Here is a 138,987-nt window from a genome sequence, read left to right as displayed (position 1 = left end):
TTCCCCCAATGCACGAGCAGGGCATGCACGGCGAACGTTGGCTAAGCGGCCACAAGTAAAGGCGGGGTACGTGCTCCCTTCAACGCATCCCGATAATTAGTTCCAGCCGGATGCTTGCATAACTCAGAACCGAGGTATCTGTTCTCAGATCTCCGTGAGTCAGAGCCACCTAGGGTGTTCGGATGCCGAGTCACAACATAATTAGAGAAAATTGGTGGCTCCTTTCATCCGTATCTGGTCTCCAAAGACCTACATCCCCCGAGGTCAAGGTTAACGTCCACAGGCTTCGGGCTCTGTTCTAATGGGGTTCCGGAAAGGGGGCCGAGGCTCGATGAACAAAGTAGGCACGATGTGTTTGGAACACTTGGATTTTTTTTGAATGCGATGAGGGAGATTTAATTCCTCTTCATGAAATGCTTTGTGAAAGCCCGTCCCTAAACCTGCTGAACCATTCAGAGCAAGACAAGAAGCACGGGGTAGACTTGTATTCTTGCTTGTAATTAACTCAAGATCAAATGAAGTAAGCCAGACCAGAAACCTCACACAAGGTCAGAAAGCCTTCCACACAGGTCAACACACACATGACCACAGAGAAGTATGCACGTGACCCGGAATGGTTCTGATGCGTCTAGACACGCGAGGGGGCGGGAACGATGGGTAAGTTCATTTCAGAAACGGGGAAACCCCCCACCAATGACGACCGACCGCTGACAGAGTGAACTCTCCGGGGAAAGCAATTTTTTTCTTGTAACTATCTACTTGCAGTTCAAAAAGAAAAGCACAACAGAAATCCCCTGTCGGGGCATCTGAGTGGCTCAGTCGGTTAAGGGCCTGACTTCGACTCAGGTCATGATGTCACAGTTCGTGGGTTCGAGCCCCACGTCGGGCTCTGGGCGGACGGCTCGGAGCCTGGAGCCTGCTTCGGGTTCTGTGTCTCCCTCTCTCTCTGCCCCTGCCCTGCTTGCACTCTGTCTCTCCCTCCCAAAAATAAAAAAAAAAAAAAACATTTAAAAAAATCTTTTTTTTTTAATTTTTTTTAACGTTTATTTATTTTTGAGACAGAGAGAGACAGAGCATGACCGGGGGAGGGGCAGAGAGAGAGGGAGACACAGAATCTGAAGCAGGCTCCAGGCTCTGAGCCGTCAGCCCAGAGCCCGACGCGGGGCTCGAACTCATGGACCGTGAGATCGTGACCTGAGCTGAAGTCGGACGCTCAACCGACTGCACCACCCAGGCGCCCCTAAAAAAATCTTAAGAAAGGAGTTACGTCATCAGTGATGTGCTCAGGGCTAACCTGGCAGGGACGGTGCTTCCCCCGCTCCCCCCGCCATAAGTGATTAAAGAGATACACCCAGTCCTGGAGACCTGAAGTTAAGGACTTCACGCTCCCCACCTCCAACCCCGGGGCAGAGACAGAGAGGAAGGCACAGGCGTCGCTGGTCTCGAGGAGCACGGATTCGGGACGCTGTTCCTCCAGCCCCGTGCCCGTGGACGGGTCGGCTGGACCTGCACAGAACCCGGCTCGACTCCGCCCTGTTTGCCGATAACTATTTTCACGCCTGTATCGTTCCCCTTCCGGAAGTGGACCGTCGGATTTCAGGGGAGAATTCACTTTACCGCTAAACCCATAGATCAGACAGGAGACTCCTCATCTGTGTTCATGACGGTGACGGACAAAAGCTAAATCTGGACTTGGAAGGACCCACTTTGCCTGAACCCTCAAGGTCGCGAAGCAGAGAGAGCCCCGCGGGCCTCCCCTGGCCCCCGGCCGACTCGGGACCGAGAACACCCGTCCTGAGTGGCCTCTGTGCACCTGCTACGTCTCCCGCAAGGTGAAGATAGTTCTCCTCCCCCCGCCGGGGTGGCATTCCTGCCTCCGTCCAATGCACTGCCTGCTAAGGAGCTTCAGGACCCAAGCTGATGCGTCCGTGAGCCTGTTCACAGCACGAGACCTCCGGCCACCCCCTCCCGTCGTCAGCACGGACACCCCCCGGCAACCTGCACCCACAGCCCGCGTTTGTGTGCAACCAGCTCGCAGCCCGGGAGCTGGGGGGGGGGGGGGGCGCGTCCACAGCCCTACACGCCGCTCCCTTAAACACACTTTTACGGCCTGATAAACTAACAGCGTGTTTCCAATGCCTCATGGACGCGGGAAGCTGCACACATTGATTGGTGCGGGGGAGGCTCATAACAGAAGGTTTACGGGCACCAGAGGACGAATCAGGATGTGTAGCTGGTGTGGACCCGTGCGGACGTTCGTGCACACAGCAGATTGGGGGGCACGGTTCTATCTGATTGTGCGGCCGTGATGCCGTCTGACGTTAAGAGCGGGGCCGTTTGTAATGTCTCCGCTGTAATGTCTCCCCCGAGACGGGGTGGGAAGTGTATCTGCGGGAGAAACACCCTGGGGCTGGTCTGGGGTCCTCAGCCCGGCAGAGGGAGTGCTTGTGATCCCGGTTTATGGGGAAGGATCACGAAGGACGAGGCGTTATGCACTGAGGGGGTGGGGGGGGCCCTGGGGGGGGTCACCGGGTCATGACGATGGACCCCCGTGGGGGATTCGCGTCCTTCTAGAGTAGGCTGCAGAGACCCCCGGCCCCTCCCACCCCGAGACGACAGCCGGATGGGAGGCGGGAAGCAGGGGTGTCCGGACCCCGAATCTGCAGGCGCCTAGACTTGGATGGATTTCACCTCCAGAACCGTGACAAGGAACTGCGCGCTGTTTGTAACCACCCCCCCCCCCCCAGCCTGTGCTGTTCCGTCACACCAGCCCTGACGGACAAGGACCCCTTCACGGGAGCAGCTTCCTCACCTCAGGGCTTACGGCTGACGGATCGGAGTTTTCCCGGGAACCCTCAGAGACTCAGCTGAGACGCCAGGACCACAAGCGGCTGGGGCAGGCCGAATCAGGCCCCAGATGCCCACATCCTGGTCCTTGTGACCTGCAACACAAGACTTTATGTGCCAAAGTCTCTGCAGACGCGATCAAGGGTCTTGACGTGACACCCTCCGGGACCAGGATGGCCCTAAATCCAATGACAGGTGTCCTTACAAGACACAGCACAGGAGAAACAGACAGAGGAGAAGCCACGTGAAGACAGAGGCAGAGACGGGACAGAGGCAGCCACAAGCCCAGGGACACCTGGAGACCCAGAGCTGGAAGAGGCAGGAAGGACCCACCCCTGGAGCTTCTGGAGGGAGCACAGCCCTGCCTCCCCTGGATCTCAGTGGCCCTGCCCTGCCTGGATCTCAGTGGCCGTGCCCCTCCTGGATCTCAGTGGCCCTGCCCTGCCTGGGTCTCAGGGGCCCTGCCTGGATCTCAGTGGCCCTGCCCCTCCTGGATCTCAGTGGCCCTGCCCTTCCTGGATCTCAGTGGTCCTTCCCTGCCTGGATCTCAGTGGCCGTGCCCCTCCTGGATCTCAGTGGCCGTGCCCCTCCTGGATCTCAGTGGCCCTTCCCTGCCTGGATCTCAGTGGCCCTGCCCCTCCTGGATCTCAGTGGCCCTGCCCTGCCCAGATCTCAGCGGCCCTGCCCCTCCTGGATCTCAGCGGCCCTGCCCTGTCTGGATCTCAGCGGCCCTACCCTTCCTGGATCTCAGCGGTCCTGCCCTGCCTGGATCTCAGCGATCCTGACCCTCCTGTATCTCAGTGGCCCTGCCCCTCCTGGATCTCAGCAGTCCTGCCCTGCCTGGATCTCAGAGGCCCTGCCCTGCCTGGATCTCAGTGGCCCTGCTCTGCCTGGATCTCAGAGGCCCTGCCCCTCCTGGATCTTGGGGGTCCTGCTCCAGCAGCCCGGCCTGGACCTCAGACTTCTGGTGTCCAGAGCTGGGTGACAATAGGTTTCTGTGACTTAAGCGCCCATTCTGTGGTCATTTGTTGTAAAAACGTCAGGCATCTCGCACATGCTGTGTGACCCTGACTGAGCCCAGACAGCCTGTGCCCCTGACACAGTGCCCTCTGCCCTTGTAGGAAACACCGTGCAGTCCGGCCCGCTTGAGAGCTTTCAGGGAGGTGGCTGACCCCCGAGGCCCGTGGGCCCCGTTCCTCCACACCCCTCGCCCTCGTCTGGGAAACATTAACAATCAGCTCAGGCCTGTGTCACGGCACAGCTGGCCCAAGAGACACCAGTGGCAGCTGCAGTTTCGTGGCCTGTGGGCTCCCGATGGTCTGGGGCCGAGCGGTCCACACCCCAGTCCAGGCCCCACACACGGTTGTTGGGTCAGCGTGGGCGTCTGTGCAGCGTCCCCGTGCACGGCCCAGCCTCGGCTGGAAGCGGCCAGGCTCTCATCTCCTAAGAGACAGGCGTCCACGCTGGGTGCTGTCGCAGCCCTGTGCCCTGGGGGTCGTTTCTCTCCATCCACCCATAAATGACCGGGCACCATTTCCCCCCCCTGGGTCCTGCTGGAACAGAGAGGGTGGGGACGACAGCCGGGGGGGCCACAGGGAGGGACCCGACGGCAGACTGCTGTTGGGAAGGACAGCTTCCTGTGGACCAGAAGAGCACGAAACCCCCGGGGGAGCCGCGGCCCGCCTCGAGGGCTCCCCCGATGGTCCCCCTCCAAGGGATGGTTCTCTGGGGACACAGGGCTTGTGTTCTCTTTCCTGGGGTCTGAGTTAAATGCTGGGACCAACCCCCATCTTGCAGGGTGTGGGGCTGTGGTCGTTCCCAACGCACAGCTGCCTGGCCCCGCATCTGTCGGGGTTTCTCACACGCGGATCCCCGGCGTGCTGGGTCTGGACGGTGGCTCGGGCCCCTTTGCAGGGAAGACATCCCCAGGTGGGTTTTTCGGGGGTGCTTTGTCCCTTTCCGCGCCCACCTCCACGGTCTGCCCAAACGTGTTGACGGCTCCACTTAAGACACACGCCTTTGGCCCTTTCCACGCTCTGAGTGGTCCCCTTCCCGACCTGCATGCCCTGGAATCTGCACTTTGGGCAGGTCTGTCCCGGCCACTTTGCCACAGACACTAGGGCTGTCCCACTGGGCCGCACAACACGGCCGGAAGACACACGTGTGTTGTGTCTGGAGCCACAGCGAGATCCCACGGTCGTGGCCACCGGTGGGCCGGCCCCGCAAACACAGCCCGGGAGCGGAGGCTGGCGGCCGACCCTGGGTCACCTGCTGGCTTGTCGCACTCTGACCAGGAGGTGGCACGGTGTATTACGGGCCGTTTCCCCGTAACCAGCAGCACCCGGAGACGTCACCGCTCACAACAGCCGGTCCTCGGCCGGGCCACCCCGCCGGCTGGCCCCAGCTGACCCCGCCCTATTTATAGCTGGCATCTCCCGGCAACCGCACAAACACGGGGCCAGAACAGCTGAGAGGCAGAGGCGAGGCCCCAAGGTCTTAGATGCACAGATCTGCTTTCCGCACATGGGCCCAGAACAGACCCCCGCCCGGGGCGTGCGGGGTCCCCCGCTCTGGACCCACCGGCCAGCTCGGGGCAGCTGGGTTCTGTGACTCTCTGGGAGGGTGGGTCCAGTTCCTTTGGAAGGTGCCACATTCCCCGAGGCTGAGGTCAAGGCCAGCGGGGTGCAGGCAGGTCAGGAGGGCATGGTGTGGGTGGGGCCCCGGCCTCCCCCGCTGCGTTAGGCTCTGAGTGCCTTTAAAGGCACTGACCTGTCCCCTCTGCAAAGAGGCCATCAAGGCCCCAAGACTGGCATTCCTGCTGGCAGCTGACCCGGCCTGTCCCCACGTTGGGCCCCTGGGGGGGGGGGGGGGCGTGTGTGAGTGACATGTTTCCCCAGGTGGGTCACCTCAGCTCCCCTCCTCCGATGGCACTTACAGCCCCCCACGGGCTTTCACATTCAGAAAGCGTCCCAGCCTGAGACGCCCTGCCAGCCCGAAAGCCTCATGAAAGCAAGACCTTTGGAATTTCGGGCGGGGGCCTCCCGGGACACAACACATGTCACAGCTGTCCCCGGCCGCTGCGTCTGCTGTGTTTATTTCGGCTCCCGGATGCCTGGACACCCAAACCCACGGGGTCGCAGGAACCCACCCGGAATTCCTTCCACCCAGGCTATTTCGCACCTCATGGTAAAAGGCATTTCACACTCAGGGGAGTGAGCAAATTCCTGGCTCCTTCTCAAATGGCAAAAGGGAAGTGATGTGGCCCATTGGCCAGGCCGTCCTGGGGTCTCTCCTCTCTTCGTGCCGACACCCAGCCCGCCAGCGAAGTCTGGGCGCTGTGTCTGAGGAACGCGCCCCGAGTGCAGCCGTGTCCTGCCCCGGGTCCCCACCCGGGTGCCCACGGCCCTGCCTGTGGCCCCGGGCTCTCGGGTCACGCTCCCCTCAGCTGTCCATCCTCACCGGGGGCCCGAGGCACAAGGAGCCAGCCTGCTCTCGAGAGTCCTCCCCGGTCCCGAGAGCCGAGCAGGGGAAGTGACCCAAGTGTCCAGGGACGGACTGATGGACACACGAAACGTGATGCACGCACCCAGGGCAATATGACTCAGCCATGAAAAGGCACAGAGCTCTGACACCTGCTACTCCGTGAACGGACCCTGAGAATACGACGCCCGGTGACAGAAGCAGACACACGAGGCCCCGTCGTGAGCGATCCCGCTGTTCAATCTAAAAGGACCAGTGTCACGTTGTGTGAATTGCTTCTCACTAAGAAGAAGTAAGTTAAAAATGCCAAACAGAAATGCCCCGGGGCCCCCATGTCACACGGAGAAGCAGCCCAGGCCTGTAGCTGCCCTGTGAGGCTGCCCGCTCTGCCTCCAGCCCTGGACTCACCCCACAGGGCCTGTGCTGCTACTGGGCTCTGCACCCGCGGCTGCACGCTTCCTCCTGGGGGCCACACGGCTCCCACCCTCAGACCCTGCAGGGCCCTGCTCCGACCCACATGTGTACACACCACCTTGGAACCCCGGTATCTGCTTGGTTTTCTTTCTGCCGGTGCATGGACAGATGACTGACAGATCAATAGACAGGTAGATAGTGGATGGAGGGATGGATGGATGGGTAGAAGGTTGGTAAATAAATAGGTGATAGGCACATGATAGACGACAGATAGATAGATACATACATACATACATACATAGATATGATGGATGGATGGATGGATGGATAGATAGATACACACATGATAGATACATACATACATACATATGATGGATGGATGGATAGATAATATATAAATAGATAGATACATAGATACATAGATATGATGGGTGGATAGATACATAGATACATAGATATGATGGATGGATCGATAGATACACAGATGATAGATACATAGATGGATACATAGCTACATAGATAGATATGATGGATGAATGGATAGATAGATAGATAGATAGACAGGAGATAAATCAATGACAGAGGGATGGTGATGACTGACAGATCAGTAGATAGATTATACATGGATGGATAAGTAGTTGATAGATAAATGGATAGATCCACGCTAGAAGGATGGGGAATAGATATAGACACACATTACTGACAGGTGGACAATGAGTGGGTGGATGGTTGGACACCCAGATGGTACCTTAATAGCTGACTGACAGACGGATAGAGACATCGACCTCACTGATGCCTGGAGGGATAGATGGATAGATGGACACCTGTCTGACCCCGACAGCCCACAGCTTGGACAATTGGGTCGGAACCACTGCCCAGCTTTCAGAGCTTTGACCCAGAGCCCCCTAGCTGAGAGCCCCTCCCTCTGGAATCTCCTTGGACAAGCAGGTCCAAAGTGGGAGAGAGAGAGAGGGAGAGAGAGAGAGACATCCTCGCAGGACTGAACTGTCAGCCCTGGGCGAAGGTGGGGAGGTGGGGACGAGGCAGGAAATGTCACCCTGGGCACCCACAGAGACACACACGGACACGGGTAAACAGACCCTCAGCCCTGCTGACAGGGAGGAGGCAGAGAGGCCACCCACCAACCCAGAAGGTCACGTCCCAGCTGTTCCCCCGACCACAGCTGCTGGCTCCCGATCCCTGGCCATCGCCCCCCCCCCCCCGGGGCCGCAGCCCAGCACAAAGAATGTCTGTGGGGGCACAATCCAGAGCACCTGGCTGGGGCCGGGTCCCAGCTCACGCGTCTGGACTGGACGGTTGCAGGGGCGGGGCCTGCAGGGTCTAGGGGCTCGTGTCTGCGCGGGTCCAGCCGAGGGCTTGGCTTGGAGCCGTGTGGTGAGGCTGGGCCTCCGTGCAGGTTGGTGCACAGGACGCGAACCCTAAAAACAGGTCACTGATGCCCGGCGGGGGGCCAGGACACGTTGCAAGGTCCCAGCCACGACTGCCATTTCCCTCGGGCCCACGAGGTGGCGCTGACCCGCCCTCCCCCTCCCCCACCCCCCAGCCGCCCCACGCTTACAATGCTGTTTCCTTATGCGTGTTTTTGCACAGTTGTGGCAAGTGAGTCTTACTGTGTGCTCCCGTGTAGTCAACGCTCAGTGTGACTGTCAACAGACGTTCCAGTGTCAACCACCCACCCCACCCAGAAACCGGGGGGGGGGGGGGTCTGTCCTGGAATTTCTCCATCTCTCCAGGAAAACCAAAGCGTAGCAAGAATCTGAGAAAGGTTGTCCAGGCTCAGAAAGGCAACGTACCCCTCAGGGTCTGCCTCCCTCCGGGCAGGACACTTGCACAGAGTACAGCCAGGTGCCTGAACCCCGGCGTGAGCCCGGGCGGAATGAACGACAAGGACCACGGTCTAGGGCGTCTCCCAGAATCCGTGGACGTCCTTCCAAGCGCCATGATTTTGCCCACGGCGGCTCTGAGCTCACTCGTCCAGCATTTTAACCAGCAGGCGAACGGACGCTGCTCTGTAGACAGATGACCATGTGATGAGGTGTACCCGGGGGGTCACGAGGACGCAGGGTCTGATTCTGGGCCGGTCGGGGCCTCAGTGACAGGAAGACAGGACACGGCGTTCACGGTCAGGGTTGAGGGGCAACCACACAGGTGGGTATCCCCCCAGTGGCGTTGCCCGTGGACTGGAGACTCCCCACCGCCCGCCCACACCTGCTGCTAAGGCCTTTCCGACCAACCCCTGTAGTGGATGCCAGGAGCCTCCCCGGGGGCCATCAGGGTGATGACTTTTCCTGGACACACACCCTTTCTACAACCCTTCAACCGCTTGCCAACAAGCGAATCCCCCGCCGCCAAAAAAAGGAGTAAATAAAACCACATTGATTTCCCCTCTAGCCTTCTTTGTCTGGTTTTTTGATCCTCACATCCTAGAGAAAAGATCCTCCTGGAATCTTCTGGAACTGACTGAAAGGCACGCTCGTCTTCATCTAGTGAGCTAACTGGCCCTGTGGCCATTCTGCGTGGGGTGCCCTGCTTCGTCGGGTCTCAGGACCATCTTTACGGCCCCCGCGTGGACACACACAGAGCCCCTTTATCCACCAGAGCCGAGAAAGACAGTGTCGATCGAGGAAGCCGCCGATCCAGTGCAGGATCTTGGGAGAACAAAGTGACGGGCCCGTAATGTCACACGGTCGTCCGTGGGTCCTTAACACTAAGACCACCTGCGTCTCATATCGTGACGAAAACGCATCCAGAACAAACACCTGTGTGACAGTTTTATGCATCTTTCGCATTCGATTTATACGTCTTTGATTGAACGCACTGTGGCCAAGGGTACTCAGCACATTTCTGGGTATGAACTCTGGGTCTGTGGCACTTTTCCACAGCCAACAAGGGGGTCCGTCCGGATGCCTGAGATGCACCTGGCAGTCAGGTACATGCACCTGACTCCCCAGGGCTGTGGGACCCCCTCAGGTACGTGCACCTGACTCCCCAGGGCTGTGGGACCCCCTCAGGTACGTGCACCTGACTCCCCAGGGCTGTGGGACCCCCTCAGGTACGTGCACCTGACTCCCCAGGGCTGTGGGACCCCCTCAGGTACGTGCACCTGACTCCCCTGGGCTGTGGGACCCCCTCAGGTACGTGCACCTGACTCCCCAGGGCTGTGGGACCCCCTCAGGTACGTGCACCTGACTCCCCAGGGCTGTGGGACCCCCTCAGGTACGTGCACCTGACTCCCCTGGGCTGTGGGACCCCCTCAGGTACGTGTACCTGGCTCCCCTGGGCTGTGGGACCCCCTCAGGTACGTGTTCCTGACTCCCCAGGGCTGTGGGACCCTCTCAGGTACGTGCACCTGACTCCCCAGGGCTGTGGGACCCCCTCAGGTACGTGCACCTGACTCCCCTGGGCTGTGGGACCCCCTCAGGTACGTGCACCTGACTCCCCTGGGCTGTGGGACCCCCTCAGGTACGTGTACCTGGCTCCCCTGGGCTGTGGGACCCCCTCAGGTACGTGTTCCTGACTCCCCAGGGCTGTGGGACCCTCTCAGGTACGTGCACCTGACTCCCCAGGGCTGTGGGACCCCCTCAGGTACGTGCACCTGGCTCCCCAGGGCTGTGGGACCCCCTCAGGTACGTGCACCTGACTCCCCAGGGCTGTGGGACCGTCTCAGGTACGTGCACCTGACTCCCCAGGGCTGTGGGACCCTCTCAGGTACGTGCACCTGACTCCCCAGGGCTGTGGGACCCCCTCAGGTACGTGCACCTGACTCCAATCCACAAATGTGGCATCCTCTGGGTCAGCAAATCTCACTGGTGCCAGAACGTTCCTCCCAGCAGACTTTGTGCAGACCGCAGCACCGGCCTGCATGTGGAGTCAGGGGTGCAGAGAACGGGACGTGTCCCGGGGCAGGAACGGTGTCAGACAGAGCCAACCCTCGGGTGAAGGACACACAGGCACCGTCACCTCCACTGGCCTGGAGAGCCTCGCTCGGACGTGAGCCGGTAACGAAAACAACCGAAAGCAGGTGTTGAAACAAATTCTTGTACACACATGTGTACGTATATTCATGGGTATCTCAACATAGATTTGTTTTACAAAATCGGTTCATGTCATTTGCCGTATGATGAGAGCAAGAGACAAAAACCACACAAACATCACCGTCAACACAGAACAAACATTTGGAAAAAACCTAACACGGTTTCGTGATAAACACTCGATAAACCAGGGAGGGAAAGATACGTCCTCAGCCCAAGAAAGTCTCCACAAAATACTCAGTGTTCGGGTCCTACTTTACGGTCAAAGACAGAAAGTTTATGTGGATTTCACCTCGATTCACAGGCACGAAAGGAAAGCTGGAAAGTCGACCCCACGTCTCACGGCTAACAGAGCCGGGAACCTGCGACCTAATGGGGTTTGTATGTGTCCTGAGGACCCCGGGGTCCCTGGAGCCCAGACGAGGGAACGTCCTCCTGCCCCTGGGGTAGCAGAGAAGAAGGGTCAGACGGTAACGTTCAAGAGAGTCACCCTGATCCTGGACACCTTCCTCGTCAGAATGGGGTCCGCAGGCGAGGGGCTCTCAAATCGCTCTGAGTGGAAGGACCCCCGTGGTGTGTCTCATCCCAGGAGCAGAGCGTCCCAGGATGGGCGAGGAGGGGTGAAGCGGTCCCTCGGCCGAGCCCAGGTCCACCGGCACCCTGCCTGAGCCCCGCCCCGTTTCTCCATTTCCCACCTTTAACGTAGAGTAACCTTGACAACGAGCCTGCTGTTCTCCCAACAGAGGAGAGAAGGAAGGAGGCCGTGTGGACGGAAGCTGTGGACATGAGGTGACACGGAAACCTCGATACGCACACGGGACGCATAAGCGATGAACCGGAGACCTGAGGAATTGAACTGGGCCACCACCACCGCACGTGGCCCGGCTACGGATTATGTCTAGATGCCCCTTGATTGACTGTGGCTCACCTGCTGCATCATGGAAAAGCCAAACTTTGTCACAATAAAATTAAAGCGCTGCTGTATGCGATTAGCCACGTTCTCCGTAAAGTGTGTAACAAACCAGGAACCGCAACGCGGGGGCTGCTTCTAATCGCACAGATTGCCACCATGGTTTAGATCAAAAGGGGACATAACTGCCCATGAAGGGGTCTTTTTCTACTTCTTATGTTTTTGGTACGACTTTTCCCCATTAAAATGGTTAAGTTTCGTCTAAAATTATTACCTCCTGGAACAAAAAGCACATTTTTGTCCCAGGAAGGAAAAAAAAAAAAAAAAAACAATTATGCTATTCAATTCGCCGCTACAAAGATGTAGTGTAATACGAGGTAATAAAACAGAAAGAACAATATAAAGTAAGCGTTGCCCAGATTAAACTGCCTAATGGAAACCTGACAGAGCGGAGCAAGTCTGCTTTATTGAGAAGGCTTTCACAAACGTGTAATCAATAATAAAGTTTATACATCCTGTCTCCTGACTTGATTAAAAAATTCTTCTATTTATTAAATGCGTCCGCGTGGCTCTGAGCCCTATGGAAACAGCTGTGCTGAATCTGGGGTCGTTTTTCTTCCGAGAACACTCAGCATTCCGCACCAACCTGCTGCGTTCTCACCTTCCTCGAACGCAGACGCGCGGGGCTGGGACGATTCACGTTCGTCTCGGAGAGGACTTGACCCCACCGTGGTGGACTCTGTCTGTGAGGGAGACGGGAGAAAGGAGGCAGAGATACAGGTGCCGGAAGTCGGCATCCTGCATCACCCGAAACGTGTCGTTTCTGCGGTAAAATCTCACCTTTGTGATTTAGGACGCTTCCTGCTTCCAACGCACAGCACGATAACAAAGAGTTTTAATAACCGGACTCAATGTCTGAGCTGCAGCCTTGAGGGCAGCCCTAATGCCCCAACTGGGGACGCTCGTCTCCTATTTGTTCCTGGCCAAAGGCGCCTGTCCGCACAAGAATGGTGGCAACATTAGGAGCACACAGGTACGCACAGAGCACCAGACGTGACAGCAGAAGTGGCTCCCGTGTGCCTGCACCCTGCTTCCACAGCCGATTCTCTGCCCGCCACGCTGTGGCAGGACAAGGCGAGTGGGAGCTTGGGAGGGAGAAGAGGGAGAGCATCTATCTGCCCGCTTGCAGGTCACAGCGCCCAGCCTCAGCCCTCGGCTCTACTCCATTCACCCCCACTTGGAGGAGCCCCGCCTACAGGAACGCATCATCCGTTCAAATGACGTGCCCGCCGGCTACAGAAAACCACACGGCCTGTCCCTGCCTGGCCTCAGAGGGCCCTCTCCTGAGCACGGGGGAGGGAAGGTGGGAAGGCAGTGAATTTGCTCCCTGGGGTCACCTGGTCAGCAGCGCCCCTCCCTGCTAGCTGCAGACACACACATGCGTGCACACACACACACCACAATAAGACACATAAACGCACACTCACACACTCACACAAATATCCATAATCACGCATACACATAAGCACACACACACGTGCGCGGTCACAAAGTCACACACATGGTCGCACACAAATATCCATGATCACACACACACACACAGTCATGCGCCGACACAAATGTATATAACCACAGACACCATCAGACACATATACACACACGGTCACACACTCGCACACACGTCTCTCCACAGATATTTTATTCCTCAAATGGGGTGCAGACAGATAGCACTGCTGAGCAGCAAGACTCAGGGGGTGTTATTTTCCCAACCAGGAAGACATGGGCTCTGGAACTGCGGGCACGTGGCTCACCCCTCACTCACCCCCAAGAGGGCAGGGCCCTCTGTTCTAGCAGCCAGTTCAGAATGTTCCAGAATTCTAATGACTACAGCAGGTAATCGGGGCACCTGCAAGTATGCCTTCAGAGTGTGCTGGTCTCTGCGGGAGTTCCGAGATGGGGGGGGGGGGGGGGCTCTGCTACATCGAGGAGAAACCCCATGTCAGCTCATCTGTTAGCACTGTCTCCAGAACAGACCACCTCATCGATGCATTTATTGATGTACTGAGTAAAAACCTACCATGTCCCAGGCACTCTCTAGGGGCTGGCATCCCAGCAGTGACAAAAACCAGGTCCCCTCCGTCAGTACAGGCTAGGGTGGTGCTCCAAAGGGCACATTAAATCTAGAGTCAGAACCTAGAAACATACACATAGAACATAAAAAGTAACCAAATCAAACTTCTACGGATGTAATAACAACGTGTGAGATGAAACACACCGAATGGGATTAACAGCAGATAAAAAATCAGAGATTAGTGAACATGAAGATGTAGCAATATGAAGATATAGGAATAAAAACTATCTCAAATGAAATGCAGAAAGTATGAAAATTGTGTAAATGAAGAGAGCAGGCTGAGAGAGAGACGGAGTCATGGAAGACGGAGACAGAAAAAAAGTTTGAAAAAATAGTGGCCGAAAACTTCCCAGATTTGGTGAAAACTGTAAATCCCAAAACTAGGAATTCTAACAAACTCTAAGCACACAAGCTATGAGGAAAAGGACATGAGGGTATGTTGTAATCAAACTGCTCCTAACCAAAATGAAGAGAAAATCTTGAAAGGAGCCAGAAGTGGGGAAACACATGGCATATACTTAAGACCAAGACAGCCCTGAAGGCAGATTTCCTGTCAGAAACAGTGCAGAAAAGAAGGCAGTGGTGCAAAGAAAACTGTCAGCCTCGAATTCCATACCCAGCAAAAGTAGCTCTCAGGAACACCGCAAATGTTTCCAGGCGTATGACGAGACGTGTGACAGCTGAAAGAATGTATCGCTAACCCAGCCTCAAATTCCATACCCAGCAAAAGTAGCCCTCAGGAAAACCACAAATGTTTCCAGGCGTATGATGAGGTGCGTGACAGCTGAATGCATGGAAGCGGGTCTTAAAGCAGCAGGAATCCATCACCTCCCTTCTGGAGACCAGACACCTCAGATCCAGGCAGACCAGGGTTGGCTCCTCTTGGGGGCTCTGAGGGTGCAGCCGTTCCTCTCCCGATGTCTGGAGCAGCCGGTGATTCTTGGCGTCCCTTGGTGCATGGACGCATCCCCCGCCCCATCTCTGCCTCTGTCTTCACATGTCTTCCCCCCGCGTGCACGTGCATGGCCAAATGTCCCCTTCTTACAAGGACACCAGACCTATCAGGCCCCACCTGCATGCCCTCGTTTGGACTTGATTACCTCTAAAAGGACTGCATGTCCAAATTCGGTCACATGCTGAGGTCCTGGGCATTAGGACTCCGACACGTGAGTTTTTGGAAACAGCTCAGCCCGTAACGGATGTGAACGGCACACATCTTTCAGTCCCTGTGTCCATCCCTTTGCGTGGGCTGTCTCGTCTGTGTAGAATGGGCTCCTACCCCCTCACCCCACCTCCTCCTCCCTTGCTGGAACCCCCACCCCCCCCACATCGCTGGCAGTCCCCAAGCATATCATCCTGCTGTTCACCAGTTTCCCCCGAACTGGGAGCTCCTCGAAGGTACATCTCCCTGGCTTTCCTCGGGCTCTGCGTGAGAACGTGAGTCCCCGTGAGTCTCTTGAGTTCTGAGAGGACCACAGGCAGGGCAGGGGTGAGGTGCCAAAGCCAAGGAGGGAGGATCTTTTGGGGATGGTTGGTGATCAGAAGCAGCCCTGTGTTAGTAACTCTGGGGAAAGCATCTGGGGAGGGATGCCTGGGTGGCTCAGCAGGTTAAGACTCTGACTCTTGATTTCGGTTCAGTCACGGGGCTCGCGGGTTCGAGCCCCATGTCGGGCTCTGCGCTGACAGTGCGGAACCTGCCTGGGATTCTCTCTCTCCTTCTCTCTCTGCCCCTCCCCTACACATTCTGTCTTTCTCTCAAAATAAATAAACTTAAAAAAAGAAAGAATGTGGGGACATGACCGTGCCCAAGGGGAAGTAAGAGGGCCTTAACTCTAAATGATGCGTCAGGGTCTAGAGGATTTATTGACCGCCAAGAGGGCCCCCGCTTGCAAGTGAGTTGGCGTGCCAGGAAAAGTGTGGGAAGGAGGCACCTTCAGACACAGCAGGAAGACGGCCGGGATGGGAGGGGGACACCTACTGTTCCCCTTGAGGACAAGAGCGGCCTCTGCAGAAAGCCAGCCTGGGTCGTGCTGGGGCTGTGGCCTCAGACCCCGACATCACAGGTTTCACGCGCTCTCTCACGAGCTGGGTGCACGGTGCCCAAACCGCAGAGATGTTAGCCCGTGTAGGAATCCCTCTGTGTCGCCGCCCACGCCAGCACGGCCACGGGGCCTCATCCTTCCTCTTCCTCCACCTGTTCGCCAGAAATAGAGCCGCTCGGGTCGCCCGCTGTCAAGTGCCTCGCGGAGGTATGCGCCCCCGACGCCGGCCGCCCGCTCTGCATGGGATCTTTTTAGAGTGTTGACATCCAGCCCACTTGTGCTGTGGCCAGAAATAACCCGTCCTGCTGGGATGTGCAAGGCACCCGGGAGACGCGGGCTTGGGACCATCTAGTCCAGCCTCTGTGGGCACGGCTGCTGGGACGGGACACATGAGGAGAGACACCGTCCTACAGCCTCCACCCGACCAGACGCGGGAGCCCGTCTGCCGTCCACACCTTTGCGTTGACCTGTTCGTCCCGAGGACTCACAGCGATGTTTTCATCTTAAAACAAACAAGGGGCACCGGGGGGGGGGGGGTGTGCTCAGTCATTTCAGCATCTGACTTCGGCTCAGGTCATGATGTCACGGTTCACGGGTTCAAGCCCCGTGTCAGGCTCTGTGCTGACAGCTCAGAACCTGGAGCCTGCTTCGGATTGTGTGTCTCCCTCTGTCTGCCTGTCGCCTGCTCATTCTCTCTCTCTCTCTCTCTCTCTCTCTCTCTCTCAAAAATAAATAAACATTAAAAAAATGTTACGGGCCAAAAATAAGAAATTTTTTTAGGGGCGCCAGTCATTTCAGCATCCAACTTCGGCTCAGGTCATGATCTCGCGGTTCCTGAGTTCAACCCCTGTATCAGGCTCTGTGCTGACAGCTCGGAGCCTGGAGCCTGCTCCGGATTCCGTGTCTCCCTCTCTCTCTGCCCCTCCCCTGCTTGTGCTCTGTGTCTCTGTCTCAAAAATGAATAAGCATTAAAAAATTAAAACAAACAACAAAACAAAAATCTTCTGTCTGCTGTCTGTCACTATGATTATGTGCGTCTTGACCACAATCTCTGCTTCCAGAGCTAGAAATGCAGCTCAATGGTCCTCCCGGCACTCAGCACCCGCCAAGGGATCCCTCCTGGGAGCCCCAACGACGGTGACCTGGGCCTTGTGCACCTAGCTGTGTTGCAATCTTGCATTTACACACCGGCGGTCCCCGCAGACGCGGAGCCCCGAGTCCCACTGCCATCCACTCTATGCCCCGATTGTCACCTGGGTCACACGGCACCATAATTATCCTCAGATGTGCCTGTTCCCGAGGTCGGACGCGCAGGCAGTTTCCTCGGTGCCCTCGCAGCCTGTGGGAGTGGGGTTATCACGCGCCATGGGCACAGCCTGTGCAATGCGTGAACAGGGGGACCTCTCTGCTTCTGACAGAAATGATTCAGCGTTCGGTGAAAATGTATCACTCCTCAGAAGGCAGTTGGGTGCACCGTCCCACGGACAGGGGACCCTTGTGCCGCCCAGTGGCCTGGAGTCATTTCTGGGGGACACCCCCCCACACACATGTGGCCTCTGCAGAGAGTCCTTGTGTCCCGAGGGTGCCCGGCCACCGTCACAGGATCCCCCTACAGAGTGACTCCGGCCACAGCAAGAGAAGCCGCACAGCCAGCGCCTAAAATCCACAGGTTGGAGGGCAAAGCCATAGAGGCAGGCTCTGTCCCCAAACCCCTCCCCCACCAGGCTCGCGAAGTCTCCATCAGGCCAGCCGCCTCTGCACCCCCAGAGGGAAGGACAGCACCTGTCCACAGACCCTACCCGACAGCCACCTGGAGAGGCTCAGCAGAAAGCTGGGAGGAATTCGAGGCATGGGGCAGGTGTGGGGACGAAAGCCATGTGCAAAAGTTCAAAGCCATCTTGATAGTTCATGGGGTCATGAAAGTAATGCAAAGAGAGATACCAAATTATATATAATAGAGTGTACTATGTTATATTGTTACGGGATATGCATACACATATTATCCGTAACTGTTCTGTTATACAACGTATATACACGTATGATATATTTCTGTAACATATTACATACTCATGTATTACATAAGTATATGATATGATTATATTTTCAATTCTATATGCATATGATATAATGTGGAATATTAGATATATAGTTCTAATGCACATAATTTTTGTGGATACGTGTATGTGTACTGGAAACTCTTTGCTCATCTGGACGCCAGTGAAAACTTTCACTCACAGCCTCAGATGTTCCCCTGGGTCTTTCTGTGTGCACATATGTGATTTATGAACCAGTGGTATGTTTATATGTACTGTAAAGGAAATATTTGTATTTTCAATCTTTCCATTTATTATCTATCCGTTTTATCTATCATCTATCTAATCTATTCATTCATCCATCCCTCCCTCCATCCATTTTCTATCCGTCTATCGTCTGTCCATCCATCCGTCCATCTATGCATCCATCTGTCCATCTATTCATCTGTGTATCATGTATGTATCATCCATCCCTCATATCTATCTATCTATCTATTATCTGTATCCATCCATCCATCCATCCATCCATCCATCATATGTGTCTATCTACCTAATCGATCTATCCATCGTTATCTATGTATCTATCATGTATCTATCCATCCATTATATCTATCATCTATCTGTCCATCCATCCATCCATCCATCCGTCCATCATATCTATCTATCGATCTACCCACCCCTTATGTCTATCGTCTATCTACCCATCCATCCATCTATATACTATTTATCTTCTTTCCTTCTTTCTTTCTTTCTTTCTTTCTTTCTTTCTTTCTTTCTTTCTTTCTCTTTCCTTCCATCTATCATCTACCTACATCTCGTTTCACCCCCTGTCTGAAGAAAAATCAGACCGATTGTGTGTGCTACTTTTCAAAGACTCAAGGGCCAATTGCCTTTGTGCATTTCCAGGGAAAGATCTCGCACCGTCTTGGACAATGTGATCAGGTTTGGGTTTCAAGTCGGTCAGAAAGGAAACTAAAGTTAACAACACACTTCTTTCGTGTAACCCAGTTCTGACTCTGCCACAGTCCTGGCCGTTAGCAAAAGGCAATTCGACAGAAAGTTCACGAGCTGTGCAGGCAAGGTGGGTCTTGAACCACCCGCATCACTGACGGTCGTGGGAACGTTCTGTGGCTCCCAGGGAAGCCGTTTGCTGTACGTGAACCTCAGAAACGTCACCAACTCTGAGAGGTCGCCCATCACGTCACCGGGGGAGCATGTCAGGGGCTGAAGCAGGCCCCCTGTTCCCCACACCATCTTGTCTCATCTGTGATGTGAGCACAGGGTACACGGGATACACCCAGTACTGTGTCTGCTTGGACCCAGAGGAGCTCTGTGCCCCCACGACTCCCAGAAAGGCTCACAGAGCAGTGTGTTTCTGCCATGGAAGTGCCTGGTGGCGTTCGACACTGAGGATTAGGAGTTAATTACATACTTCAGATTCTGGAGCCAGACAGTAATGCGGCTTTAATGCCATGCGTGGCTGTGATTTCCTGAAATCTGCTGGTACATAACCTCTGGGGCATGACCACGAGCCCTTAAAATAACCTGACTTACGTACTGCCAGAACACGACTTAATTCAGCCGTCCTCTGCAAGGGCATTCTTTCCACACGGGCTGCTTAGGAGGACACACCACACGGCTGGGGCCGGCAAAGTTGAGGCGTCCTCCCGAGCCATGGGATGGCACTGTGATGTTGGGGGGGAGGGCAGCCCAGGCTGGTCAGTTTGTCCCCCACAATGCTGTTTAAGACCATCATCCTGGACTTCTGCTTGTACACAGAGTCAGGCCTCCATGATGTGTTCTCTTCCCAGGGATCCCCAGTGTGTGAATGCCCCCTGGCCACATGACAAATGACCACACACTGGGGTCCTAGAACAGCATGAACTCATCCTCCCCCAGCTCTGGAGACCAGAAGTCTGAGATCCAGGAGGGGCAGGGCCGCTGAGATCCAGGCAGGGCAGGGCCGCTGAGATCCAGGCAGGGCAGGGCCGCTGAGATCCAGGCAGGGCAGGGCCGCTGAGATCCAGGCGGAGCATGACCCCTGACACCAGGTGGGACAAGGCTGTGCTCCCTCCAGAAGCTCCAGGGAGGGTCCTTCCTGCCTCTTCCAGCTTCTGGGGCTCCAAGGATCCCTGGGCTCCTAGCTGTCTCCCTCCCATTCCATGTTCTGGAAGTTAGGATATGGACATTTCTCTTGGGTAGCCCCCATTTGACCCAATACACGTGTTTACCTCGCCATAATTCCTTCCTGAGTAGGTAGGACATTTAGAGATTCTCACACGCACACATGCACACACACACACACACAGCCATGTGACCCCACCGCAGACAAGCATTTATATCACATTTCAGTCCCGTTGTACCTAAGCAGCAGAATTTCTGGGTCAAAGGCCAAGTCTACGTTTAACCCTTGAGAAACCAGGAGACCAAGTACAAACTGCACGGCGTCCCCTGTGTGTGACACGACTCTCAGGGGCTCCCTATCCCCATTACAACAAGGCCGTACCAGCCGGCACAGCTCACACACCGGCGTGTTATCTCGGTCCGTGGGCTCCAGCCAAGAGCCTCGGTTCTGCCCAGACACAGGGAGCTCATTCCTGCCTCAGGACCCGCCCCTGGATGCATCCTGTGCCTGGGACCCTTGCCCACATTTTCGGGGCTAATTCCCAGTGGTTTGCGTCTCCAGACTGCGCAGCTGAGAGGAGCCAGCGAGACCCTCTGGAACAGTCCTTCACAGCATCAGAGACACCCCCTTTGCGTCGCCACCCCTCCCCAAGAACAGCAAGCCCGTTTCTGCCCTCACGCTGTGTGCAGTAACCAGTCCGTAATCAAGATTATTCACGTCTGGAAACAGAAAGACCTAGAGTCACTGTCTTTTCCCGGGGGGTGGGGGGTGGAAGCGGAGATCATGACTGGAGATTTTTGTTCTCTTTATCCTGGGCCCATATTTTTCAAGTTCTCTCCAATCAGTCCCTATGTCTTTTATAATCCTCAAAAAGAAAAATAAAAGAAAGAAAGAAAGAAAGAAAGAAAGAAAGAAAGAAAGAAAGAAAGAAAGAAAGAGAAAGAAAGAAAGAAAGAAAGAAAGAAAGAAAGAAAAGAAAGAAAGAAAGAAAGAAAAAGAAAGAAAGAAAAGAAAGAAAAAGAAAAGAAAGAAAGAAAAGAAAGAAAGAAAGAAGAAAGAAAGAAAGAAAGGAAAGAAAGAAAGAAAGAAAGAAAGAAAAAGAAAAAGAAAGAAAAGAAAGAAAGAAAGAAAGAAAGAAAGAAAGAAAGAAAGAAAAGAAAGAAAGAGAAAGAAAGAAAGAAAGAAAGAGAAAGAAAGAAAGAAAAAAGAAAGAAAGAAAGAGAAAGAAAGAAAGAAAGAAAGAGAAAGAAAGAAAGAAAGAAAGAAAGAAAGAAAGAAAGAAAGAGGAAAAAGAAAAAGAAAAGATCCAAATCCCTCACTTTGGCTATCTGAAATACAGCCCCATGTCGTTAAGAAAAATGCTCGGGGTCAAATGTAGGTCTTCAGCAGGAAAAAAAACAGCGTTTACCACAGCAAGCACCGACCAGCTGCCTTTATGCTGACGGAAACAGAAGACAGTATCACATCCCAGATCCTAAGAGTTTCTGCCTCATTTTTCAGGGGCAGATGTATGCCCTAGCAAGAGTCCTGCCTCTGAGGCTTTCATTAGACTAAAGAATTATCCAGAAAACAATCTTTTCTTCTTTAAAGACAAATTTGTGAGCTGTCTTCCAATGCCGTATATTGCTGAGGACAGTGAGATTGCCTTCTGCCCTTTTCTTTCCCAAAGTTATTTATAGCCTACGCTTTTCCAAAACAATTTTCACGCAGATTAATTTTTAGCCCGTGCGGGTATCACTATGGGAAATTTGGGAGACGGAGAGAACATTTTTTAAATCACTTACTACCTCTCTCGACCACGCTAACGGAAATGATTCTCACTTTGAGGATTACCTCCTGGTTTCTCAGAGGCTATTTTGACAGAGCACACATCCTGCTTTGCTACGTAACCATCCCCTTTGCCTCTGTAACAAGCACATATCCTGCGGTCTCTGTGCTTGCTTGTAGCCATTGTCATCGTGTGCAACCCTGCAGACTGTCCAGAGTAAACCTGTCAAAACTCACTGAACACATTCCATTCTTGATCGTCTCAACTGCTTTCAATTTTTTCACCATTACGGGTCTTACAGTGCTGGAGAGCAGCGCTCGCTGTGGGGGGCTATTTTCGCAAGAGTTTTACGGAGGGAGGATTTGGAACCGCATCTTGTGAAGGTCCCTGAGCTATCTGAGCGCAGCAACAATTCGCTTCTGAAGACATCTAAGGCAGCGTGCAAAAGCCATGCAATCTGTTCATTACATTAAAATAAAGACCGGCAGCCTGCAGGGTGGAGGGGACCTAGCCACCCCCCGTTAGGGGCCTTCCCTGTATCTCTTCCACCAACACAGGTGACCCCACCAACCTCAAGGAGGGCAATTCTGCTCAAGCTCCGCAATGATGTTTTTCTGGCTCCATGCAATGGAATCAAATAAAAGATTCCCCCTCCCCCATTATTTAAAGGCTGTACCTCATGACCCCCAGGAGTTCCAGAGATGAGACAGCTCATCTTCTAAGGGGGCTGGACAGGGTGTTGATGGTGAGTGACTGAGGGCTTGTTGTAGGTATGTAGGCTCTGTGGCCACAGTGAACACGGGTGCCGTGTGAGCCTCCGGGGGTGGTCACAACAAATGACTCCACACTGGGAACTTACAACCACAGGAAGCCATCTTCTTCCAGCTCTGGAGGGCAGAGTCTGAGACCCACGTGGGACAGGGCTGCTGAGACCCAGGCAGGGCAGGACCCTTGGGATCCAGGAGGGGCAGGGCCGCTGAGATCCAGGCAGGGAAGGGCTGCTGAGACCCAGGTGGGACAGGGCTGCTGAGATCCAGGCAGGGCAGGGCCACTGGGATCCAGGAGGAGCAGGGCCGCTGAGATCCAGGAGGGGCACGATGGCTGAGACCCAGGAAGGGCAGGGCCACTGAGATCCAGGTGGGGCAGGACCACTGAGACCAGGAGGGGCTGGGCCGCAAGATCCATGGGGGGGCAGGACCGCTGAGGTCCAGGCAGGGAAGGGCTGCTGATATCCAGGCAGGGCAGGGCCACTGAGATCTAGGCAGGTCAGGAGCACTGAGACCCAGGCAGGGCAGGACCCCTGAGATCCATGAGAGACACGACCACTGAGATCCAGGGAGGGCAGAACCACTGAGATTTAAGAGGGACAGGGCCACTGAGATCCAAGCAGGGCTGTTGAGTTCTAGGCATGGCACGGCTACTGACATCCAGGAGGGGCAGGGCTGCTGAGATTCAGGAGGGGCAGGGCCACTGAGATCCAGGAGGGGCAGGACCACTGAGACCCAGGAGGGGCAGGACCACTTAGATCCAGGCAGGGCAGGGCCACTGAGATCCAGGAGGGACAGGACTGCTGAGATCCAGGGGCAGGGAAGGGCCCGTGAGATCTAAGTTGGGGAGGGTTGCTGAGACCCGGGAGGGGCAGGACCACTGAGATCCAGGAGGGGCAGGGCCGCTAAGATCCAGGCAGGATAGGGCTGCTGAGATCCAGGAGGGGCAGAGCCACTTGAGATTCAGGCAGGACCATGGAGATCCAGGAGGGACAGGACCCCTGAGATCCAGGAGGGGCAGGGCCGCTAAGATCCAGGCAGGATAGGGCTGCTGAGATCCAGGAGGGGCAGAGCCACTTGAGATTCAGGCAGGACCACGGAGATCCAGGAGGGACAGGACCCCTGAGATCCAGGTGGGGCAGGACCCCTGAGATCCAAGCAGGGCAGGGTCGCTGAGATCCAGGCAGGGCAGGGCTGTGCTCCCTCCAGAGGCTCCAGGGAAGGGTCCTTCCTGCCTCTTCCAGCATTTGGGGCTCCAGGCGCCCCTGGGCTTTTGGCCACGTCCCTCTCGTCTCTGCCTCCATCTGTGTGTGGCTTCTCCTCTGCGTCTGTGTCTCCCCTCTTTTGTCTCTTGCAAAGACACCTGTCATTGGGTTTAGGGTCACCGTCATCCAGCTGAGCTCACCTAGAGTTCCTTCACTCACGTCTGCAAAGACCCGATTTCCAAGCAGAATGCTATTCTGAGATTGCAGACTGGTTTTGCGGGCTTTTCTCTTGTCAGGTTGCCAAATGCTCATCGGAATCTGCAAGGTGAGGGCCTTGAGGGTGTCACCAAGAAGGACACTGAGGCCCGGAGAGGGTGAGGCAGAGACCTTGTCACCAGGAGGAAGAGAGGGACACAGCGGGGTGACGCGTCTCACAGCCGGATGAGAGAGAGCAGGCACGAAGCAGAAACAGCCCGAGCGTGTGTAGAAAGAGGAACAGATCAAGTGTGGTGCATCCTCGTGCGGGACTGTTACTTGGCCACGAAGAGGAGGAAAGTTCCGACAACGCAGCCACGTAGACAGATCCGGAAACCACAATGCTCAGGGAGAGAGGCAGACACAGAGCATGTGATTCTGTTCCTACGAAATGTCCACAAGCAGGCCAGGTCACGGACAGGAAGCAGATTCCTGGTCACCAGGGGCTGGGGCAGGGGAAGGACAGTGACTGGCAAGGGGACGGGGTCTCCTTTTTGGGGAATGGACGTGTTTTGGAACCAGAGAGGGGTGGCATCCGCACCGTATGTGAATGTGATTAATGCCACCGGATTGGTCACTTGAAAATAGTTAATTTGGGGGCGCCTGGGTGGCTCAGTCGGTTAAGCGTCCGACTCTTGCTCTGGGCTCAGGTTATGATGTCATGGTTCACGGGTTCGAGCCCCACACTGGGCTCTGCACCAACAGTGTGGAGCCTGCTAGGGATTCTCTCCCTTTGTGCCCCTCCCCTGCTCGTGTGCGTGCACAGTGTCTTGCTCTCTCAAAATATACACACAAATAATAAAAGAAAATAGCTAGTTTTATGTTATGTGAGTTTTACCTAAACAAAATATTTTAAATAAAAATTCGAAAATGGAAGCGTTGTAGGCGGTCACGCGGTGTTCTGAGAGGCCCAGGAAGAGATGTGCCAAAGTCACGTGAGTAGCTCGGGGAGCCACGGAAGGGACAGACCCAGCCCGTGTCGGCTGGCCCGTGGGAGGTGACCCGGAGCCCCAGGACCGAGGCTGGCGGGAGCCGGGGTCGCAACAAAGCCCCCACAGCCCTGATCCCTGCGTCACTGCACCTCTGTCGAGCCCAGGAGACGAGTGTGGCCAGCCGGGCGGGGCTGCTCGAACACCTGGGTTCCCACCTGTGTCCAGGTGAGGAGGGGCCGGCAAGGTGGTGACACAAAGAAAAAATGCACGCAGCCGCGGGTCACAAGGGTCACTGGAGAGCGGGGTCTGCGTCCAGGCCACTGTGAAGTCGCGTCTGTGAGCAGACCAGGGGCGGTGAGGTCACGGACGTCGCTCTGGCACCTAGGTCAGCTCTGCCCTCCCGCCCGGGTCTGGGGGTCCAATGGTCCGCCCTGCCGTCCAGCGCGGACGAGGCTGGAGTCAGCCCCTGCTTGTACGTGGGACCCTGGATGTCCAGATCCACGTGTCCGGGTGGGACTTTGATAGGCAAATCTTCCTTCTGGAAACACCCCCCAGAGAGCCAGGCTTCCCCGCCGCGGAGCTGGCCTGCACGCGTGTTTTCCCTCTGACAGGTCAGCTGTCTGCGGAGCGCGAACAAAGCAGCTTAGCACCCCACGTTCCAGCGTAAGCCAAAGCCCCCACTCGGAGATCGCAGTGGGGGGCATGTCTCACTAGGAGTCGGGTGCTGGTGGTTATTATCGCTAACAACGCCCAGGTCGGCTGAGTCACAGGAGCAGCACGACGGAAAACGCCGCGGTCTGCGTCTGTCCCCAGCATCTCCCTGAGGACGGACACGATCCCGGCCGCACGCGCCCAGCTCTGCCCGCAGCCGGGCCCCCCAGTCTTGTCATTTTCAGCTGCTGATTCTTGACCCGGACGCCATGTTCTGCTCAAGCACCCCAATCCTGCCCACACCCCCGATTTCTGGGCCACAGGCGTGGCATCATCTGCCAACCTGCCGCGGGATGTATGCGTAACGGGGTGCCCGTAATTCTCCGTCACCCCCAAAGGGCTAATCTCCCCCCCTTCCCGGGGTGCTTATCAGGGTCTCCACAGCGTAATGTGCACTGTAATTCTCCACCGGGGGCCACCCTTTATTTGTTTATTTATTTATGTATTTTGGCGACGGAGCTGGTGCTGGTAAGGTAATAACAGGACGCAGGGTCTCCACGGCGTAATGTGCATTTCTGCACTTTATAGAATATTGAATAGACTTCATTATTTCTTTCAATACTGGAGTGCATTCCGCCGTTTGATTACCTGAACCAGAAGCATTTCCATACGCCATCCATCACCCTGACCAGTGCAAAGCACTGAATATTCAGATTAAATTGGAACTTTTTCCCTACGAATAAGGAATTGGATTGTATTCTGTAATATACAGTGTCTCCGGGGACAGGAAATTGAGTTGAAGGTTGCGGAAGGCGAGTAAGGAAATTTTATTATCCAAATACAAAATTCTTTTCCGTATCATCAGACCCTGAAACGGAGCCATGGGGAACCAGGGGGTCAGCAGAGAATTCCATCAGAGATGAAAACGGAAAAGGGGGCATTTTTCGATGTAACTTTTATTTCTCCAAACGAGTGCTGAGCACGGGACAAAGAGGTATTTGTCAAGGTCTGTGGCCTTCCTCTGACAGATCAGGAAGCAGTCTCGATGAATTAAAAACGAGGCAAAGCACCTCCAGGAAGTTTCGTGCTTGGAGGCCAGAAGGCGGAGCCCTGAGGGGGCTCACACGTCCCTCGTGCACCCCAGGCACAGAGATGGTGCCCACGTGTCCGTCCCGTGCTCCCTGTGCTGCACTGAGCATCGCAGCCATTCGACCTCAAGGAGAGGACACAGCCGGCCTTTTCCTCCACTCCTGCCCCAACCCAGAGATTCACTCTCTGGAGAACGGAAATAGGTTTCCACGACACGTACAGAGCAAAGACCGACCGATACCTCTTAAAACAAAAACAAAAACAAAACAAACAAACAGACAAAAAACAAACAAAACCCTCACGCTCTCTCATGAGACCTAGCACCAGGCATCCCCGGGCATTCTTTGGGAGAAGGACTGACCTCCTTGGACTTTCCCCCGATGTTCAAAATACACAAAATGGGCCAAGTGTGCTCATTAGACAGAGTAGCTCGAGCCTCCTCGAGGCCCACTCGTACCAGCTGGATCAAAGCACAGATGCCTGGTTTTATTTCACTAGAGTCTTCCCATTTTAACAAGGACCCAGGGTGTTAGTTCCTGGGGCATCCATAACAAATTCCCATAACCTGGGTGCATAAAACCACAGGAATTCATGCTCTCCCAGGTCTGGAGACTAGAAGTCTGACATCCAGGCAGGGCAGGGATCCTGATCCTGGTGGGGCAGGACCACTGAGATCCACAGGGGCAGGACCACTGAGATCCACAGGGGCAGGACCACTGAGATACAGGAGGGGCAGGGCCGCTGAGATCCAGCCAGGGCAGGACCGCTGAGATCCAAGCAGGGCAGGACCGCTGAGATCCAGGAGGGGCAGGACCGCTGAGATCCAGCCGGGGCAGGACCACTGAGATCCAGGCAGGGCTGTGCTCCCTCCTGAGGCTCCAGAGGAGGGTCCTTCCTGCCTCTTCCAGCTTCTGGGGCTCCAGGCGTCCCTGGGCTCGTGGCTGGGTCCCTCCTGTCTCTGCCTCCGCCTTCACGTGGCTTCTCCTCTGTGTCTGTCTCTCTTCTTCTGTCTCTCCTAAGGACATCGTCATTGGATACAGGACCACTGTGATAGAGGACGGTCTTATGTCAGATCCTTTACGTCATCACATCTGTAAAGACCTATTTCGAATGAGGGTCCCCTTCCCAGGTTTGAAAGTCGAGACGTGGACATAACTTTTGGGGTTGCCACTGAACACGCACACCCAGGGTGGGGGGAACAGTCACTTACATAAGAACAAAAGTTTCGCTTTTCAGGCCCACGCTCGGCTTGTGAGCACGTCCACCTGATTTTCAGGTGACGGCCCCACCGGCCAACATCTGCAAATGCCTGGTCGCTTCATCCTTTAAATAAGGCTGGTTCAAGCCCTGCATTGCGCTCTGTGCTGACAGCTCGGAGCCTGGAGCCTGCTTCGGATTCTGTGTCTCGCTCTCTGATTCTCCCCCACATGCACTCTCTGTCTCTAAAAATAAAAACACATTTAAAAAAATTTAAAAATTGAGGGGAAACTCACATAATGTAAAGATAACTACTTCCAACTGTACATCTCAGGAGCATTTAACACTGTCCCAAAGTTGTGCAACCACCAGCTCTGTCTGGTTCCAGAACATTCTCAGCCCCTCCAAAAGGACACCCTGTCCCCCTAGGCATCAATGCCCAGCGCCGTCCCCAGCAGCTGAGGGCCATTAATCTTTCTGTTTGCATGGATTTGTGTATTCTGGACATTTCACATAAAATGAATCACACACTCCGTGCCCAGACTCACCTGCCAGACTTTAAGTGTGTGTTTCTTTTGAGAGCGTGCACGCATCTGGGTGAGAGCAGACAGTGAGCAAGACAGAAGCCCAAGCAGGCTCTGTGCTGACAGCACAGAGCCCAGTACAGGCCCTGAACTCACAGACCACGAGATCACGACCTGAGCCAAAGTCGGACGTTTAAGCGACTGAGCCACCCAGGCGCCCCTCAACCCTGCAGTTTCAAAGTTCTCGGTGTCGTCTCTACAATTCTGATTGCAAAGCAGCCCATTCTTGTCTGAACTGGTTGCTGTCTTTCGGGTTGTAATTTATCAAATGCAGACAGTAACAAGCAGCCTGCCACTTTGATTTCTGATCCTTTCCCCGTATTTGTCTCTTTCTCTCCTCACACTTGCACATTCTACCAGGTAATTGTGCACTGCATTGCCTAATTATATAAATTGCCGCTTCCTCCCCATTAGACTAGGAAACCTTTGAGATCATGAACTTTTATTTCTCTGTGTCCTCAGGCTTGTACAATACTCTCAGAAACCCAGTAGGAGGCAGTTTAATCATGCTGCGTTCCAGCAAAATAAATACACTGTAAGCAAATTGAAACAGAAAGAACTGGGGTGCCTGGGTGGCTCAGTCGGTTGAGCGTCCGACTGGCTCAGGTCACGATCTCACATACATGAGTTCCAGCCCCACGTCGCACTCGGTGCTGACAGCTCGGAGCCTGGAGCCTGCTTCGGAGTCTGTGTCTCCCTCTCTCTCTCTGCCCCTCCCCTGCTTGCACTCTCTCCCTCTCTCTCTCTCAAAAATAAACATTAAAAAAATTAAACATAAATAAAAAACAAAACTGGGCTCTTGAATCAGGAAAATAGACGGACGTCTGAAAAAAAAAAACAAAAACGCACACGTGCATAACCTCTGTAAAACTCTTTCCTGTGGATAAAAGGGCAAATCTGAACCACCTCCAGTCTTTTTTTAAGCATTTATGATTTTTCCATTCTCTTTAGTTTGTTTAGAGCTGCCATAAATTCGTTTCATTTTTGTTGTTTTGCTCAACATTTTTATTTGTCTCTGAAATCTTTTTATCTTTAAGCAATCTCTCCATGCACGTGGGGCTGGAACTCACAACCCCGAGATCAAAAGTTGCTTGTTCCTCTGGCTGAGCCAGCCCGGCGGCCCCTTCTTTGGAAGCTTATTAAAACATGACCTAACAAACTAAAATTACTTTTCAATTACCAGGTCCATAGGGCATTTTACCTAAAATCCCATTGCTTAGGTTGGAAAGTGTTAATGGATGTTCTCTCTGCTTTTTGTCCTGGGGGCAGTGACACCGTAGAACAAAACACAATGACCCTAAACAGCCTTTGCTGCAAAAACTTCCCAAGGCCACTTCATCCATGGTTCTGCCTCTGGAAACCTATCATGGGAGGACCACCCTGCTTTGAATCAAGGGAGAGGCAGTGATGCTGGGTCTGGGCTGTCTGAGTCCCACAGGGAAGGGGGTGCAGGGGAGACGGGCTGGCTCCCAAGAAGGAAACGATCCAGCGACGACAATGCAACATCATGGAAGGTGCCCGTCAGCTCTCCCCACCGTTGCTGAGTGTTCAAGGCTCGACACAGGAAAAGACGAGACCCCTACCCTTCCAAACTGTACGAAAGGACGTCTCATTGAGCAAGAGACAAAACCAAATGTTGGAAAGGAAATCCGTGAGGAGCAAAGTGCAGCAAAAAAAACTGAGGAAGAGAGAAGCAGAATTCATAAATAGTATGCAGACGGGCCAATCCGAAGACGCTCTGACACAAGTTCAAATGGCTCCTCGTTAGCTTTTGACAGGAAGTCTCTCGAAATCAAACACATGCACATGGGCGGCTATCCTGGGGTTCGTTTTAAGGGTAGAAACAAAGCTTGTTCAAGAGAAGAAAAAGCAACTCGTTTTGGAGGAACACACTTGGCAGAACTAGACTCGATCGCCCTGTGCAGCTGCACAAAGCAGGCGTCTTTGCAGCTTAGGGTCAGCCGGGGACCTGGGAGATGCAACCTCGCGGGCGCTGTCTTTGGGGCGTCTTTCCTTCCCAAGTCCAAATGCGCCATCCGCCTCCTCGGCTCTGCAGGCACGCACATTGTTATTTTGTTAGTCATGTTACTCGGTGATGGGAGGCAAGAGAGTCTGCCTGTCCGAGGCTGAGGACGTGCAGACCAGCTGGTTCGAGGGGCCAGGTGAGTTGTCCACAGAGGAAACTGCACTCGGGTGGATGAACGAAGGTGCCTGAGAACCATGCCAGCACCCTCCTCTCCAACCTCCCCCTGGATAATACCCCAGGGAAGTTGACCCAGCTGTTCCTTGCCCCCCACCCCCGGAATGCAGAATCTTCCGGAATCTACCTCTCTCCACTGGCACGCTCCCCACCCCCACCCGTCTCTCCTGGGAGCCTCTTGACACCCCCTGGAAGTCAGGCAGGACGGGGGGGCGGGGGGGGCATCCTTCCTGTAATCAGCAGACTTTGCTCCTGTTTAGGGGCGACCGTGCACAACCCTAGCCCGGGGGGGGGGGGGTTTCGGGGCCCCACAGCACGTTTGTCCTCCCAGGCCAGGATCTTTGCGGGGGCCAGCACATACTGAGGGTGCATTCTGTTTCTGTCCCGGACCTTATTTCTGTCCGGCTGGCAACCGCACAGGCACTGCCTTGGGCCCCACCACTGCGCCCCGGGCCCCGGGCATATAAAGCCACCTTGTACAGGCGCTCAAAAAAGCCCTTTCCCCGCCAAAACCACAGCGATGCACGGGGCAGTGAGTGGCAGCTCCTTCGCAGACCCGGGGTGAAAGGCGCATTTGTTCCTGGACAAGATGTCTGTATGTGATAAACCCAAAGGGCCATCTGTATTAATATTTACTTCTCTCCAGAAATGACAGTATGGCACACAAGCATTTTCCTTCCCAATTAACAGAAACAACTTCACAGAATTCCTGCGTTATGGCGCCCTCCCGAAGAGAGCATACGCCGATTTTTATCTGTAGGTAACGAAACACAGACTGGGTTTGAAATCATCACACACACAAAATAAAACCAGAGGGTTAGTGAGTCTAGCTATATATACTTATACTGCTGAGAAGCAGAATCCAGCTCGTAAAACCTTTAAAGTTACCCCTAAAAGAGGGAGCAGACCCCAGTGAAAACTTTTTTTTTTTTTTTTTTTTGCAAAATCACGTTAGGAAGAAGAAAACAACTTTGAGACACAAAAGGAAGGAGGTGCCTGTAGTGCAACGTGCGTGACTGAACGAGTCTGTTAAAAGCACAAACGGAAATAGGCTACGGGGCGGGGGGCGTGCAAAAGGCCATTTCAGTAACTAATTTCACCTCCGGCAAAAGAGATTTATTATTTTTGCAATTACAAAAGCAGTACGTTCTCACGCTAAGCATCCAATTTTTAAGAGATCTACGTCTCCAAACCTTCCTTACCGTGTGAGAAACAAAATTAACGTAAACGGGGTTGCCTACTTATGAAATCTGCAGCCCCAGCCTCGAGCTCGCTCTCGACAGCCGCAGCGCGCAGTCGCGTTCTTGTGCTCGGCGGGCACGCACTGCGCATGCCCGCGCGCGCTCCCGGTGCGCACCCACTGCGCATGGCCGCCCGTGGTCGGCCCGGCAGACGCCATGCCGGCTCGCTCCCGGCTGGCACGTACTGCGCATGGCCGAACCGGCAGGCTACATCGCCACCTCACCCCGCCCCCCCCCACCCCGCCATCACGGCCAGCACGCACGCGCGGCGCATGCTCCCACTTCCGCGGCCCTCCGGTCTCGCGGGCGTGTGCCGCACCCCGAAAAAAGCCTAAAAGCAGAACGTGGTCATGTCCGGCGGCCGCCGCTCTTGCGTCCCCATCCTCGTAAAGCCCCTACATCCCCGCAGAGCCCCCCGGCGAGGCCCCAGCCGGTCCCGTGCACGCCGGCCTGCGGCGCCCGGGGCCGCCGTGATGACGCCACGCGTCGCGGTGACGCACGACGTAGGCGACCTTCTTTGGGAGCGCGGCCGGCGCGCCCGTTTTGAAGCTGCCCTGAGCTGCGCGGGCCTCTCCGCGGTCCTGCCGGTCCGCCTCCGCTGGGCCTCGGGGTCCGCGCAGCCTCCGAGGCGCCCGCGGCGCCCTCAGGCCGGAACCCCGCCGGCGGCGCCCTCAGGCCGGAACCCCGGCACTGCCCTCACCCGCGTCCCCGGACCCCGGGCTCCGGGCCTGCGAACCCCGCCTCCCCGGGAACCCGGCCTCAGTTGCGAACCCCGCCTCCCCGGGAACCGGGCTCGGGGCCTGCGAACCCCGCCTCCCCGGGAACCCGGCCTCAGTTGCGAACCCCGCCTCCCCGGGAACCGGGCTCGGGGCCTGCGAACCCCGCCTCCCCGGGAACCCGGGCTCAGTTGCGAACCCCGCCTCCCCTTGGACCCGGGCTCCGGGCCTGCGAGCCCCGCTTCCCCGGACCCCGGGCTTCGCTGCGAGCCCTGCCTCCCTGGGCTTCCGACCTGCTACCCCCACCTGCCCGGACCCGGACCCTAGGCCCGCAACCCCCCACCGGCGGCCTTCATCTGCCCCGCCGAGGTGCATTCAGGCCAGACCCCGGTTCCTGGCGTCAGGCGGGGGTGCACACGGTGGAGGGGGCTCCTGGGGAAGGAGCGTCCGAGTCTCGGAGATGCCGCCCGGCAAAGTCCTGCAGCCCGTCCTGAAAATGAAGGTGGACGAGCTGTTCTTGTGCTGGCTCAGCGAGTCCAGCACGCAGACGATGCTGCAGGATTGCTTGCAAAGGATCAAGACGCCCGGGAGGACCGAGATGGGCGCCGGGGACGCGGGGCAGCCCGGGCCCCTGTTGGCAGCGGCAGCCCCCGCCTGCAAGCCCGGTGTGTTCGATAGCCTGGGGGCGCCCAGCCCGGCCCCCGCGTCCGCCGCGCTCCCGCTGGGAGCCGCCACTAGCCCCAGGAGTGGGCCACACGTTCGAGGGCCTCCTCGTAGATCCGCAGGGACCAGAGTAGTAAGTGACTCTTGCTTCTGCTAACAGCTACGAAGGTAACTTGGGTCGCATGTCCACGTGTGGCTCGGTGGTGGTGGAGGAGGCCGGTGGGAGAACGTCGGCCGTGAAAACTTTCATATTTAGGCTGGTTTTTTTTCCCCCTGAAGGAAGCCCCACAGCTGAAAAATTTTATTATTGCCCGAGTCCCAGGTTGGTCGGAATTTTGAAGTTTGTGTCCAATTTCTTCGACTTTGGGTTTTAGGCATCCGCTTCTCGGCAGTTTATCCCCCGCTTCAGTAAGAATCTTAGAGGTTTCATCCCTCACTTGTCTACTTCTGCCCTTAAATCGTCTGCAATAGAGTCGGTCAGAGGTGTACAAGACTGTTGATTCCTAGCATTTAATACTGCGTCCGCGTAGAGTAATAAAACGTCCCCAGGTGTGACACAAAAAGGTGTGGTTGGGTGTGCACAATGTACCTACTGTAGTCCTAAAGCCTGCAGTGTTCAGAACGTTCCAGGGGAACTTGTTGGTGACGTTGTAAACGTTTCCATTGGACCTAGCGTCCTGTCCACCACGCCAAGCTATCAGAGTACCGCTGAGTCACTGGTTTCCCAAGCACGAACGGACATGGCGAGCTATACGGCCCTGCAGAGACCTGCTTGGCCCTAAATTACTGCTGGCTTTCTGAGCTGTTCTAAGGGATCTAGGACGCTTCCCAGAAAGTCCGTCTCCAAGGACACGGGAAGCAGTCCCCAAGGCAGAGCTAGAGACCACGCGGCTTATCTCTACACCTGCAGGCCCCCCCTCCCCCGACCATCCCTTGAGCTCTGGCCCAGTTCCCTGCCCCCCTGAACTGCACGGCCTCAGGGCTCTAGAGCATTTTGCCCGAATCGCTCGTTTTCTGAAGCAGTGGGATGTGTGACAAGGGCCAGAACTCAGAAAGCTCACTCTAGTGGGGACAGTCTTATCCATCCCCAACATGGCATTCGTAGTCACCGGGATTGCTGAGGTCCCCAATGTGGCATTCAGAGTCCCCAGGATTGCTGAGGTCCCCAACGTGGTATTCGTAGTCCCTGGGGTTGCTGAGTTCCCTGATGTGGCATTCATAGTCCCCAGGATTGCTGAGGTCCCCGACGTGGCATTCGTAGTCCCCGGGATTGCTGAGGTCACCAACGTGGCATTCATAGTCCCCGGGATTGCTGAGGTCCCCGACGTGGCATTCGTAGTCACCGGGATACCTAAGGTCCCCAACATGGCATTCGTATTCCCCGGGATCGCTGAGGTCCTCAGAATGGCATTCACAGCATCCGGGAATGTGAGCTCGTACTACGCGAACTGCCCGCTTTGTGTTTCGGTACGTTGCGGTCATAAAGCCCAACACCACTCAGAAGTGAATTCTTGTATTTTGTGACCGTGTGACCTTGTGTGAACGCTCTTGGGGCTGGAGGTATTGGCAGGTCAGCCCTGCCCGAGGAGGGCCACTTGGGTGAACAGGACGTATTTCTGTAGGGCAACCAACGAGGCACAGACAAGTGGGGATTAAGTTCCTCGGGTGCTCGAAGCAGGGAGAGCTTGGTTGTCTCCACTGGGAGAAATTGCAGGAACCGAGGGGACTCGGGGAAATCACTGGACTTAGTGGGAAGGGGCGAAGGGCGGGCGTTGCAGGAAGGAAGTTCAGATGGGCGACCCGATGAGTGTCCTGCCCTGTGGCCTGAGCGGGCTGACAGCGGAGGGCCTGCGGATGAGCCGGGACCCGGTGGCTGTGCGCCTGAGGGGTTGGCGGGGACGCAGCGCTCTGGGCTGGGACGCGCGCTTGCTTCCACCGCTGGCTGCGCGGGCGTCTGAAACGTGTGCGTGCCGTGCGGGCGGGGAGTGCCCAAGACCCTCGGGTCGGGATGCTGGGAGACGCTGGCAGGTGTGTGGACCTGCAGGGAGTCTGGGCGCAGGAGGGGTCACGGAGGGTCAGGCAGGTCCGCACGCCGGAGTCACAGAGGTCGGCGGGAACCGCTCGCGGAGGCCCGGTGGAAATAGTTTCCTCCTCTGGTTCGCGGTTTCCGTGACCAGCGCAGGGAGTGGTTTTGAGGGAGAGCAGACGGAATGCCTTTTTCCCCAAGAATTTTCAGAAAGTAGTGACGATCTTGTGTGGGATTTGAAGTTGGCTTTAAACGCGTCTTCACGTATTTGGAATTTTATGGACCGTATCCGTTGAATTTCGAGAACGAGTTACCCGAGAGGACCCATCTTTTTACTGGGTCCCGATGGTAAGGCTCCTTCCAATAGTCCCTATGAGCGCATTGCGTCAGGCCGCGATTACAGAGACCTGATATCCAGCCGCGGGCGGGCGGGCGGGCAGGGCACGGCACGGAGGGCTGGTGCTCGGGGCTCTGAGGCACAGATTCTCACCGCGGAGAAACCCTTCCCACGGGCACAGACACACGACGGCTGACCGCGAGCCCTTTGCAGCCCAGCGGCTTGGGTTCCGCAGCTGGGAGGGAGGGGCGGGAGGAGCGCGGGCCGTGGAAACGACACACGGCAGCCCCGACGCGCACGGAGTGCAGGGTGGCCGTGTGCGTGACCCGCCCAGGGACGCTCGCTAGGCACAGGTGGCTCCGTGTGTTTGGCCGACGTGTTATGTGAGAGGGGCACCGGGCACGTCTTCCCGGCTCTACGTGGGCAAAGCGGGGTCCTGAGCAGGAAGGGCTCCGTGCATCCGTCACCCGCGATCCCAACCGGCATGTCTCTGCCGCTCAGAACACTAACTGCGTCTGCGGAAGCTCTTTTGAAGGGAAGCCAGAGCGTAACGTGAACGGGCTGTTTACCTACGTCCTCTCCCAGCGACAAAGCCCAGGAGACGCAGGTCGAGGTGCCGGGCGTCCTGTGGGGCTGGTGGGCGCGGCTGCCACGTGCAAAGGACACGGCACGGTGACGACAGCAGCTGAGGGCCCAGCTTGCCCAGTGACTGGCTGAGGGCTCCTCCGGCCCCTCCGGGGGGCGTGCGTCCCAGTGACCTCCTGCCGCCCTATTTTTCTTAAAGTATTTTTTTAATCTCGGAAAGAGGAGAGCGTCAGTGGGCAGAGGGGCCGAGGGAGAGAGAGCTGAGCTCTGAGGCCGACACAGGCCTCGATCCCGTGACCCTGAGACCGTGACCTGAGCCGGAAGCAAGAGTCGCTTGCTCCACCCGCTGCTGAGCCCCCCGGGAGCCCCCCAGTCACCTTGCGCCACTTTAATTCGCGTCCCGTAGAGGAAACGACGTGTCCTGAGATGAGCACCTGAATCGCACGGATGACGGCCTAGTTCTCCGTCACGTCCCGGAGCGTTTTCAGCGCACACGGCTGAGAAAGGAGTCACTCCTCACCCCCGGAGGACTTCAGTCGGAGCCGTGCCAACGCGCCCGCTGACGGCACGCTTCTGCCTGCCGCAGACGCCGCTGAGTAAATGGTTGGCTGTAAACCCTACAGCCACATGTCAGATGTTTGACGCTTTAAAAACGTTCTTAAAACATCAAGAGCGCTTCCTGCGAAACATAGTTTGTGCCTCACTCTTCCTTCCTTCCCCAAAAGTCTTTTCCCCCAAGAAATGGTAATTAACTTCAGAAAAACGTTCATGCATACAGTGCCCTAAGACGAGTCCTAATTTGTTTCTTAAAAAGCTAATAGGCAGCGGATAAGAGTCCTGTGAGGTTTGGGGCGCCCTGGTGGCTCAGCGGGTTAAACATCGGACTCTTGGTCTCGGCTCAGGTCATGATCCCGCGGTTCACGAGTTGGAGCCCCACATGGGGCTTCACGCGCACAGGGCGGAGCCTGCTTGGGATTCTCTCTCCTCCTCTCTCTGCTCCTCTGCCACTCGCTGTCCGTGTCTCTCTCAAAATAAATAAACTTTAAAAAAAAAGAGCCCTGTGAGGCTCAGGTGGCAGAGAGGCGGGCAGGTCTTGGACTGTGCACGCGGAGCCCAGGACGCTTCCCTCCGCGGCCCCACGGGCAGGTCCAGCCTGGGACCTGGTTGTCCCTGGGAGCGGGTCCTCCCGGGGAGCAGGCCCAGCAGGTGTCACTCCCCTCCGCGGTGCCGCCCGAGGACCACGGGACTCAGGGAAGTGTGGACGCGCCGGGTGTCCCGTCCCCACAGGGACCTTCGCTTGTCTGCAGCCCCGAAGGATGTGCTCGCCCCTCAAGGAGAAGGTGATGCAGACTCAACGGCGGTCGAAAGCAGTGGCCCCCAGCGCTGGTGCCCTTCACGGTCACGTCTGCATTGTGTTGCTGATGCCGTCCCCCCCGGTGAAGCCCCTCCTGATCCGAGACCTGGGGGAGCGGTTCAGCAGCGTCTGGGCTCGTGGCCGGGCCCTCAGTCTTTATGAACGAAGGGTCCTGGGCGTCCAGCCGGCTCTCGTGGTGCCTGCTGCACCCCACCCATCGCTCCCTCCCTCCCCACGCTGCCCCTCTGCTTTCCCCACACCCCTGCACTGCAGGGCTCGCCCTGGCTGACCCACGCTCCCTGGTCACCCTGCGGGCCTCTCCTGGGCTGTCACTGAGGCCCTCCTTCCCACAGGCTGGTGGCTCCTGGAGCTGCCCTAACGGAGACCAGTGAGCAGCTCAGAACCACAGGAGTGAATCCCCCAGCTCTGGAGACCAGAAGGCCGAGACCCAGGCGGGGCAGGACCACACTCCCTCCGGAGGCTCCTTCCTGCCTCTTCCAGCTTCTGGGGCTCCAGGCGCCCCTGGGCTCGTGGCCGCGTCCCTCCCGTCTCTGCCTCCGGCGTCGCGGGCCTTCTCCTCTGCGTGTGTGTCCCTCTTCTGTCTCTTACAAGGACACCCGCCGTTGCATTCAGGGCCCCCCTCGTCCAGGATGAGCCCACCTCCGATCGTTCACTCCACCTCCTCTGCAAAGACCCAGTTGCCAAGTAAGGCGCGCTTCTGAGGTTCTGGGTGCGGGGTCCCTGCCCCCTCCCACTCCCGTCTCTCACCCCACCCGAGGACACCTGACGGGACGTGCTCGGCAGGTGTATTTTCCTAACCTGTCTTCCCCAGCTGACTATAAGCTCCAGCAGGCACTGGTTTCATCCTTCTGCCCCCTGCTCCTTCCCCGGGGCCTGGACACAGAGCACGGTGCCCACAGATGGCTGTGGCGTGCAGGCGCGAGAAGAGGGTCACGCCACATTGCCCGGCTGGAGCCCGTGGCACCCGTGCGAATGTAGGAGTAGAGACGGCAGAGAGAGAAAGGGAGATTAATTCACAAGTGAGCCTTGTTGCAGCGGCTTCCGGGGCACGACGGCCAAGGTACAGAACCCTCTGTCCTCCAGGTTCCCACGAGTCGGGGCCACGAGCACCCACCCACCCGTGGCTACTTTGGAGAAGCTCGCGTCCCGCGCCTGCTTTGGTGGAGCTGGTGGAGCCCGGGCCGTGGGACGTGCTGCTCCTTGGTGTGTGTGTCTGCGCTCGCCTCTCTTCATTGCGCAGCTGGCCTCCCGTGCGTGCGTCCGCCACGGGCTGTTCGTCACTCCGTATCGACGGGTCCCGCGGTCGCGTCCGCTCTTTGCTGTGAGTGACGCTGCGGGGAATGTTCGCGTCTGGGTCTTTGTGGACACGCGTTTTCACTTCTCGTGGACCGGGCCTGCGGACTCGTGTGGGAAGCGCGTGTCACCTCCACGACAGAGCCAAAAGCTCTCCTACAAGCCGTCCGGTCCCGTGCGCGTGCGGGTTCTCGCCGCGGGTCCGGTGCGCGTGCACGTCCTCGTGTCCGCCAGCGTGTGTGCAGGTTCTCGCACTTCTGCCTCCCCGCCGGCACCGCGAGTCCTGAGACGTTTTGTTCCAGCCGCTGGGGCCAATGTGTTGTGCCTCGCGGTTTCATTTGCGCTCTGATCTCTGCTTTCCGGTGAAGGTGAGCGAGTTTTCAGCGGCTCTTTCGCTGACATGAAGCCTCTTTTCCAGTCTTTTCCCTGCTTTCAAAATCGGGGTACCTTTTAGTGATTGAGTTGTAAGAGCTCTTTCTATATAACCTGGATGCGAGTCCTTTGTAAGCTCCATGTTTTCCAGGAAATAAGGTGCGGGGGCTCCGTGAGGAGGGGGGTGCAGGATGTCCATGAGAAGGGGGGGGGTGCAGGGGTCCATGAGGAGGGGGGGTACAGGGGTTCCATGAGGAGGTGTGCAGGGGCTCCATGAGGAGGGGGGTGCATGGTGTCCATGAGGAGGGGGGTGCAGGGGTCCATGAGGAGGGGGGTGCAGGGGTCCATGAGGAGGGGGGGTGCAGGGTGTCCATGAGGGGGGGGGTGCAGGGGTCCATGAGGAGGGGGGGTGCAGGGGCTCCGTGAGGAGGGGGGTGCAGGGTGTCCATGAGGAGGGGGGGTGCAGGGGTCCATGAGGAGGGGGGGTGCAGGGGCTCCGTGAGGAGGGGGGTGCAGGGTGTCCATGAGAAGGGGGGGTGCAGGGGTCCATGAGGAGAGGGGGTGCAGGGGTCCATGAGGAGGGGGGGTACAGGGGTTCCATGAGGAGGTGTGCAGGGGCTCCATGAGGAGGGGGGTGCATGGTGCCCATGAGGAGGGGGTTGCAGGGGCTCCGTGAGGAGGGGGGTGCAGGATGTCCATGAGAAGGGGGGGGTGCAGGGGTCCATGAGGAGGGGGGGTACAGGGGTTCCATAAGGAGGTATGCAGGGGTTCCATGAAGAGGGGGGTGCATGGTGTCCATGAGGAGGGGGTTGCAGGGGCTCCGTGAGGAGGGGGGTGCAGGGGTCCATGAGGAGGGGGGGTGCAGGGGCTCCGTGAGGAGGGGGGTGCAGGGTGTCCATGAGGAGGGGGGTGCAGGGTGTCCATGAGGAGGGGGGGTGCAGGGGTTCCATGAGGAGGTGTGCAGGGGCTCCATGAGGAGGGGGGTGCAGGGTGTCCATGAGGAGGGGGGTGCAGGGTGTCCATGAGGAGGGGGGGTGCAGGGGTTCCATGAGGAGGTGTGCAGGGGCTCCATGAAGAGGGGGGTGCAGGGTGTCCATGAGGAGGGGGGGTACAGGGGTTCCATGAGGAGGTGTGCAGGGGCTCCATGAAGAGGGGGGTGCAGGGTGTCCATGAGGAGGGGGGGTGCAGGGGTCCATGAGGAGGGGGGGTGCAGGGGCTCCGTGAGGAGGGGGGTGCAGGGTGTCCATGAGGAGGGGGGGTGCAGGGGTCCATGAGGAGGGGGGGTGCAGGGGCTCCGTGAGGAGGGGGGGTGCATGGTGCCCATGAGGAGGGGGTTGCAGGGGTCCATGAGGAGGGGGGGTACAGGGGTTCCATGAGGAGGGGGGGTACAGGGGTTCCATGAGGAGGTGTGCAGGGGCTCCATGAAGAGGGGGTGCATGGTGTCCATGAGGAGGGGGTTGCAGGGGCTCCGTGAGGAGGGGGGTGCAGGGTGTCCATGAGGAGGGGGGGTGCAGGGGTCCATGAGGAGGGGGGGTGCAGGGGCTCCGTGAGGAGGGGGGTGCAGGGTGTCCATGAGAAGGGGGGTGCAGGGGTCCATGAGGAGGGGGGGTACAGGGGTTCCATGAGGAGGGGGGGTACAGGGGTTCCATGAGGAGGTGTGCAGGGGCTCCATGAGGAGGGGGGTGCATGGTGCCCATGAGGAGGGGGTTGCAGGGGCTCCGTGAGGAGGGGGGTGCAGGGTGTCCATGAGGAGGGCGGGTGCAGGGGTCCATGAGGAGGGGGGGTGCAGGGGCTCCGTGAGGAGGGGGTGCAGGGGTCCATGAGGAGGGGGGGTGCAGGGTGTCCATGAGGAGGGGAGTGCAGGTGCAGGGGCTCCTCGAGGAGGGGGTCCAGGCGTCCGTGGCGGTGGGGGCTGCTGTCCTGAGGCTCCCGGAAGGTACCTGCATGGCTGTCTCGCTTCCCAGGCTGACGCCTTGGCCGGGGATGCGTGTCTGTCACCTTTTGTGCCACCTCGTGTGCCTGTCACCTTTTGAGGGCCCGCCCCCTCCCTGCACCTGCAGAGACGCTGCAGAGGGAGCGGGGCCACCGTGCCCGACGCGGGCCGGGTCTTGAATGGGCGGTGGTCCGCCAGTAGGACCCTCAAAATTCCCTTCCGCTGCGGAGACCCCCCCCCCCCCCCAGCCCGCTCCCCAGCGTAGCCAGTGATTCGGCAACACCTGTGTCCTCCCGCAGCTGTGTTCTGAATGGCTGCCCTGGGACACAGATCACGGGCGGTCGAGCTCCCCGGTGTCCCCTGCCCGGTTGTCGTGTCCTTGCTGCGTCGTGTGGGGGTACCACGGCCTGTCCCCGGGTGGCTCCCCCTGTGCTCAGCGTCACGATGGGCTCTGCCGAGGACATCTGCAAACGAGTTTTGTGCGGGCCCGTGTTTTCCTTCGTTTCTGTCAGGTTCGTACCGAACGTGGAAATACTGGGTTTCGTGGGAGATGCACACATCACGTTTGAAAAAACTGCCAGACTGTTTTCCAAAGTGGTTGCGGCGTTTTACATCCCACAAGGGAGGACCCAGGGCTCTGGTTCCTGCATTTCCTCAGCAGCCCTGGGTATCGCCAGGGATTCTTAACACGCTTTCTGGAACGTGGGCGTGTTGGGTCTCACTGCTTCCTTGTCCTGTCCTGTTTCCAGTAGGCTCCGCGCCCAGCTGGGAGCCCAGTGTGGGGCTTAAAGTCACAATCCTGAGATCGAGACCTGAGCCGGAATCCAGAGTCAGACACTTACCTGACTGACCCCCCCCCCCCCGCCCCAGGAGCCCCACCGTGGTTTTCATACATGCTTCCTAAAACCTAACGGTGTTGAGCATCTCTCCATATGTGGTTTGTTGGTTTCTTTCTTTTTGTTTTGGGTTGTATGTCTTTGCTGACGTGTTGATTCAAATCTTTTACCTGTTTTCTCTTCGTTAGGCTCTGAGTTGTATTATTGTTAGTGTTCTCTGTGTGTGTGTATACTACTCCCATAAGAGACTGAGGATTTGCGAAGTCTGCAGCCCTGTGACTTTCTCTTTTTACTCTTGTCTTTGAAGCAGAAGAGTTTGTAATGTTCGCGAACTACAATTTATCGATTATTTTCTTTTTTGTCCCGAAAAGGGCATACCGTAACCTAAGCACTCTTTGCGAGACTTGGCTCAAAAAGATTTTGTCCTGTTTCTGTTAGAAGTTTCGTAGATTTTTCTTTTATTTTTTAAAGTTTATTTATTTTGAGACACAGTGCATGTAAGCAGGGGAAGGGCGGAGAGAGAGCATCCCAAGCAGGCTCTGCGCTGTCAGCCCAGCCCCCGCCTCGGGCCCCGTCTCACCTGAGCCGAGATCAAGAGTCGGACACTTAACCCATCGAGCCGCTCCGGCCCCAAATTTTGCCTTTAACTTAGATTTATGGTCCGTTTCGAGTTAGTTTTTATGTGTTGCTCTACGTAAGTTTCTGGGGTTTTTTTTTTTTGGTTTTTGGTTTTTTTTTTTTTGAGTGCCTGGTTATTGCAGCAACATTTTTGAAAAGACGATTGTTTTTCCTTGAATTGTCCTAGACTTTGCCCACAGGCAGTTGGCACAGATGGCTGCATGTTTCTGGAGCATCTTGTGATGCGTGGATGCAAACGTGTGTTTATTCACACGTGGCCCGCCCGGGTGCCGGCCACTGGCCAGCGAGCGGGAGGTCTGGCCTCCAGCTTTGGTCCAGGTTGTGGTGGAAACCCCTTGTCAGTGCTCGCGTGAAGAGGCTGATGAGATGTTCGTGGGGCCTGGCTGCTGTTTGGTCACCTGGTAAGAGTTGGGGCCTGTCTGCTGTTTGGGTCACTTGGTGAGAGTGGGGGACTATCTGCTGTTTGGTCACCTGGGGAGAGTTGGGGGCTGTCTGCTGTTTGGGGTCACCTGGTGAGAGTAGGGGACTGGTGGTGTTTGGGTCACCTGGGAGAGTTAGGGGCTGTGTGCTGTTGGATCACTTGGTGAGAGTTGGGGACCATCTGCTGTTTGGGTCCCTTGGGGAGATTTGGGGGACTGTGTGCTGTTGGGGTCACCCGGTGAGAGTTGGGGCCTGTCTGCTTTTGGTTCACTTGGTGAGAGTTGGGGGCTGTCTGCTGTTTGGTCACCTGGTGAGAGTTGGGGCCTGTCTGCTTTTGGGTCACTTGGTGAGAGTTGGGGGCTGTCTGCTGTTGGGGTCACCTGGGGAGAGTTGGGGGCTGTCTGCTGTTTGGGGTCACCCGGTGAGAGTAGGGGACTGGTGGTGTTTGGGTCACCTGGGGAGAGTTGGGAGCTGTGTGCTGTTGGGGTCACTTGGTGAGAGTGGGGGGCTGTGTGCTGTTGGGGTCACCTGGGGAGAGTTGGGAGCTGTGTGCTGTTGGGGTCACCTGGGGAGAGTTGGGGCTGTCTGCTCTTTGGGTCACTTCGTGTGAGTTGGGGGCTGTCTGCTGTTGGGGTCACTGGGGGAGAGTTGGGGCCTGTCTGCTTTTGGGTCACTTGGTGAGAGCCGGGGGCTCTCTGCTTTTGGGTCACCTGGTGAGAGTTGAGGGCTGTCTGCTGTTTGGGGTCACCTGGTGAGAGTAGGGTACTGACGGTGTTTGGGTCACTTGGTGAGAGTGGGGGGCTGTGTGCTGTTGGGGTCACCTGGGGAGAGTTGGGAGCTGTGTGCTGTTGGGGTCACTTGGGGAGAGTTGGGTGCTGTGTGCTCTTTGGGTCACTTCGGGTGAGTTGGGGGCTCTCTGCTTTTGGGTCACTTGGTGAGAGTTGGGGACCATCTGCTGTTGGGGTCACTTGGTGAGAGTCGGGGCCTGTCTGCTCTTTGGGTCACTTCGTGTGAGTTGGGGGCTGTCTGCTTTTGGGTCATTGGTGAGAGTGGGGGGCAGTGTGCTGTTGGGGTCGCCTGGTGAGAGTTGGGGCCTGTCTGCTCTTTGGGTCACTTGGTGAGAGTTGGGGACCATCTGCTCTTTGGGTCACTTGGTGAGAGTCGGGGCCTGTCTGCTCTTTGGGTCACTTCGTGTGAGTTGGGGGCTGTCTGCTTTTGGGTCATTGGTGAGAGTGGGGGGCAGTGTGCTGTTGGGGTCGCCTGGTGAGAGTTGGGGCCTGTCTGCTCTTTGGGTCACTTGGTGAGAGTTGGGGACCATCTGCTCTTTGGGTCACTTGGTGAGAGTTGGGGCTGTGTGCTGTTGGGGTCACCTCGGGAGAGGTGGGGCCTGTCTGCTGTTGGGGTCACCCGTGAGAGTCGGGGACTGTGCTCTTTGGGTCACTCGGTGAGAGTCGGGGGCTGTGTGCTGCTGGGGTCACCCGGTGAGAGTTGGGGACCGTCTGCTGTTGGGGTCACCCGGTGAGAGTTGGGGACCGTCTGCTGTTGGGGTCACCCGTGAGAGTCGGGGACCGTCTGCTCCTTGGGTCACTCGGTGAGAGTCGGGGCTGTGTGCTGTTGGGGTCACCTGGGGAGAGTCGGGGGCTGCAGTCTTGACTCTGCTGGTCCTTGGGGGCCCATGGGCGTGAGCACCTCCCATTTCTTGAGGGCTCTGTGACTCCATCAGCAGGGGTTCTCGGGAGGGACGTAGGTTTTCCTGGTTTGTATCAACTCCTGCAAGGATGCCTTTCCCTGCCTTTGTGATGCCATCGTCTCAGTAACACTCTGAGTTGTCACAGGTGCTGGGTACAGAGACTACGGTTTTGCGCAGTGATCTCCATGAGATTCCATGAGGATCCTCTCTACCTGGGCGGGGCGGGGGGGGGGGTCATACTGTGTGTGAATAGATAGTCGTCCAACTGGGCCTTGAATTTGTTTTCTGGCCTGATTGCTCTGGCTGGGGTGTGCAGGGGGGCTTGTGGGGGAGCCGCGGGGTGGATGGCCGCTGGGTCAAGGGTGACGTTAGCCCGCTGTCTTCCTAGAGGCCGTGTCCCGGTGGGAGAGGTTCCCTCATGTTCCTGGCAAGGGGGCACGTTTAAAGTGAGCCGGCTTTGGATCCGTTCCTCTTGGTAAGATGCCATGACTAGTAATGGGGGGTCACTCTTCCTCTCTGCCTGCCTCCCTCCTTCTCCCTGCCTCCCTCTCCCTCGCTGTCTCCCCTTCCTCTCTTTCTGTCTCCTCTCACTCCATCAGGCCCTCTGGCCCCCGGGCCTTCCCTCCCTCCCTCCCTCTTTCTGTCTCTCCCCCCTCCCTCCCTCCCTCCTGGTCTCCCTCAGTCTCTCCCTCCCTCCCTCCCTCTTCCTTTCTCCCCTCTCTTTGCCCCTCCTTCTCTCACTGCTCCCCTCCCTCCCTCCCTGTCTTCTGTCTCTTTGTCTCTTTGCTCCTGCCTCTCTCCCTCCCTTCCCCTCTGTCCCTTCCTTCCGTGTCTCTCTCTGTCATGAACACCTTTGAAACTTTGAAGAACTGTTTAACTTTCCCTGATATTTATTTACAAGTCAAGAAGTGAGTAAAAGCTTCCTTTTTTTTTTTTTTTTTTTTTTTAATTTATTTGGAATAAAACTTTTGGTTTACGTAGCAAGATTTTCCTGGACCTGCTCAGGTCTGTTTCAGGTTTTACGCACTGGCTCACGCTAATGCTGCTTATACACTTGTAGTTGTGTCACCGCAGAATTTTTATTTATTGATTCATTTGTAGAATTTTTTCAGAGAGAGTCCAGTGGGGGAGGGGCAGAGACAGCGTGGGAATCATAAGCAGGCTGCACCCTCAGCTCTCGCGGGGTCCAGCCCAGGACCCTGGGACCAAGTCCTGAGCTGAAAGCAACAGTCGGACCCTCAACCAGCTGGGCCGCCCCGGCACCCTGCGTCACTGCTCACACGTGAAGGAGAAAGCCTGGAGAGCTTCACGTCAGTGGTGGAGGTTCACAGACCTTGGTGGCTCCGCACGCGGTCCCTGAGCAGTTTCCTGGTTCTTCGGCAGGGGCCGCCGCCGTTGGCTTGGCTGCATGGACACAGCTCCCCAGACTTGGAGACTAAGTGGGTGGCGCCCGGGGGGCTCAGTCGGTGGAGGGTCCGGCCTCGGCTCAGGTGGCGATGTGACAGTCGCGGGGTTCGAGGCCCGCGTCGCGCTGTGTGCTGACGGCTCGGAGCCTGGAGCCGGCTTGGGGTTCTGTGTGTGTATGTCTCTGCCCACCCCCCCCCCCACTCGTGTTCTCTCTTCCTCAGAAATCAACGTTAAAAAACTAAAAAAAAAAAAACAAAAAAAAAACAGGGGCGCCTGGGTGGCTCAGTTGGTTAAGCGTCCGACTTCGGCTCAGGGCATGATCTCACGGTCCGTGAGTTCGAGCCCCACGTCGGGCTCTGTGCTGACCGCTCAGAGCCTGCAGCCTGTTTCAGATTCTCTGTCTCCCTCTGTCTCTGCCCCTCCCTTGTTCATGCTCTATCTCTCTTTGTCTCCAAAATAAATAAACGGTAAAAAAAATAAATAAAAAAAAAAAACAAAGGAAGAAAGGAACACTTTGGCTGTGCTCACCGCCCTCTGCTGGTGCCCTTGGGAGCAGCTCCCTCGGGCCGTTCTGCGTCTGTGGCCAGTGGCCCACGTGTGTGCTCCGCATGGGCTCCAGCCCACCACCCCGCGTGTGCACGGCTGGGCTGTTCCAGCCAGGGAGAGGGCTCCCGCGTGCCGTGGCGAACGCCCTCCGGTCCGCGGCAGTGAAGTGTGGCCACCTCCCCAGCCCAGGGCCGGGGAGGCACATCCACCTTGCGTCCTCGTCCTCGGGGCGCAAGTCACCTGGGGGTTGGGGGCGGCAGGGCAGGGCCCGCTCATGCTCGCTACACAAGTCGCAGCTCTTCCCGAAGGGCTGCAGGGACCCAGGGCAGCGGGGTGAGATCAGCAGGTGTGGCCCCACTGCGCTCTGATCTGTGACTGGTTCCTGGGTCTGGTCGCCCCAGGGGCGCGGGGCTCGCGGGGCCTGCCTGCGAGGGGCACCTGGGTCTGGGGGTGCACGGAGCGGCGCAGGCCCTGTCCTGCGGCCTCACGCACCTGCCCCAGGTCGTGCAGCGCCCGCTTTCCTCTGCTGGTTGGCACACACGGCCCTGGTCGGCCTGTCCCGGGGACCTCAGAGCGCTTGGCGGGGATCCGTGACGTTCAGCAAGCGGGGCAGGTGGATGCACCAGGGCGGACGCACAAGAGGAGGACGCCAGAGGCGGACGTGGCTCCCCAACAGCAGTTGGAACCGGGAGGGGGGCAGGGGTGCTTCGAGACGCGCTCTGCAAGGCTACGGCCCCCCGCCCCACGGCCTCCGTGATGTGACCTGTTGGGAAAGGCGTGTAGGGACCCCGTGTGCATGTAGGGGCACGGTAGGGGTGCGGGTGTCCGGGGGACCCCGCTCCGGGCCCCGTGTGGGTGTCCGGGGGACCCCGTGGTGGGACCGTCCTCTGTGGTTGCCGCCCACAGCGGAACCTCACTCTCAGTTGCATCCGGCTCAGGTCACGATCTCACAGTGCGTGAGCTCGAGCCCCGCGTGGGGCTCTGGTCGACAGCTCAGAATCTGGATCCTGCTTCGGGTTGTGTGTCTCCTCTGTGTCTGCCCCTCCCCTGCTCGTAAGCTTGCCGGCCCTCCCCCCTCTCCATGTCTGTGTGTGTGTGTGTGTGTGTCTCCCCCTCTCTCTCTCAAAAATAAGTAAACTGCGTAAAATTCTGAAAAAGAAGTTACACTGTGTGTTCTACATCACCTACGTCATATTCTACGTGATTTTCCTCGTGCAGGGTGGCGGGAAAGCTATAAACTCCTGCCCCTTTCCCGTGCCCCGTTGGTGAACAGGCGGAGTCACAGGACCCTCTCCCCTTTGTCTTCTGGGCTCCTAAGGGCAGAGACGGGCTGTGGCAGGGCCGGCCGACCCGTGTTTTCGGCTGGATTTCAGGGAGGGCGCAGCCGCTCTGGGCTCCCGGGCACCAGGCAGGGCCGCGGAGCGAGTTTGGAACAGGCTGTCTGGTGTCGGGGACAGGGAGCGCCCGTGCCAGCCCTCCCCGCCAGTGCTCAGGAGCTGGCGGCTCCCCAGGTCACTTCACGTGTCTGCCCGGAGGCTCTGTGCACCCCCACTCCCGGAACCAGCAGGGCTGTCCCCCAGATCTCGCCTTCCCAACCTGTTCGCTCGCCGTGGGACGGGACGGGACGGGGCCGCGCGGGGAGCTGGCTCCCGCCAGGCGCTCCCTGCCGCGCGGCCGGCCACCAGCCACCAGCCACCGGCCCGCGGGGAGGAGCAGCAGGGCGCCCCCTCCCCCTCCCCCTCCCGCGGCCATGTGGCCTCCTCAGCCTGTGGAATGCGGGCAGCCCCGGGCCGGCCCCCAGAGCGCCTGGCCGGCCACGCATGGAGCGCCCTGAGCCCGGCTGCCCAGACCGTCCCGCCGGGCGCAGCCGCTACCCCGAGCCCGCCGGCCCCGACCCGGCCCAGCCCCGAGAGCGAGAGCGAGAGCGAGAGCGCGGCGTGCGGCCCGGCCCCCGGCGGCCCGTGCGAGCCGACATGCGGCTCAGGGAGCTGTCCCTGCGCCAGGACCCCGACCTGAGACAGGAGCTGGCCTCGCTGGCCCGCGGCTGTGACTTCGTGCTGCCCTCCCGCTTCAAGAAGAGGCTGAAGGCCTTCCGGCAGGTGCAGGTGGGGTGCGCCTGGGCCCTCGCCGGGCCCTGCGGACCGGGGCAGGCGGGCCGAGGGCTGGGGGGCCGCGCCGGGGCAGGGGCAGGCGGGCCGAGGGCTGGGGGGCCGCTCCGGGGCAGGGGCAGGCGGGCCGAGGGCTGGGGGGCCGCTCGGGGGCAGGGGCAGGCGGGCCGAGGGCTGGGGGGCCGCTCCGGGGCAGGGGCAGGCGGGCCGAGGGCTGGGGGGCCGCTCCGGGGCAGGGGCAGGCCGGCCGAGGGCTGGGGGGCCGCTCCGGGGCAGGGGCAGGCGGACCGGGGGCTGGGGGGCCGCTCCGGGGCAGGGGCAGGCGGACCGGGGGCTGGGGGGCCGCTCCAGGGCAGGGGCAGGCGGACCGGGGGCTGGGGGGCCGCTCCGGGGCAGGGGCAGGCGGGCCGAGGGCTGGGGGGCCGCTCGGGGGCAGGGGCTGGGGGGCCGCTCCGGGGCAGGGGCAGGCGGGCCGAGGGCTGGGGGGCCGCTCCGGGGCAGGGGCAGGCGGGCCGAGGGCTGGGGGGCCGCTCCGGGGTAGGGGCAGGCCGGCCGAGGGCTGGGGGGCCGCTCCGGGGCAGGGGCAGGCGGGCCGAGGGCTGGGGGGCCGCTCCGGGGCAGGGGCAGGCGGACCGGGGGCTGGGGGGCCGCTCCGGGGCAGGCGGGGTGCGTCTGCGCCCTCGCCGGGCCGCGCGGACCAGGGGCCGTGCAACAGGCGGGGTCTCACCTGCCGTCCCTCGCTCGTGCCTCCCGGCGCGGCCAGAGGTCCCCAGTGCCGGGGGAGCCTTCTTCCCACGGAGCCCCGCCTCGGCCTGCCTGAGGTTGTGTGCTGTCAGTGGCGGGTTGGGTGTGCGCAGCGGGACGCGCACCGGAGCCGGGCTGCCGGGCTGCGTCTGCTCCCGCGGCGGGGAGTGTCGACCCTCTTTCACTCCAGCTGCTGGCTGGCACCCTTCCTGGTGCACACAGGAAACGGCTGGTGACAGGGGAGCTTGGCCTGCCTTGTCCCCAGATCCTGCCCCTCTGTGCTCCGGCCACAGTTCCCTCCCGGGCTCCGGCTCCGGGGAGAGAGTCGCGCCCCGCCCCGGCCAGAGCGGGCGCCGGGCGGGCGTGAGGAACCAGGTGGCTTGGGAACCGCACGATCGTCGCACAGACTCATGGACGCTGCTCGGTGACGCTCGCGGGCGCTCGGACGGGAAGGCCTGTCCTTCTGTCTGTGTGTGCGTGAATCCTGTGAGGGCAGCGCGTCCTTTCCACGTCGGGCTTGCCGGGACCCCCGTGCTCTAACTTGAGGGTGTTTCTGCAGCCTCTCGCCCTGTAGTGCCGGGGGGCGGGAGGCGGCTGTCGGGACCCGCGGGGCTCCGCTCCCCCTCTCTCCCCCCACAGGCCTTGCACCTGGCTTCCTGACACCCCGTGAAACACTCGCGTTTTGCCTGCAGCCGACAAGTTAGCGCCGGGAACGTAGGGTGTGGGGATAAAAATTGACCCCGAATCGCACGGTGCGTTTGGGGAGACAAGGGCCGGCCTTCTGCGGCTGTTGTAACTGGAGTATTCTTTAGGGTCCCGTCTCCGCTGCTACACGACTCCTGGGTTGTCTCTGACCTCCGTGTTCAGGTTCCCAGGTTTTGTCCAGACGCGGTTCACGGTTGCACGCCTGTTCCTTGTGTTTAAGGACAGGGGGTTGGAATCTTTATGACCGCGAAGGTGATTTCCTTTCATGCACCGGGAGACGGACGTTCGGTGGTTAACGTGTCTCACGCGTGGTTCACAAGGGTGTCGGTGGTTTTCGAAGGCGTCACGGTGGTGTGGCGGCGACTGGCTGTGAAGGGCTCAGAGGACACAGTTGTATTAGCGGAGCTGTTGATCTCACGCGCATCAGCGCTGGGGTCTCCTCTAACGGCTAAGTGTTTCACGGTAGAGATGGTCTGTTCGACGGTGTTTTGCAGGGATGACCACGTATATCGGGTAAAGCGGGTGTTCCCCAAGGTGTGTGGGGGTGAATCGGGGTGTCTCTCCTGGGGGGGAGGCGGGGGGTTCTCCAGGCTTCCTTCAGCCCACGGTGTCTCAGTGTGGATGTGGACGTGGCCCTGGGCGGGTCAGCACGTGTCCCTGGTGGACTGGGGCCCTGGGCCTGGTGGGGGCTGTGATGAGGGGAGGGAGGTGCTGTGAGGGGTGGCGCATGGGAGGAAGGGAGAAAGGGGGAGGGTGGACTGCGTGGGGGGCATGGGATGGGGCGATGGCAGAGCCTGTGGGGTAGGGACTAGGGTGGACAGGACAGCCTGGGGGGATGCTGGGAGGCTGGGCGGGGGGGGGGGGGAATGAGACTAGGGGAGACCTGGGGTGTGGGAGGAGGGGAAAGCTGGGGAGAGGAGGTGAGATGAGGGGACAGGTGGGGGAGGGGAGATGAGGGGAGAGGTGGGGAGAGGTGGGGGAGGGGAGATGAGGGGAGAGGTGGGGGAGGGAGAGATTGGGAGAGAGGTGGGGAGGGAGAGGAGATTAGGCGAGAGGTGGGGAGGGGAGAGGAGATTAGGGGGTAGGTGGGGAGGGAGGATGAGATTACAGGAGAGGTGGAGGGGAGGGGAGGTTAGGGGAGAGGTGGGGAAGGGGAGATTAGGACAGCAGTGGGGAGGGGAGGTGAGATTAGGGGAGAGATGGGGAGGGGAGGGGAGATTAGAGGAGAGATGGTAGGGGAGAGGTGGGGGAGGGAGGATGAGATTAGGAGAGAGATGGGGGAGGGGAGGGGAGATTAGGGGAGAGGTGGGGAAGGCGGAGATTAGGACAGCAGTTAGGAGGGGAGGTTAGGGGAAGGGTGGGAGCAGGGAGGGGAGATTAGGGGGAGGTTGGGAAGGGGGAGATTAGGACAGCAGTGGGGAGGGGAGGGGAGATTAGGGGAAAGATGGGGAGAGGAGGGGAGATTAGGGGAGAGATGTTAGGGGAGAGGTGGGGGAGGTTGATGAGATTAGGAGAGAGATGGGGGAGGGGAGGGGAGATTAGGGGAGAGGTGGGCAAGGGGAGATTAGGACAGCAGTGGGGAGGGGAGGTGAGATTAGGGGACAGATGGGGAGGGGAGGGGAGAGATGGGGAGGGGAGAGATGGGGAGGGGAGAGGAGATTAGAGGAGGGAAGGCGAGATTAGGGGAGAGGTGTGGAGGGGGAAGGGAGGGGAGATTAGGGGAGAGGTTGGGGAGGGAAGAGGAGATTTGGGGAGAGGTGGGGAAGAGGAGGATGAGATTAGGGGAGAGAGGGGAGGTTAGTGGATAGATGGGGAGGGGAGGGGAGGTTAGGGGAGAGGTGGGGAGGGGAGAGGAGATTAGGGGAGAGGTGGTGGAGGGAGAATGAGATTAGGAGAGAGATGGGGGAGGGGAGGGGAGAGATGGGGAGGGGAGGGGAGGTTAGGGGAGAGGTGGGGAGGGGAGAGGAGATTAGGGGATAGGTGGGAGAGGGAGAATGAGATTTGGGGAGAGGGAGGGGAGATTAGGGAGGGGAGGGGAGAATAGGGGAGAGGTGGGGAAGGGAGATTAGAGGAGAGTAGTGGAGATTAGGGGAGAGGTGGGGAAGGGAGATTAGAGGAGAGTAGTGGAGATTAGGGAGAGGTGGGGAGCGGAGGGGAGATTAGAGGAGTGGAGGAGATTTAGGGGAGAGGTGGGGAGGGAAAGTGAGATTAGGGGAGAGGTGGAGAGGGGAGATTAGGGGAGACGTCGGGGAGGGGATATTAGGGGTAAGGTGGGGAGGGTGGATGAAATTAGGGGAGATGTCAGGGAGGGGAGATTAGGGGTGAGGTGGGGAGGGGAGGATGAGATTAGGGGAAATGTGGGGGAGGGTGGTGAGATTAGGGTTGAGGGGAGGGGAAATTATTGGAGAGGTGGGGAGGGGAGGGGAGGTTAGGGGAGAGGTGAGGGGGGGAGATTAGTGGAGGGGAGGGGAGGTTAGGGGAGAGGTGGGGGAGTGGAGATTAGGGGAGCAGTGGGGAGGGATGTTAGGGGAAAAGTGGGAAGGGTGGTGAGATTAGGGTTGAGGGAGGGGAGATTATTGGAGAGGTGGGGAGGGGAGGGGAGATTAGGGGAGCGGTGGGGAGGGGAGGTTAAGGGAGAGGTGGGGGCACAGAGAAAGCGGAGGGTGTGGTGGAGAGAGGGACTCGGTGACAGCCGTGCCGCTCGCTCCATGCGCCCCTGGACGGGGGTCCAGAGGGCTGTGTGGACCGTGGCCGCGTGTCCTTGCCCTGAGCTCGCTGTGGCCCTCAGCTGAGTGGCACACATGTGCCTGCCCCCTGCCTGCCCGTCCTCCAGGGGTTCCTCGGGCCTTGTGCACAGCCAGACTCCAGATGCTCCCCTGCGCGTCCCTGGGACGCTCTCCCCGCCCAGGGAGGGTGCCCCTGCCCAATCCAGGACCCGAGCTGTCGTCACCCCCCCCCTCCGTTCAGAATCCCCCCGCCAGCCTGGCCCACTGCTCCTGGGCCCCCGCTGTTCTACGGCGTGGCACCACCCGTCCCGGCCGGCGTCCCCACGGGGTCCTCGCACGGACACACGGGCCCCGCACGGTGCCGCGTGAGACCTCCGGGGTCGCCGTCCCCAGGGACGCCTCATGCGGTGAGCTGATCTCTCCTCCACCTGCTGACGGCTGGCCTCTGTGCTCCTGCCGTCCCGGACACGAGCCGGGCCACAAGCTGAGCAGGGCTACGGTGCCACACGGGGCTTGCCCCCTTGGTGCCTGTTCGCAGGGCCGGGGGTGGACGTGAGCCTCCCCGTGCGCGGCTGTGGGCGCGGCTGGCCCTCCCCTGCCACGCCCTGGCGTCCACGTGGCGGGGTCACGGCCTCGTCCATGTTTTGCCGGCCCCCCGCGTTCCAGGCCCCGTGGGCGTCATGGCTCCAGGCCCCTTGGGAGTTCGGTGTGCAGCCCACCCCCAACTGTGCCCCGACACGGACAGCAGAACCCCCTGACGTGGGGAGAGCGTCACACACCCCGCCCCATGTTGGGGTCACTTCCACTCCTGTTTTAAACTCTGAGCCCGAGTCCCGTTTGCGTCCGGCACGTGGCCTGCAAGTCCTTTCGGTGAGCCCCTGCCAGCTGGCGGGCGGGGGCCGGCTCGTGGCCCGGCCACAGTGTGCGAGGGGGGCGCCGGCTCGCGTGCGCCCCGGGTTAGGGTCCGCCCTGCGGTGCCACGGGGCTGAGCCACCCGTGCCTGGCGTGGCTCAGCCTGCCCTTCTCTCGTGTCCCGTCACCACGGACGTCCCGCCTTCGACCCCTGAGCACCTGAGGCCGGTGGTTGGAGCAGATGCGGCCGCCGAGACACGGCGCCCACGCCTTCCGCGGGAGACGCCGTTGTCCTCCCGACGGGCCGCACGGGCGTCGACAGGGCCCGGGGTGTGCCCCGCGTGGACACGCCTGCCACTGTGTGCGCGCTCGCGGGCAGCCATCCCCTCTGTGGCTCTGGGGCTGCGCGGGGGTCAGTGCCCCGGACGGAAGCAGCTGCGTGGGGAGGCGTCCTCTCTCTCTCTCTCTCTCTCTCTCTCTCTCTCTCTCTCTCTCGCGTGCGCGCTCTCTGACCCTACTCCTTCTTCCTCCCTCTCTCTCCTTTCCTCTCTCCCACTTCTCTCTTTCTCTCTCTCTCTCTCTTGCTCTCTGTCCCTCCCTCCCTCTTCCTCCCTCCCTCTCCCTCCCTCTCTCCCACTTCCCTCTCTCTCCCACTTCTCTCTCTCTCTCTCTCTCTCTCTCTCGCTCTCGCTCTCACTCTCGCTCTCTGTCCCTCCCTCCCTCTCCCTCCCTCACTCTCCCTCCCTCTCTCCCACTTCCCTCTCTCTCCCACTTCTCTCTCTCTCTCTCTCTCTCTCTCTCTCTCTCTGTCTCTCTCTCCCTCCCTCTCCTCCGTCTTTCTCCTTTTCTTCCGCAGACAGCATATCCAGCACGACCGCGGGTGCGCCTCCTTCGGGTCCAGGAGAGGTCTGTCCCACGTGCTGGAGGTCAGGGAAGGCCCCGCACGGTCCCCGCGGAACCCGCTGAGGCCTGCCTCACGGCCGGGGAGGTGGCCGGCTCCCAAGGACGCCCCGTGTGTGGACGGGAATGTGTGTGCGCCAGCTGTGCTGGGCCGCGCTCTATTTATGTCCCGGAGATTAAACTTGTGCATCTCGCGTGTCCGCACGCGGCTGTTTTCTCTCTCCCCGTCCGTCCGTCCGTCCGTCCGGGCTGCTTCTCAGCGGCCCCCGGGGGCACAGAGCTCAGCCTGTGTCCCTGCCAGGCGGCCGCCCGCGTGATGCTCCGGGTCGAGTCGCGGGGGCCTCCGTGACGGCCCCTGTGCGCCGTGGTGTGGTGCCGACGCAGGACGTCCACGCGGGGCCGTGCGGACTTCAGAATCGCAGCCACCGTGGCCTGCGTTCCCACACTTCGAGTCGCGTGCAGCCTGGGCCCTTACGTCGTCGTACGTGCACCTCTGTTGTATTCTAACGTTTACTTATCTTTGAGAGGGCGCGACAGATCGCCAGCTGGGGAGGGGCAGGCGGACAGGGAGACACAGAATCCCCAGCAGGCTCCAGGCTCTGAAGGCCCAGCACGGAGCCCTACGACGCCGCGGGGCTCGAACTCACAGACTGCGAGGTCGTGACCCGAGGCCAAGTCGGAGGCCTGACCGACTGGGCCACCCCGGCCCCCTTACGCACGTCTCTTCTAAACACATGCTGTTTTTAGGTGCGCCTGGGTGGCTCCTTCAGTTGGGCGTCCCTCTCACGGTTTAGGCTCAGGTCGTGACCACACAGGTCGTGAGTTTGTGCCCCTGCATCGGGCTCACTGCTGACCGTTCACAGCCTGCTGGGATTTCCTCCCTCCCTCCTCCCTCCCTCCCTCCCTCCCTCCCTCCCTCCCTCCCTCTCTCTCTGTCTCTCTGCCCCTGCCCTGCTTGCGTGGGCTCTCAAAATAAATGAGGGGACCATGGCACTCCTGGGTGGCTCAGTCGGTTGAGCGTCTCACTTCGACTCAGGTCCTGATCTCACGGTTCGTGGGTTCAAGCCCCGCGTCGGCCTCTGTGCTGACAGCTCGGAGCCTGGAACCTGCTTCGGATTCTATGTCTCCCTCCCTCTCTGACCCTCCCCTGCTCACACTCTGTCTCTGTCTCTCTCTCCCTCCCTCTCTGTTTCTAAGATACACATTAAAGAAATCCTAATAGGTAAATTTTAGATAAAGAGATAGTTTTCTTTGATTTATCCTCCGGGGAATACCTTGTGTCTCTTGTTTTTTCTCGCCCTTTCGTTTGTCTCTGCGTTCACAGCTGACCTTGCCCCCCGCTTGTGCTACAACTGGCACCTGCCTCAGTTTCGCAGGCGCAGAAGTGGCTGAAGGCCTCCCTCGGTGTTTCTGCGCCGTGACCGCAGATGGCTCGTTCTCCTCGGCGCTTTGGGGAGGTGTGGAGTCCTGACGCGATGATGCGTTTCCCCCGGAAGGACGCTGCTGCCTTCAGGCCCTGCCGGTCTCGCACGACTTTACGCTTTGCGCTTGGGGCTGAGGGCTGGGGGCTGCAGGCCGAGCGCAAGGTCCCAGGGGAGGGTCCCCCAGGGCCAGCCCCCGGGGGCCCTCGGTGTCTCGCAGGGTAGAAACGCAGGGTGGGAACGCAGCGTGAGCCCCAGGACGTGAAGACAGTTTGCTGAGTAGCGTGGCTGGCGGAGAAGAGAGGACGGGGCGTCTGGGAAAGTCAGAGACGAGAGGAGGTGTGTGCTCGTGACTTGGGACGGGGGGTCCGTATTGGAACAGGGTCTCGGGGGGCGGGGGGGTGCGGCACCAGGAAGCGGACGAGGGTCCCATCTGGGGCGAGTGTGCAGTGAATGCCGGCGGTGTCCCTCCGTAAGTCACAGCCGGGGGTACCGCCGTCCGCGTGGGCCGAGCTTTGCTCAGAGCTGACGTCCCGGCCGGGGTCTGGGGCCGGGGTGTTGGGTGTGCGTCAGGCGTCGGGGCCGAGGCCATCACGGCCCAAGCGATGCCTTTCTCTGCTTCCCCCTGGGACAGGGCGCAGCTCGTCTGCCCGTTCGTGGGCCAGTGCGGGACGTGCGTGGCCGGGGCCGGGGCCGGGCAGGAGGACGGAACGGCAGGCAGCAGCACGTGGGAGGCCCCCTGGCCTCCCTGCTTGCACACGACGTCAGTCAGCGTGGTTCGCCGACGGGAACCTCCCTCCCTCCTTTTGCCCCTCCTTCCCTCCCTCCTCCCCCTCCCTCCCCATCTCCTTATCTAACCCTCCCTCCTTCCCTCCCTCCTCCCCCTCCCTCCCCCTCTCCTTATCCCCTCCCTCCTTCCCTCCCTCCTCCCCCTCCCTCCCCCTCTCCTTATCCCCTCCCTCCTTCCCTCCCTCCCCCTCTCCTTATCCCCTCCCTCCTTCCCTCCCTCCTCCCCCCTCCCTCCCCCTCTCCTTATCCCCTCCCTCCTTCCCTCCCTCCTCCCCCTCCCTCCCCCTCTCCTTATCCCCTCCCTCCTTCCCTCCCTCCTCCCCTCCCTCCCCCTCTCCTTATCCCCTCCCTCCTTCCCTCCCTCCTCCCCCTCCCTCCTCCCCTTCCCTCCTTCCCCCTCCCTTCCCCTCTCCTTATCCCCTCCCTCCTTCCCTCCCTCCCCCTCTCCTTATCCCCTCCCTCCTTCCCTCCCTCCTCCCCTCCCTCCCCTCTCCTTATCCCCTCCCTCCTTCCCTCCCTCCTCCCCCTCCCTCCTCCCCTTCCCTCCTTCCCCCTCCCTTCCCCTCTCCTTATCCCCTCCCTCCTCCCCCTCCCTCCCCCCTCCTTCCCCCTCCCTCCCCCTCTCCTTATCCCCTCCCTCCTCCCCTCCCTCCCCCTCTCCTTATCCCCTCCCTCCTTCCCTCCCTCCTCCCCCTCCCTCCCCCTCTCCTTATCCCCTCACTCCTCCCCCTCCCTCCTTCCCCTCCCTCCTTCCCCCTCCCTCCCCCTCTCCCTATCCCCTCCCTCCTTCCCTCCCTCCTCCCCTTCCCTCCTTCCCCCTCCCTTCCCCTCTCCTTATCCCCTCCCTCCTTCCCTCCCTCCTCCCCCTCCCTCCCCCTCTCCTTATCCCCTCCCTCCTTCCCTCCCTCCTCCCCTCCCTCCCCCTCTCCTTATCCCCTCCCTCCTTCCCTCCCTCCTCCCCTCCCTCCCCCTCTCCTTATCCCCTCCCTCCTCCCCTCCCTCCTCCCCTCCCTCCCCTCTCCTTATCCCCTCCCTCCTTCCCTCCCTCCTCCCCCTCCCTCCTCCCCTTCCCTCCTTCCCCTTCCCTTCCCCTCTCCTTATCCCCTCCCTCCTCCCCCTCCCTCGCCCCTTCTTCCCCCTCCCTCCCCCTCTCCTTATCCCCTCCCTCCTCCCCCTCCCTCCTTCCTCCTCCCTCCCCCTCTCCTTATCCCCTCGCTCCTTCCCTCCCTCCTTCCCCCTCCCTCCTCCCCCTCCCTCCTTCCCTCCCTCGCCCTCCCTCTTTCTTTCCCTCTCCCTCCCTCTTTCCCTCTCCCTCCCTCCCTCCTTCAGTTCCCTCCCCCGCCCTGCCTCCCTCCCTCCTTCCCCCTCCCTCCCTGCACCACACTCCAATGTTGTCCACCCCCCCCCCTCAACCACACCCTGCTTGCATGCACTGTGTCTGCAGCTCTGTGTAGAGGTTCAGGCTCCTGGAGCACTGAGCTGGCCTGTCCCACCGTGCTAGCCCCCATGGTCCCAGGGCCCCCCTCAGTGACTAAACAGAGGACAAGTCTCAGGAACACGTGCATGTCTGGGACATGAGGCTTCTGAGTGCTGAGGACTGGACAGAAGGGCCTAATGACAGGGACGGTCCTGATGTGTGACTGAGGGCACCGGACTGTCGCTGACGTGTGACTGAGGGGACACAGGGCTGTCCCTCACGTGTGACTGTCCCCGATGGGGTGACAGGGCTCATCCTGACGTGTGACCAAAGAGGACACAGACCGTCCCTGATGTGTGACAGAGGAGGACACGGACTGTCCTGGCACAGGACCAGGGAGGACACAGAGCCATCCCTGACGAGTCACTGAGGAGGACACAGGACCGTCTGTGAGCTGTGACTGAGGAGGACAGAAACCATCCCAGAGGGGTTACTGGGGACCGCAGAGGACGGGCGCCGGACCGAGGGCGTGTCCATTGAGTAGGCAGAGCATGTTGAGCCACGACCGGGGCGGACAGGGACCGTAAGGGGGGGTGACCCGGACGCCGGAGACCGTAGTGGACCCTGACCCGGGAGGGCGGAGACCGTGTTGAGCGGTGACCGGGAAGGAGGGGGACACCAGGGAGGTGGTCGTTGAGCCGGGAGGAGGTCCCGCCGGCGGAGAGAACCACCCCTGGGACGCGGCCCGGGACGTGCCCTGTGCTGTGCCTGCTGGTGCATCTCGTGGTTCACGCCCCGGCGCGTGTGGCCGTGGGCGGCGGTGCGTGTGCAGTGCTCGAGCGTGTGTGTGTCCGCCGCTGGCCGACGGGCTCGCGGCTTCTGGCGGGTCCCGCCGTGGGGCCTGTGCTTGTAGCTCCCTGCGTGGTGGGCCTGCCTGTCCTCCCAGCCGGGGTCCCCCCCTCCTCTCTGTGCCCTGAGCCTCCTGTCCTCCCAGCCGGCCTCCCTCCCTCCTCCTCCCTGTGCCCTGAGCCTCCTGTCCTCACAGCCGGCCTCCCTCCTCCTCTTCCCTGTGCCCCGAGCCTCCCGTCCTCACAGCCAGCCTCCCCCGCTCCTGCCTGTGCCCTGAGCCTCGTGTCCTCGCAGCCGGCCTCCCCCCTGCTCCTTCCTCCTCCTCCAGTTGGTGCCCTGCTTCCTGCAGTGCCTTCCCTCCTCACTCCCTTCCTCCCTCATTGCCTCCCCCCTTCTTGCCCACCTCCCTCACTGCCCCCCCATGCCCTCCCCTCTCACTGCCTGCCCCTGCCTGCCCTCCCCTCACTGCCCTCCCCCTTCACTGCCTCCCCCAGCCTGCCCTCCCCCTCACTGCCTGCCCCTGCCTGCCCTCCTCCCTCACTGCCCTCCCTCTCACTGCCTCCCGCTGCCTGCCCTCCCTCACTGCCCCCACACTGCCCTCCCTCTCAGTGCCTCCCCCTGCCTGCCCTCCCCCTCGCTGCCCCCCTCACTACCTCCCGCTGTCCGCCCTCCCCCTCACTGCCCTCCCCCCCACTGCCTCCCCCTGCCTGCCCTCCCCCCCACTGCCCTCCCTCTCACTACCTCCCCCTGCCTGCCCTCCTCCCTCACTGCCCCCCCACTGCCCTCACTCTCACTGCCTCCCCCTCACTGCCCTCCCCCTTACTGCCCTCCCCCCTCACTGCCTCCCCCTGCCTGCCCTCCCCCTCACTGCCCTCCCTCTCACTGTCTCCCCCTGCCTGCCCTCCCTCCTCACTGCCCTCCCCCCTCACTGCCTCCCCTTGCCTGCCCTCCCCCTCACTGCCCCCCTCACTACCTCCCCCTGCCTGCCCTGCCCCCCACTGCCCTCCCCCTCACTGCCTCCCCGTCTGCCCTCCCCCTCACGACCTCCCCCTGCCTGCCCTCCCCCCCACTGCCTCTCCCTGCCTGCCTTCCCCCTCACTCTCCTCCCCCCTCACTGCCTCCCCCTGCCTGCCCTCCCCCCCACTGCTGTCCCTCTCACTACCTCCCCCTGCCTGCCCTCCCCCCTCACTGCCTCCCCCTGCCTGCCCTCCCCCTCACTGCTGTCCCTCTCACTACCTCCCCCTACCTGCCCTCCCCCCTCACTGCCTCCCCCTGCCTGCCCTCCCCCTCACCGCTGTCCCTCTCACTACCTCCCCCTGCCTGCCCTCCCCCCTCACTGCCCTCCCTGCCGGGACACTGGTCTGCTCCTGCAGCAGCATCAGGTGGCCGCCTCGTGTCCCAGCTCCGCAGAATGCGGAGTCTGGGCAAGACGTGTGCCCGCAGGTTGGACTCTGCTGCCTGGTCTCTGCCAGCCGGGAGGCTGGAGGCGGGGTCGTCGGGGGTCGCGTGCGTCTGTCTGTCCGCAGCCTCGGGCAGGCGTGTGTGGTGGCAGAAGGTGCCACGCGCACTCCTCGTGACAGATGCTGTCGAGCACTGCCGGGGGCCAGCAGCCCGCGGGGACAGGCAGCCAGCTTCGTGAGGGCGGCCGCGAGGGCGCCGTGACGCTCCCCTGCCTTGGCGTCCCCGGACCTGGCTGGCGTGTGGCCCTAGGCCGACCCCGAGCACACGTGTCCTCGGCCGTCAACCCGAGCGATCGTGTCTGCTCGCAGGACTTGAAAACGCAGCCCCGTCTTGCGTGCTAAGTGGTCATCGCAGCCGCCCCACCGGCCACCGGGCCCGTCACCCGGGATGTGCGGACGTCACCACGCTGAGACGCTACGTCACACGTGGCGCCACCTCAGGTCTGCCCAGGGCGGCGGCTTTGGCTCTGCAATGACTCCTGTGCCCGTGACTTTCTGGCGACCAGGACCGTGGGGTTGAGGTTCTGTGTGCGAGGGACCCGCGTGTCGGGGTGGAGGGCGCGTCCTTGTAAGAATGTGTGTGTGTGTGTGTGTGCGCGCGCGCGCGCACATGTGTGTGTGCGAGGGACCCGCGTGTCAGGGTGGAGGGCGCGTCCTTGTACAGGAAGTGAGTGTGTGTCTGTGTGTGTGGGACCCGCGTGTCGGGTGGAGGGCGCGTCCTTGTAAGAATGTGTGTGTGTGTGTGTGTGTGCGCGCGTGTGTGTGCGAGGGACCCGCGTGTCGGGGTGGAGGGCACGTCCTTGTACAGGGTGTGTGTGTGTGTGTGCGCGCGCGCGCGCGAGGGACCCGCGTGTCGGGGTGGAGGGCACGTGCTTGTAAGAATGTGTGTGTGCGCGCGCGCGCGTGTGTGCGAGGGACCCGCGTGTCGGGGTGGAGGGCGCGTCCTTGTACAGGGTGTGTGTGTGTGTATGTGCGCGCGCGTGCAAGGGACCCACGTGTTGGGGTGGAGGGCGTGTCCTTGTACAGGAAGTGTGTGTGTGTCTGTGTGTGAGGGACCCGCGTGTCGGGGTGGAGGGCGCGTCCTTGTACAGGAAGTGTGTGTGTGTGTGTGAGCGCGTGTGTGTGTGCGAGGGACCTGCGTGTCGGGGTGGAGGGCACGTCCTTGTACAGGGTGTGTGTGTGTGTGTGTGTGTGTGTGTGCGCGCGCGCGTGAGGGACCTGCGTGTCGGGGTGGAGGGCGCCTCCCTGTGCAGGAAGCATGTGTGTGGGAACAAGCGCTTACACGCATACGCCGCACACGAAGTTCACCCTTTCCTGGATGCAGCTGTCTGGTCATCTGTGTCCACCTGGCTCATCCCTGGGGACGCGGGGACCGTGGGGCTGGGTCTGAACCCCTGGGGACTGCGGGGGGACCCCAGAGTTGGTGCTGCCCCCACCATGGGCCTGCAGGCCGGGGTTGCCAAGCATCCATGCCGGTCAGCCCGGGCCTCACCGGTTCCCGTCCTGGGGTCCTGAGGAGCCACCTGCAACGCAGGGGTGAAGGCGGCTACGTGGGGAGGACTGGCGCTCCCTGTCGCGTTGTGTGACCCGTAGGGATTGTGTGCGGTGCTGTGTGCACGTCGGGTCTGTGGAGCTCGGTGCACTTCGTTAGAGCCACTGGCTCCGCTCGTCGCGTTAGCTGAGGCCACGCACGTTTCCCGGTCCTCACGGGCTTGCCGTCTGCTTTGTCTCAGGTTCAGACAAAGAAGGAGGAGCCCCTGCCACCCGCCAGCAGCGAAAGCATCCCCGCGTTCTACTTCCCTCGCGGCCGTCCCCGGGACACCGTGAACGTAGACGCGGTCATCGCCAAGATCGAGCGGACTTTCGCCCAGTTTCCGCACGAGAGGGCCACCGTGGAGGACATGGGCCGCGTGGCCAAGGTGGGTGCCCCTGCGTGAGAGCGGCACACGTTCCTCAGCCCCTCCGCGGGCTCGCGGGCTCGCGGCTCGGGGTCCTGCTTACGCACGTCGTCGGAACGGTAGTCCCGGACGCGGGAGAACCCAGGTGTGTGTGGATGCCCTCCCGGGGTCAGCGGGTGTGAACGTGTGCACGTCTTAGGGGACCCGGCGCCTAGAGGCCCTGCGCACGCCTTCCCCGGCCCCTGCGACCCCGTGTCTCTCCCTGTCCAGGGTGCCGTTCCTGTGAGCGGGTGGCACCGGCCCACGGTCCACGTTTGCGCCCCGTGGAGTGAGGTGGTGGCTCGGCCGAGCTGCCGCCGCCTTGTGTGCGCTTCTGCGGCCCCGTGTGTCCGCACACGGTGCGTTCCAGGAGCGTTGATGCGTGCAGACGTGACCCGGCCGGGTCGAGGGTCGCCGCACACCCTACACCTCTCTCCCGGACTTGCGTGGCTGGGGTCACGTGGGAACACCGCCCGATGCTTGTGGAGCCACGAAACCTCTCCCGGACCGCCTGCACGGTTTCGTGGCACCCAGCGGTGTGTGCGGTTCCCGTGCCGCAGCGTGAGCCGTCTCTCTGATCGCAGACGTGCGTGCGCTGGGGCCTGGTTGTGGGTCTGGCTTGCACTTTTCCCCGAGGACTGACGACCGCAACCGTGTTTCACGCGTGTGTTGGCCGTATGGACACCTCTGGACCCACGCGTGTCTACGGCCTTTGCCCCGTGTCTCAAGTGGTTGTCGTTTCAGCGTGACTATCAAGAGCCTCTGTGTCCAGACACGCGTCCCTCATCACTTACGTGGCGTAGACGTGTTTCCTCCTGTTCCCTCGCTGCATATTCCCCTCCTAGGTCATGTCCTGTGCCACACAGAAAGCCTTTCGTGTTGGTGAATTTCATTTTATGTACTTTTTCCTTCATCGCTCGTGCTTTTTGGGTCCTAGCCAAGAATTTATTGCCCAATCTCAGTCGTGAAGGTTTTTTGCTTATATTCGTATGAGTGTTACGGTTTTACTACTTATGGATGTATCTTGAGTTTTGTATACAGTGATATCGGGGCACAACTTCATCTTTTTTTGTTTTTTTTTAATTTTATTTCTAAGTAACATCTACCCCCGGTGTGGGGCTCGGATGCACGACCCCGAGACCAAGAGTTCCACAGTGCACCGACTGAGCCAGCCGGGCACCCACAAATGTCATCTCTGTGTGTGTCCAAATCCAGGGGTCCCTTCGCCACTGCTGGAGGAGACCCTTCCTTCCCCGTTGACTGGTCTCGTCTCCCTCATTGGAAATCAGTGCATCGTCACATGCGGGTTGATTAGCGGGCGCTGATCCTGTCCCGTGGCCCTGTGTTTCTGTTTTCGTGCCAGAACCACACTGTCTAGGTTGTTGCTTTGTCGTAGGTCTCTGAACAGGGCCGCATATCACATCCGAGTCTTCTCGTTCACGATGTTTCAGGCGGCGCGAGGCTCTGTGTGAATTTCAGGACCGGCCTCTCGGTTTCTACAAAGATGCCAGCAGGCATCTGACGAGGGTCGCTGGGAATCTGTACGTCGTCTCGGGAAGTGTTGGCGCTCCGGTCTACGAACAGAGGTTGTCCCTCTGTTTCATTTACATCTTTACCTTTTTTTAGAAACGTTTGGTGGTTTTCAAGTGTCCCTTGCACATCTGTTATTACATTTTTTCTGGAGCACGTTACTGTTTTTGACACTCGTATGACTGGAATTGTTTTCTAAATGTTCACGTTGCTCGTTGCAAGCGTGTAGAAATGGAGTTGATTACTGTGCATCGATCTTGTGTCCCGCACCCTTATAGGCTCACGGATTAGTTCCATTGCTGCTTTGGCATAGTCACCAGGGTTTCGCATACGCACGATCGCGTCCTTCACACGTACAAGTAGTTTGACTTCTTCCTTCCCGGTGTGGATGTGGCCCGTTTCTTCGGGTGTCCGACTGCTGTGTGAGCACATCCCATGTGGCACCAGAGACCAGCGGAATCGTGGGCAGTCCTCTTGGTTTAGAGGGGCAAATATCCGCTCTTCCAGCAGCATCAGGCCCGACTTTGGTCGTGGGGTTCTCACAGGTACCGCTGTCAGGCTGAGGATGTTTGTTGCCACCACTGGTGTGTGGTGTTTATTTGGAAAGGATGTTGAATTCCTCACATGCATTTTCTGAATGTGCTAAGACGGTTCTTGTGCTGAGACCGTGTATTCCGTGAGCTGATTTTTCCGTGGTTAAACCAACCTTGCATTCCTGGGGTGCTTCCCACTCGGTCTGGGTGCGTAGTCCTCTTTATACATTGCTGGATTCTGTTTGCTCGTATTTTGTCGTTGATCTTGGTTTATTTATATTCGTAGGTGGTCCTGTTTGTACTTTTCTCGTGATTCCTTTGTGTGGTTTCGACGTTTGGGTTACACTTGTGTGAGAGGATCAGTTGGGGATTGGCTTTTTATGTTTTTTAAACTAAAAAAAATTTTTTTTAAGTGTGTTTACTTTGAGAGAGACAGAACGTGAGTCGGGGAGGGGTAGAGAGAGAGAGAATCCCGAGCAGGCTCCACACTGTCAGCACGGGACCCGACATGGGACTTGAACTCTCGAAAGTGCGAGGTCATGACCTGAGGCGATTGGCTTCTGAAAACATTGGTAAAACCATGTGCTTCTGAGGTCCAGACCAAAGAGCCAGACGTATGCAGGAGGTACAGATTCTGTCCATGCGTCTTCACCTCTGTGGTCTTCCGGCACCCAGAACGAGCAGCGTTCACGGCGTTGGTTTACCTGCTGCTTGTTTCGTGTTCCGATGTTCGGCACATCTCTACGCCTAGGCGCGCGTGCCGTGAAAGACGTACGTACGTGAGAGAGTTCACACGTGTCTAATTTCATACCTTTCTCAGGTACACAGCACGGTGTCGTGCACGAGGGTGTTTCCTCGCCGAACGTTGTGTTGGCGCTCGCGGCTCGTCCGTCCAGGCGGTTCTTGCTCTGCCCGTAGCGTGGGACCACGGACACATCCCCGACCATGCGAGCCAAAGCCAGGCAGTGCCGTCTGGCGGAAGTGACACGCGCGCTGGGACCGTTCAGACCTGCCTGTCAAGGCGTGGAAACCTCGCTTACGGGGCACCGTAAGCGTGTTGGGAAACGGAGACGATCGCGAGACCAGTACTCCGCGTCCCGGGACTGAACGCGTTAGAAACGCTGTGAACGCCGAAGTGTTTAATTACCTGGCAAAACCCTAACGAGCACCCTCGAGCACGGCGCGTCCCCGTGTCACATGGCGTGTGGTGCAGAGTGAGCGCCTCGTCTCTGCCTCGGCCCGTTGTCTTGCCTCACTCCACTCTGCTTCCAACATCGAAGCTTTGCGCTTCCCGCGTCGTGAAACCTCTGAGACTTCCCTTCGCGCGGAGTTGGTCTCTGGGACGCGTCCGAGTTTTCCAGCGCAGGCTCGCCTGTGTCGATCGCCGGCCCTCGCCGAGCTCCCCGGCTGCACACCAGGGCTCCTCGCCCCGCGGCAGTGGCCGGGCGCCTGCGGTCAGCGTCTCTGCCGGCGTCCGTCCCGTCCTGCCCAAGCCCCGCCCGCCCCGTCCCCTTCCTTCCGGAACTCGGCGAACAAGCCGCCCGATCCGTGGCTGCGGCAGGAGCCTGTGTGAACGTGTGTGTGAGTCGCTGGGCTTGACTCGAGCTGAGCTCTGTCGGCCCGCTGGCTGGTGAAGAAGTCGGTGTCGGTGGTAAGAAGCAGACCTTCACGTCGTCCCCGGAGCCCCCGCGGGAAGCAGGGGGGCCAGGCGCGATGCCCTGGACTTGGTGCCCCGCGAGGACTGCACCCCTTCTTCCTGCGCACGTGTAGCACTCAGCCGCGGGCACAAGCCGCCGTCTGCGTTCACCGGCCCCCTCGTCGCAGGGACACACACAGGGGCCGCTGGCCGTTGCGGTGACCCTGCGATGGGCACCACGTGTGTGCGTCATTTCACGTCGTCCGTGTGCTTGGGACAAGCAGGGGTGAGCAGGCCGGGCTGCAGACGCGTGTTGTCACGAGGCTCGGGTGGCGGATGTCTGACACCTGGCGTCGGATGCGCAGGAAGTGGCGTTGCGGGGCCCGGCCGGCGTGCGTGTCTCCTGACTCGCGGACGTTTTGTCTGGGGCGCTTCAGCGACGGCGGTTCAGCGAGACGTGCGCGTGGTCCCCCCTTGTGTGGTGGGTCTGGCCCCGTTTGGGGTTCGCGGGTCTCCGCCTTGACAAGTGTTCTCCTTCCGTCGTCACGCCCCTCGCTGCCTCCTCTGGACCATGTGGGAACCTGGGGTCGTGTGTCCCCTCGCGTGGCCCAGAGCCCGTCCTCGAGGGCACAGGCTTTAAACGCGAGAGCGTCGTTCTCTCCTAGTGTCTCGTGGGCGGCATCAGTCTGTGCGTGGTCTTGATTTCTGGACTCGGTTCTCCTCACGCGTGCTGTGTCTGCGGTGCTCCCTTGCGTAGCGCATGCATGTGTTGCTTCAAACCTTTTCTCATCTCGTTTCGTTTTTTAGAGTCTTTATCGAGTCAGCACGTATGAGCCCCTGCTCTGGGCTGTTCATTTCTGCCTCCTTTCCTGACTGGGAGACGAACTTACGGTTTCCCGTGAACGTCCACCAGCCTCCTGGATGACTGCTTTATGTTTTCGTGTCCTCTTTGCTCCCTTCTTCCAGAATAAACCTGGGTTTGTGTGCGTGCACGCATGCGTGTGCAAGACGCGGGCACACGTGTGCACGTGTCAGGGAGCAGACACTCAGACCTGAGCTGCGGGTGACCGGTCTGACCAGAAACGGCGTCAGCGCTGTGCACAGTGGCGGTTCACAGCGCGTCTCCGACCACGGTGCTCGAGCGCCAGCTCTCCCGTGACCCCCGCCAGCGCCTGCTTTCCGCACTTCCTATCTTCAGCCGTTGTGGTGCGTGTGCGCGTGAACTTGCCGCAGCTCTGTTTTCATGTCCTCACGATCCGTGCGTTGAAGACCTTCTCTTGCGTTTATCTGTGTCAGTGCACTGTCGTTTCCCTGCTTGGCAGTTTCCTGGAGGTGTCACTGAGCGCCCTGCACACGGCCTGAGGAGCTCGGACACGCGTGTATCCACCCTGGCGCACCTGAACAACAGCATGACCTTGTTTCCAGGCCCCAGTCCCATGTGAGCGGCCCCACCCCGTGACATAATGACGACCAAGGGCCCACCCGCTCACAGCCCTGCCCTGGGGCTCGTACATCCGCGTAGGAATTCTGGGGACACGCACGTTCCCGGCTCAGCACCGTTGTGATGGGTGTGTAGGCAGGGCTCACGGTTGGCCGCTTAACGGTTTCCTCTTGACTGACGGCAGCCGTCATCTTACCTCGCGTTCCTTTCTAACTGTGCGTCCCTGACGACATCCCTGCTCGTGTTATTCGTGCATCTTAACTGGGCCGTCCTCTTCCCACGGAGTCGTGCGGTGGCATGGACAGCGTGGATGCGGGCGCTCGGGACTGGGCCGTCCTCTTCCCACAGAGGCGCGCGGTGGCATGGACGGTGTGGACACGGGCGCTCGGGACTGGGCCGTCCTCTTCCCACGGAGTCGCGTGGTGTCATGGACAGCGTGGACGTGGGCACTTGGGACTGGGTCGTCCTCTTCCCACGGAGTTGCACAGTGTCATAGACGGCGTGGACGTGGGCGCTCGGGACCGGGCCGTCCTCTTCCCGTGGAGTCGTGCGGTGTCGTGGACGGGGTACTTCTAGGCTCCCGGTCGGGTGGGTATGTGGAAGCGGTGAGCCCGCCCATCCCGTGCCGGTGTGGGCTGTGGTCTCTGTGATGCAGGGTGCTGGGGGCAGGTCCCTACAGACTCCCCCCCACCCCTGCCGTCACTCAGGGGGCCCCTGTCCGTCCGTCCGTGCCCCCGGCCTTCACCGTGCACGGTCACGACGTGGCGCTGACGTCTGGGCAGCGCTGTCCTGCCCGTGTTGATGTGCTGGTGCGGCTCTTCATCTGTAGCCGTGGACTCGGACCGGTGGCCATCCCATGGTGGCAGCAGCCGTGATAAACCCCGGTTCGTCAAAAACGCCATCGTCTCCGCTTTACGTGCCCTCGGGTTCCGGCTTCTAGTGGCTCGCGGGGGCTTAAATCTCATCTCGGTTCACGACTGGGGTCTCCTGCCGTCCGTCCCTGGAATTTCTGGTCTGCTTTGTTGTCGGGCTGGCCTCATCCGCTTTCTCGGGAAGCGCTCCTTGCCAGTCTGTGTTCCGGAACTGTGTGTTTGGAATCGGTTTCGCTCCCTGAATATTCTGCACGAGACCCACTTTTGGGGTCACCCTTGTTTCTTTCTGGGAAGGTTATGTTCAATTCCTCACCACAGTTTCCTTCCTCTGTGTGCTTAGTAGACCGAGGACGTTGACGTGTCCTCACGTGAAACTTGAGGGTGTGTGTCCCACGTGTCCATGAAGGCGCGGCAGGTGCTAAGCTGGCTGGGCTAAGACCCAGCGTGTCAGAAGCCGTAGTGCGCCCGCCCTGGCACGTGCAGTCCAGCACGTGTGTCTCCCAGGTGCGTGCTGAACCACGTCGGCCACACGGCCTGGTTTTCCTGATCTTTTCCCAGGACTCCCATTCCGCTTCCGGGGTTGTTTTTGTGGCCACGTTCGGCCACACTGGCTTCCGGCCTTCTCGGGATGGCTCCCTGCCCTCGGCTCCCTCCAGGATCGCCGTGTTCTCGCCGCTTCGTGCACAAGGCTGCTCTGGCCTGCCGTGGCCGTACCGACGTTCGTGTGCGGTGCCGTGAGCTTCCTCGTAGACACGGCTTTACAGGCGTCTCGCGCATCAGTGTGCCGTACGTCTCTTTCTTTCTCATCCGGCATGAACTAGCTTGCACTGTGTGTTCCAGTCCGTTCCGGGGCCGCCTCGTGGGGGTAACAGAGACCCCAGGGTGAGGGGCCGAGGGCCCCAGGGCCGCCCACTTCACCCGCCCGGCACAGATCCCAGGTTGACTCCTGCGCTGAGCAACCAGCTGTAGACCCGGGGGTTCCCACGGCCCCTCCCTGCGGGAGGGTGAAGCTGCACAGACGGCGGAAGCGGCCCAGCGGGTGAGCGCTGGGAGCCCCCGTGCCCGCATGTCTTCACCACCCAGCAGCTGCCCAGCCATCACCTTCACTTCCACGGAGGCTTCCGGCATCGCTGGGACGCATCCTGCCCCCATGTCCAGGCGCGCTCCCCCCAGGGGATGACGTGGGGCCGAACGGCCCAGGTGTCTCACATTGGCTCAGCCTTCCTGCTGTCCGGCCCCCCCCTCAGGGCCACCTGCAAACAACAGGCGCGCCCGTCGGCCGGGACGCCCCAAGGCACGTAGGAGCGGTGCGCCAGCAGCGACAGCCAAGCACCCGGCATCGGCGTGGACAGTGCATCTGGCACCCTGTGCCGTGGGGATTGACCGAGGTTCCGGACGCGCTGTGCCGGGAGCCGGGGCGCAGACCGGTCCTGGTCCGTGACTTCACGCTCGCCCCAGCAGGGCCGTGTCTCACAAGCAGGATGCTGAGTGGAAGCCAGGCCGAAAGGCCACAGGTGGCGTGGTCCCATGTCTAGCACGTTCCACGAAAGGGACGCAGAGTGGGGCTGGCTGGGTGTGGGCGGGGAATGCCACATTGGCCACGGCCCGGCTCTTCGGACTGCGGGGACAGACACGTCACCGGCCATCTGCGTGCAGCCTACCACGGTGAATCTTCACGCGCGTGTGTTTGTACGAAGCTGATAAGACGCACAGGTCTCCTTACGTGACGTGTCTTCTTTTTTGGACTTGTTCATAAGCTGGTTTTCTGTTGGTGGCGTCGTACAGGTGACGGCTGCCGTTCGTTTCAGAAAGTTAACAGAGCGTCCTGAGGGGCGGTGTCGGCCGCGGCCAGCGCCTGAGGGCCAACCTTCTGGCTGCGGGGCTGGTTGGCAGCAGGACAGGCCGGCACGACCTGGGAACGCGTGCGCGGAGGGCCCCCCTCACAGGAGAGCGCAGAGTTTCGTGGGCGCGGACCGCCTCGTGGACGGACTCACGGAGCCGGGAGACGCCTCGGGGCCGTCAGCCCCGGTCCCGACTGCCGCGAATGTCCCCACATCCACGTGGCCACCCAGAGCGAGCCTCCAGATGTTCCTGGCACCACGGACAGTTTCCCTCCGGCCGCTCCCTGTCAGCCCTCCAGCCCTCTTCTGGACGGTCTCCTCCATCACCTGTCGTGACTCGGGCGGGCCTGCGTCCCCTCCTTGCGACATCACTTCCGTGCGATGTCGCCTGCGTGCGATGTCGCCTGCGTGCGATGTCACCTCCGTGCGATGTCACCTCCGTGCGACGTCACCTCCGTGCGATGTCGCCTCCATGCAATGCCTCGACACTTGCACCAGGCAGTGTTGGCTCGGGGTACCCAAAACCCATCACCCAAAAGTGTGGTTCCCGCGCTCTCCTCCGCGATCCGGCTCCAAGGCAGCACCCCCAAGGGGGTGGGTGGGCACAGCGTTCGTGCAGGGCCCTGCTCGCGGACACCTGGCCGCTTCCGTGCGGGCCGCCCTGATTCCTCCTCGCACGCTTCCTGGCGTCTGCGTCACGAGCCCTGAGGCGGAGCGCGTGTTCGCAGGCGCACGGGCGTGTGCGCGTCCCGTTCTCAGAGTGACTGCTTGTTCGGGCTGACGCCTGCCACGGCGGCCCTTGGCCCCTCGACTGGTCCTTCCGGAACATGCCGCCCGTGGCCCTGGTCAGACGCTCACGTTGCTGCCAGTGGGTTCCGTTCCCCTCGTTCGACGGCATCTCCCGGCAGACGGTGCTGACGTGAAGCTGACGCGGGCCTCCCTCCGGGGCCGAGGGTGCTCCGCGTCCTGCGTGGGGGGTCTGTCTTCGCGGCTCCAGAGCCAGGCTGAGCCGCTCGTCGCGTGTTCCCGCGGAGGGTTTGCGGCCGTGGCGGTCCCGTTCCGGATGGGGACCCGTCGCGCGCTGCTCGTGGCGCAGCTGAGGGCGGCTTTCCCGGTGCGCGGCACTCCCGTTGGAGCCCACTTGTTGCCCCTTAACCGCGGGATCCGTTGCCGGGGTCCGATCTGTTCCCCACTCTGTTCCCTGCGGCCGGCGGGTCCCTCTTGGCCCAGATGCGCCCCGGGTCACGCACGTCACTCAGCAGTAAGCCTGCAGAGCCCTCCGTGTCCCCGCAGCACCTTCGAAGCGGCTTCCCTGCCCCACAGACACCCGCTGGTGCTTGCTGGCCTCGCGTCGAGCCCATGGGTCGCTCGTTCCGGGAACCGGCGTCGGCTCGTCCACTGCGGGAGGCCGGCACGGGGTCCTCAGTGTCCCGGCAAAGATCTGTGCCCGGCTCTGTGCACACGTGACGCCGTGTGGGGTGCGCGCTTGACGGGTTTCTGGACGCGTTTCACACACGGCGCTGCGGACGAGTTCGTTTTCCGGGTGTTGCCAGCGTGTGGGCCCAGAACGGCCTCGCGGACACGGTGCTTGCGCCTGGCGACGTGGCTACGCTTCGGCCCGGGCGCGTCCTCCCTGCCCTCCGAGTCCCTCTGCGTTCCCACACGCCCTGCCACATGTTTGTGACTTCCACACTTTCAGGGCCTCCTGTGCGGCCTGTCTTCTCCGGCCGCGGTGCCTGGCTGGGCCGGCCTGCAGCACTGGAGCCCTGGCTTGGGTCCCGACTCAGGCACGGGGCCTGCACGCGTCACCCTGGCACGTGACGTGAGCTGCGGGCCTTGTGTGGATTCCCTTCATCACGGTAAGTGTTCCCGCGGCAGCTGGCTGGCCCAGGCTGTGGCGTGCGTGACTCCTGGTCTCGGGGCTGTGCGTTCGCGCCCCACACTGGGGGTAGAGATTACAAAAAAACATTAAAAGAAGAAGGTACGTCTCTGTTCTTAGTTTCTCCGTGTGCTGTTTCTTCATCGCTGTTTGTTTAATGGCCGAGTTCAATCGGTTCACGATGCGTTTTCTGTGACATTTCCGCATTACTGATCGCGATGGATAACCGGCTCCTAATTCTCCTTGCGTTCCTGACACACGTCAGTATATGTGCAGCCCTCGTAATGACAAGTAGCACATGCCCCTTAGGTTCAGTCTCTGGAAGAGTTCGTGTGTGGTGCATGTGATTTCTTCCGTAAATAGTTGAACAAGCTCGTTGGCGGACTCTTGGGGCCCGGACTTTTCTTTGTGGGAAAGTTTGGAGTTAAGGCTTGTTTTTTTGCAGGTGCGTAGAACTGTTCAGATCTTTTCTTGTGTCCATTTGGTTAGACCCCTGGATCCGGGAGTCTGTGTGTGTCCCCAAAGCTGTGGCACGTGAAGCCATTGGTATCACGCGCTTCCTGCCTTTCTGTCGCGTGTGGGAACTGCCGTGACAGCGGACGTTCGTAACTTGTGTTTTTTTTTAGTTCTTGGCGAGTTTTTCTGAGGGGCATTACAGTCTTTTTGAGATGTTCAGAGAACGGACTTTCGGTGTTGCTGATTTTCCGTATTAAGATATCTGCTCTCTTTCGTCTTCGTTTCTGCCTGTTCTGTGTTTCTTCTTCTGTTTGCTTTTTTTTCGGTAGGACCTCGGATTGCCGGCGTTCAGCCTTCTGTGCCGCTACACGGGCCGAACGCCCCTGTCCGTGCTCGTTTGGTGAATCCGACGGACGGCGTTTTCGCTGTAGCGTTTCGGAGCCCTTCCTAATTTGCGCTGGGTGTCCTGTCGTCCGTGTTTCTCGTGAGCTGTTTAGACGTGCAGAGTCTGGGCACCTGCTGGTTGCCTGCCGGTAGACCGTGTGCTGGTCAGGGGGTGGTCCGTTCCCCGTCCTCAAGCTGCCTTCCCGCCACCCGATGTGACAGATGCTGTCCCTGGTGCACGGGGAAGGACGCACGCTGTGTGTTTCACGGCTCACTGGAGCTCACGTGTGCGGGGCTCATGGGCTTCCAGAGGGGTCCTGGCACAGCAGAAGTTGTCTGCGGCGTCCCCGTGGGAGCGCGGGGTGTGGTGGCCGCGGTGGGGGCCCGGAGGCGCTGACCGCCCGCTGTGCCCCCGTCCCGTAGGCCTGTGGCTGCCCGCTGTACTGGAAGGGACCGCTCTTCTGCAGTGCCGGGGGGGAGCGCACGGGCTCCGTGTCCGTGCACAAGTTCGTCGCCATGTGGAGAAAGTGAGTCCCAGGCGGGAGCGCCGGGGGTGGGTGTCGGGAGGGGGGACGTCACGGGCCCGGGCTCCTGCGGCCGAGATGGCGGGAGCAGGGGGCTGGCTCCAGGGTGGGGGGCCCGGCGTCCGTCCGCCGCCCGCGTCTGGGAGGGGCCTCGTGGACGTGGCGTGGGGGGACTGCCAGCATGTCCCCTGTCACCGCAGGATCCTCCAGAACTGCCACGACGACGCGGCCAAGTTCGTCCACCTGCTCATGAACCCCGGCTGTAACTACCTGTGCAGGAGGACTTCGTCCCCTTCCTACAGGTGCGCCCACGTCTGCGCTGCAGGCACCTTCTCCCCTCCTCGCGGCTCTGCCCCTGCCTCCGTGCCGCGTGCCAGCTGCGAGACGGGGCTCCCTTTCCTCAGGGTAGCGCGTTCCACACACACGGCTCGGGGACCCGCCCCTTCGAGCCTGCGCCGCTGGCGGGACCGCGCGTGGCCCGCGCGGTGCGAGCGTGTGTGAGTGGCGGGGCCGTGGAGGGGGGACTCCGGCCCCTGGCGGGCTCCCCTGCGGCGTAGGCACGGGCTGTGGTGTTCCAGAACGTCCTCCGCACGCAGCACTCCGCTCCCCTCCCCTCCCCTCCACGCCCGTCCGGGCGTCGCGCAGCCTGAGCGCGGTCCTCGAGCGTGGGCGGTTCTCGCGTTCTGGCGTTTTCCACGCAGCCCTTCCCGGTAGCGGTAGCGCACTTATCCCCGCAGACGTGACCTGAAGGCTCCCGTGGGTGCCGCTCGAAAGTGAGGGTGTCGCACGCGTGCCGCTGCGTGGGGGCCGTTCCGTGTCTGTCCCGTCGGGTCTCGGCTGCTGGGGATAGGTGCCGTGCGGGCTCCCGGGAACCGGCCGTGGTCCCCGAGCCCGTGGGTGAGGCAGCGACACGCTCACACCGCCGCCACGCCTGGCGGGCGTCCGTGCCGAAGCCGTGGGGGCACGCGGCAGACGGGCTCCGGGGCTCGGCGGGCACGGTGCGCGTCCCCCACCTCCGTCTTGTCTCGCGTGCGCAGGACGTGGTGAACACACACCCGGGCTTGGCCTTCCTGAAGGAGGCATCTGAGTTCCACTCCCGCTACATCACCACCGTGAGTACACGGACACAGTCCGCGGCCCCCGGGTGCCCGGGCCGTGGCCCTTCCGACCCCGGGTCTCTCCCCTGTGCATGAGGTGTCGGCACCGTCTCCCCAGTGGGTCCCGGGCGAGGGGCGCTGAGAGGCGGTGGTCCCGTCTGCGGGCACAGAGCACCGCGAGCGCGGGAAGCACGTCGCGGGTCTCGCCACACGTCCAGCAGTGAGACTCTAGCACGAGGGAGGGGGCGTCCCCGAGACCTGTCTGCTCTCCCTCCCTGGGCGGGAGAGGGCTGGGCTGGGGCCGCTGAGCCTGGGACGACGTCTCAGCTCCGGGACGGCACTTACCTGCTCTTTGCAGCGTCGTGGCCAGGGGCCGGCCTGCCCGGGAGGCAAGGGACTCACTGCCCGGCCCTGTCCCCAGCCCCTGGGCACGTGAGAGGGCGGCCTGGGACGAAGGGCCTGGCCCTTGCCCGCCCGCCAGCCAGCACTCTCCTCCCAAGCGGGCTCCCCTCTCCCCACTGCCTGAGCCCGGCGTGCGGGTGGGCTTTCTGGCCGGGTACACACGCGCGTTCTGTGACACAGGATGTGCACGAGAGGAGCTCTGTGTTTGCCTGGGGAGGCCACACGCCATCCTGTCCTGGTCCCCCTGTCACTGGCATTAGGGGTCATCGTGAAGGGAAGGTGACCGCAGCTGTGAGTGGTAACCAAGGACGCTGGGTGCCGAACACGCACAAGGCTTTGTATGTGCACCCTTCACGCATGTTCTGTCCTCACGGGCAGGGACAGGTGAGGGATGTCTTGGGACAAAGGCAAGTGATAGGTGTCCTGGGACGAGGACAGGTGAGGACAGGTGAGGGATGTCCTGGGGCGAGGACAGGTGAGGACAGGTGAGAGATGTCCTGGGACAAAGGCAGGTGACACGTGTCTTGGGACGAGGACAGGTGAGGACACGTGAGGGATGTCCTGGGATGAGGACAGGTGAGGGATGTTCTAGAATGAGGACATGTGAGACAGGTGAGGGATGTCCTGGGACGAGGACAGGTGAGGGATGTCATGGGACGAGGACAGGTGACGACAGGTGACGGATGTCCTGGGTGAGGACAGGCCGTCCCCATCTGGGATTCAGAGCCCAGCCTGGTGTGCAGCCCTCTCCGGCCTTCCGCTGATGCTCCCGGCCCGGTGGTGAGTTGTGTTTGGGGACGTGGTCAGAGCGGGTCGTTCCCTGAGCGCGCCGTGAGGACTCCTGGCCTTCCGGGAAGTCCTGCCCACAGCCCCATCCCAGCTCAGGTGCATCCGTCGCCCGCACAGTCCCACCTGAGCGGGCCGGGCCGCTGCTGGTGGGCAGACAGGCCCCGTGGGCCCCCTTGGCGCCTCCCCGTGGCCCAGAAGCGTGCCCGTCCCTGATGCGACTGTCGGGCACGTGCAGGGCAGGGCCTCGGCCGGGGGTCCGGGCGCTCCGCTGACGGCCTTTCCCCCCGCAGGTCATACAGAGGATCTTCTACACCGTCAACAGGTCCTGGTCGGGGAGGATCACGTGTGCGGAGCTCCGGAGAAGCACGTTCCTGCAGGTAGGCGGCCGGCCAGCAGGGACGCAGGACCTACGTACACCCATGATTCGTACCCCCCTGCCTTTCCGTCTGCCATCTTGCGTTCTGACCCTCCTCCGTCCTCCTGCATCCTCCTCCACCCAACCTAGACCGTCCTCCGTTCATCCTCCACCCTCCTCCTTCCATCTACCACCGTCCTCCATCCCTCCTCCACCCTCTCCACCCATCCTCCACCCTCATCTCTCCATCCTCCGACCCTCCTCCCTCCATCCTCCACCCTCCTCCCTCCATCCACCCTCCACCTTCCATTCTCCCTCCACCGTTCTTCCATCATCTCTCCATCCTCCGACCCTCCTCCCTCCATCCTCCACCCTCCTCCCTCCTCCCTCCATCCACCCTCCACCTTCCATTCTCCCTCCACCGTTCTTCCATCATTCTGTTGTTCCGTCCTCCATCCTCCACCCTCTACCCAACCGTCTACCCAGCGACCTCCCAGCATCCATTGCAGGACCGTGGGAACTGGGGTGCGGGGTGCCCTCCTCACTCGGGTTCTAGGGACGTGTGGACGTTAATGAGGACGGGGCTGACCCGTCCTCATCAGGAGGCCGCAGCGGTGAGAGCGTGGACGCCCGCAGGACTGCCTCTCGCAGCCAGCGGCAGCCGCGCCGAGTCTCGGGCCGGACCCTCGCCTGGGTGGGCTCCTGACCCGGGTGCCGTGCTCCCACCCCTCGGGCCTGTTGTGACGTGAGCTGCCCGGCGGTCCCACCCACGAGGGGCCCCCTCCCGTGGGGATCGCGCCGAGAGGAGGGTGGCAGGTTTGTTGGGTTTGTGTTGGCAGAACGTGGCGCTCTTGGAAGAGGAAGCAGACATCAACCAGCTGACAGAGTATTTCTCGTACGAGCACTTCTATGTGATTTACTGCAAGTTCTGGGAGCTGGACACGGACCACGACCTTCTCATCGATTCCCAGGACCTGGCCCGGCACAATGACCACGGTGAGCTCGCGGCCCGCGTGGGACAAGGGGGCCCACGAGCGCCGGCCCCTCGGGTACTCGGCTCTGGCCGGTGCCACCGGCCACGGCCGCCTCCCCCGGGCCTGTGGCCCGATGCCTAAAACCGCCTTCCTCTCCCGTTCGCCTCTCCTGTCTCCGGGAGTGGTCTGTGGTTGCGGGACACACACGGGAGACGCGGGACGTGCACGCATGAGACAGGAACACACGTGGCACTCGCAGGGCGTTCATGACACACGGACATACATGCGACCCGCAGCGCACATGGGATATGGAGACACGCGGGACGCTCGGGGCACGATATGTGAGACGGGCAGACACACGGGACGTGCAGGGCACACACGGGGTAGACACGGGACGTGCGGGGCGCAGCACTAGAGATGGAGACGCACGTGGGACACATGCACGTGGAAGACGGCCACACGTGGCCACGCGGGGGGCCGAGCTGCCCACGTTAGCCGGCCCCACCTGTGAGAGCGTTGGGGCCCACAGGGTTGTCTGACGTGGGCGGCGGCAGCCAGGCAGAGGGGGTCGGAGCTGACTTCTTCCTCTGCAGCCACAAGGTACATTTCCTTCGAGGCTCCGTGTTTTCAGTCTCTGGATCTCCACATCCAAGTGAGAGGGCAGATTTCCTGGGGCTGCCATAGCACAGGGCCTAAAGCAATACAGCGGTATCCTGTTTTTGTCTGAAGACCAAAAGTCCAGAGTCAAGGAATTTACGAAGCAGTGATGCCCGGGACGGCCGTGCAGAAGTTTCCACACAAACCAGGGCCATCCCGCGGCAGGAAGTTCTCCTCCTCCACTTCTGCAGACCACAGTCTGAGATCCAGGCAGGGCAGGGCTGCTGAGATCCAGGCAGGGCAGGACCGCAGAGATCCATGCAGGGCAGGGCCGCTGCGATCCAGGCAGGGCAGGGCCACTGAGATCCAGGCAGGGCAGGGCCCCTGAGATCCAGGCAGGGCAGGGCCCCTGAGATCCAGGCAAGGCAGGACCTCTGAGATCCAGGCAGGGCAGGCCCGCTGAGATCCAGGAGGGGCAGGACCCCTGAGATCCAGAAAGGGCAGGACCACTGAGATCCAGGCAGGACAGGGCCACTGAGATCCAGGCAGGGCAGGGCCACTGAGATCCAGGCAGGGCAGGGCCACTGAGATCCAGGAGGGGCAGGGCCGCTGAGATCCAAGTGGGGCAAGACCACTGAGATCCAGGCAGGGCAGGACCCCTGAGATCCAGGAGGGATAAGACCACTGAGATCTAGGCAAGGAAAGGCCACTGAGATCCAGGCAGGGCAGGACCGCTGAGATTCAGGCAGGGCTGCTGAGATCCATGCTGGCGGGACCACTGAGATCCAGGCAAGGTAGGGTCGCTGAGATCCAGCAGGCAAGGCTGGTGAAATCCTGGCGGGGCCGAGCCGCTGAGATCCAGGCGGGGCAGGACCACAGTCCCTCCAGAGGCTCCAGGGAAGGGTCCTTCCTGCCTCTTCCAGCTTTTGAGGCTCCAGGCATTCCTGGGCTCGTGGCCGCGTCCCTCCCGTCTCTGCCTCCGCCTTCACATGGCTTCTCCTCTGTGTCTGCGTCTGTCTTCTGTCTCTTACGAGGACGCGCATTGTCTTGGGGCCATCTTGATCATTCAGGGTGACCTCGTTTCAGGTCTTCCACTTAATCACGTCTGCAAACACCCGTTGCCAATTAAGGACCCACCTCCGGGTGCCAGGCGTGTGTTTTGGGGAGACACAGTTGAGCCTCTTGTAGCATCCGGTCATTTCGTATCAGGGCGACGTTCATCGGCGTAGCATGAAATGGGAGACGTGGACAGACGCTGTCTTCGTTTCCCCGTCTTGTGGGCACGGTGCTTGGAATGGGCTGCTCTGGGCACCTCCCCCCAGTTCGTTTTCGGAGCCACGCCTCCCAGGACCCGAGAATGGCCCTGTCAGTGGAGGTGGGGTTTTTTAAAAAGAGGGGATTGAGGTCAAGTGAGGTCGGTCGAGTGGGCCCTGACCCCATAGGGCTGGCGTCCTTACGAGAAGAGGGGACGAGGACACAGGCACGCACAGAGGGGTGACTGCGTGAGGACTCGGGGAGAAGACGGCGTCTCCGTGCCCAGGAGACAGGCCCCAGGAGGAAGCAGCCCTGGGAGAGGATGAATGTGTGTTGTTGGAGCTCCCGGCTCAGTGCCGGGTCGGGCCCGGCGCCTCCGCTGACTGATGTGGTCACCTGCCCTGTGTCAGGGGTCAGCTGGACGCGTCTGGTTTTGGTCACGAAGGGAGAGAGTTGGGAGTCGGGGCCCCTGGAAGCGGGAATAGACGCGTGTTGTGCTCTTCCCGGCGCGTTTCTTCTCGGAGCCCCCGGGTCAGCTTTCCACTCTCGCGGCTTGGGTCTGGGCTCCGTCCTTGGGTGGCACCCCGGGGAGGACACGTGCGGGACTCGGGCCCTCTGTGGCACCCCCGGCCGGCCCCGCTCGCGTGCGCCCGCGGCTCACGGCCCGATTCCGTTTCCACAGCTCTGTCCACCAAGATGATCGAGAGGATATTCTCAGGGGCGGTGACCAGGTACGTGTCACAGCCACCGCTTCTTGGGTTTTCTGGTGATTGCGGCCCGTGTTCTGAGCCCTGTGTCCCGTTCCGTCTCATTCGCTGCCTCGTGTGAACTTGTCCTGTGTCGAGAATGAGTGCTCTTGTCACGTGAGATCATGAGGAGGACACACGTGCTGGTGTCACGCAAGGTCAGACGTGAGGGAGGATACTTGCCATTGTCACACGAGCTCATGGGAAAGGGAGACATAGGTCCGTCGCGGGATAGCAGAGGGGACACACACACGTCTGTTACGTGAGATCGTAAACGAGGGGACGCACGTCTGTGTCACGTGAGGTCAGAAGGGGGCGAACAGCTGTTGTCACAAGAGGTCATCAGTGAGGGGTGGTTGAGGACGGCCCCGTGTGGGTGGGTCACGTCAGGCCCGGGGCATCTGAGGGAGCCCTGGAGTAGGGCCATCGGAGGCCACGCGGCTGCCCTGACCGAGGCCGTGCGGCCACCCCTGCCCCATCCGTGGTCGCAGGGTAACCCCCCCTCCCCCCCCGTGGGGGTGCGCGTCCTCTCGGGCCTCCCCCAGCGGGAGCCAAGTGCAGGACGGGGCCAAACGCCAGGCCCCACTCCCGGCGGGGAGCGGGCGGGGGACGTCCCGCCTCAGGCCGCTTCCCCCTGACCCCCGTTTCGTCTGCTGCTGTCGGCCCGGAACCCAGGGGCAGAAAAGTACAGAAGGAAGGAAAGATCAGCTACGCCGACTTTGTCTGGTTTCTGATCTCTGAGGAAGACAAAAAAACTCCAACCAGGTATGCGTTTCGGCGCTGTCGCTGTCGCGCGGTCTGTCGGGTACGGCGCTCGGAAGCCCTGGGGTGGCGGTCATCCCCGAGCGTGGGCGCCAACAGGGCGGCGTCCCAGCAAGGCCGGCCCGGGGCCCCGGGGGGGGGGGGGGGGGGGGCCGGGCCGGGGTCCTCGCGTCCCGGACGGCCGGGCTGACCGAGGCTCGCCCTGACCTGCCGTGACCGCAGCATCGAGTACTGGTTCCGCTGCATGGACCTGGACGGGGACGGGGCCCTGTCCATGTTCGAACTGGAGTACTTCTACGAGGAGCAGTGCCGCAGGCTGGACAGCATGGCCATCGAGGCCCTGCCCTTCGAGGACTGCCTGTGCCAGATGCTGGACCTGGTGAAGCCCCAGAGCGAAGGTAGCGTCCCGTGTGAGGAGATGCTGCTGCCCCTAGAGGGAAGAGATGTCCCCATGGGAGATCCCCCCCCCCCCGTGTGAGGAGATGCCCCCCACCGTGAGATGCCCCCCCGTGTGTGAGGAGAGGCCCCCCCCCCGTGAGGAGATGCCCCCCCCATGAGATGCCCCCCCCCGTGAGGAGATTCCCCCCCATGTGAGGAGGTGCCCCCCCCGTGTGAGATGCCCCCCCGTGTGTGAGGAGAGGCCCCCCCCGTGAGTGAGGAGAGGCCCCCCCCCGTGAGTGAGATGCCCCGTGAGATTCCCCCCCCATGTGAGGAGGTGCCCCCCCGTGTGAGGAGATGCCCCCCCCGTGAGATGCCCCCCCGTGTGTGAGGAGATGCCCCCCCCGTGAGATGCCCCCCCCCGTGTGTGAGAGAGGCCCCCCCCCCCGTGAGGAGATGCCCCCCCATGAGATGCCCCCCCGTGAGGAGATTCCCCCCCATGTGAGGAGGTGCCCCCCCCCCCGTGTGTGAGGAGATGCCCCCCCCGTGAGGAGATTCCCCCCCATGTGAGGAGGTGCCCCCCCCGTGTGTGAGATGCCCCCCCCCGTGAGGAGAGGCCCCCCCGTGAGTGAGGAGATGCCCCCCCCCGTGAGTGAGATGCCCCCCCATGAGATGCCCCCCCCCGTGAGGAGATTCCCCCCATGTGAGGAGGTGCCCCCCCCCGTGTGAGATGCCCCCCCGTGAGGAGAGGCCCCCCCCGTGAGTGAGGAGATGCCCCCCCCCCGTGAGTGAGATGCCCCCCTGTGAGATTCCCCCCCATGTGAGGAGGTGCCCCCCCCGTGAGATGCCCCCCCGTGTGTGAGGAGATGCCCCCCCCCGAGTGTGAGGAGATGCCCCCCCCCGTGTGTGAGGAGATGCCCCCCCCCGTGTGTGAGGAGATGCCCCCCCCGTGTGTGAGAAGATGCCTCCCCGTGAGGAGATGCCCCCCCCGTGTGTGAGGAGATGCCCCCCCCGGTGTGTGAGGAGATGCCCCCCCCCGTGTGTGAGAAGATGCCTCCCCGTGAGGAGATGCCCCCCCCGTGTGTGAGGAGATGCCCCCCCCGTGTGAGGACGTGCCCCCCCCGTGTGTGAGATGCCCCCCCCGTGTGTGGGGAGATGCCCCCCCCTGTGTGTGGGGAGATGCCCCCCCCGTGAAATTCCCCATGTGAGGAGGTGCCCCCCCCGTGTGAGGACGTGCCCCCCCGTGTGTGAGGAGATGCCCCCCCACGTGAGATTCCCCCCCCGTGAGGAGATTCCCACCCCCCGTGTGAGGAGATGCCCCCCCATGTGAGGAGGTGCCCCCCCCGTGTGAGGAGATGCCCCCCCCCCGTGAGATGCCCCCCCGTGAGTGAGGAGATGCCCCCCCCCCGTGAGTGAGATGCCCCCCTGAGATTCCCCCCCCATGTGAGGAGGTGCCCCCCCGTGTGAGGAGATGCCCCCCCCCGTGAGATGCCCCCCCGTGTGTGAGGAGAGGCCCCCCCATGAGTGAGAAGATGCCCCCCCCGTGAGTGAGATGCCCCCCTGTGAGATTCCCCCCCCATGTGAGGAGGTGCCCCCCCGTGTGAGATGCCCCCCCCCGTGAGATGCCCCCCCCGTGTGAGGAGATGCCCCCCCCGTGAGTGAGGAGATGCCCCCCCCGAGTGTGAGGAGATGCCCCCCCCCGGTGTGTGAGGAGATGCCCCCCCCCGGGTGTGAGAAGATGCCTCCCCGTGAGGAGATGCCCCCCCCGTGTGAGGACGTGCCCCCCCCGTGTGTGAGGAGATGCCCCCCCCGTGTGTGAGATGCCCCCCCGTGTGAGGACGTGCCCCCCCCCGTGTGTGAGATGCCCCCCCCCCCGTGAGTGAGATGCCCTCCCCCGCCGTGTGAGGGAAGGACCCCTGTGACGTGTGAGGGGCCACCGTGTGGGATGTTCTCGTGTGTGGGGGTGCCCCCCCTTGTGGGACGTTGCCCCGCGGGAGGAAACGTGCCCCTGTCACGGTGATGCCTCCCGTGTAAGGGACCCAGAGTGAGGGGGCCGCTCTTCCTGGGAGGTGGGACGCCTCCAGGTGCGGGCACCTGCGCTTGAGCGCGGGTCCCCCATGTAACGGGACATCCGCGTGTGACGCGGGTGCCTCCTGAGTGAGGGACGCTCCCGCGGAGGAAGACCGGCCCTCTGACGCCAGGGACACCCACGCAAGGGACGCCCACTCTGGTACCGGCCAGCCCCGCCCCGAGGCCAGCCAGCCCCGCCCCCGAGTCGGTGACGGGGTGGGCGGGGCCTCGGGGAGGGCTCGGACCAACCACATCCCAGGACCGCACCCAGGGCGGGGGGGAGCTGGTGTTGCCCTTGTCCCGGGGCTTCGCTTCCGGCGCCCTCCCAGGCCCCAGTGTCCCCTCAGCCCTCACCTGTGAAAGGCCCTGTGCTGTCAGCTGAGGACCCCCGTCTCGCCCGCCCGCGTCGGGAAGGTGGATGTCCCTGACCCTGGGTCTCCCGCGTTTCCCACCTTGGCGAGACGGAGCCCAGACTCCCGGTGTGGGACAGCACCGTGGACACCGGCCCCCCCCCCGCCCCGACCGGTTCCGGTCCCTGCCCCTGGCGCCCACACCGCGGGGTCGGCCAGGGAGTCGGGGGGGGGGGGGCTGACACCCCTCAGCTGAGAAGCCCGTGACCAACGGGCAGGCCCACGGTGGCACAAGAAGGACCCCAGGGCACCTTGAGAGGGACAGAGGGTTGGGGCGCCTGGGTGGCTCAGTCGGTTAAGCGTCGACTTCAGCTCAGGTCAGGATCTCGCGTGATCTCGCGTGAGTTCGAGTCCTGCATCGGGCTCTGTGCTCATGGCTCAGAGCTGGAGCCTGTTTCAGGTTCTGTGTCTCCCTCTCTCGGACCCTCCCCCGTTCATGCTCTGTCTCAAAAACGTTAAAAAAAAAAAAAAAAGGACAGAGGGAGACTTTTCGCGGAGGTCGCCGTTAGTCTCGTGTTTCCGTGTCCGGAGGAAACACGGTCTTGGGGTGTTCGCTGTGTTTGCCCCTCATCCCGGGGTCCTGGCCCCAGCTTGCGGGCCCTGCTGCTGTCCCCGGTCGTTGGCTCCATGATGTGGGTGGCGGGCGCCCCCTGGTGGCCGAGTTCCTCTCTGTTCCTGCGCTCCTCCTCCACCTGCGTCCTCTCACCCATTCCGGGCCACACAGGACCCCAGGCCTCTGGTCCCGGCTGCCCCCCCCAGCCGTCCGCCCACACCGGGGACCCTCTGGTGCGAGTGTTCAGGACCCCAGGCCTCTGGTCCCGGCTGCCCCCCCCCCCCCAGCCGTCCGCCCACACTGGGGACCCTCTGGTGCGAGTGTTCAGGACCCCAGGCCTCTGGTCCCGGCTGCCCCCCCCCCAGCCGTCCGCCCACACTGGGGACCCTCTGGTGCGAGTGTTCAGGACCCCAGGCCTCTTGTCTCGGCTGCCCCCCCCCCCAGCCGTCCGCCCACACCGGGGACCCTCTCGTGCGAGTGTGTTTTGCCCAGTTGTGTCACAAAGTGCAGTTTCTCGGCGAGTTAGGACGCGTACCCCCCGACGGACACTCGTGAACGCGCCCCCGGGAGTAACCGTCTTGAAAACGCTTCACGTCCCGCAGGGAAAATCACACTCCACGATCTGAAAAACTGCAAACTGGCCAACGTGTTCTTTGACACCTTCTTCAACATCGAGAAATACCTCGACCACGAGCAGAAGGAACAGGTGTCCCTGCTCAGGGTGAGCGTGGCAGGCGTGGCAGGGAGCGCGCGGGGTGCCGGCCGCGTCTGCGCCGCGTGACACCCGTGTCTCATCCAGGAGAGCGAGAGCGAGGGCCCCGAGCTCTCCGACTGGGAGAAGTACGCGGCTGAGGAGTACGACATCCTGGTGGCCGAGGAGGCTGCGGGAGAGCCGTGGGAGGACGGGTGAGTGTGCGCGCGGGGACGCGGGACAGCCGGGCGGACGCGGGTGCCGAGCGGCCGGCGGGCGCTTCCTTTCAAACCACACGTGCCCGACCCCGGACGGGCTCCGTCCAGAGCCGGTGACTCACGGGGGCCGCCCCCTGGCTCCAGTGGGGCCTCTGACATTCGTGTGACGAGTGTCTGCCCCCCACGAGAAGGGACCCCGTGGGCAGGGAAAGGCAGCTGCGGGTGTCCCGAACCCGAAATGGAGCTCGCGCTCCCCGCACGGCCCGACACAAACCCCGCCCCGGCAGAGCTCCACCGCGAGGCCCCTTCCCTAGGCTCTGTGGCCAGGCGGGGACCCGGGAGCGAGTGCCCACCCGCCTGGCCCCCGCCCGCCCCCTCCCCAGAAACAGCCCCTCGGTGCTGCCTCCTGTCCCCTCGGGCTGGGACCCGCGAGCGGCAGCCAGGTCGGCCCAGAGCGGGCCCTGCAGCGGGGCCGCGTGAGGCCTGCCGCCCAGGGCACGATCTGTCCCCTTCTGTCCCCCACGCCCACCCCGATGTGCTGTGTGCTCCCCAGGACGTGACCTGCCGAGCCGTCTCCCTCCCCCCACCACGCTGAACGGGGGCCCAGGCAGTGATCCGGGTGGGGGGCTCCCCGAGGGGCCTGGCAGGGGGATGCACTGCGGGGCAGGGGTCTGAGAGGCCAGCTCAGAAGCTGGGACCCAACACACCCTCATGGGGCCACTGCAGTGGGGAATCTCGTCTTTGGTGTCTGCACCCGAGGCCCGTGGGGGGACAGGGGCATCGGGGCCCAGGTGCGGATGGATGCCCTCTCACCTGGGGCTGACCACGTGTGGCATCAGCGGGGCATCTGCTCCCACAAGCGTGGCTGGGCGCGCGGGGTGCAGACGGTGGGGGCTCAGGCATCCCAGCCTCCACACAGGCACCCGACAGGCTCAGGCGGCTCACGGGTTCTCTACTCCCGTCGGGACTCTTCACCCACGCACCCCCTGCCCCCTCAGGGCCACCTGTCCCCCGGGTCAGGGTCACACAGGGTCAGGGGCGGGGCCCGCGTACGAGAGGCACCCCCCGCCCCCCGTTCGGCGGCCACGGGCCGCCAGGGTCCTGACCCCCACTCCCAAGAGAGTTTGAGATCCAGCAGGGCGTGCGTCGTCACCCCCAAACCCCTCCCCCACTTGGGCCCCTGGCAGGTGCTGGCCTTCGGCCGTCGTGCATTTCCGGGCCGTCACGGAAGTGCACCCCCATGTCCCTCCACACCGCCTCTGCGGGCCCGAGGTGTGGCAGAGCCGTGCCATTCACCGTGCTCGTGGGGGGGCCCCTTCTGTGCCGCGGGCGACCCCCCCACCAGGTGACCCACGTTGGGTGGCTTCCCCCTCGGTTCCGGGCCGACGTGAACCGTTGCCACCGGCCTCGTGCGGGTGTGCTGTCACAAAACAGACGGAAGTTTCGATGACTCGTGTTTGAGAATCTCACCCGGCGTGGAGGTGTTGGGCCTCTCCGCGACGCCGCACTCCCTGATCCGCAGACGTGTGCGCTGTCTGCCAAGTTGGGTCTCTGACTCTTCTGCCGGGAAATATTTTGGGGTTTTCAGCACGTGGATCTTCTCGCCTTCTGTCACAGAAGGGCTTCCTGATGTTGGGGTGTCGGGAAGGTGGGGTTTTAAGATTTACTCTTGAGAGAGAGCGGGAGCACGAGCAAGGCAGGGGCAGAGAGAGAGCATCCCAAGCAGGCTCCCGGCTGTCAGCACAGAGCGCGACGCATGGCTCGAACCCACGAACTGTGAGATCGTGAGCCGAGCCCAAGTCGCGAGTCACACGCTTAGCGGACTGAGGCACCCAGGCGCCCTGAGGAGGTTCGAAACTTGCAGCATACCGCTGCGCGTTGCTGGCGACCCCCGTGGGGCTTACCGACCTTGCCCTTGCCTCTTGTGGTAACCGTACCCGGTGGCCGCGTACGCGTGCTGTGGGTCGTCGGGGGCCTCTGCGCCGACAGGCACGTGGCCTGGAGCAGCACGCTTCGATCTCCCCTCCGCCGGCCCGCGGCACGGCCTAGAACATCGGCTACGACGCCGACCGCGAGTCGGCACGCGTCCCTGCCCTGTCCCCAGTCCTTCGTGCAGATGGGTCATCCTGACCAGGGGTCGCGGCATCCGTCCAGACCCAACGCCGAGTTCCGCCAGGTGGCCTTGGCGCCCACGGCCTGTAGCCACGGGCACTTCACGGAGGGCCTTCCACAGCTCGGCCCGCGTGGGGGCTCGTGGGGGCCGCCCGCCGCGGCCGGGCCCCAGCACACTGACGAGCCCCTGCTTGCAGGTACGAAGCCGAGCTCAGTCCCGTGGACCAGAAGCTGAGCGTCCTGAGGTCTCCGCTGGCCCAGAGGCCCTTCTTCGAGGCGCCCTCGGCCCTGGGCACCGTCGACCTGTACGAGTATGCGTGCGACGACGCCGACCTACAGCCCTCGTGATGTGCGTCCGCGGCCGGGGGTCCAGGCCAGCCGGCTGGACGCGAGGCAGCTTGTGTGTAAAAGCCAAAGCTGTTTGATTGTTGAGCTTTTATAGAAAATGAAGTGATTTGTAGGAGATGACGAATTTTTATTCGACACGAAGCGGGTCACGTGGCCATGGAGCTCCTGTCCCCGCCTGGCCAGGAGGGGCCAACCCCCGTGCAAGAACCCCTGGCTGGCGGGCCCCGCTAGCCGTCGAGTTCAGGCGTGTGGACGCTTACGCGGCCTGGCCGATGGCTCCCCTCCAAAGGAGCTGCCTCGGGGTCGCCGGCCGTGCGTGGACTTCTGGGTGCCGGGTGGCCCCGTGTTGTTCTCACGGAGTCGGTCGGGAACATTCCAGAAGCCCCGGGACCTTCCGTCTCGTCTGCACGAACGTCTCTGGGCACGGCCCGGGCCACGACCCTCCGTGCAGGGTGTGGGAGGGTGCGCCCCCTCGAGCGTACTTACGTTTTCATGTACGTGTACAAAACGTGTAAAGTTAACTTTTATTTGGTGTGTATAGCGATTTAAAAACGTTTTACGAGATCACGTTTGTATTTTTCAAATAAAGAAGTTACAGACTCTCCGTGCCGGGCCCGGCTCGCCCAGCCCACAACACAGACACAGCACACAAAGGTCACAGAGAACACGGACACCAGGCAGCGACGCTACTGGGGGCACAAGGCAGTGTCACGAGAGAGACTCCGTCTGGCACGGACGGCTCTGGGGATGGAGGGCCCGGCCGAGGGTCACAGGCCCTGGGCCTGGAGCGTCCAGCAGATGGCCGTCCCCGCAAGGCCTGCAGGCGAGGCGCCCGTGCTCCTGACCCCACGGCCGGGGCAGGGGTGGGGGAGGGGCGAGGGGCGGGGGGCAGCGCTTTCCTACAGCAGCTTCCCAAGTCTTGGGGACAGGACGGGGACGGAATGGAGGGGAGGGGACGGGACGGAGGAGTGGGGGGACGAGACGTCCCACCCAGGCAGCCAACCCCCAGGCCAGGGTCCGACGCACACGCGTGGGGGGTGGGGGTGGGGGGGCTGGTTCTCCGTGTGGGATGCGCGGGGGGCCGTCCCCCTCTACACAGTGGCCGAGAAGGGTCTGTGGTTTGGCACCAACACGAGATTTGAAGGGCAGAAGGCCCCACCCTGCATGTCCGGGGGGAGGGTGGCCCAAAAGCATCCAGCCCAGGCCCCTGCCTCACGTCCGCGCAGCCAGTCTGTCTGGAGCGTCCCCGTGCTTACCAGACTGCAGACTCCCCGGGCCCTCCCTGCCCCGCAGCTGGCCCCACAGCGCCGGACGTCACAAAATGCCCGACAGCGAGGCCCCGGGCTGTGACAGGAACAGCCGGCGGCCCACCCAGAGCCGCCACACATAGGACCGCGAGGACGAGGGACCCAGCACCATGCTCCACGGCAGAGAACACAGCTGGTTCTGGAACCGTCCAGCCAAGCACAGCAGTCGCCCGGAGAGAAAGCTGCCGGCCGGTAGGCACCTGGGTGGGCATCCCAAGGTCCCGGTCAGCGGTCACACAGCCCTCTCCCCACAGAAGGGGTTCGGATCCACAGGTGCAGGTGGCAGGGTCGCTGTCGTCGCCTAGAGCCCTGGAGGGCCCGGTCGGCCGACCTCGGAGGCCACCGGCTCCCCGACCCCAGGAGTGGGTGGCCACAGGGGACAGAACACAGCAACGGAGGGGGAGCTCCTCACGGGGTGGGGGGTTTCCTCTTCAGTCGGATCCTCCCTGGGGACGGACAGACAGCCCTCAGGACCCACACACAGACACACGGATGGACAAACGGGAAGCTGTGCACGCCACCGCCCGGACCCGCCCGGACCCGTCGAGCCGTCAGACCAGGAGCTGGATCTCCGGGGAGCACACGGAAGGACACGCGCGCACCCGCACGGGCACAACGGCCACGGCGTCACCCGGAGGCCCCTGTGGCAGACGAGCCGTCCCGCCTCCAGGGGCCGTGGCTGGGGAAGGCAGCCCCCCCGCCCCGGGCACCCTCCAGAACCGAAGTCGGCGCCCCCCGCCAGGCCACCTCCCCGAGGCCTGGCCGGCACACACCTGCACGGAGATGCCCTCCACGTCCACGTCTTCGTTGGAAGAGTTGTCCCGAATCCTCTGACGACAGGAAGTCAACGTCAAAGATGTCCCTGCCGGAGAAAGAAGGGGTTCGCTCGCCAGGGAGACCGACACAGGGCCTCCAGGGACTCTGCCTCCGGTCGGGTCCCTGTCCCTGTTGACAGGCCCTGGGGCAGGAGGCGCCTCGGGGAGCCGGGGAGCCGGAGGCCCCTTTGCTGCAGGAAACAGGGCCAGAGAGCAGGGGCCCCGCTGGGGCAAGAGGCGCTGGCAGGGGCGGCAGGCTGCAGCAGTGTGGCAAGAGATGGGGAGACAAGGCGGCGGGAGGCGGGATGGGGGCGGGATGGGGACGGAGGAGGGGGTGTGGTCCCAGAGACACATGGAGGCGACACAGCCCCCAGGATGGGGGCTCAGCTGCACCCCTAACACCCTTGTGCCCCCTATTCCACGCTTTGGGCGGAAGGGGAAGAGCCCCTCTCTGGCTGCCCTCCCCGGACGCAGCCCACTCCTGCCTCGGCCTCAAGCGGGACCCCACCCCCACCCCCACCCCCACCCCCCGTCGCACCCGCCCCGCCCGGCGACAGGAGCACAGCAGCGCCCGCGGTGCGCTCACCGCTTGGACTTGCGGCCCCTGGACGGGGTCCTCGGCTCTCGGTCCCCCGCGGAGGAGCTGGCCAAGGTGTCTGGTGTCCAGGTGGAGCAGGTGGCTGCGGGCAGCTCTGCACGGCAGCGACGGTCAGCCACGCCCCGGCCGCCCCGCCCCACCCCGCCCCGCGCCCATCACTCCCGACCCCTCGCCCCTCCCCTCTCCGCTCCCGACCCCCTCCCGACCCCTCCTCGCCCGCCCCTACTCCTTCTCCTCTCCCGAACCCTCGCCCCCGCCCCTCCCCGCCCCCTCCTCCTCCCCCCCTACTGCTCCTCCTCGCCCCCGCCCCTCCCCCCTCCTCCCCCCCTCCTCCTTCTTTCTCCTCCTCCCCCTCCTTTCTCCTCCCCCCTCCTCCTCCTCCTCCTCCTTTCTCCTCCTCCCCCCCTCCTCCTCCTCCTTTCTCCTCCTCCCCCCTCCTCCTCCTCCTTTCTCCTCCTCCTCCTTCCTCCTCCCCCTCCTCCTCGTCCTCCTTTCTCCTCCTCCCCCCTCCTCCTCGTCCTCCTCCCCCCTCCTCCTCGTCCTCCTTTCTCCTCCCCCCTCCTCCTCCCCCCTCGTCCTTTCTCCTCCCCCCTCCTCCTCCCCCTTTCTCCTCCCCCCTCCTCCTCCCCCCTCGTCCTTTCTCCTCCCCCCTCCTCCTCCCCCTTTCTCCTCCCCCCTCCTCCTCCTCCCCCTTTCTCCTCCTCCCCCTCCTCCCCCCTCCTCCTCCCCCCCCTCCCCCCCCTCCTCCTCCCCCTCCTCCCCCCCCTCCTCCTCCCCCCCCCTCCTCCTCCCCCTCCTCCTCCCCCCTCCTCCTCCCCCCTCCTCCTCCTCCCCCCTCCTCCTCTCTCCTCCTCCCCCCTCCTCCTCTCTCCTCCTCCCCCTCCTCCCCCCTCCTCCTCTCTCCTCCTCCCCCCTCTTCCTCCCCCTCCCCCCGCCCCTCTCCTCGGTTCACGACCCCTCCCCCCTCCAGACCCCCCTCCCCTACCCCCTCTCCGCTCCAGACCCTTCGCCCCTCGCCCCTCCCCCCTCCTCCCCCCTCCTCCTCTTTCTCCTCTCCTCCTCCCCCTCCTCCTCCTTTCTCCTCCTCCCCCCTCCTCCTCCTCCTTTCTCCTCCTCCCCCCTCCTCCTCCCCCCTCCTCCCCCCCCTCCTCCTCCCCCCTCCCCCCTCCTCCTCCCCCCCTCCTCCCCCTCCTTTCTCCTCCTCCCCCCTCCTCCCCCTCCTTTCTCCTCCTCCCCCCTCCTCCCCCTCCTTTCTCCTCCTCCCCCCTCCTCCCCCTCCTTTCTCCTCCTCCCCCCTCCTCCCCCCTCCTTTCTCCTCCTCCCCCCTCCTCCTCTCTCCTCCTCCTCTCTCCTCCTCCCCTCCTCCCCCCTCCTCCTCGTCCTCCTTTCTCCTCCTCCCCCCTCCTCCTCCTCCTCCTTTCTCCTCCTCCCCCCTCCTCCTCTCTCCTCCTCCTCTCTCCTCCTCCCCTCCTCCCCCCTCCTCCTCCCCCCTCCTCCTCGTCCTCCTTTCTCCTCCTCCCCCCTCCTCCTCCTTTCTCCTCCTCCCCCCTCCTCCTCCTCCTCCTCCTCCTCCCCCCTCCTCCTCCTCCTCCCCCCTCCTCCTCCTCCTCCCCCCCTCCTCCTCCTCCCCCCTCCTCCTCCTCCTCCCCCCTCCTCCTCCTCCCCCCTCCTCCTCCTTTCTCCTCCTCCCCCCTCCTCCTCCCCTCCTCCTCCCCCCTCCTCCTCCTCTCTCCTCCTCCCCTCCTCCCCCCTCCTCCTCCCCCCTCCTCCTCCCCCCTCCTCCTCGTCCTCCTTTCTCCTCCTCCCCCCTCCTCCTCCTCCTCCTTTCTCCTCCTCCCCCCTCCTCCTCCTCCTCCTTTCTCCTCCTCCCCCCTCCTCCTCTCTCCTCCTCCTCTCTCCTCCTCCCCTCCTCCCCCCTCCTCCTCCCCTCCTCCCCCCTCCTCCTCCCCCCTCCTCCTCGTCCTCCTTTCTCCTCCTCCCCCCCTCCTCCTCCTCCCCCCTCCTCCTCCCCCCTCCTCCTCCTCCTCCTTTCTCCTCCTCCCCCCTCCTCCTCCTCCCCCCTCCTCCTCCTCCTCCTCCCCTCCTCCTCCTCCTCCCCCTCCTCCTCCTCCTCCCCCCTCCTCCTCCTCCCCCCTCCTCCCCCCCTCCTCCTCCTCCCCCCTCCTCCTCCTTTCTCCTCCCCCCTCCTCCTCCCCCGTCCTCCTCCCCCTCCCCCCGCCCCTCTCCTCGGTTCACGACCCCTCCCCCCTCCAGACCCCCCTCCCCTACCCCCTCTCCGCTCCAGACCCTTCGCCCCTCGCCCCTCCCCCCTCCCTGCCCCCTCCGCACCTTGCGGCCGCTTGCTCTCTTTGCAGATGGCATCGAACGGGTTGGCGGCCGGCTCCTCCTCCTCCTCGGTCTGGGGCACGTAGTCCGTCTTCATCAGGGACTTGCGGTACACGAGCAGGGGGTTCATATCCCCTTCCCCAAAGCTAGGTACGCCCTCGGGTATGGAGTCCTGGAAGTGAGCGAGTCTGCGGGCAAAAGAGAGGACACGGGAGGGCGGCTGTGGGGGACGGGGAGGGAGCGAGGGAGGGGACCCCACCAAGGTCCTCAGGAGCCACCCTCCCTCCCTCCGGCTTCCCCTGGGGCCGCCACGGCCAGCCGGAGGGGCGCCATCCGGTGGGCGCAGGTGAGTCCTGCAGCGCGGAACCCGGCACCCCCGACCCGGACCAGCCCCGAGCCCTCGGCCTCCAGCGCGCGCGCGCAAGGGCCGGAGCCGGGGCCGGAGCCGGGACACGCAGCGTGAAGAGGACGGTACCCCCCCCCCCCCCGAGAACCCTCCCTCCCGCGTGCGCGCCCCGCTCCCCACGGCTCCCTGGTCTGGGCGCCCGCCCTCCCCGCCCCACGCCCCCGAGCCCCGCCCCCCGGGGGCTCCCCGCGCACTCACGCGGTCCCGCGCTCGGCCGGGGGGATCTTGCAGGAGAACTCGGCCAGCAGGAGCAGGAAGCAGAGGTTTGGGTAGCGCTGGCGGCCCCCCTCCGCTTCTGCCACCGGGGCCTCGGAGAAGGCGTAGGCCAGCCCGCGCCTGGGGGCGGGGACGCAGGCAGGTGGGCGGGGCGTCGGGTAGGTTCCGAGGACCAGCAGGGAGCGTTGGGGGGGGGGGGAGGAGGAGGAACTTGCGCCTGGGGGCGGGGATGCCGGCAGGTGGGCGGGGCGTCGGGCAGGTGCCGAGGACACGGGGGGGGGGGGGGGGGGGGGGCGTCTCGCGCCTGGGGGCGGGGTATCGGACCCTGGACCACAGCCCCAGTTGGGACCCAGACCACGAGCAGGGTGCCAGGTGGGGCGGTGTACTCGGGAAGGGGGCAGTGTGGACAGGGCAGCCCCCAGCACGAACCTCTGGATCAGGTGGGCGGCTTCCCGGGCGCGGTCAAAGCCGAGCGTGAGCGCAAAGCGGCGAGCCAGCAGCCGGATGGAGTAGAAAGGGCCGCAGATTAACTCGATGGGGTCGTAGTTAAGACCGTACGTGTCCATGTGCTTCTGAAAGAGCTGGAGGATTCCAGGGACCCAGTGGGGTCAGCGCCGTGCTGGGCATGCGCCAGCGACCCCGGGCTCTCAGGGTCTGGGGGCCCGTGTGCCAGAGTAGGGGGGGCGGGGAGGGGGGCACCGAGGGTCCCACGGTCTGGGGGCCCGTGTGCCTGAGTAGGGGGCGGGCACCCTGTGTCCCAGGTCTGGGGGCCCGTGTGCCTGAGTGGGGGCGGGTACGGGGAGCAGCCCAGGTCTGGGGGCCCGTGTGCCTGAGTAGGGGAGGCAGAGTGGGTCAGCCTGTGTCCCAGGGTCTGGGGGGCCCGTGTGCCTGAGTAGGGGGGTCGAGGGGGCAGGCTGTGTCTGAGATCTGGGGGCTGGTGTGCCTGAGTAGGGGGGCAGAAGGGGGCAGCCTGTATCCCAGGGTCTGGGGGGGGGCCATGTGCCTGAGTGGGGGGGGCAGCCTGTGTCCCAGGGTCTGGGGGGGGGGGCCGTGTGCCTGAGTGGGGGGGGGGGGGGGGCAGCCTGTGTCCCAGGGTCTGGGGGAGCCGTGTGCCTGAGTAGGGGGCGAACACTGCATCCACAGTGTTGGAGGAGCCCCGTGTCCAGAGTCTGGATCCTGTCGTCTGTGGGGTCTGAGTTTTATGAAGGTCGGGCGGCCACGCCCTTGCCAGCACCTTCCAGTGCAGCCGGCAGCGGGCCGGGGCAGCCCGCCCTGCACAGAGCCTGTCGAGGCTGGAGAACCGAGGGGTGCAGGACAGGTCTGTGCACCAGGCATCTCTGCCGGAGGTTCAGCCCTGCCAGCAGAGGGGCCGGGACCCCTGAGAGCTGACTGGGCCCTCCCCATGCCCCCCCCAGCGCCTCAGGGAGGCCCCCTGTCCGGCACAGGCAGCCAACACAAGACACGTGGCCAGCACCCCCGCCCCCGGGGTCGGAGGCTCAAGAGATCCAGAGAGGCGTCTCCTGGCCCTGCGGCCCCCGCCCAGAGCTGAGCGAGTGCCCGTGACGACCAGGTCCCAGACGACCGTGCCGCTCGCCGATGACCTCTTCCACAGAGGGTAGGGGCGGGGGCTCCCGCGGGGAGCCACGCCGAGGCCAGGATGCCAGGGGAGCACCCGTGACTGCCCACACGGGGATCCGGGGTCCCCGCACCATCCGGCGGTCACCCCAATCCGCAACGTCACATCTGCTCAGCAGCAGCTCCCCGGGCCTGCCCCGGAGGCGGACTCAACAGAAAACCAGGAGCGAGAAAGATGCTCCCGGTCCGAGGAGGCACACGCAGAGCGGGCCCCGACGTGGCGGGGACGTGCCCGCCAACGTTCCACGCGTGCCCTGGGGCATCTGTGGGTCGTCCGAACAGGTCACGTGAGACCCGTCCCGCAACGGGAGGAACAAGGCCGCTTCCCGAGGAAGAACCAACGGCAGGAAAGCATCAGAGATAAAGGGAGGCCTCGGGGCGAGCGTCCAGAAGGTGCTCTCACTCCGGAACCCGGAAACAGAGGCCACGTCCCGGAAAACTGCCACGCGGGCTGTCCGCCAGAGACCCTGCCGGCCTGTCAGGCAACACTGGCTCTGCCACACCCTACCGTCCTTGCCCGTCGTGACACGAGAGGCAGACACGCCCGTGTGAAAAGCAGAACAGAGCACAGAACGAGCCATACTTCACGGCCACAGGTGCCACGTATGTGGGTGAGCCGACCACCACGAGACGGAAGAATAGATGCGGACGCCCTCTCACACCGTGTCATGACAGAGGGACGCAGAGAAGACAGAGGGACGCCCATCCTGAGGCTCAGTGGACGGACCTGGGGGTGACGCCCACCCGGAGGGTCAGGGACACCCCGCCCCCAGTTCACTGTGCGAGGACACACGTGGAACCCCCCGGGGACCATCCAGCCCAACACTGGGGCACGGCCGCCCCTGACCCCCACGACACGGTGACGCCCCTCCGTCTAGGAAGCCATGGGCACACGCGTCCACCTGCCACGTGTCCCCGCGACACCCTGTGACCGCATCCTCCTTTGTCCTCCTGTCCTTGAATAGCAGAGGAACCCGACACAAAGGTCCCACGACCCTGAGGGGGGGCCGACCGCGGAAGCCAACTTCGGGGGACTGAATCCGTCCCCCGAATCCACATGCGCAAGCCTGACCACCGAGGGGGCCCTGGCAGCTGGCAGGGAGCAGATCAGGTCAGGACGGCGGGGCCCACGCAGTGCGTTAGTGCTCTCGGAGGTGTCCCTGGAGCTTCCTGCTCTCTGCCCACAGCCACGTGGGGGCACGGCAGAGGGGACCGTGTGTGGCCCTCCAGAGGCCTCCCCAGAACCCGACCCCGGCGCCCCGTCCCGCTGGCACCGCAGCCTCCAGAACCAGGAGGGAGAAGGGTCTGACGTTTCAGCCGCCCTGTCTGTCCGTGGGGCGTGGGACGACCCAGCCGCCGGCACGTGCCGTCCCCTCCGGCAGCTGCTCACAGGCCACTGACGGGGGTGCAGGACTCCCGAGGAGAGGGCAGCGGTGCCCACGGCCAGCGCGTCCCCGAGGGCGCCCGCCCCTCCAGGCCCCGGCGACGGGGCCTGGTGTCGTGGGGAGCGGCCACAGAGCGCCGCCCGACCTTCCGGAACAGACCGCTCACCTGCTGCAGGCACAGGAGCAGGGACAGCGCGTTGCGAAGCCTGTCATTCTGTCTCGTCCTGGTCATGGTCTCCTTGATGATGTCACCAAAGTGATGGTAATGCTGAGGGCGAAGACAGGCATGCGTCAGCACAGGCACGCGGCAAGCACAGACGCGTCACCACACCGGGTGCCAACGTTGCGAACCCTAAGGACAGCCACGGAGCTCGAACCCCAGGACCTAGATGGACGTGGATCCCACCGGCCACCAGGCCCCGCATCAGGGCCAGCGGGTGGGAGCACGTCCACAGGACCTGGGAAGCCGAAGCCATCAGGCATCAAGGTCCTGGGGCCAGCTGCGCTGCCAGGACTGGCTGGGCCCCGCCCACCGGGACGCTTCCTCCGTGGGGAGGGCAGGGCCACCGGGCACGGAGGGCCGGGAGCGAGGGAGCGAGGCCTCTCGGAGCCACCGTGACGTGCCCCTGCCACGACTGCACCCGCCCGCAGACGCACAGCCACAGGACCCTGCCGTCACAAGATCGGCTGCACGCGGTCTCGGTAGTGACAAAAGCACGAGACTGAGGGAACGGCTTTAAAAGACAGCACGTGATGTCCTGGGTGCAGAAACCCGCTAGACGTCCGGTGTGGGGAGAGACGACAGTGCTACAGAAACGCACATGTGACGCTAACGGGGCCGCGGTCCCCACGCGTGCTGCACTGGGCTCATCCGCAGGAAGTGGTGGGGGCCACGAGAACCGTGCGTCCCTAAGACTGGGCAGCGGCCACCCGTGCTCTCCGTCCGTTTGCAATCTGTCACCCCGACTCTGCGTCTTGCGCAGGAAAGCAGTGGGCGGGGGCTGGGGCGGGGGGGGGGGGGGGGCGGGCAGGAGGGCCCCGGGCTGGGGGGGGGGGGGGGGCAGGAGGGCCGCGCGGGCACCTTCAGGTAGAACTGGTAGATTTCGGCGGCCGCGCTCAAGTCCAGCACGTTGTACACAACGAGCTTGCAGAACACGGCCAGCATGTTCCTCCGGTGGAACAGCTCGTGGAGCTCGTCCGCGTCGTCCTCCTTGTAAATTCTGCTGGGGCCTGGGGAGACAGCACGCGTCGGCCACGTCGGCCCGCGGCCCCCTCGTGGCTCAGCCGTGGGACAGCCGCGTGGCAGGCGAGCAGGGCGCGGCCCGGCACAGCGGGAAGTCCGATCCAGAGGCGCTCGGGGTCCGGGCGTCGTTCCGGGGGCCGGTAGCGGGTCAGACCCGCCACCGGACGCCGTGGCCTCAACGGCACAGAGCCCGTGAGGGCCACAGGGTGCGTGTGTCTCCTGGTCCTGACCGCCTGCGCAGCGCTCCCCCGACCCTTCCGTGACCGCGTGAACACGGGAGACAGACACGAGCGGAGTGCAGCTCATCATCCCGGGTGCAGAGCACCCCACAGTGCCCCACTGTGCCCCACCCCCACCTACCCTTCCGCCCCGGGGTTACCCCCCCCCCGTCCCCCCACCGCGGCCCCCACCTACCCTTCCACCCCGGGGTTACCCCCCCGCCCCCCCACCTACCCTTCCACCCCGAGGTTACCCCCCGCCGTCCCCCCCCCCGCCCCCCCACCTACCCTTCCACCCCGAGGTTACCCCCCGCCGTCCCCCCACCACGGCCCCCACCTACCCTTCCGCCCCGGGGTTACCCCCCCCCGTCCCCCCACCGCGGCCCCCACCTACCCTTCCACCCCGGGGTTACCCCCCCCCCGCCCCCCCACCTACCCTTCCACCCCGAGGTTACCCCCCGCCGTCCCCCCACCGCGGCCCCCACCTACCCTTCCACCCCGGGGTTCCCCCCCCCCCCGCGGCCCCTGGGGGGGCATACCTTCAGACCCCGACTCCTCCAGAAACACGTGCTCCCTGACGAAGCTCAGCAGCTTGCCCTGCAGGATGTGGTCGGGCACAAAGAAGAGCAGCCCCAGGCCGGTGTCCTCGGGCCCCTGGTGGCTCAGGATGAGCAGCAAGTCACACAGCAGGATGAAGGCCTGAGGGGGTGAGGGGGGGACGGGGCAGCCACAGGGGCGTCATGCCCTGCCTGCCTCCGGCTGCCCCCCACAGGCTCCCAGGGCTGGGCGGGACCCAGGGCTGGGCGGGACCCGGAGTGCGGGGGGAGGGGCCAGGCAGCCGGCCCCTCGAAGACACCCCCCGCCTCGACCCCACCCTGCCCGTGACACAGGGTCCAGCGAGACCAGCACACGGGACGCTTGGTGACGTCGAAAAGCTGCCGTCAGCCAGCAGCGCACAAGGCTGACAGCAGAGTGACACGTCACACGCAGGCGGGAAAGACAGCCGCACGCACGCAGCCTACGGTAACAGACAGCCACAGACGCTGCAGACCGGAAACGCAAATACACAACCGTGTGTGACCATCCCTGACACGACACGCACACGAGAAAGAAACTTAGGACACGCGTGTGACAAACACAACATACGGACCAGACACGACACGCACGTGACACAATCCAAAGCACGCAACACACACACGAGAAACGCACCACGTGCAGATGACAGACGCGCCCGAACGCACAACACGCGGGCAGCGACACACACGGTGAGCGGAAACGTCTGCCACTGCAGGCTCGCGACCAAAACCCGCAGCGACCAGGGGGCGCGGACACACAGTGTGACGGGGAGGGGGTCGCGAAGGACGGAGCTCGGAGCCGGGAAAGGAGACTCGGGCCCTGCTCCTCGGCCAGCGGTCGGCCGCGACACGTATCTGAGACAGCGACGGGGTCGCTCTCACAGGCGCACGTTCGCACGCGCACCGGAAGGAAGCAGCAGGGCCCTGAGCACACACGACACGCCGAGCACAGTGGCTTGTCCTGCGTCACGAAGCCGTTAGAACCGCCTCCCCGCAGACGTGACACCGCCCTAAAGACTCTCCGCGTGCAGAAGTTGCCCACGCTCGGCGTCCAGGGCCCCACGCAAAACGTGCGTACCGCACGTAACCAGGGGGCGCGCGCACGGTTTACGCGAACGGGACGTTCACGCGCGTTCATGCACGGAAGCGGACGCGTCACCGTGCGAGATGCGCGGTACGACGTGGAAACGCCGTCACCGAAAACACAAACAGGCCCCGATCCGCACGGGCCTCTCTGCCGCCCCTCCCCTTGTTCGGCCGCCCCGGGACCCCGCCCCGCGAGGGTCCCGGGGGACGCACCCACCTTCTCACTCAGCACCTTGCTCTGGTGGCTCAGGTACACGCGGCAGGCCACGCAGAACTTCATCAGCCGCCTCCGCAAGTCCAGGAGCGCGTCCTGCCAGACAGCGAGAGGGCAGGGGCCGCGCGTCAGGGGAGCCGGCCCTCCAGCCACAGCCTGACGCAGACCAACTGCCATCGTCACCCCCACGACCCCCCAGCCCCCTCCCCCGTCTTTACCCCCGTGTCCCCCCCCCAGCAACCGCCTCCCCCTTCCCCACCTCCCACTGTCCCCTTCCCGCACTCTCTTCCTCCCCCAACCCCCTTCTCGTCCCACTGTCTACCTCCCCCAACCCCCGTGTCCCCCTCCCCTACCTCCCTCTGTCCCCCACACCCCTCCCCACCTGCCATCCTCCCGCATGCTCCTCTTCCCCCCCCCCACCCCTCCCCGCCCGTCCTTCGTCATGAGGAATTAGGGCTGAACGTTTCCAGGCAGCCATAAATACGGGCCCAAAGCACGGCTGACTTCAAACTACCCTTGGTTTGGCCAGCAACCAAGGTCAAGGGTCCCAGCCAGCAAACACGGGGCAGGTGCTCACAGACTATCTAAACCTAGCTCCCTGTGGCGGGCGGACAGGTTGGAGGGCCGTGTCGGCCGGGGCCCAAGGTCAGCTCTTGGGTCAGATCCCAGGAGCCCAGGCCTGACCCCAGGGTGACACACGCTAGGCAGTGGTGGGGGCGGATGCCTGTCGAAGTGGTGACCCTGTCCCGTCCCCAGCCTGCCGCATCCGTTACAGACAACTGGAGTCCACGTACCCGCACCTGCCGCCCCACCGCCCCTCACCTACCTACACCTGCGCCTACTCCCCCACCGCCCCTCACCTGCCCACACCTGCCCCCACCACCACCTCTCACCTACCCATACCCGCACCGGACCCCTCCCAGCCCCTCACCCACCTGAGGCGGCAGCCGGTCCGTGGCTGCAACGATCTGCCACAGGAGCGCATAGTAGGTGCACTGCAGCGCACAGTGGATGACCTACGGGACACAAGACCTGTCACGGAGCTGGGGACACGGACAGGATACCCCCCTGCGGACGCTCCTCTGCACAAGACCCCGAGCCCTCACCGGGACCTGCTTCCCGCCCGGCCTCTCCCCCCACCCCCAGGACCCTCCTCCCCAGGATCCCTCCTTCTCCCCCAGGACCTCCCGCCTCCCCGCACCTCAGGACCCGCTCTCGCCCCGGCACCCTCCTCCCACCGGCGCCCTCCCCTGACCCCGTGGCCCTCACCTCGGTGGGCATGCTGCCCTGGTGCCTGCGCAGGGTCAGCAGACTGTCCATCTTCTCGTACAGGTTCCAGCTGCTCAGGTCGTGCGTGCTGACCAGAAACGGGGCTCTCAGGGCCCACCTCGACCCGGGACCCCAGCGTCCCCAAGGTGAGCCGCCCACGCCCGGTCAGCAGCCCCCGGAGCCACAGGACCAACTCCCGGCAGACCGAGGGGCACCTGCCCCAGATGGCCGAGGCGGCCCCTCCGGGATACCACGGCGCGGGCGTGGCCAAGGCGGTCCCAGCTCCTGCACACGCGGCTCAGGGCCCCAGACGGGCAGGACGGGCTCCCGGGGAATCCGCAGCCACCCGGCCCACCCCGGGGACACCCCTGAGGCTCTGAACCCCCCTCGCCTCACCCGGGACACAGGAACACAGCTCAGAGTGAGACACGTTGCTGGGGGGTCACGTGTGCCCCTGCCGAGGGGGCCGGCCGTGTCACCCCACTCACCTGTAGAAGGCCACCAGTCTCCGCAGCGTCGAGCAGATGCGACCCATCTCGTGGTGTCCCAGGAACTGGCCTTGTTTCTACACAGCAGGGAGAGAGCAAAGGGGTGGACGCCTGACACGCGTGTCCCGGGCGGGGCTCCTGGGGCCCCGGGCCGTGGCTTCGAGCCGGCCCGCCACCCTAGGAGCCTCCTCTCTTGCTACTTCCTGGAAGGCGGCTCTTTAAATTCTCGGATCGGGACGTGGTACCCCAGGCCACTCTGCCTCCAGCCTCGCAGAAAAGGGGGGGCAGGGTGGGACAGTCCCCAAACGCGTGTGCGGACCAGAAGAACGGAAACGACCCGAGATCCGCCGTCTCCCAGCACTTCAGGCGCGGCCCCGTGAGGAACCCGCTACAGGAACTAGATTTCCCACTTTGCAGCGGGCAGAACCCACAGGGGAGCGTGTCGCTGACCCCCCAGCCCCCCCCCCCAAATTCATGGCAGGCCCTCGGCTGGGGGCCGCAAGAGGAACCGGGAGCCCCGCCTGTGGCCACGGGTCCTCAGAAGGAAAGTGCCCAAAGCGGGGCTGAACACCTGGTCCACAGGTCACGTGGCCCTCGGCGCATCGGCGCCAATAAAGTTTTATCGGCACACGGCCCAGTCAGGTGATACGTGCGCGCTCTCGGACTACCCCCCCCCCCCCCCGGGAACAGGACGACCCCCCAAAAGTGCTCGCGACGTGGCGCTTTACAGAAACCCTCTGCCCGAGCGTACGCGAGCCACGGCCTCAGTCAGACTGGGTCCTCTGTGGGCTCACGGGGCTCCCCTGGGGGAAAGTGAGGCCCATGTGTGACCCCCCCCCCACATCTCCCCACTCCCAGGGGACAGAAGCCCCCACCGGAGGTGCGGCGTGAACGGCAGGGGCGCAGAGAACCCACCCTGCGTCCCCAGAGACCAAGAGCCGGTCCCCGGGTTCTCTGGGCCGACCCCCAACAGGCGCCCCACAACGAAACGCCGAGGGCTGAGGCCGAGCGTCCTCGCCGGTGCGTGGCCCGCCTCGGTGGAGGTCTCCCCACCCCGCGCGACCCGCCGACACCCCCGCGTCCCGCGCCCCGCCCCCACGGCCGGCACCTCGTGCTGGAGGAACACGTCGAGCAGCGGCGTCAGCGCGTCCACCAGCATGTCCACCAGCCGGCTGCAGGCGGGGGCGGCCTGGCAGTGGGCGGAGCCCCCCTCGCGGCAGAAGGCGCCGTAGGCGCGGGCACAGGCCTCCAGCACCGCCACGTCCGAGTGCCGCTGCACGAGGCAGTCCAGCTCCAGCAGGGCCGAGTCCAGGTACTGCGGGCGGCGGGGTGGGGGACAGACGACCGCTCGGGGACCGTGGCACGGGGCCGACGGGAGAGGGCGGGGCGGGGGAGGCGGGGGGTCGGGGGTCGTGGCACCGAGGGAAGGGTCGGGAGGTGTGGGGTCATGGCAGCGAGGGGAAAGGTCGGGGGTCATGGCACCGAGGGAGAGAGGTCGGGCGGTCGGGAGGTCGGGGGTCATGGCACCGAGGGAGGGAGGTCGTGGGGTCGTGGCAGTGAGGGGAAAGGTCGGGGGTCATGGCACCGAGGGAGAGAGGTCGGGAGGTCGGGAGGTCGGGGGTCATGGCACCGAGGGACAGAGGTCGGAAGGTCGCGGGGTCATGGCACCGAGGGGGAGAGGTCGGGGAGGTCATGAGATGAAGGGGGGGAAGATCTGGGGTCGTGGGGTCATGGCGTCGATGGGAAAGGTCTGGGGTCACGGGCCATGGCATTGACGGGAAGGGTCGGGAGATCGTGGGGTCATGGCAGTGAGGGGAAAGACGGGGAGGTCATGGGGTTCAAGGGGGAAAGATCCGGGGTCAGGGGATCATTGCACCAAGGGGGAGAGGTCGGGGAGGTCACGAGGTGGAGGGGGAAAGATCCGGGGTCAGGGGGTCATGGCACTGAGGGGAAAGGTCGGGAAGGTCATAGAGTCAAGGAGGAAAGTGCCGGGGAAAGGTCAGGCTATTGAGGGGGAAAGCCTGGGGATGCCTGGGTCAAGGGGAAAGGTCATAGTTCAGAGGTTTGAGGGATAAAGGGCCAGGAGGAAGGTCAGAAGTTAGGGGAGGCAGTCAGGAGCCAGAAGAAAGGGCCAGGTGGGGTCAGTGAGGGGGACATGGGGCCAAGAGGAAGAGGTCACGGGAACTGTGAGTCTAGGTGTCTGGACCCTCCCACCACTATGGGTGATGGCTGCGGCTGCGGTGGGGACAGCGTGGGCGGAATGTTCCAGTAGCCGCCTGGGCCCCCAGGGTCCCCCTCAGATCCCACCTCTCCTGCCCCCCGCCCCGACCGTACCCACACGCAGGGCACAACACACAAGCTCCCGGGGGCTTTACCAGTTTCTGTGCCCACGGTCACCCTGACGACCAGACCCCAGGGCGCCACCCAGAACCAGGCATCTGACCTTCACGCAACGAAAACTCGAGACAGTGGTCGGTGCCTCTGTCTTCACAGCCCTGCCGGTCCTGCCCTGTCATCGGGCCCCACCACCCACCTCGAGCTGCAGGGAGGCATTGGCCAGGTGACCCAGACACCCCCAGACAGGGCCCGGGCCACCGCCCTGGACAGGGGGACGGGCCACCAGCACAGACCAGCACGAAAGAGCAGCCTCGGAGGCGTGACGCCCCAGGCCTCGGGAGGATGGCGGGACACAGGGACAGACGATGTGGTGGCCGCCGTGCCCCACGCCTGAAGCCTGGGGAGGGGGAAGGCGGCCCCCACGGGCAGAACGCAGGGGGGAGGGGCGGAGTCCCATGACTCACCGAGCCCAGGCCGTCCTTGTCATACACGTCCAGGTTGCAGTACTGCGGGATCTGCAGGAGGGGCGTCACCTTCTCCTTGTCCGCGGCAAACTGCCCACAGAGCAGGTGTGAAGGGGGCCTTCCTGGCCTCCCCGCGCCCCCGCCGCCTCCCTGCCTCGGGACCTTCCCCGCTCCACACCTTGGACAGCAGCTGGGGCAGCACCTTCACAAAGTGTCGGCTCATGCTGGCACGCTCACGCCAGCGGCGGGTCCCGTCCACCTCCCTGGCGGCCTGTGGGCAGAGCGAGCGTGGCCTGAGCCCACGGCCGGCCCGTGTGAGTCTCACGGTGGCCCTGGGACCGGCCAACACGGGCCCAGATCACACCCAGGCAGCACTGCCCCCACATCACAGGTCTGGCTCCAGATTGCTACTCGGGTTTGGTTCCAGATACGCTAGTTCACGTGCGCGGAAACCATCAAGAAAAACTGAGTCGTCTCCCCCCAGTTCATGCCCTACGGCGCACCCTCATCCGGTAGGACTGGGGTGTCGTTAAAAAGAGACATCAGAGAACAGAGCCAGACACATGCACAGGGGAGAACATGACAGCCACATGAAAATAGAAGCAAGGACAGCAGGGATGTGGCCAAAAGCCCAGGGATGCCTGGAGCCCCAGAAGCTGGAAGAGGCAGGAAGGACCCTCCCCTGGAGCCTCTGGAGGGAACACAGCCCTGCCTGGATCTCCGTGGTCCTGCCCTGCCTGGATCTCAGTGGCCCTGCCCTGCCTAGATCTCAGTGGCCCTTCCCTGCCTGGATCTCAGCGGCCCTGCCCTGCCTGGATCTCAGCGGCCCTGCCCTGTCTGGATCTCAGGGGCCCTGCCCTGCCTGGATCTCAGCGGCCCTGCCCTGCCTGGATCTCAGTGGCCCTGCCCTGCCTGGATCTCAGCGGCCCTGCCCCTCCTGGATCTCAGTGGCCCTTCCCTGCCCGGATTTCAGTGGTCCTGCCCCGCCTGGATCTCAGTGGCCCTGCCCCTCCTGGATCTCGGTGGTCCTGCCCTGCCTGGATCTCAGGGGTCCTGCCCTGCCTGAATCTCAGGGGTCCTGCCTCTCCTGGATCTCAGTGGCCCTGCCCTGTCTGGATCTCAGAGGCCCTGCCCTGCCTGGATCTCAGTGGCCCTGCCCTGTCTGGATCTCAGAGGCCCTGCCCCTCCTGGATCTCAGTGGTCTTGCCTCTCCTGCATCTCAGGGATCCTGCCCCGCCTGGATCTCAGTAGTCCTGCCCCTCATGGATGTCAATGGCCCTGCCCCACCTGGATCTCAGAGGCCCTGCCCTGCCTGGATCTCAGTGGCCCTGCCCTGCCTGGATCTCAGTGGCCCTGCCCTTCCTGGATCTCAGTGCTCCTTCCCTGCCTGGATCTCACTGGTCCTACCCCTCCTGGATCTCAGTGGCCCTTCCCCGCCTGGATTTCAGTGGTCCTGCCCCGCCTGGATCTCAGTGGTCCTGCCCCGCCTGGATCTCGGTGGCCCTGCCCCTCCTGGATCTCGGTGGTCCTGCCCTGCCTGGATCTCAGGGGTCCTGCCCTGCCTGGATCTCAGTGGTCCTTCCCTGCCTGGATCTCAGTGGCCTTGCCCCTCCTGGATCTCAGTGGTCTTGCCTCTCCTGCATCTCAGGGATCCTGCCCCGCCTGGATCTCAGTAGTCCTGCTCCTCATGGATGTCAATGGCCCTGCCCCACCTGGATCTCAGAGGCCTTGCCCTGCCTGGATCTCAGTGGTTCTGCCCTGCCTGGATCTCAGCGGCCCTGCCCTGCCTGGATCTCAGTGGCCCTGCCCTGCCTGGATCTGGCTGGCCCTGCCCTGCCTGGATGTCAGACTCCTCTTCTCCAGAGCGGGGGCAGGACGCCCAACCCCTGTGGTCCTAGGTCCCCCCGGGTGTGATCTTCTGTCCCAGCAGCACCAGAGAGCCACACAGAGACGATTCGGGGGCTGGCTGACACACTGCCGTGTCCGGTGTGAACCAGGCGGGGGGACTGTGGGGTGCCCCCCCGGGGAGGCGGACGGCCCACACGGGAACAGCTGGCAGAGGGCTGGCAGCGGCATGAGGGGCGGGCAGGAGCTGGGAGGCACGGTCAGCGAGACCTACCTGGGTGGCCGGGAGCCCCGCCCGCAGAGCCAGCGGCCCAGTGAGCAGCTAGCACCCCAAGCACAAGGCAGCAAGCGATCGCGCGGCCGCGCGGGTGGGGGTGGGGAGCCCCGCGAGCCCGAGGCCGCGGCGGGCACCCCCAGAGCCCCGGCACTGACAGCAAGGGCGCAGCAGCCACAGCGCAGCGGTCAGCACAGGGGACGAAGCGCATCCGGGCGGGGGCGGGGGCGGCACTGACTCTCTTGCCCAGTTCGCGGCCAGCAGGGGGGTGGCCCTCTGCGGCCTGTCGCACGGCGGCCACGAGGATCTCGATGAGGACTCTCTCCTGCTGGCTCGTCAGCGCTGCAAGGAGACGGGGTCCGGTCAGCGCCCTCCGAGCCTCACGGGGACACACGGCGCTCTGGCCGCTGCAGGGCTCTGAGGGGCCTCGGGGAGCCCGGCGCGGGGCGAGCGTGGTGGGGCCCCCGGGCACAGCCACAGGCCGACGGCTCGTGGGCTCAGTGACACACACACCAGAGCCCCCGGGGCCAGCCCTCCGCTCAAACCGCACTCAAAGGGACCCCCTGTCACCCGTTCAGGTCAACGTGGGACCTGGCGCTGGCCCGGGCTAGGACAGACGCACGCGTCCTCAGGGCAGCACCCGACGGGACCGCAGACCGGGGTTCACCTGGCTTTGCCCCAAAATGCTAGGACGCAGGTCTAAAACCATCCAGCTGACCACACGTCTCCTCATGGAGCGTTCTGCACTGGCTTTCGCTCCAAAGTCACACCCACGCGAAGCCTCACAAAGGGACCTTTGGGAAAATCGAATCTTTGCACATGTGATTAAATGAAAGACCCAAGACGAGGTCAGCCTGGATGAGGGTGGCCCTAACCACAGTGACAAATGTCCTTATAAGAGACAGAAAATGACACAGACACAAAAGAAGCCCTGTGGAGGCGCGGGGACAGACGGGAGGGCCACAGCCACAATCCCAGGGACGCCTGGAGCCCCAGAAGCTGCAAGAGGCAGGAAGGACCCTCCCCTGGAGCCTCTGGAGGGAGCACAGCCCTGCCTGGATCTCCGTGATCCTGCCCCTCCTGGATCTCAGTGGCCCTGCCCTGCCTGGATCTCAGCAGCCCTTCCCTGCCTGGATCTCAGGGGCCCTTCCCTGCCTGGATCTCAGTGGTCCTGCCCCTCCTGGATCTCAGTGGCCCTGCCCTGCCTGGATCTCAGGGGCCCTTCCCTGCCTGGATCTCAGTGGCCCTGCCCTGCCTGGATCTCAGGGGCCCTTCCCTGCCTGGATCTCAGTGGCCCTTCCCTGCCTGGATCTCAGTGGTCCTGCCCCTCCTGGATCTCAGTGGCCCTGCCCTGCCTGGATCTCAGTGGTCCTGCCCCTCCGGGATCTCAGTGGCCCTGCCCTACCTGGATCTCAGTGGTCCTGCCCCTCCTGGATCTCAGTGGCCCTGCCCCTCCTGGATCTCAGTGGCCCTGCCCCTCCTGGATCTCAGTGGCCCTGCCCCTCCTGGATCTCAGTGGCCCTGCCCCTCCTGGATCTCAGTGGCCCTGCCCCTCCTGGATCTCAGTGGCCCTGCCCCGCCTGGATCTCAGTGGTCCTGCCTCTCCTGGATCTCAGTGGTCCTGCCCCTCCGGGATCTCAGTGGCCTTGCCCTGCCTGGATCTCAGCGGCCCTGCCCTGCCTGGATCTCAGCGGCCCTGCCCTGCCTGGATCTCAGTGGTCCTGCCCTTCCTGAACCTCAGAGGCCCTGCCCTTCCTGAACCTCAGAGGCCCTGCCCTGCCTGGATCTCAGCGGCCCTTCCCCTCCTGGATCTCAGCGGCCCTTCCCTGCCTGGATCTCAATGGCCCTGCCCCCCCCCCTGGATCTTAGCGGCCCTGCCCTGCCTGGATCTCAGCATCCCTGCCCCTCCTGGATCTCAGCGGCCCTGCTCTGCCTGGATCTCAGCATCCCTGCCCCTCCTGGATCTCAGCGGCCCTGCCCTGCCTGGATTTCAGTGTTTCTGCCCTGCTTGGATCTCAGCGGTCCTGCCCTGGCTGGATCTCAGGGGCCCTGCCCTGCCCGGATCTCAGGGCTCCTGCCCCTCCTGGATCTCAGCGGCCCTTCCCTGCCTGGATCTCAACGGCCCTGCCCCTCCTGGATCTCAGTGGCCCTGCCCCTCCTGGATCTCAGTGGCCCTGCCCCTCCTGGATCTCAGTGGCCCTGCCCCTCCTGGATCTCAGTGGCCCTGCCCCGCCTGGATCTCAGTGGTCCTGCCTCTCCTGGATCTCAGTGGTCCTGCCCCTCCGGGATCTCAGTGGCCTTGCCCTGCCTGGATCTCAGCGGCCCTGCCCTGCCTGGATCTCAGCGGCCCTGCCCTGCCTGGATCTCAGTGGTCCTGCCCTTCCTGAACCTCAGAGGCCCTGCCCTTCCTGAACCTCAGAGGCCCTGCCCTGCCTGGATCTCAGCGGCCCTTCCCCTCCTGGATCTCAGCGGCCCTTCCCTGCCTGGATCTCAATGGCCCTGCCCCCCCCCCTGGATCTTAGCGGCCCTGCCCTGCCTGGATCTCAGCATCCCTGCCCCTCCTGGATCTCAGCGGCCCTGCTCTGCCTGGATCTCAGCATCCCTGCCCCTCCTGGATCTCAGCGGCCCTGCCCTGCCTGGATTTCAGTGTTTCTGCCCTGCTTGGATCTCAGCGGTCCTGCCCTGGCTGGATCTCAGGGGCCCTGCCCTGCCCGGATCTCAGGGCTCCTGCCCCTCCTGGATCTCAGTGGCCCTTCCCTGCCTGGATCTCAACGGCCCTGCCCCTCCTGGATCTCAGCGGTCCTGCCCTGCCTGGATCTCAGACTTCTGGTTTCCAGACCTAAGACAGGATGGACTCTCATTTAACTCCTGGGTTTGAGATCATGTGTCACAGCCAGCCTGAGAATGTCACACATGGTCTCGTGCCTAGTCTGTCATGTCCTGGAGCTAGCCCTATGAGCCCGGGCATAGCAGGAGCAGGCCCACAGTCAGAGCCAAGAAACACAGACCACACAGCTGGGCCCCAGAGATTTCAGTCAGAGGAAAGGAGGCATCCCCATGACAAAGACACAGGCCCCTTCAGGGACCCCAAGGAGCACGGTCAGAGCTGCGGGTCGCTCCAGGAACGTGACGGGCCTGGGCTACCTCATAAGTGGCACCGGGACTCCTGGCTGTGGCCGACGACACCTGTGTCTGCCGAGGGGAGTTTGGCAGGGAGGACGGGCTGTCTCCTGGGCCTGGAGGGGCAGGCGAGGGCACCCCAGCTGCTTGGGGGCTCATCCGCTGGGCACTCTGCCCACCCTGCACCCTGACTCTGGGGCCCAGGCTTTGGGCTTCCGTGGCTCCCCAGGCTGATCCTCTTATGGGAAGTCAGTCTGTGGCCCTCGTCCTGTGGACCCCACACTAGAGCCCTGTGACACCCCAGCCTCGAGGCCTGAGGACCCCTCACCGCGGGAAAGCATGGGTATGCTCCCCAAGCAGCCACTCAGGGAGCGGGCGCAGCACAGGAGGCTCGACAGGGCTGTGTCGCTGCCTGTATGGACAGACGCTTGGCAGGACGGAGGCCTGGGGGGCAGTGGGACATGGGGAGGAGGGAACAGTGAGACACCAGGAGGGGACAGCAGGACACAGGGGGGCACAGCAAGTCACAGAGGAATAGGGATGTCAGGACACGGGACAGCAGGACAGGGGAGACAGCAGGACACGGGGGACAGTGGGACACAGGGACAGCAGGACACAGGGGACAGAGGGACACGGGGGCAGCGGGACACAGCAGTCGGTGGGTCACAAAGGAACAGGGATGGCAGGACATGGGGACGGCGGGACACGGGGACAGCGGGACATAGGGGGGCAGCAGGACAAAGCAGCCGGTGGGTCACAGAGGAACAGGGACGGCAGGACACGGGGACGGCGGGACACGGGGACAGCGGGACACAGGACAGCAGGACACGGGCGGAAGGACACGGGGGACAGCAGGACATGGGGGACAGCGGGACACAGGGACGGAAGGACACGGGACAGCGGGACACGGGGGCAGCGGGACACAGCAACCGGTGGGTCACAGAGGAAGAGGGACGGCAGGACGAGGGGATGGTGTGCCTGGCAGGGACGGCCGGGAGGCCAGCGGGATCGCTGGCCCCCATCCACGACTCAGAGCCGGCCTCTGGCCACGCTCACCTTGGCGCCCGCCACGTGGCTCCAGCAGCAGGGCCGTCATGCACTCCCAGTTCCGGACCAGGGCGGGCGCCGCGTCCCACAGGCCGTCCACCAGGTATGGGACGTGTCTGTGGAACTGACAGGGACGGGCCACACGTGTAAAGTCGTGACGACGCGGGAGGAAAGACAGGATGATGTTACAGGAGCACGCGATACGTGGCACGGGGGACGCTGAGGACACAGGGCACGTGTGATGACACAGGCAGGGGGACGTGTGGGGACGCAGGGGGACACATGACAACACGACGTAGAAGGAATGCGTGACAAGGGCGAGGAGGATACGTGACAACATGGGGGGGGACACATGACGACGGGGGACGTGTGATGACACAGAAAGGACACGCGACGTGAGGGGCGTGTGATGACAGAGGGGACTCGTAATGACACAGGCAGACACCTGATGACACAGGGGATGTGTGACAACCAGGGGTGGACACGTGGTGACACCTGGTGGAGGGGACACGTGAGGACATGGGCAGGAACGGCCCCCTCCCCGACCCACCCATGTGGTGGACACGTGAGGACAAACGGGGACACCCACCCAGAGCCCCGACGCCCGTGTGCCCACGGCAGGCGTTCACACAGGAAGCAAGTCCCGCGTCAGCCCGACACCGGACGCGGGACGCGGCACGGGGCGTGGGACACGGGACGTGGCGTCCAATGTGGGCTGCAGGACACGGGTCCAGGTCCCTCCCGCGACTCGGACAACCCGGCCCCGGGCCCTGTGCTGCCACCCCCTCACCTCGCCCTGCAAGTAGAAGTCGATGAGCGTTTTCATGTTCTGGATGTTTCTGTCAAACTCGTCGGGAGGGTTTTGACCAAAGAAACCTTCTTGAGGCGGAGGGGCCAGGAGCCTAGTGGGATCAGAAAGCGCGACCCCTGCATCAGCCTGGCCGGGGGGCTCCCCGCATCTGCTGGTGCCCGAGGCCCTGTGGCTCCCTGCACGCACACGTGCGACGCAGTGAGCTGGGGAGCAGGCACGCCGGGAGGCCGCGGGCGCAGGACACGGCCCAGGGAGGAAAGCTCTAGAATGACTTCTGTCTGTCCGACCCACTGCCAGCTCAGGCCAGCACTGCAGCGGGAACAGACAACAGGACTGCCCCCCGTGGCCGCACGCCACACCCCCAAAGGACGCGGACCCTCGCCTGAATGCAGACCCATCAGGGAGGGCCCAGGACAGGACCTCGGGCTGGGGGGGGGGCCTCGAGGGGGCCTCTACCTCCTGGTCAGACCAATGCGGGAAGGGGCGCGCCTGTGACGCGGATCAAGTCCATCTACCCCAGCCACGCGCGTCCTTTGCGCTGACGTTTCCATCCATCCTGTCCTGTGCCTCGGGGCCCACACCTGCTGTCCTGTGCGAGCCCCTGCTCAGGGCCCTGCTGTTCCCCTGGTCCCTGGGGCCTCCCGCTGCCCCCACCCTCCTCCATCTGCGACTCCACCTGGCAGGACGCGGGACCCCCCCCCCCCCCGAAACATCACGGTGACATCACAGCCCTGGAGACACCGTCACGTGTCCCGGCCTTACCTCTTACAGATGAGCTCGCCGGCGGCGGTCGCCATGGGCCTGTAGGCCGCGTACACGAACTGGAACAGGAAGACGTACTCCATGGATGAGAACACGCCCACGTAGTGCCTGAGGGGAGACGCGCGTGAGTCCGGGGCCCGTGCACGCGGGACACGGCCACAGGCGCCTGTCCTCGCGGAGAGCGAAGGGAGGCTCTTCGCTAAATCGAGGGCCCCAACCTCGGCTTCCCCTAGACGTGCCCCCCGCCCCTGCAGTTCCTGCCGGACCGAGCTCCCCTGGGGCGGCCCACGTCCCAGGAGAGGAGCTGAGGCCACGCGAGAAGGACCCACGTGAGCCAAGAGGACGTGAGCGGCCTCCTGGGAAGGCCTCCCCCCTGCAGGGCCTCCGTGTCTGGGTTCCTTCCCCTCCAGCCAACTGCTAGCCCCAAAGGAAGGGAAAACCACTCTGTCCTCTCCCACGTGTGCACCTGAGCCACCTGTCACCTGACCCTCCCCAGGAGCAGTGCTCTGGACTCCAAGCAGGCAACCGAGAGGGGGCGCACACGCAGGGGCAGAGGGAGACCCCGTGGGGGCCCACACGCAGGGGTGCACATGGAGAGGCGGCGGACGACCCCACGGGCATGCACACGCAGGGGCGCATACACAGGGGTAGTGGGCGACCCCGCAGGGGCGCACACGGAGAGGCAGGAGGTGACCTTGCGGGGGCGCACACGGGAGGGGCGCATACGGAGAGGCAGGAGGCGACCCCGCGGGGGCGCACACGCAGGGGCGCATACGGAGAGGCAGGAGGCGACCCCGCGGGGGCGCACACGCAGGGGCGCATACGGAGAGGCAGGAGGCGACCCCGCGGGGGCGCACACGCAGGGGCGCATACGGAGAGGCAGGAGGCGACCCCGCGGGGGCGCACACGCAGGGGCGCATACGGAGAGGCAGGAGGCGACCCCGCGGGGGCGCACACGCAGGGGCGCATACGGAGAGGCAGGAGGCGACCCCGCGGGGGCGCACACGCAGGGGCGCATACAGAGGCAGCAGGCGACCCCACGGGGGCGCACTTGGAGGGGCAGCGGGCGACCCCACAGGGGTGCACACGCAGGGGCGCATACGCGGGGGCAGCGGGCGCACACACTGGGGCGCATACGCAGGGGCAGCAGGCAACCGCGTGGGACGCACACGCAGGGGCAACTATGCAGGGCCAATCACTGATGCGCAGCAGGCGGGCACACAGGGGGCGACCATGGACAGGAGGCAGATGTCCACAGGCACCCATACTGGGAGCAGTCAGGGGATAAGTGGGGGACACCCCTGACACCACCTGGGAGGATGTCACCAGTGTGACCCTTTATCCAAACGCATCCAGTGAACCCGCGTGAGCAGAACACAGCGATGTGCAAACACAGCCGCAGGGACGTTCCCACACCGGCAGAAACACAGGCAGGTGGCCTCCCCGCCTCCCGGTCTGGGCTTTGAACGGTGGTGGACGACCTCTGATGCCTGGGGGACAACCCCGGGGGACACCTGCGTTTGTCCTCGGGGTTCTGGGCACACAAGGAGCACCCTTGGGGGGTCCAAGTCAGCCCTGAGCTTGACTTGTCCAAGTCAAACCCCAAAGCCGCCTGGTTCTGTGCAACGTGGGGCACCCGGGCTCTGCCCACGACCGAGCCTAGTTAGCGGGTGCCCACCCACGACTCGGAACGTGGCTGCGGCCCCAGGACCTGGGAGGGGGACTGCCCAGGGTATGAAAAGATGGACGCCTCCGCTGGGAGTCAAGCCGGGCCACGTGAACTGCCTCCACGTTTTGTTAGGCGGACCTTCGAGTGATTAGATGGGGCCCACCACACTGGGGAGGACAATGTGCTTTACTGAACTGGGGATTCACGTGTTAACCCATCTGGGGAGCTCCTCACAGATTTTCTGGAATCACGTGGGAGCTGCCCCCTCCAACCACGTCACCAGTCAGACTGACAACACGGCATCACCCATCGACACTTCCTCGTGAGAGCGTGGCTTCTGACCGTCGACTCATCACAGACCGTCACTGACTGCAGGAAGCCAGACACACGTGGTATGCCACGTCAGAGCCTGTTCCCTGTGTCAGTGTTCGCTGGCGGGTGGGGGGAGGGGGTGGGGGAGGGGGCGGCTGGGGAGCAGACGGGGGAGCTCAGGTCCCCACCCGGGGGGCTTTTGCATACACGTGTCGGAAGCCACACGGGTAAGAGCTTCTCCAAGTCAGTATCAGGGGACACGCGGCCCCGCGGCCCGCCTGCAAAGCACCCTGGACAGGAGTCCACACGCGTTCGAGAACTGGGTCACTGACCCAGATCGTGGCACTTGTGTGGGCTGGCTCTGGCCAGACGGCTCCCTTGTAAAATACGCCACCTTATCACCCAGCCACTGCCCTTGGGCGGTGGCGCAGTACGGGTGGGTGCTGGGTGGTCCCAGCCACTGGCGGGACCTCCGCGCAACACACGGGAAGTCTGGTGCTCGTGCTCGTCCCCGTCTCTGGCTGCGACAGCCTCCGTCCGTCTGGGCCGCGTCGGGGTGCACACCCAGGAAGGGTCGGGCACCCACCAGGGCCCCACTCCGTCCTCCGCACAGGGCGGACAGACGGCACCACGCTGGCCTTCAGGGCACGAGACGTTCCCATGGCACCAACCGCGGCATTTAGGCGTGGAGGCCCAGTGGGAGGTCACGTCCCCATGTCCCCCGTTCCAGAGACGTCTCACATCAATGTCTGACACCTGACTCGACGAGGCGGCTGTCACCTGCAGTGTGTATCCAGCCCAAGTGCACGCGGGGACCCGGGAGCTTCCAGAAGGTTCTGAGGACCTGGCCGGGTTGCAGCTGCCTCTTGTACACCAGCACCTTGGCCCCATCAGAGCCCCTGATGCAGGGCAGTGGCAGAAGGGACCCCACAGGGAACCCCCGAGCCCACGAACAGGAAGCCAGGTCCCGACAAGCCCTTGCGTCGCATCGTACGCAAGGGCGCCGGCCACAGAGATCTCCAACTGAGCAGCGGTGCAAACACACCCAAGGATGCGAGCTGACCATCACGCGGCTACGCCGGGGGGGGGGGGGGGTTGCACACCAAACACGGTCACCCCGCGGTCCGCCAGCGGCACACGCGGTCACTGCGCGCCCAGCGCACCCGGCCCGCCGCCCACGTGGCCTGGAAACGCGCTCTGGACGCAGGATTCCGCACGGACGCATGGTTCCGCACGGACGCAGGGACACGCACAGACACGCACGGACGCACGGTTCCGCACGGACGTAGGGCTACTCACTCGGATATAAGCCGCAGGAGCTGCATGCACTCGGACGTGATCTCCGGCTGCCTGTCCTGGGTCATCGACAGGATTCGTTTCTAGGGGAAGCGAGAGAACACAACAAGCCCGCTTGGTTCCGGCACCGTGGATGGAGGACGCGGCGGGGCCGGGCCGTCCCCTCGGGCGGGCGTCCCGCACACCGTGAGGGTCATCGGGCCGCATCCCTGGTCCCCGCAGACGCCGGCAGCGCGCACACAGTGATGTCACACGGTGGTGACAACCACGTGTCCCCAGAGTTTGAGCGTCCCCAGGCGTCAGCCGCTGATGTGGACCCACGGGGAGACGGAATTCCTCGGCACAGAAATCGGGAGGCAGGAGCCCTGGAGCCTCGAGGCTGCCGGGAAACGCCCCTGACCACGCCGAGTCTCCGGAAGACGCCAGCCACCTGCGCACCCAGCCCGTGGGGACATGAGCTCCGCAGGACATGTGCGCCTCCCGCCCGAGCTTCCGCAGCCTTTCTCTCCTACGTAGGTGACTTTGCACGACCCTTGCGCTCACGAAGGGGCCATGGCTCCCGGTCGGTGCACAGGTTGGGCACTGCGCTATCCTCCATGGGGACTCACCACCACCTCCCGGAGGCCCTCCGTCCGTCCCCACCCCCCCCCCCCCGTGGACACTAGAGTTCCCCCCTGCACACTTCTAACTGCCCGCGTGGGTCTCCTGCTCACGCCCAGCGGGGGACCCGGACAGGGTCAAGGAAGGCTGCTTTCTCCCACACGCCCCCAGAGGGGGAGACAAACTGCTGGTGCCCCTCCCCCCCCCGCCCCGCCCCGCCCCGCGTCGCTGGCTGCACGTTCACTGGCACCGACGTGGCCCGACCTCTGCTCCCAAGCAGCCACGGGGCCGGTCCGAGTCCCCGACAGCCCTGCCCCGCGGTGGGGAGTCCTCGCCGAGCCCTGCCGTCCATGTCGGGCAGTGGGGCCTCACGCAGCGTCCCGCGTGGTAGCGCGGCCCCCAAATTCAGGAACAGGTTGAGTACAAGTTCACCGTGGGCTCCGGCCCGCATCGTCCCGGGCACTTGCTTCGGTCGCACCGTCCCTGAGCGGCCCTGCACGCGGGGCACGGAGCCTCGCAACCCAGCGACAGGAGTGTGCCTGCGTCGGGACGGCGGGCGCTGACCCTTCCCGCTCCCACACCCGAAAACTCCCGCCAGCACGCGACTGTACCCCCCGGGGTGTGCCCACGCTCCGCCCCTGTCACCTGGTGCGCTCTGAAGCGCGGGCGGTTTTGCCCCGACGGGCCCCGGGGGGAGGGGGGGGGGGTTCCGGTTCGCGGTCGCAGGACGCGGCCCCAGGCAGCGGGCGGAGACGTGGCCGGGGGTCCGAAGCCCCGCGAGCGGCAAGCGGCTGATGGCCGCGGCCCGAGGTCCGCACGTCCACGGCGATGCTTCGGGTTGGCGCCCCCGGCGGCCAAGACGCAGAATCTCACTCACCTTGAACTTGTGGAAGAAAAGGCCCAGCTTCATAGCCGACTCTCTCTTCTCGTAGAGCGCCTTCAGCGCCAGGATGCACTTCATCCGCACGCTGGCGTCCTTTAGGACAGACAAACGGGGCCCGGTCACCACGGAAGGGCGGCCCCCCACCAAGACTCCCCCATAGACACACCCCTCGGGCCCTGGGCCTCGCCTTCTGCGTGGGCTGTGCGTGTCGGCAACCCCCACGCGGCCGGCAAACACGCCCGCAGGGGCGGCACGGCGCGACCCATGTCCTAGGTTGAAGCCCGCACCCCCAGGACCTCAGGATGGGACCGTGTGCCCCTGGGGTCGAAAATCAGCGGATCAGGAAAATGAAGCCGCTAGAGGGAGCCCTGGTTCCATACGACACCGTCCTAATGAGAAGACTGAAGCAGCAAACGGACCTGCACAGAGCACGACAAGCAGAGGGCACAGGGAGGAGCGCACGTCCCACACCCAGGAGCGGGGATCAGGAGCACACAGCCTCAGCCCTGCATGGACCCCAAACCCCAGCCTCGGCCGAGGCTCAGGCCCACAGACTCAGCCCTGCCTAGAACTCAGGCCCCCACCTCCACCCTTCTGGATCTCAGACCCCGAGCCTCAAACCTGCCTGGATCTCAGACCCCCAACCTCAGCCCTGCCTGGATCTCACACCCCCAGCCTCGGCCCTGCCTGGACCTCAGACTCCCAGCCTCCAGACCTGCCTGGATCTCAGGCCCCCAGACGCAGCCCTGCCTGAATCTCAGGCCCCTACCTCAGCCCTGCCTGCACCTCAGACCGCTAGAATCAGCCCCGCCTGGATGTCAGACCCCCACGTTCAACCCTGCATGGATCCCAGACTCCCGAGCTCAGCCCCCACTTGACGTATAGTCCCAGACTCAGCCCCGCTTGGATCTCAGACTACCAGCCTCAGCCCTGCCTGGATGTCACCCTCATGGCCTCCACCCTGCCTGGATCTCAGACTCTTGGTCTCTGCCCAGCCTGGATCTCAGACCCCCCAGACTCAGCCCTGCCTGGATTTCAGGCCCCCACCTCAGACCCCCAGGATCAACCCTGCTGCCTCAATCTCAAACCCCCAGCCTCGGGAAAGCTTCAGGGCCCCAGACTCGGCCCTACCTGGATCTCATGCCCCCCCCCCTCAGCCCTGCCTGCACCTCAAAACCCCCAGGATCAACCCTGCCTGGATCTCAAAACCCCAGCCTCAGCCAAGCCTCAAGCCCCAGCCTCAGCCTTGCCTGGATCTCAGGCCCCCACCTCAGCCCTGCCAGGACCTCCGACCCCCCAGGATCAGCCCTGCCTGGATCTCAGGCCCCCAGCCTCAGCCCTGACTGGACATCAGACCCCCAGCATCAGCCCGGCCTGAATCTCAGGCCCGAGCCTCAGCCCTGCCTGAGTCTCAGGCCCGAGCCTCAGCCCTCCCTGGACCTCACAATCCCAGGATCAGCCGTGACTGGATCTCAGGCCCCCAGCCTTGGCCAACCCTGGAACTCAGGCCCCCAGTCTCAGCCCTGCCTGGACCTCAGACCCCCAGCCTCTGCCATGCCTAGATTTCAGGCCCCCACCTCAGTCCTGCCTGCACCTCAGACCGCTAGGATCAGCCCTGCCTGGAACTCACACCCCCAGCCTCAGCCCTGCCTGGATCTCAGACACCCAGCCTGGGGCCTGCCTGCATCTCAGACCCCTAGCCTCAGCCCTGCCTGGCCTGCCTGGACCTCAGACTCCCAGCCTCAGCCCTGCCTGGACCTCAGACTCCCAGCCTCGGCCCTGCCTGGACCTCAGACTCCTAGCCTCGGCCCTGCCTGAATCTGAGACTCCCAGCCTCAGAACCTCCTGGATCTCACACCCCCAGCCTCAGCCCTGCCTGGACCTCAGAGTCCCAGCCTCGGCCTGCCTTCATATCAGGCCCCCACCTCCACCCTTCCTGGATCTCAGATCCCTAGCCTCAAACCTGCCTGGATCTCACACCCCCAGCCTCAGCCCTGCCTCGACCTCAGAGTCCCAGCCTTGCCCCTGCCTTGATCTCAGGCCCCCACCTCAACCCTTCCTGGATCTCACACCCCCAGCCTCGGCCCTGCCTGGACCTCAGACTCCCAGCCTCCAGACCTGCCTGGATCTCAGGCACCCAGACGCAGCCCTGCCTGAATCTCAGGCCCCTACCTCAGCCCTGCCTGCACCTCAAACCCCCAGCCTCAGACCTGCCTGGATCTCACACCCCCAGCCTCGGCCCTGCCTGGACCTCAGAGTCCCAGCCTTGGCCCTGCCTGGACCTCAGACCCCCAGGATCACACTGCCTGGATCTTAAACCCCCAGCCTTGGACGAGCCTCAGGCCTGCAGCCTCAGCCCTGCCTGGATCTCAGAGTCCCAGCCTCCACCCACACCTGGATCTCAGCCTCCCCGCCTGGCCCTGCCTGGACCTCAGACACCCAGCCTCGGCCCTGCCTGGATCTCAGACCCCCCAACCTCAGCCCTGCCTGGACCTCAGACACCCAGCCTCAGCCCTGCCTGGATCTCAGACCCCCCAACCTCAGCCCTGCCTGGACCTCAGACACCCAGCCTCAGCCCTGCCTGGATCTCAGACCCCCCAACCTCAGCCCTGCCTGGATCTCAGACACCCAGCCTCAGCCCTGCCTGGATCTCAGCCTCCCATTTCTGCCCTGCCTGGGCCTCACAATCCAAGCCTTGGTCTTGCCTAGAAGTCAGACCCCAGCCTCAGCCCTGCCTGGATCTCATACTCCCAGCCTCAGCCCTGCCTGGATCTCAGACTCCCAACCTCCAGCCCTCCCTGGATCTCAGACTCCCAGCCTCATCCCTGCCTGGATCTCAGACCCCCCAGCCTCAGCCCTGCCTGGATCTCAGACTCCCAACCTCAGCCCTGCCTGGATCTCAGACTCCCAGTCTCAACCCTGCCTGGACCTCAGACTCCCAACCTCCAGCCCTGCCTGGAACTCAGACCCCCAGTCTCAGCCCTGCCTGGATCTCAGACCCCCTGCCTTGGCCCCACCTGGATGTCAGAGTCCCTGACTCAGGCCCTACTGGGCCTCACACTTTCAGCCTCGGCTTTGCCTGGATCTCAACCTCTCAGGCTCAGCCCTGTTTGGAACTGAGACCCCCAGCCTTCACCCCTCCTGGATCTCAGACTCCCAGCCTCAGCCCTGCCTGGATCTCAGACCTCCAGCCTCGGCCCTGCCTGGACCTCAGACTCCCAGGCTCAGCCCGTCCTGGAGGTCAGAGTCCCAGACTCAGGCCCTCCTGGACGTCAGACTTCCATTCTCAGCCCTCCCTGGACCTCAGTTTCCTAGTCTCCAGCCCCGCCTGGATCTCAGCCTCCCCGCCTCAGCCCTGCCTGGACATCAGACACCCAGCCTCCGCCCTACCTGGATCTCAGACCCCCAGCCTCAGCCCCACCTAGATCTCAGACTCCCAGCCTCAGCCCAGCCTGGACTTCAGACCCCCAGCCACAGCCCTGCCTGGATCTCAGACCCCCAGCCTCGTCCCTGCCTGGATCTCAGACTCCCATCCTTGGCCCAGTCGGGACCTCAGACTCCCAGCCTCCAAACCTGCCTGGATCTCAGCCTCCCAGCTTCTGCCCTGCCTGGACCTCAGACTCCCAGCCTCGGCCCTGACTGGAAGTCAGACCCCCAACCTCAGCCCTGTCTGGATCTGATCCCCAGCCTCGGCCCCACCTAGATCTCAGAGTCCCTGCCTCAGCCCTACCTGGATGTCAGAGGCCCTGACTCAGGCCCTACTGGACCTCACACTTTCAGCCTCAGCCCCTCCTGGATTTCAGACTCCAAGCTTCGGCACCTCCTGGAAATCAACCTCCCAGCCTCAGCCCAGCCTGGACTTCAGACCCCCAGCCTTGGCCCTACCTGGATCTCAGACCCCCAGCCTCGGCCCCACCTAGATCTCAGACTCCCAGCCTCAGCCCTGCCTGGATGTCAGAGTCCCTGACTCAGGCCCTACTGGGCCTCACACTCAGCCACAGCCCCTCCTGGATTTCAGACCCCAAGCTTTGGCACCTCCTGAATCTCAACCTCCCAGTCTCTGCCCCGCCAGGATCTCAGAACCCCCACTCGGCCCTGCCTGGATGTCAGACCCCCAGCCTCCACCCTTCCTGGATCTCAAACTCCCAGCCTCTGCCCTGCCTGGATCTCACACCTCCAGCCTCTACCCCTCCTGGATCTCAGACCCCCAGCCTTGGCCCTTCCTGGATGTCAGAGTCCCTGAGTCAGGCCCTACTGGTCCTCACACTTTCAGCCTCAGCCTTGCCTGGATCTCAACCTCCCAGTCTCTGCCCAGCCAGGATCTCAGCCTCCCATTTCTTCCCTGCCTGGGCCTCAGAATCCCAGCCTTGGTCCTGCCTAGAAGTAATACCCCAGCCTCAGCCCTGCCTGGATCTCAGCCTCCCAGCCTCATCCTTGCCTGGATCTCAGACCCCCCAACCTCAGCCCTGCCTGGACCTCAGACACCCAGCCTCAGCCCTGCCTGGATCTCAGCCTCCCAGCCTCATCCTTGCCTGGATCTCAGACCCCCCAACCTCAGCCCTGCCTGGACCTCAGACACCCAGCCTCAGCCCTGCCTGGATCTCAGACCCCCCAACCTCAGCCCTGCCTGGACCTCAGACACCCAGCCTCAGCCCTGCCTGGATCTCAGCCTCCCATTTCTGCCCTGCCTGGGCCTCACAATCCCAGCCTTGGTCCTGCCTAGAAGTCAGACCCCAGCCTCAGCCCTGCCTGGATCTCAGACTCCCAACCTCCAGCCCTCCCTGGATCTCAGACTCCCAGCCTCATCCCTGCCTGGATCTCAGGCCCCCCAGCCTCAGCCCTGCCTGGACCTCAGACTCCCAACCTCGGCCCTGCCTGGATCTCAGACTCCCAGTCTCAACCCTGCCTGGACCTCAGACTCCCAACCTCCAGCCCTGCCTGGAACTCAGACCCCCAGTCTCAGCCCTGCCTGGATCTCAGACCCCCTGCCTTGGCCCCACCTGGATGTCAGAGTCCCTGACTCAGGCCCTACTGGGCCTCACACTTTCAGCCTCGGCTTTGCCTGGATCTCAACCTCCCAGTCTCTGCCCAGCCAGGATCTCAGACTCCCAGCCTCCAGCACTGGGAGAGATTGTTGCCACGTCATGTGGGGTATTTGTCCTGCCTCACATGCAGATTAATTTAGCGTCCATACTTAACACAGCCTTGTGCATCTTTATTGTGCTTTTCAAAATGAATTTTAAAGCCCCATACCCAACCTGGGGCTGAAACTCAGGACTCCAAAGTCAACAGTCGTAGGCCCCATCAACGGGGCCAGCCAGGTGCCCCCTGAAGATGTGTCTCTTACGCAGAGAAAATAAACATGCCCTGCACGGGTGGACTTAGCAACACGGCTCATTTATGAGCGACCTCTTCCAGCGTCGACATTACTACCCTCCTCAGTGAGTGACAGCACAGTCCCCCTGATGGAGAGAAATGCCTCCCGACCGCCAAATCCCAAGTGCAGGGCATGCGGGCGACCTGTCCGCCCCCCACGTCTCTGTACGAAACCAAGTCCGTCCCTGAGGGATTGTTCCTGGACCTGAGCAGCACTTACAGAGCGCACAGCCCGAAGCCGCACGCAGGCCCTGGGCCACACACGCGCTACGCGGTGGGGCGAGGCTTCTTGTGACGACCCGGCCCCGGGCTGCGCCGCGTGGTCCCTGTAGGCCAGCAGAGCCCACGTCCGTCGGCCGCATTCAGGGACACCGCTGCTGGGGACGTTCTGGCAGCCCTTCCCTGGTGCCCAGAAGAGGCTCCCGACGCCCGCCCTCCTGACGGCCGCTCACCCCACCCCATACAGAGCGGGGGGGGGGGGGGGGCGGGGCAGAGGAGCGAAGCCACGCTGTGCCTCCCGGCTCCCCAGGTGCCAGGAAGCACCCCGGAGGCCACCGCCCGCCCGGAGCTGCGGTCACGGCCGCCCACAGCGCCCCTCCCCCCCAGAGGACCTGCGCTGCCCACAACGCCGCCCTGCCCTGCCCGCCCTCCTCCCTCCGCACACGGGCTCCGTTGGCGGATGCCAAGCAGCCCCCGAGACCCCAGGAAAGTCACTGTATTGCTGCGTCTGCACTAAGCCAGCTGCACTCGGGCAGCTGCGGAAAGCAGCCAGCCGCCACTCCAGACCAACGTCCCTGTGCCCGCCAAGGGCAAACGCGAAGTCCCAGCCCCCCAGAAGAACGTGCGTGGAGGCGGGGCCTCCAGGAGGCGATGCGGCCTTGAGGGCGGAGCCCCCACGATGGGATCACCGTGCTGGTCAACGACGCCCCAGACAGCTCCCTGACCCTCGCCTCCCCCACCCGGAGAAAACGGCCCCGGGGAAGAGGTCCTCTCCAGACCCCGAGTCGGCCGGCCTTGACCTGGGACATCCAGCCCCAGATGTGAGCCATGAACGCGTGTGGTTTACGAGTCCCGGCCTGTGGCGTTCGGTCGCGGTGGCCTGGGCACCAGCACAAGCTCCGGCGGACGAAGAAACGGTCCGGTGTCCCCGTCCTGTTACTACCCTTCGCCTCAGAGAACATGCCCCGTCTCCACTCTGGAACCCAGGACCGGCCAGCACACGCGACCAGCCACCACCCTGCGATCCACGGCGTGCACACGCAAACGTGCCGTCTGTCCTCACAGCACGATAAACCATCAAGAGGTAAAACCCAGAGAACGCGGAACCTTACCTAGCGCCTCGCCTGCAACCAGCGCACAAGCAGTGAGCGCCCCACGTGGAGAGTCCCCGTCCCTGCACACCTGCCCCCTTCCGGCAATGCCCATGAGACAAGAGCCCCAGCTCAGGAGTCAGGAGGAGGAGGGGGAGGAGGAGGGAGGGGGATGGGCAGAGCGGGGGAGGGGGAGGAGATGGAATCAGGAGGAGGAAGGGAGGGAAGAGAGAGGGGAGGAGGAGGGGGGAGGGATATGGGGAGAGGGAGAGGAGGGAGGGAGAGGGGAGGAAGGGAAGGGGGAGGAGTGGGAGGATTCAGTGGGAGGAGGAGGAGGTGGGGGAGAAGGAAGGGAGGAAGGAGGTGGGGGAGGAAGAGGGGAGAGGAGAAGGAGGAAGGAGAGGGGGAGAAGTCAGGAGGGGAGAAGGGGGAGGAGCCAGGAAGAGGAGGGGGGATGAAGGAGGGGGGAGGAGTCAGGAGGAAAGAGGAGGAGGATGAAAGAGGAGGAGGGAGAGGGGAAGGAGGAGGGAGGGGAGGAGGAGAGAGGATGAGGGAGGGGAGGAATGACAGGGGAGGAGGAGGGGGGTGAAGGAGAAGGGAGGGAGGGGAGGAAGGAGAGGGGGAGGAAGGAGATGACAGAGGGGAGGAAGGAGAGGAGGAGGGAGGGAAGGAGAGGGGAGGAAGGAGAAGAGAAGGAGGGAGGAGAGAAAGTAGAGGAGGAGAAAGGAGAGGAGGAGAAAGGAGGAGGGGGGAAGAGGAGAGGGGGAGGAGTCAGGAAGAGGAGGGGGATGAGGAGGGAAGGGAGGAATGAGAGGGGAGGAGGAGGGGGGATGAAGGAGGGCGGAGGGGGAAGGGGAAGAGGGAGGGGAGGAAGGAGAGGAGGGAGGGGAGGAAGGAGAGGAGGGAGGGGAGGAAGAAGAGGAGGGAGAGGAGGAAGGAGAGGAGGGACGGGAGGAAGAAGAGGAGGGAGGGGAGGAAGGAAAGGAGGAGGGAGGGGAGGAAGGAGGAGGGAGAGGAGGAACGAGAGGAGGGAGAGGAGGAACGAGAGGAGGGAGAGGAGGAAGGAGAGGAGGGACGGGAGGAAGAAGAGGAGGGAGGGGAGGAAGGAGAGGAGGAGGGAGGGGAGGAAGGAGGAGGGAGAGGAGGAAGGAGAGGAGGGAGAGGAGGAAGGAGAGGAGGGAGGGGAGGAAGGAGAGGAGGGAGGGGAGGAAGAAGAGGAGGGAGAGGAGGAAGGAGAGGAGGGAGAGGAGGAAGGAGAGGAGGGACGGGAGGAAGAAGAGGAGGGAGGGGAGGAAGAAGAGGAGGGAGGGGAGGAAGGAGAGGAGGAGGGAGGGGAGGAAGGAGGAGGGAGAGGAGGAAGGACAGGAGGGAGAGGAGGAAGGAGAGGAGGGAGGGGAGGAAGGAGAGGAGGGAGGGGAGGAAGGAGAGGAGGAGGGAGGGGAGGAGGGGGGAATCAGGAGGAGGAGGGAAGAATGAGGGAGAGGAGGAGGAGGAGGGGGAAGGGGTACGAAAAGTAGGGAGAAGGGAGGGGGAGGAGAGGAAGGAGAGAGAGAGAAGGAAGGGGAAGGAAGGGGAGGAAGGGGAGGGGGGAGGGGTCGGGGAGGATTCAGGGGGAGGAGTCAGGGGAAGGAATGGGAGGAAAAGGAGGTGGGGAGGAGGAAGCGGGAAAGGTAGTGGGAGGAAGGAGGGGGAAAGGACGTGTGGGAGGAGGGAAGGGGAATGAGAAGGGAGGGGGAGCGGAGGGGGAGAGGAGGGGGAGGAAGGAGGGGGGAGGAAAGAGAGGGAGAGAAGTTAGGAGGGGGGAGGAGTCAGGAAGAGGAGGGGGTGGAAGTGGTGAGGGGAGGAGTCAGGAGGAGGAGAAGGAGAGGGGGAGGAGGTGGGGAAAAGAGTCAAGAAGAGGAGAGGGAAGAGGCGGTGGGGAGGAGGGAGGGTGGAAGGAGGAGGAGGCAGGGCCACGTCCCCATTTCTCCAGGGGATACGTGAGCCCTGCGGCCCAGACCCCCTGCGGCCCAGACCCCCTGCTGCAAAATCGCAGCTTGTCGGAAAGACTTCTCTGCACAGCGGGACTCACGAGACACCGTGCAGGACACGCGTGCTCGCTCCGGGAACCGCCGGACAGGAAAGCGGGCCTGGGGGCCTCCTCGGCGGAGGCGGCAGACCAGCGGAGCGCGCCTACCTTGTCATACAGCATCCAGCCGATGTACTTCAAGTAGTTGTTGTCCAGGAACAGGTCCGGGTAGAGCTTGATCCAGCATCCGAGCTCCGCCACGCAGATCACTCGGATGTCCGAGCTGATGTCGCTGCGAAAGCGAAGCCAGAGCGTCACTGGGACGGCCAGGCCGTGTGGCCCACGCGGGCAGCGTGCGCGTGTCGACACGGGTCTGAGCGAGGCCTGGTCACGGGGACAGGCGGGGAAGACGCGCGGTCCGAGGCCAAGCCTTACCGGTAGCGAGGCACGAACGTCCTCTTAAAGAGCGCGCAGATGATGTTGTCGATGGCCACGGGCTTGCTCTGTGGAGCGGGAGAAGGCACGGGAGCGTCAGGCAGGAGAGGCAGGCTGCGGGCCTCTGCAGAGCTGCGGCCACCAGGCCCCACGCAGCCCGCTGCGTGGTCGCCCCCCACTAGGCGTTAGCATCCTCTACGCTGGTGGTTCTGCCCCCGCTGGGACTGCACACCAGCCCGCCGGCCGTCTGTCGCCTGAGCTGCTGGGCGGCTCCGTGCACGCTGGCCTCACGCATGCACACATATGGGGGCAGGGTGGGGGGTGGTGAAGGGGGGCGGGGTGAAGGGGTGACTGGGAGGGGTGGGGGGTGAAGGCTGGGGGGGAGTGAAGGGGTGAGTAGGGGGAGGTGTAGGGGTGTGTGGTACAGGTGAAGGGGCACCCATGAGGACAAACAGACAAAGGGGAGGGGTGAAGGGAAGGGAGTGAAGGGGTGAGGGGCAGTGCTGAGGGCAAGGCTGAGGAGTTGGGGGTGGTAAAGCAGCGGTGAAGGAGGACAATGGGGTGAGGGGCTGGGGTAAGGGACAGGGGCCAAGCGGTAGGGGTGATGGGGGAAGTGGGGCAGGAACAAAGGAGTGAGGGGCAGGGGCGAAGGGGTGGCAGGGGGAGGGGGATGGGGGCAGGGGCCAAGGGGTGACAGGCAGGGGTGACACAATGAAGGTGGGGGTATCGGGGGCAGCGGCAAGGGGGTAAGGGGCACAGGGCAGGGGTGAGGGGCTGGGAGGAAGGGGCGAGGGGGTGAGGGGCACGAGGCACAGGTCGGGAGGCAGGGGCCCGGGTAAAGGAGGGGGACAGCGGCGGAGACCCCACGCATGCCCAGCTATCTTCCTGGAGGGGCTCCTGTGCTCTGTGGGCTGTGGACACTGGGCAGCGAAGTGACCTCCCAGGTGCACAGACCAAAGACCGCGGGGTCGCAGAGGTCGGAGGGACACACGGGCCTCGCACGTGACGCAAGTGAACGCGGTTTGTGCGTAAAAGAATCCATAGGTGTCAAGCCCACAGATGATATCGAGAGACAGACATGTCACTGAGCCGTGACAGGGGATGGGGGTTCACCTGCGTGTCTCCGGGGAGCCAGGGCACACCCCCCACGGGCGGCCAGCTGGAACCCGGAACCGGGACGTGGAAGGGGCTGGGGTCTTGCTATGGTTTCTGCACCCCCGCTCGCTGCCCTATTGTAGAGACCCCAACCCAGGACAAAGCTCACACCCCTAGGGGGCCACATGCGGCTGCACGGACGCCCCATGGGCGGGGGCGGAAACCACAGAGGTTGGGGATCAACCCGGCCCAGCCCCAGACCCCGGGCACACGCCTGCCTCCCTTCCTTACTGCCCCTGCACCCGGCGAGGCCCCCACACCTGGGTCCCCTCCCTGCACACAGTGATGTCCTCACACCTGTGTGCCCCGTCTCAGGTGGCCCCGCCCCGCCGCTGGCGTCTGCTGCTGGCCCAGCCCTCCTTCCATGGCCCCGCCCCCCGCTCCTGGCATCTGCTGCTGGCCCCGCCCTCCTTCCGTGGCCCCGCCCCCGCTCCTGGCGGCTGCTGCTGGCCCCGCCCTCACATGGCGGCCCCGCCCCCTGCACCTGCTGTCTGCGCTGGTCCAGTACTTCCATGCAGTACTTGTGTTTGCCCTTGAGTTTGGCGATGTTCTCCACCTCGCACAGCCGCTGGGACCTGCGCCTGTTCGTGCAGACGCCCTGGTTCACGCTGGCCAGCGCTGTCAGCAGCTTCATGGCTGCCAAACAGAGCAGGGCTGTGACCCCGGGGCCGTGTCCACGGATCTGTGACCCCGGAGCCCAGCTCACCTCCCACAGGAGTGACCATTCGCAGCAGTACTAAGACAGGGCCTGGGGAGGCCGGCGCTGGAGAAGATGTCCGTCCTGCCCTTGCTGGGTCACAAGTGTGCAGAGGGTCACCCCCAAACAACAGCCGTGCACACTGACCCAAAACATGTCTTAGGGTCCCCGGGCACGGACACACCCCACGTCCTACCCAGCTGCAAGATCACATCAGTAGCCCACAGCCAGCACAACTCAACCATGACTCAGCATGCCTCGGAGGGCACACAAGGCCAGCAGACACAGGAACACCACATACCCATGTGGGCCAGCCCTGGGGACCCTCGTGGGGCCAGAGGGACAGGACGTGCCGGGTGGGCCAGCCCTGGGGACCCTCGTGGGGCCAGAGAGACAGGACGTGCCCGGGTGGGCCAGCCCTGGGGACCCTCGTGGGGCCAGAGAGACAGGACGTGCCCGAGTGGGCCAGCCCTGGGGACTCTCATGGGGACAGAGGGACAGCACGTGCCCAGGAAGGCCAGCCCTGGGGACTCTCGTGGGGACTGAGGCACAGCACGTACCCAGGTGGGCCAGTCCTGGGGGACTCTCATGGGGACAGAGGGACAGCACATGCCCAGATGGGCCAGCCCTGGGGACTCTCGTGGAGACAGAGGGACAGCACATGCCCAGGTGGATCACTCCTAGGGGACTCTCATGAGGACTGAGGAACAGCACATGCCCAGATGGGCCAGCGCTGGGGATTCTCATGAGGACAGAGGGACAGGACGTGCCTGGGTGGGCCAGTCCTAGGGGACTCTCATGGGGACAGAGGGGTAGCACGTGCCCAGGTAGGCCAGCACTGGGGACTCTTGTGGGGACTGAGGGACAGCACGTGCCCAGGTGGGCCAGTCCTGGGGGACTCTCATGGGACAGAGGGACAGCACGTGCCCAGATGGGCCAGCGCTGGGGACTCCCATGGGGATAGAGGGAGAGGACGTGCCCAGATGGGCCAGCGCTGGGGACTCTCATGGGGACAGAGGGAGAGGACGTGCCCCGTGGGCCAACCCGGGGGTGTGCTCCTGTGTCCCCTGGCCTCTGCCTCTCTGTCCCCTGCCCCCGTCTCTCAAGTCCCACAGCCCCTGCCCCCATGTCACACGGCCCCGGCCCCCCGAGTCAGCGGGGAGCCCGGGCGCGCGGGCCCTGTGCAGTGGCCCACCTGCCAGGGAGCTGGTGTGCCGCAGGCTGTGCACGGCCGAGTTGGTGAGGCCGCTGAGCATGCAGATGACCGTATCCATGAGGTGTCCGTCACACAGCACCGAAGAGTGTGTCTGCTGCACCAGCAGCTCCGTGAACTCGCAGAAGTTGACCTGAACCTTTTCCAGAAGGGCCCGGGCCCACGATGGGGTAGAAGTCGTTTTGCTGGTTAAGGACACAACAAGGGACAGGGGTGAGGCGCTGTGCCCGTCCTGGCACTCCCAGAATCACAACACAGACCTCTGCTCGCGGACAAGGGGCTCCAGGTCACATGAGCACACCCCGACCGGGCACTTGGGGGTCACACGCCCACCCTGACACGGGGTGACCCCAAGTCTCCCACATGCTGCCCCTGGGGGTCACATGCCCACCCTGACACGGGGTGACCCCAAGTCTCCCACACCCTGCCCCTGGGGGTCACACACCCACCCTGACACAGGGTGACCCCAAGTCTCCCACACCCTGCCCTGGGGGTCACACGCCCACCCTGACACGGGGTGACCCCAAGTCTCCCACACGCTACCCCTGGGGGTCACACGCCCACCCTGACACAAGGTGACCCCAAGTCTCCCACACCCTGCCCTGGGGGTCACACATCCACCCTGACACAGGGTGACCACACCCTGCCCCTGGGGGTCACACACCCACGCTGACACAGGGTGACCCCAAGTCTCCTACACCCTGCCCCTGGGGGGTTGCACGCCCACCGTGACATAGGGTAACCACACCCTGCCCCTGGGGGTCACACGCCCACCCTGACACAGGGTGACCCCAAGTCTCCCACACCCTGCCCTGGGGGTCACACATCCACCCTGACACACGGTGACCACACTCTGCCCCTGGGGGTCACACACCTACCCTGACACAGGGTGACCCCAAGTCTCCCACACCCTGCCCCTGGGGGTCACACACCTATCCTGACACAGGGTGACCCCAGGTCTCCCACACCCTGCCCCTGGGAGTCACACATCCGCCTTGACACAGGGTGACCCCAAGTCTCCCACATCCTGCCCTGGGGGTCACACATCCACACTGAGGGTGAGCACACTTCCCAGTGCTGCACCGTGGACTCACATCCACACTCAGTAGAGTGACCCCCGTTTTCCAAGACCCTGCACCTGCGGGGGTTCAGATGTACCCCACCTTCCTGAGACCCAGAACCTGGGGGGGGGGGTCGCACATCCACAGCCACCAGGGTCTCCCCACCTCTCCCACACCTGCACCTGAGTGGACTGTCCCACGTCCCCGTGGTCAAGTCAAGAGGCTGTGCTGGGGGGACCCCCACGCGTGGCACCTCGGGTGACCCTCGAGGGAAGCGTGCAGGGCCCTCTCCCAACGCGTGTCCCAGAGAAGCCCGGCCCTCCCGCTCTCCGCTCTGCTTCCGCTTCCGGCCGATTTCAGGTGTTGCAAACAGGGAGTGCCGACCTGAGAGCTACTCCCTTGGCCCTCACGGGGGACTCAGCCCAACCCTGCTCCCGCAGAGGCCACACGCACCCCCCGACACGGGGGCGGAAGGAGGCGGCGGTCCCCGACCCTGCGGGAGACGCGGCCGGACCAGGGGGACGTCTCCTCGGGAAGACACGGCAGGTGCGCTCCCAGACGTGGGCGGCACACTACCCGGGGCCAATCAGCCTACGGCCATGGTCCTTCCGCCTGCGGGCAATCAGGGCCTCGGGACCGCCTGCCCCCCGCCTCCCTCCACTAGGAAAGGGGGTCCTCAGGACGCCCCGCCCCTAGCCTCGCCTTTCTCGTGTTGTACGAATTGGTCTAAATTACCTGCACAGGCTCCACGAGACCCCGAGGGCAGGTGGACCCTGAAGGGACGTCAAGGCTGTGGCCAGAACCCAGCAGGCCGGTGCAGAGCGGTGCCCGGCCCCAGAGCTCGAGGGGCTGGGGATGGACCAGGGACTGCCCCGACATTGTGCCCCTCGTGCATGCACCCCCCCCCCACGCGGACCCCCACGGCAGCCTTCACCCTGGGGCAACGCATCCACACCTCTGCTGGGTGTGGGCGGGGACGTGGCCACAGCTTCCTGCCTTGCTCGCATTCACACCTCCGTGCGCAGGGACCGCCCCTTCCGTGCGCAGGGACCGCCCCTTCCGTGCGCAGGGACCGCCCCCTCCTGCGCAGGGACCGCCCCCTCCGTGCGCAGGGACCTCCCCACGTCGCGTAGGACCCTTTCTCGTCAGCCCGCCCGTCCTATGCGCCCAGCGTCCCACGTGCTAGGGCCGCCGTGCGCTGCGTCGTCCAGCCTTCCCCAGTGCCCTTTGCACTCAACCCTCCTCCTCGTTCTCCATGCTGGGACCCGGCGCCCCGCGCCTCTGCCCAGCGCTCCGTGCAAACCGCCTCTCCTCACAGCACTCCCTGCGCCCTGCCCCCACAGCCTGGCTTCCTCCACCCCCCCCCCAACTGGCTGAGCGCCCCCCACCATTCACTCGGCTGTGAGGGGGAGGGGTGCCCTGCCAGGGATCGGGGGGGGGGGGGTCCCACGGGGGTGCGCAGCGCAGTCGTTCACTCGAGCCAGCCTCGACCGCAGACCCCAGCGTCAGAACACCTGATGCCAGGGGGGCTCCCGTGCCACTCCCCAGTACGGAGGCTGGGGCACATCTCTAACAGGGTAATAAACGTGTCCACACCGAGGCCAGGCCAGGTCACTAACCGGGTCTGTGAGGTGGGTCCTCAGTCCCCAAACTCGGTGCACTTTGAGAGCGCACGTCCCCACGTGCTTGCTCACTGCTGAGCACGGTAACACACGTTACCTGTCTGCACACGTGGGATGGTGGGGAATTAACCACATGAGGAACCCCAGGCGCGTCTCCGGCAGGGGCACCTGAAGCCGAGGGGCGACAGGCCGGCCACACGGTGCCCTACATCTCCCTGTTCAGCCACCCGGGTGCTCGTGTCCACAGGGACACTTACTGGTCGGGTCATTCCAACTGTGACCAACGCAGTGGTGTCCAGACACTAAAGCACAGAGTACAGAGAACGCAGTCAGTTCTAAATATGCCAGTGTAGACGGAACACGGTCAGGTCTCCATGATACAGTGTAGACAGAACACAGTCAGGTCTAAATATGCCAGTGTAGATGGAACACGGTCAGGTCTCCATGATAGTGTGTGCACAGAACACGCTCAGGTCTCCATGACATAGTGTAGACAGACCACAGTCAGGTCTAAATATGCCAGTGTAGACAGAACACAGGTCTCCATGATACAGTGTAGACAGAACACAGTCAGGTCTCCATGATACAGTGTAGACAGAACATGGTCAGGTCTCCATGATATAGTGTAGATGGACACAGGTCTCCATGATACAGTGTAGATGGACCACAGGTCTCCACGTGCCAGTGTAGATGGAACACAGTAGGTCTCCATGATACAGTGTAGACGAAACACAGTCAGGTTTAAATATGCCAGTGTAGACGGAACACGGTCAGGTCTTGATGATACAGTGTAGACAGAACACAGTCAGGTCTAACTATGCCAGTGTAGATGGAACACGGTCAGGTCTCGATGATACAGTGTAGACAGAAGGCAGTCAGGTCTAAATATGCCAGTGTAGACGGAACACGGTCAGGTCTCCATGATACAGTGTGGACAGAACATGGTCAGGTCTCCATGACACAGTGTAGACGGAACACAGTCAGGTCCCAATGTGCCAGTGTAGACAGACAACGGTCAGGCCTAAATGTCCCATGTAGACGGAACACAGCCATGTCTAAAGGTCCCAGGGTAGACAGAACACAGTCAGGTGTGAATAAATGTCCCAGTGTAAACAGAACACAGTCAAGCCCAAATGTCCCAGTGTAGACAGAACACTATCAGGTCTAAGTGTCACAGTGTAGACAGAACACAGTGAGGTTGTAATGTCCCGTGTAGGGGCACCTGGGTGGCTCAACTGGTCAAGCGTCCAACTCAGTTTTGGCTCAGGTCATGATCTCAGGGTCGTTTGTTGTGAGGTTGAACCCCTGCAGGTGCTTGGGATTCTCTCTCCCTCTGCCCCTCCTCCGCTCATGCTCTCTCTCTCTCTCTCTCTCTAAGTAAATAAACTTTAAAAAATCCCCTGTAGACAGAACACCAATCTACATGACAGCGTAGACAGAACGGACTCAGGGCTAGATGTCGTGGTGTAGACAGAACTCGCTAAGTGATGTCACTTCTGCAGAACGTGTCAGGTCTAGGCATCCCATCACACCAGACACAGCCTGGCTTAAACGTTCTCATCTGAAGCAGAACGCAGTCGGGTGTGAGTGTAGACTGAGCACCGTCAGGCAACGCCCCCTCGTGGACAAGACTCAGATGCTCAAGAGGATCCAGTGTGGACAGGACAGGGTCAGGTCAGGCGGAGCCCCGCTCGCCAGTCAGGACACAGGGTCAGTGGCAGCAGGACTCTGTGCGCTAGGCCCACGGTCCCCTGGGACCCATGCACGTGGACCCTCGTGTGCGCTCAGGGAGCCCACCCTGCGTGCGGAAGGAAGTTGGGAGCCACGCGGATGCCCAACCGACTTGGGGCTCACCAGGGGGCTGCACACGAACCCCCCATCTTCAAGCGCCGCCAAATGTGAGACGAAAGCTTTACCAGTTTCTCTGGCCACATGATGGTCAGGATCCAGGGGTACGCCAGAAACTTCTTGTAGTACAGCCCGGTCTCCTGAATGGACAGAGGACAGGTGGCCGTGAGGTGAAGCGTCCCCTGCTGCCACAAGCCCGGGCACCTGGGGGAGCCCCGGCAGGGACCAGCCTGCGCAGCACAGGGCACTGGGGCTGGCGTCCACCTACCCCGGGGGCCGGCCCGCGCGGGGGGGATGCTCGGGCAGCCCAGAGCAGGCACGCCCCGCCTCCGCGAGGGGGGCTCCGCGCCTAGCTTCGCGTCACTGTCCTCGGGACAGGTGGTGACAGACTGCTTCTGTGGCGCTCAGCCACCGTGTGTCCACGGGCCTGATGCGCAGGGCACGCCTTGTGTCTGCTCTGGAGGCCGGGACGGGGAGAGGTCACGGCACACAGGCCGTTCTCAACAGAGAACCTGGGAGTGTTCGAGCTTCTCACGCCCACGTCTCCATGAGGCTCCTCCTGTGGCCGTGCCTGTCACCGTGCCCACGGGGGGCCCTGCACCCGCGGCATTGCCCTACGGACACGTCCAGGGGCCTGCTGTGGGCAGTGCTGGGCGTCCCATGAGGGCGCCAGGCTGGGGGGCTGGAAAAGCCCCCACTGCCGCTTCTGACACGGGGGAGGGTGGACAGGGCCCGACCTGGCGACGGGGACCCTCTGAGGAAGCAGACCCAATCCGAGTAGCCATTTTGGGAGTGGTTCCAGCAGACACACGCAGCAACACACAAACACACACATGCATTCGCTCACTCACATGCACAGTGCACACGCGTGTGTACCTGCACGCACACGCATGCAGTAACACATGCACACATGCATGTGCATTTGCTCACTTGCGTGTACAGTGCACACGCGTGCACACGCACATGCAGTGACACACTCACATGTGTACATACGTGTGCATTCGCTCACGTGCACAGTGCACACACGTGTGTACCCATGCGCGCATACGTGCAGTAACACATCCACATATGCACATACGTGTGCATTTGCTCACTTGCGTGCACAGTGCACACACGTGTGTACCTGCGCACACACGCATGCAGTAACACATTCACATATGCACACATACGTGTGCATTTGCTCACTTGCGTACAGTGCACACACGTGTATCTGTACACACACGTGCATTCTATTGCTCACATGCACAATATACATGCGTATCTGTATGCAGACACATGTAGCAACACGCTCACATACGCACACATACATGTACATTCGCTCGCTCACGTGCACAGTGCACACGCATGCACATGTAGCAGCACACGCATGGGGCATAAAGTGAACGTGGCAGGGCGTGAATATGAGAATACAGGCCGTAACAAACATGCACACACAGACGTGTGCATTCGCTCGCTCACATGTACACTGCGCACCCGTGTGTACCTGCACACACATGCATGCAGTAACACACTCACATATGCACACATGCATGTGCACTCGCTGACTCACGTGCACAGCACACACGCATGCACATGTAGCAGCACACGCATGGGGCATAAAGTGAACGTGGCGGGGCGCGAACTGCTAAACGCGGGCGAAATTCATGTATTCTCCCCTTTTTCTTAGGTTTGACATTTTTAAAACAAAACGTTAAAGAAAAAATTTAATGTTCACTGACTTGATGCACAGCACTTCTGAAAACACTTCATGAATATTTTAAGTGTGACAAATTAATGTAGATATTACATCTGTCCCTAAATGGATGAGTCAATCAGTGAACTGTAGTCCACGACAGAGTGGAATGTGCCTCGGCCTTGAAAATCAGGAAGGACGTTCTGCACCTGCCACTACGTGGACGGACCTTGGGGACATGACGCTCAGCGACATAAGCCACACAGAAGGACAAATCGTGTGTGATTGCACATACATGGGGTCCCTAGAGGAGTCACATCCACAGAGACAGAGAGTAGATGGTGGAGCCAGGGGCTGGGGGTGGGGACGGGCAGTCAGTGGTTCGTGGGGACACAGCTTCAGTTCGAGGAGATGGAAAGTTCTGGAGATGATGGTGCAGATGGTTGCCACGTGAATGTGCTCAGTGCCACTGAGGTGTGTACCTAAAAGGGATTAAGGTGACGCATTTCATATTATATGTATTTTACCACAATTTAAAAACCCTTTTTGGGCACCTGGGTGGCTCGGTTGGTCGAGCGCATGACTTCGGCTCAGGTCATGATCTCACAGTTCGGGAGTCGGAGCCCCGCGTCAGGCTCTGTGTGGACACCTCGGAGCCTGGAGCCTGCTTCACATTCTGTGTCTCCCTCTCTCTCTGCCCCTCCCGTGTTCACACTCTGTCTCTGTCTCTCTCGGTCTCAAAAATAAACATCAAAAAATGTCTTAAGAAACCTTTTTAAACGAGAATAGCGTTTGAATGCAAGAAGGTGGTCAGCCTCACTAATAATCCAGGAAACCGAAACCAGAAGTACCACGTGCACACCTACCAGACTAGCAAAACCTAATGACATCGCGTCACGCACTGCCAGGGAACAGGACCAAGGCGACGTCTAACACACAGGTAGAGGCTCCTGCTTGGGAACACACGTTGGTGCCACCTCGCACAGGAAAACGTGTGCATGCACAGGCCCTAAGCTACAGAAACACGTGAAGACGCACGGCAGGACACACGGACAACAGACGTTTGCAGCCACGCAGAGACAAAGCGCGAAACCAACCCGAACGCCATCAGAAGCAGAATGGAGACAAGAAGGACGCGTAGGCGTGCGATGGAACATTCCACAGCTGTGCACCAGATGGCTTCACGCGATAACACTGGTCAGAATCATTCTGTCAAGCGTGTCTCCCGTGCAGGGACCTGGGCGCCAGGCAGAGCCCGGTGACATCATCTACAGATGCCCACGTGGGACAGATATGCCATGGCACGTTCTGGGCACCAAGTTCGGGGCATGGTTACGTCCCGGTGGGGAGGAGGTCAGGACGGGGGCAGGGCACGTCTGGGCACGTACTGGCCACGCTCTCTCTTCATCTGGACGATGGCCACGTGGTTACCGTGTTATAACGGGACTTTCCACGTACACAATGGAATCTCCAACGGTAACTAAAGGTCAAATTTTCCCTTACCAGTGGAAGAAGGGCCTTCCCTCGCCAGTGGAAGAAGGGCCGCTTCTCCCAGGGACGTGAGGGCGGATGGCGTCTACCTGTGCAATCGTGACACTGGGCTGCTTCAGCCTGCAAGCCTGATGGCGAACACACGGGCTGGGGGGACACGGGGCAGCAGGGAAGATCCTGTGACCCCAGGCCCTGGGCTCATGGAGGGCACAGAGCCCGCCTCACCTGGTCAAACTTCTCGGTCATCTTGTGAACCACACTGTTGCCTTGGTTGGTCTGGTACAGCTCGGCCGTCACCATCCCTGGGAGAGAGAGAAGCACACTCAACGTGGAAACGCGGTTTGCACCTCTCCTCCTCCTCCTCCTGGGAGGGCGTGGGAGGCGGGCGGGGCCACGACACCTCATCCCTCAGAGGCCACGGCAAGGCCACAGGAGGAATCCGGCCTCGCTGCTCCCCCAAAAACCAAGATCTCCTACCCAAACCAGCCTCTGGAGGAGGCCCCAGCCCGCCCAGTGTCTTAGGACCACAGGCGGCCAGGACGGTGAGGCCCAGCCGGCATGTGAGAGAGAGGCTCGGGAGGGCCAGGAGCATGGCTCACCTTCACAGCCACAGCACTGGACGAAGAAGCTGATGAGGTCCAGCAGGGCCAGCTCCCTGTCCTCCTTGTAAGACTGGACCCACTCCTCGACGGCCGTCTGCAGGGGCAGCAGCACAGGTGAGCACACGTGTGTGATGACGCACATGTGACAGGCCAGCAGTGAGGACACAGGTGTGATGGTGCGTGTGTGATGGGCCAGCAATGACCACGTGTGTGTGATCAGGCGTGTGACGGGCGGTGGTGAGCACGTGTGTGTGATCAGGCGTATGACGGGCGGTGGTGAGCACGTGTGTGTGATCAGGCGTGTGACGGGTGGCGGTGAGCATGTGTGTGTGTGATCAGGCGTGTGATGGGTGGCAGTGAGCACGTGTGTGGGATCAGGCATGTGGCAGGTGGTAGTGAGCATGTGTGTGTGATCAGGCGTGTGATGGGCAGTGGTGAGCACATGAGTGTGTGATCAGGCATGTGACAAGTGGCAGTGAGCATGTGTGTGTGATCAGGTGTGTGATGGGCAGTAGTAAGCACATGTGTGTGATCAGGTGTGTGACTGGCAGTGGTCAGCATGTGTGTCTGATCAGGCATCTGACGGGCGGCAGTGAGCATGTGTGTGTATCAGGCGTGTGATGGGCAGTGGTGAGCATGTGCGTGTGTGATCAGGCGTGTGACAGGTGGCAGTGAGCACGTGTGTGTGTGATCAGGCATGTGATAGGCAGTGGTGAGCACGTGTGTGTGTGATCAGGCATGTGATGGGCAGTGGTGAGCACATGTGTGTGTGATCAGGCATGTGACAGGTGGTGGTGAGCATGTGTGTGTGATCAGGGGTGTGACTGGCGGCGATGAGCAAATGTTCTGATCAGGCATCTGACAGGTGGCAGTGAGCAAGTGTGTGGGATCAGGCATGTGACAGGCGGTGGTGACCATGTGTGGGTGATCAGGCATGTGATGGGCAGTGGTGAGCACGTGTGTGTGTGATCAGGCATGTGATGGGTGGCGGTGACCATGTGTGTGTGATCAGGCGTCTGACGGGCGGTGGTGAGCACATGTGTGTATCAGGTGTGTGATGGGCAGTGGTGAGCACGTGTGTGTGTGATCAGGCATGTGATGGGTGGCGGTGACCATGTGTGTGTGATCAGGCGTCTGACGGGCGGTGGTGAGCACATGTGTGTATCAGGTGTGTGATGGGCAGTGGTGAGCACGTGTGTGTGTGATCAGGCATGTGACAGGTGGCAGTGAGCACATGTGTGGGATCAGGTGTGTGACTGGTGGTGGTGAGCATGTGTGTGTGGTCAGGCGTGCGACGGGCGGCAGTGAGCACGTGTGTCTGGTCAGGCATCTCACGGACGGCAGTGAGCATGTGTGTGTAATCAGGCATGTGATGGGTGGTGGTGAGCATGTGTGTGTGATCAGGCATGTGATGGGCAGTGGTGAGCACGTGAGTGTGTGATCAGGCATGTGACAAGTGGCAGTGAGCACGTGTGTGTGATCAGGCATGCGATGGGCAGTGGTGAGCACGTGTGTGTGATCAGGCGTGTGACGGGCAGTGGTGAGCATGTGTGTATGTGATCAGGCGTGTGGCAGGTGGTGGTGAGCACGTGTGTGTGATTAAGTGTGTGATGGGCGGTGGTGAGCATGTGTGTGTGATCAGGCATGTGATGGGCAGTGGTGAGCACGTGAGTGTGTGATCAGGCATGTGACAAGTGGCAGTGAGCACGTGTGTGTGATCAGGCATGTGATGGGCAGTGGTGAGCACGTGTGTGTGATCAGGCGTGTGACGGGCAG

At 62.7% G+C, this 138,987-nt stretch overlaps 2 protein-coding genes and 1 long non-coding RNA gene across 3 annotated transcripts; 1 reads left to right on the top strand and 2 right to left on the bottom strand.

The window, feature by feature from the left end:
• Nucleotides 1-26,415: 26,415 nt before the first annotated feature.
• LOC123594910 lies at nucleotides 26,416-32,133 on the bottom strand. Its single transcript, XR_006710931.1, has 2 exons — nucleotides 31,885-32,133; nucleotides 26,416-28,143 (listed from the first exon to the last, which is right to left on the bottom strand). It is a non-coding gene; the product is annotated as an uncharacterized LOC123594910 (long non-coding RNA).
• A 15,759-nt stretch (nucleotides 32,134-47,892) lies between these two features.
• LOC123594899 (serine/threonine-protein phosphatase 2A regulatory subunit B'' subunit beta-like) lies at nucleotides 47,893-88,125 on the top strand. The gene is given in 14 exon segments (XM_045471908.1): nucleotides 47,893-48,866; nucleotides 62,466-62,651; nucleotides 73,665-73,768; nucleotides 73,966-74,036; nucleotides 74,039-74,067; nucleotides 74,803-74,877; nucleotides 76,344-76,430; nucleotides 77,248-77,404; nucleotides 79,916-79,964; nucleotides 80,655-80,744; nucleotides 80,964-81,139; nucleotides 84,755-84,873; nucleotides 84,952-85,058; nucleotides 87,371-88,125. Coding segments are annotated over 14 exon segments (1,686 nt in total). The 5' UTR covers nucleotides 47,893-48,581; the 3' UTR covers nucleotides 87,522-88,125.
• On the bottom strand, nucleotides 88,034-136,909 carry LOC123595188 (cohesin subunit SA-2-like). The gene is made up of 28 exons (XM_045472561.1): nucleotides 136,835-136,909; nucleotides 133,453-133,586; nucleotides 128,898-129,100; nucleotides 127,490-127,641; nucleotides 125,851-125,918; nucleotides 125,584-125,707; nucleotides 116,716-116,814; nucleotides 115,242-115,321; nucleotides 111,962-112,069; nucleotides 111,179-111,290; nucleotides 110,398-110,512; nucleotides 106,460-106,563; nucleotides 104,281-104,373; nucleotides 104,103-104,192; nucleotides 102,410-102,616; nucleotides 101,302-101,378; nucleotides 100,814-100,901; nucleotides 100,480-100,560; nucleotides 99,548-99,640; nucleotides 98,209-98,368; nucleotides 97,290-97,438; nucleotides 96,375-96,476; nucleotides 93,618-93,769; nucleotides 93,171-93,308; nucleotides 92,570-92,754; nucleotides 90,230-90,335; nucleotides 89,602-89,690; nucleotides 88,034-89,274 (listed from the first exon to the last, which is right to left on the bottom strand). Exons 1-28 carry the CDS (start codon nucleotides 136,907-136,909, stop codon nucleotides 89,237-89,239), a joined length of 3,222 nt encoding a protein of 1,073 aa, XP_045328517.1. The 3' UTR covers nucleotides 88,034-89,236.
• Nucleotides 136,910-138,987: the final 2,078 nt, after the last annotated feature.

This window comes from Leopardus geoffroyi, chromosome X (assembly GCF_018350155.1).
Source record: "Leopardus geoffroyi isolate Oge1 chromosome X, O.geoffroyi_Oge1_pat1.0, whole genome shotgun sequence".
NCBI classification, from domain to species: Eukaryota; Metazoa; Chordata; class Mammalia; order Carnivora; family Felidae; genus Leopardus; species Leopardus geoffroyi.
This window is presented reverse-complemented; position numbering and strand designations above follow the sequence as displayed.

Coding starts and splice junctions, on each gene's coding strand:
- LOC123595188 (XM_045472561.1), bottom strand. CDS start 136,909: ATGGTGACGGCCGAGCTGTACCAGACCAACCAAGGCAACAGTGTGGTT. Junction 125,708..125,850: donor ACGTTCGTGCCTCGCTACCG/GTAAGGCTTGGC, acceptor TCGCTTTCGCAG/CGACATCAGCTCGGACATCC. Junction 99,641..100,479: donor CGGACCGGCTGCCGCCTCAG/GTGGGTGAGGGG, acceptor GCTGTCTGGCAG/GACGCGCTCCTGGACTTGCG.